This window comes from Salvia miltiorrhiza, chromosome 4, assembly GCF_028751815.1.
Source record: "Salvia miltiorrhiza cultivar Shanhuang (shh) chromosome 4, IMPLAD_Smil_shh, whole genome shotgun sequence".
Classification (NCBI taxonomy): Eukaryota; Viridiplantae; Streptophyta; class Magnoliopsida; order Lamiales; family Lamiaceae; genus Salvia; species Salvia miltiorrhiza.
The window spans coordinates 51,025,926-51,135,344 of NC_080390.1; the positions used below are offsets into that span (position 1 = coordinate 51,025,926).

The 109,419-nt window shown below is 34.5% G+C and overlaps 10 protein-coding genes and 1 pseudogene across 13 annotated transcripts; 5 read left to right on the top strand and 6 right to left on the bottom strand.

The window, feature by feature from the left end:
- Window positions 1-10,674: 10,674 nt before the first annotated feature.
- Window positions 10,675-12,093, bottom strand: LOC131023573 (expansin-A4-like). The gene is made up of 2 exons (XM_057953117.1): window positions 11,928-12,093; window positions 10,675-11,315 (listed from the first exon to the last, which is right to left on the bottom strand). The coding sequence occupies exons 1-2, from the start codon at window positions 12,091-12,093 to the stop codon at window positions 10,675-10,677; spliced, it is 807 nt and encodes a 268-aa protein (XP_057809100.1).
- An 11,933-nt stretch (window positions 12,094-24,026) lies between these two features.
- LOC131020349 (UDP-glycosyltransferase 83A1-like) lies at window positions 24,027-29,446 on the bottom strand. The gene is made up of 2 exons (XM_057949105.1): window positions 28,739-29,446; window positions 24,027-24,952 (listed from the first exon to the last, which is right to left on the bottom strand). The coding sequence occupies exons 1-2, from the start codon at window positions 29,244-29,246 to the stop codon at window positions 24,057-24,059; spliced, it is 1,404 nt and encodes a 467-aa protein (XP_057805088.1). The 5' UTR covers window positions 29,247-29,446; the 3' UTR covers window positions 24,027-24,056.
- Window positions 29,447-30,661: 1,215 nt separating this feature from the next.
- Window positions 30,662-32,249, bottom strand: LOC131020350 (UDP-glycosyltransferase 83A1-like). The gene is made up of 2 exons (XM_057949106.1): window positions 31,748-32,249; window positions 30,662-31,679 (listed from the first exon to the last, which is right to left on the bottom strand). The coding sequence occupies exons 1-2, from the start codon at window positions 32,235-32,237 to the stop codon at window positions 30,769-30,771; spliced, it is 1,401 nt and encodes a 466-aa protein (XP_057805089.1). The 5' UTR covers window positions 32,238-32,249; the 3' UTR covers window positions 30,662-30,768.
- A 994-nt stretch (window positions 32,250-33,243) lies between these two features.
- Window positions 33,244-36,738, bottom strand: LOC131020351 (uncharacterized). The gene is made up of 3 exons (XM_057949107.1): window positions 36,473-36,738; window positions 33,896-33,965; window positions 33,244-33,765 (listed from the first exon to the last, which is right to left on the bottom strand). Exons 2-3 carry the CDS (start codon window positions 33,944-33,946, stop codon window positions 33,427-33,429), a joined length of 390 nt encoding a protein of 129 aa, XP_057805090.1. The 5' UTR covers window positions 33,947-33,965; window positions 36,473-36,738; the 3' UTR covers window positions 33,244-33,426.
- Window positions 36,739-37,960: 1,222 nt separating this feature from the next.
- Window positions 37,961-39,249, bottom strand: LOC131023575 (uncharacterized). Its single transcript, XM_057953118.1, has 3 exons — window positions 39,223-39,249; window positions 38,780-39,106; window positions 37,961-38,665 (listed from the first exon to the last, which is right to left on the bottom strand). The coding sequence occupies exons 1-3, from the start codon at window positions 39,247-39,249 to the stop codon at window positions 37,961-37,963; spliced, it is 1,059 nt and encodes a 352-aa protein (XP_057809101.1).
- A 2,294-nt stretch (window positions 39,250-41,543) lies between these two features.
- LOC131020353 (protein Asterix-like) lies at window positions 41,544-43,892 on the bottom strand (annotated as a pseudogene).
- Window positions 43,893-48,032: 4,140 nt separating this feature from the next.
- Window positions 48,033-53,667, top strand: LOC131020354 (uncharacterized). 2 transcript variants are annotated; one of them, XM_057949108.1, is made up of 9 exons: window positions 48,033-48,406; window positions 48,963-49,221; window positions 49,765-49,849; window positions 51,044-51,085; window positions 51,374-51,542; window positions 52,036-52,088; window positions 52,179-52,403; window positions 52,880-52,926; window positions 53,422-53,667. In XM_057949108.1, exons 2-9 carry the CDS (start codon window positions 48,980-48,982, stop codon window positions 53,486-53,488), a joined length of 930 nt encoding a protein of 309 aa, XP_057805091.1. In that variant the 5' UTR covers window positions 48,033-48,406; window positions 48,963-48,979; the 3' UTR covers window positions 53,489-53,667. The 2 variants fall into 2 exon arrangements, 1 of the variants encoding a protein (XP_057805091.1); XR_009100676.1 differs by having other exon boundaries at window positions 48,039-48,406; window positions 52,811-52,926.
- A 7,163-nt stretch (window positions 53,668-60,830) lies between these two features.
- LOC131020355 (protein LEO1 homolog) lies at window positions 60,831-67,471 on the top strand. 2 transcript variants are annotated; one of them, XM_057949111.1, is made up of 12 exons: window positions 60,831-61,182; window positions 62,335-62,669; window positions 63,584-63,716; window positions 63,804-63,989; window positions 64,698-64,874; window positions 65,211-65,342; window positions 65,572-65,751; window positions 65,835-65,966; window positions 66,201-66,311; window positions 66,426-66,662; window positions 66,970-67,126; window positions 67,221-67,471. In XM_057949111.1, the coding sequence occupies exons 1-11, from the start codon at window positions 61,054-61,056 to the stop codon at window positions 67,102-67,104; spliced, it is 1,887 nt and encodes a 628-aa protein (XP_057805094.1). In that variant the 5' UTR covers window positions 60,831-61,053; the 3' UTR covers window positions 67,105-67,126; window positions 67,221-67,471. The 2 variants fall into 2 exon arrangements, with proteins under 2 accessions (XP_057805094.1, XP_057805093.1); XM_057949110.1 differs by having other exon boundaries at window positions 66,970-67,122; window positions 67,215-67,471.
- A 1,931-nt stretch (window positions 67,472-69,402) lies between these two features.
- LOC131020360 (protein LEO1 homolog) lies at window positions 69,403-78,954 on the top strand. Of its 2 annotated transcripts, none has more exons than XM_057949125.1 (9): window positions 69,403-69,925; window positions 73,889-74,220; window positions 75,375-75,507; window positions 75,596-75,824; window positions 77,279-77,452; window positions 77,876-78,004; window positions 78,167-78,304; window positions 78,390-78,530; window positions 78,644-78,954. In XM_057949125.1, the coding sequence occupies exons 3-9, from the start codon at window positions 75,449-75,451 to the stop codon at window positions 78,662-78,664; spliced, it is 891 nt and encodes a 296-aa protein (XP_057805108.1). In that variant the 5' UTR covers window positions 69,403-69,925; window positions 73,889-74,220; window positions 75,375-75,448; the 3' UTR covers window positions 78,665-78,954. The 2 variants fall into 2 exon arrangements, with proteins under 2 accessions (XP_057805108.1, XP_057805109.1); XM_057949126.1 differs by having other exon boundaries at window positions 75,419-75,507.
- A 5,964-nt stretch (window positions 78,955-84,918) lies between these two features.
- LOC131020359 (flavonoid 3'-monooxygenase) lies at window positions 84,919-95,977 on the top strand. Its single transcript, XM_057949123.1, has 3 exons — window positions 84,919-85,498; window positions 94,248-94,694; window positions 95,162-95,977. The coding sequence occupies exons 1-3, from the start codon at window positions 85,052-85,054 to the stop codon at window positions 95,801-95,803; spliced, it is 1,536 nt and encodes a 511-aa protein (XP_057805106.1). The 5' UTR covers window positions 84,919-85,051; the 3' UTR covers window positions 95,804-95,977.
- Window positions 95,978-97,475: 1,498 nt separating this feature from the next.
- Window positions 97,476-100,984, top strand: LOC131020361 (PLASMODESMATA CALLOSE-BINDING PROTEIN 3-like). Its single transcript, XM_057949127.1, has 4 exons — window positions 97,476-97,690; window positions 97,798-98,037; window positions 98,262-98,295; window positions 100,705-100,984. Exons 1-4 carry the CDS (start codon window positions 97,552-97,554, stop codon window positions 100,898-100,900), a joined length of 609 nt encoding a protein of 202 aa, XP_057805110.1. The 5' UTR covers window positions 97,476-97,551; the 3' UTR covers window positions 100,901-100,984.
- Window positions 100,985-109,419: the final 8,435 nt, after the last annotated feature.

Sequence of the window (109,419 nt, forward strand, 5' to 3'; positions counted from 1 at the left end):
ATAATTCGGCCCACAATAAATTAAAAGGGAAAGCCCAATATATGCTAGCCCATGTGAAATTAAGGAATATGGTTCTGGGCCCAAATTAATGGGATAACAAACAGCCCATCTAAAAAAAATACTCCAAAATCGGCCCATAAAGAAAAAGAAGCAGCCCATTCCAAAATAAAAGAATGGCCCAAGTAAAGGAAATAAACTTAAGCCCAAACAATTTCAAAACTCTCTCTCTCTCAAAGAAACACACACACACAGACGCACGCTTCTAACCCTCTCTCTCTCTCGATCCGTCTCCAGCCGAGGCGGGCGTCGCCGCCGCTGCCGGCGCGGCCGTGCCTGGCAGAGGGCGGCACACCTTGCCGTCTCACTCTCCTCTCTCTCTCAAGGAGCTGCTCGCCCCTTCCTCTCCAGCCTGCTCGTTCGGCGCCCCTCAAAATCCGGTCGGTTCCACCTTCTCCGGCGGTCCAGCCATCGTCCGCTATCACCGGCGTCGGCCTTCTACACGTCTAGCCCAGCGCCCCCTTTTCTCTTCATCGCAGAGCCCTAAATCGGGCCATGGATCTGAAATATCATCGTTGCCGCTGTTGCTACTCTTTCGTCCGGAATCCAGCGACTCAAACGGCGCCGGTCGTCGTCTGGGAGTGGCTGCTGCTTCGCCTGGAGTCGCCGCCGACTGGAGTTGCTGCTGCTCCGGTCCTGGTACCGGTCTTCTTCTTCTCCCCCTAGATCGGTAACGCCGTAGCTGTCGCCTTCAAGTCTCGGTGAGGCCGAGAGAGTTCGCCCCTGTCACCGTTATCGTCACTCAGTCCCCACCGGACGAGGCAGTCGGCCCTTTTCTTTCCCGGCGTCGTTCAGCTTCCGCCAGCTCCGTCCGGCGTCGGGGTTTGGCAGTTGCTTGGGCAGTCGGCCCTTATTCTCCAAAGCTAAGTTTAACTTCTATGCTATTATAAATCCTCGTTCGTGAATCTCTTGATGAACTATAGCTATCAAAGTGTAATATACACCCATTTCCTGAAGCTTTTGTTCTATGTCGATTATGCAAGGGTTCTACTAGCTATAGTGGCTTGTTTCTGTACCAAGAGTTTCTTAGTGCCTTGTGAAGGAAACATAGGTAAAAATTGATTTCGTGATTGCTTAATCTATGCATATATATACACACCTGTATACTATGTATTTCCTTTTAAACATATGCTTGATGATATGATATATGAACTGGAGCTGAGCTTAGTATATACCTGCTATGCTTGGTGTTGGTGGCTGTTTGTTGCTATTGAATTCAATGAGAAATTTAGGCTTGTAATTGATGTTGGCTGCTGTGGTGTTACTAGATGAACTGGAATAGCTCTGAAATAATTCAAGATTGATGTTCTTGTATTAATGCAGGTGGAATATGGAAAAAGGTGATGAAGAAAGTTGAAGAAAGCCTACTTCCTTGAAGTTTGGCAGCAGTGCAGTAAATGATTTCTTCCTCCAATGCTTCGAGTGTTGGGGTACTACTGGACTGGAGCACCTTGAAATCTTGGCAAAGTAGTTAAGCCAAGTCTTCCTTCTCTTTGTGATTGCCGGTGCGAAATGGAAGGAATGGGTGAAGTGTTGGAGTTGGTGGGGAAAAATGTAGTGGAGAAGTTGGTGGAGTGGAAGAGTAGGTGTAGTGGTGGGGAAGCAAATGGTGGTAAATTCAACCTTGTAAAATACTATACAATTTTCCCCAAGCTGGGAAGTAGATTGTATTCTTGAACTGTAATAAAATACTGGCTTATATTCTCTATCATCCGTTATTGTATCTGTTTGATATCTTTTTCCTTGCCTGCTAACTTGATAAACTATAATATAACTTAAATTAAATCCGTAGATTTAATCTGCTTTGCTGTCGGAATAAATCCTCGACTTCTAGTAGCATTAATAAAATATAACTGCTTCCGTTTCTCGATTAATAAATAACTTGACTTTGCTAAGTCAATTAAAAATAATAATTATTGAATAGCTCAATAATCCTCGTCGCGTTTTTCTCATGCATACAAAAGCATACGGCTAAAATAATACTCCATCTCTGATAAAAAAAAATTAGGATCATAAACTGAATTCATATATAACTGGTAACTGGGTTTCATTTACTGAAAGATGCGATATTAATTATCGCGATACCATATTAAATAAAAATAAAAAGTGCGGGTCATTACAAACAGGGCACGTGGCGACGGTTCAAGACCGAAGAGACATGCCAGTTCGGACCTCCTGTTTGGCCAAACAGTCACGTCAGTTCAAGAAAACCCCTGGACTACTATAAATAGGGCCCTCCAAAATGAGATTAAAAACACCAACGAATTCGGATAATCAATTTGTCATATTAGGTTAGTTTACATACTCAGTCCCGAGTATCAAGTCGTTCGACCGGATAGCGAACTCCTAGTGCTAAGGACTCGTCTATCATCCCTAAACCGTTGTATTTTGGGGGCAATTACTGTAGATCCGCGAGCACAGAGCGGAAGTAATTTTGCCTTATGGAGAGAGAATTTATTCTCGCCTCAGTTCTGCATCCTTACATTTATCGTCATTTTATTTTCTACACTACCAAATAACAATCGTAAGGCAAAATTAGTGTGGAAAGATGACGACATGAAGCAACACCAACAACATCAATGTTCCAACTATTCCGGTCAACGTTCCAAATGCTCCAGCACCTGCCGAAAAGTCGGAAAAATTCTCAGGTTCTGAATTTAAACGTTGGCAATCAAAGATGCTTTTCTATCTTACTACTTTGAATATGGCTTTCTGAATGAGTCTCCTCCAACTGTGGAGGAAAACGAAACTGATCCGCAAGTGCGTATCGCATATGATGCATGGCATCACAGCAACTTTCTGTGTCGCAACTACATTCTGAATGGGCTAGACAACACTCTCTATAGTGTTTATTCTAGCACCAAGACGTCCAAGGAGTTATGGGACTCATTGGAGATGAAGTACAAAGCAGAAGATGTCGGCTTGAAAAAATTTATAGTCGGTCGTTTTCTGGACTATAAAATGATGGATAGCAAGACTGTTGTTGAACAAGTGCAAGAGATTCAACTAATCATGCACGACATTCTTGCCGAAGGTATGGTTTTGTCTGAATCCTTTCATGTGGCTGCAATGATAGATAAATAACCACCACTCTGAAAGGACTTCAAGAACTATCTCAAGCACAAACGCAAGGAGATGGGACTTGAAGACTTGATTGTTCGTTTGCGAATCGAAGAGGACAATAGACTCTCCGACAACAAAATGAACAAAACCTCTATGGAGGCAAAAGCAAATCTGGCCGAGTCTAGCAACAAGAAGAAACGCAAGTTTAAAAGCAAAAAGCCACACTCGAAGAATCAAAAGAGGATCAAAGGCGATTACTTCAACTGCGGCAAAGCCGGACACATGGCGAAAGATTGTCGCAAACCGAAAAATGTTAAAGAAGAACTTTGACATGAAAGATATGGGATTAGCGGATGTGATTCTAGGAATTAAGATCCTTAGAACACCCGAATGAATAGTCTTATCACAATCTCACTATGTTGAGAATGTGCTTAAGAAATTCAAAGCGTTCGATCTACCTCCAGCTAAAACACATGTTGACTTAAGTATGCACTTAGCCAAAAATCGAGGAGAACCCGTATCACAATCGGACTATGCTAGAATTATTGGAAGCCCAATGTACTTATCAAATTGTACAAGGCCAAACATAGCATATTTTATTAGCAAATTGAGTCGGTTTACAAGTAATCCTGGAAAGGATCATTGGACCGCATTGATAAGAGTGTTGAGATACTTAAAACACACAATATCTCATAGTATACACTATTCGAGATATCCCGCAGTTTTGGAAGGGTATTGTGATGCCAATTGGATATCCGACACTAAAGACTCTAAATCCACAAGTGGGTTTGTATTTACCATTGGTGGAGGAGCAATATCATGGAAGTCTTCTAAGCAAACTTGTATAGCCCGATCTACAATGGAATCAGAATTTATTGCTTTAGACAAAGCCGGCGAAGAAGCCGAATGGTTAAGAAACTTCGTAGAAGATATTCCCTGTTGGAAAAAACCTTTGCCTCCGGTTATGATACATTGCGATAGCATGGCTGGCATAGGGAGAGCAAAGAATAGTTTGTATAACGGTAAATCTCGACATATTCGTCGAAGACATAATACCGTTAGACAATTGATCACTACAGGAATAATGTGCATTGACTATGTAAAGTCAAAAGACAATATTGCGGATCCGTTTACTAAAGGTACTAGTGTATAACCCGTCGAAATTCGACGGGACTTTAAATTTTGATTTAAATTATTTATATTAATTTCAATTATATTCGTCAATTAAATGTTCATTTTTTGCTAGAATAATAAAAATACTCTTTAATATAAATTTTGTATAATTTTTTTATATTGACGGATAAAAATTAATTTAAGATCTCATATACCGTATAAGCATCATCTCATCTCAACTCTATAAGACCATAAGATCATCAAGAACTCGAAAGACAATAATTAACTTTTGAACGCCAAACTTTTGAGGATTATCTCGTCTGGACCCTGAAACAATATATCTGACTTTTATGCGTCAATCCTTTGAACATCACTATTTGATACTTTAAATATCATAAATTACTTCTAAACATTATTTTCATTAGGAGCTTGAAAGACCAGGACTGACTTGTGAGATTATACAATCTGAAGCTTATAAGATCATAACTAACTTTTAAATATCATCTTGTATGGAGCTTGAAAAACCATAACATGATTATGTGCATCATCTCATTTGGAGTTTAAAATACCATAACTAACTTCTAAGATCATAACTAACTTCTAAACATCATCTTGTATGGAGCTTGAAAAACCATAACTGAGTTATGTGCATCATCTCATTTGGAGCTTAAAATAGAATAATTGAGTTTCAAGCATCATTTCGTTTGGGATTTGAAAGAATAAAATTGGCTAGTAAGCATCACCTTGTTTGAAATTTGAAAGACCATAACTAAGTTTTGAAAATCATCTCGTCTAAGGCTTAAAAAATTGATACGAGATTCAAAGTATATTATATCAATTTATTTAGTATTTCAATTGGTAAATTTTCATAAAAAAATCAATGTGTAATCTAATTTTTTAGAAAAAAATTGTGCAATATATCTTATTTTATGACCAAATTAAAATGAAGAAATAATTTATTTAATTACAAGTATTTATTTTTAAAAAATTAAAATTCAATAATTTTTATTTAACCAAATAAATTTGATCAACTTAAATTGACAAAGCAATTCAAATTATTCTAATCTCAATCATTCCACCAATTAACTGTGAGTTTTTGGTTTAGAAAGTAAGAGTATCCTTTTATATAGGTTTTATTTTGGTGAAATCTCATAAAAAATTAATGTGGGATGAGAAGATTTAGATAAATAAGAATTAATAAATGTGATGTTTTTTTTGGAGAAATATGATAGATAAAAATGCAAAAATACGGTGATGCTACATAGGAGTATTCCATATTTTAATTATATATGTGATGATATTAATATTATTATCGTCCCAAACTCATATATATATATATATATATATATATATATGTGTGTGTGTGTGTGTGTAATATCAATTAATTTCTTGAATTTATTTAAATTTATAAAATATGTATATAAATAAATAAAATACATAAATCAATAATTGGTTAATAATCTCGACAAAATTTACACGAATAATCATCTCGTTGGTAACTCCAAAATATCTCTATCCTTAAAAATTTTTGGATTGAATGCAGTATGCAATATATATTGTAATTTTTTTCTTTTCATTATATAAATTTTTATTATTGTATTTTTTTATTTTTTCAATATGCATTTCAAATATATTAAGTTAAAACTATTTTTTTTAATTATATTTATAAATATGATAATTGAGTTGATATCAATTTTATATAAATATAAAAATTTAAAGTTTCTCGTGCATTGCACGGTGTGCAAATGCTAGTATTACTTTAAACCTCAAATTATTTTTACACTATCAATTATATCCTTAATTATATTTTTTTTTCAAGCCTTGAATTATTAATTTTGTATCAATTGCACCACTTGTCTATTTTCAAACCTTAAGATAGATAATCTAATGTATTCATGAAGATTGAGCCTTTTATTTAGGTTGTGAATTGATGAAGTTTAGTAAAAAATCAATGTGGGATATGTGAAAACAAATGTAAAAATATCATAAAGTGTAGAATTGAGAGTGAAACAATACTAAATTGTGAAAGTGCCACTTGTGATAGAGAATAGTGAAGAACTATTCAATATGTAGCTTTTTATATAATTAATAGATTATTTATTTAAAATACATCTAAGCATCATTTTATTTATTTTATATGACCAAATTCAGCAATAGTAATTTATTTGAATTTATTTTTATTTTTTAATGGCGAAGTTCAATAAAGATCAATGCAGAAATGACAAAATATCAATGTGGGAACAATGATAAGCTAATATATGAATAAATATTAAGCCTTTTATTAAGATATATCATTGTGAGATTAATGTGAGAATGAAGTTTATTTCAAATTATTTTACATGAACAAAATTAAATTGAAGAAATTATTAATTTCGTATATATCTTAGTATCATTTTCTTTATTTATATGACAAAATTAAATTGAATAACTTATTTATTTAAAATACATTTAAGTATTATTTTTTTATACGGCCAAATTCATTTGAATAACCTATTTATTTCGAGAATATCTATACTTTTATTTAGGTTTCCAAATATTGAAATCTAATTATAATTTTCTTAGACTCGAATTATGAAGTTTAGTATAAATCTAATATGAAAAACTATTGCAATTATAAAAAAAAAATATGGAATACTATTTATTTGAAATACATATCATAAATATTTCTTTATCAATGTTTTCCCATAATTAAATTTTATAGAAAATCAATGTGAGAAAGACAGATGGACTAATGTATTCATGGAGATTGACCCTTTTATTAAGGTTATGATTGATGAAGTTTAGTATAAATTCAATGTGGGATAGATGAAATCAAATGTATAAATGTCATATGGTGTAGAATTGGGAGTCACTCTCCATGAATACATTCCCAATTCTACACCATATGACATTTATACATTTGTTTTCATCTATCCCACATTGAATTTATACTAAACTTCATCAATCATAACCTTAATAAAAGGGTCAATCTCCATGAATACATTAGCCCATCTATCTGTCCCACAAGTGCCACATAGGATAGAGAATAGTGGAGAGTTCTCTAATATGTAGATAATTGATATAGTACATAGATAAATAACAAAATATAAAAAATCAAATTTAATGTACATATTTGGATATTATACAATTGATTAAACCCATTTTGAATTTATAAATCCATCCCCGTATTCGTTTGAAAATTAATAAAGAATTATTTACTATACATTTTGATTGAGGACCAATTTATAGTAATACCCACTACTACTCATCCTTATTTAAGTTATTGAAATATATAGATAATTAAATATAATTATAAATCTAATATGAAAAACTATTGCAGCTATAAAAAAAATATGGAATACTATTTATTTGAAATACATATCATAAGTATTTCTTTATCAAGGTTTTTCCATAATTAAATTTTATAGAATATCAATGTGGAAAAGATAGATGAGCTAATATATTCATGCAGGTTGACCCTTTTATTTAGGTTATGAATTGATTCAGTTTAGTATAAATTTAATGTTGGATAGATGAAAACAAATGTATAAATGTCATATGGTGTAGAATTGGGAGTGAAACAAATATAAATTGTGTGAGTGCCACATAGGATAAAGAATAGTGGAGACCTCTCAGTATGTAGATAATTGATATAGTACATAGATAATTAACAAAATATAAAAAATCAAATTTAAGGTACATATTTGGATATTATACAATTGATTAAACTCATTTTGAATTTATAAATCCACACCTGTATGACCAAATTAAATTGAATAACCTATTTATTTAAAATATATTCAAGTATCATTTTATTATTTTATATATCCAAATTCAATTGAATGTGGAAAACTATTGCAATTATAAAAAAATATATATGAAAAACTATGTGCTTGAAATAACATAATTTAAGTATTTCTTTATCTAGATCTTCAGTGATTAAGTTCAATTGAATATTAATGTGAGAATGATGAAAGCTAAAATATGAATGAAAATTAAGCTTTTTATTTAGGTTATGAGTTTAATGTGAAAATGAGGATGATTTCAAGTTATATACATGATCAAATTAAATTGAAGAACTTATTATTTAATATATATCTTACTATCATTTTCTTTATTTTATATGACCAAATTAAATTAAATTGCTTATTTATTTAAAATATACTCCCTCCGTCCATGAAAGAACTTCCTAGGAGGGAGTGGCACGGGTTTTAAGAAAAAATATTGTTGAGTGTATTGAAAGTGGATAAAAGGTAGTTGAGTGTATTGGGAGTGGTGAAAATGTGTTATAATTAATATTGGGAATTGTGAAAAGTGAAAAGTAAAAGGATTATAAGTGGTGGGGTATAGTAAAATAGGTAGGAAGTTCTTTTGTGGACGTCCCAAAAAAGAAAGATAGGAAGTTCTTTCGTGGACGGAGGGAGTATCTAACGATCATTTTATTTACTTTAACCAAGTTCAATTTAAGAACCTATTTATTTCAGAAACATCTATACTTTTATTTAGGTTTGCAAATATTGAAATTTAATTTCGACTTTTTATATTTTGAATTATGAAGTTTATTATAAATTTAATGTGAAAATCTATTGCAGTTATAAAAATATGTGGAAAACTATTTATTTGAAATACATATTATAAGTATTTCTTTATCTATATTTTCCAATGATTAAATATAATATCAATGTGGAAAAAATAGATGGCCTAATGTCTACATGAAGATTGAGCCTTTTATATAGATTATGAATTGATGAAGTTTAGGATAATTTCAATGTGAGATGGATGAGTAAAAATGCCATATAATATAGAATTGAGAATGATCAAAATACTCACTTGTGGGAGTGCCACATAGGATAGAGAATGAAGGAGAGGTCTTCAATATGTATTCTATTTATAATAGATAGATTAATCGTGATCAATTGTATAACGCAATAAGGGGAATGAGATTAAAATCCACACGTTAAGAACTTTTATAGTGGTAACTCAACCATGATGACTGGAGATCCCAAGAACATGGTTCAATGAGAACTAAATTATGGAAGTTCAAGTTGAGCACTTGAAAACTTGCAAAATCCATTCTCGTAGTTGCTCAAGTGCAAAGCCTGCAGCTTGTGGTAAATGGTAAGCCTTTAAAGCTTTTAATGATTCATATAGCCTCAATAGGTGGTGGCAGGATACTCTTTTTAGGAGATCACCTATATAAGTGAAGAAGTGGGGCCGCTTCAATTATCGATAACACTTATGAATCCAAGAAATGGTCCAAGGCCAGAAATGGACACAACGTAAGAACGAAAGATATCAGATCTATTATTGTGTGTATGTTGTTGACTTGGTTTACACAAAAGTTGACCGGTTCAAGACATCGCGTTCACCGAGCAACAAGTAAATCCGATGGCATTACACTAAGGAAGGTTCAAAGCTAACAACTACCTATCCTGATGCAATAATAGGTCGTCGGGACAATTAGTTTTTGCATTTGCATTAATCATCATTCATGTGGGGGATTGTTGGAATAAATAGCTTATTTAATGTCATGATTACTTTGTAATTAATGATATTAAATCTTCAACCCTAACCCTAAACGTTCGGGTTTCGGGCTAGCCCATCAGGCTAATCGGCTTAAAGGCGTAAAAATAAAATAATCATTTGTATTTTGTTATTTTTAATGATCTAATGTATAATGTATAAAATATACATAGAAATCAAATATATAAATTATATAGCAAGCATTAAATGCAAAAATATGAGATATTGTAAAAAACATCAAGATTACATAACATATAAAATAAGTTGGTAATAATAAGATGTTCAACTTTGCTCAAGAAAAAATAATAAAATATCCAACAATAGTTTGAACTCATAGAACCAAAGCATCTCAAAAATACAGAAAAGTGAAATGATGAGACTTTATAATATTTTATCATTTTTTATTTTATATCTAAAATATTCTATGTTAAGTACTCGGGTTTCGGGCTAGCCCTTAGTCGGGTCGACTCTATCGGGTGCCGGGCTAATCGGGTTGTAACTAATTTTATCGGGTTGAAAATATTCAACCCTAATCATCTCGGATGACGAGTTAATAGGGCCAGCCCACGGATTTCGGACTAGATAAATGTATTCTTTATAGATTTTTGTGACAAATAAATGTATATTAAAATAAATTTATATTTTATAAATATAATAATAAATATATAACAGGGGTAAAATAGAAAATTCACAAGTTGTGCCTTAGACTGCATTAAGTTATTTTTTTATTAGTATAGATATGGATATAGATAAAGATTTTTGGCCATATTTGTTTATTTATTTACTTGGTGAGGAATTGCAAACTATTTGTGAATACTTATAAAGGTAATTATATTTATTAATTTCCTTGATACATAAATCCAGGCATGAATCGCCTTTATTAAAACAACATCCAACAAAAAAAAATACTAGTATAACATATAAAATGGATTAATTATTCTAATGGAAATTATACTTGCCCTCAAAAGTCATCCCAAATCCCCAACTGCTTGGAACCACGTCGATTTCCTGCATGACAGACCCATCACTAGTGGTGACCTCAAAAGACAGAGTCTTCCCCAGCAGGCTCTGGGTGAGCTGCCAATTCTGGCCCCAGTTGCGGCTCATCCAAGTCCAGTCGGAGCCGGAGCTTCTCACCCTCACGGATTTGACGTCGCCCACGCCTCCCACGTTGTAGACGAGGACGAGTGTCCAGTAATTGTTCCCGCCCATTACGAATTTGATTCCGCCCCTCTTGCCGCACTTGACCCGCCTGTAGGCGACGGGCACCACGCCGGCCCTGTACTCGGCGATCTTGAGGAACATGGGCTGTGCTAGGTCGAAATGTTTCTGAGGCGGGTTGCACCACAGATCCTGGGTCTTGCTGTAGTCGGGCGGGCAGAAGTTGGTCGCCGTCACGCGAATCACGCCCTTCTTGCACGCCTGCGGAGCGTTCACGCACACGATCTCGAAGCATGCTCCGCACGCGGCCCCGTCGTTGAACAGGGCGGTGCTTAGAGCCGTCGTCTCTTGGCCGTACCCTTGCTGGAACACGTTTGTGTATCCACATGCTCCTCCTACCAAAAACCAAAAAATTAATTAGGCTACATGTTTTTAAATATGTAATCCTTGTATACGTGCATGCATAAAGTTTTCTTTTTAATTTAACAATTATTTCCTTCATAATTTCTACACCTACACTAGTCGTGTTGTATTAGCATTAACAAAAATGAGACCATATACTTTGTTTGTGCATGTGTTGGTCTAGCGGTAGGTGATTAATGCCCAAGGTCTGAGGTCCTGGATTCGAGTCCATCGTCATGCGTGCGGTCTTTAAATTTTTTTATTTACTTATGTCATTTATTAATAAAAATAAAATAAAATGAGACTATATATATAGTAATCACTTCATGATATTATTAGATATATATATATATGTACGAGGTAATGTGTTTATTTTACAAATTCTCACACATTTATAACATCCCTACTTATTTTTTAAAATTTAAGGACAATTTAACATTTGTAATATACACAAATTTTATTTATTTCAATATAGACAATTAAAAATTATTTTATATATAAAAGTCTTTAATATTATGACAAAATTTATCTACTTTTAAAATATACTATATCATTAAATTTGTAACTTATATATACCAATTGAGGTGGTATATATATAAAGAAGCATATGGTGGAAAGTAAATATTTACCCATTCCATCATTGGCATCGGGTGGGCCGTAGAAGGTTGCACGAGCGAGATCCCATCCATGCCCTTCTAAGATGGTAGTATCGTTGTCACTTCCACTCGCATTAACACACAAAAATACTGCACAAATGCCTGCTAAACCAAGCAACATCACTTCATCAAAACCCATGTGTAACTAAATTAAAATCTCAATATATATCTATTATATTGGAATATTAATTAGTACAATGGATCAAGCTAGCTAGCTAGTTATATGTTTCTTGACACGTTGTGGACGTCTATTTATAATCGTCATGAAAGTTTGCTGCCAAAGTTTATCATGTTGACTCACTTGTTTTAGCAATATAATTCTTCAAATCTGATATGGAATCTATACGAACGTCAAAATATACATATATGCGGGTGAGCCAAATATTTGGATAATCACATTTGATGAAATTCAACTGAATGGGATTTTGCATTTGCTCAAGTTAGTGATGCGAAATACTCCATAAATATTCACAAAACAACAATTAAATAGGTCAATTTTCTTTGTTTTTGGATTAATTGGAAGTGAAATCATTGCTAATTTTCTCAGATTTTTTTTGCATTTTTTCAGAATAAGTATATGTAGTCTATGTATATCATTATGAGAAATATATACTATAATATATATTCTATTATTTGTAGTCTTTATCACGTGGCCGGCCGTGCCCTATTCCGATTTTGAAAGTGTTGATGAAAATGTATTAATTAGTTTTTTTTTTCTTTTTTTTTTCTTTTTTGTGGCAAGGGGGCGACGCAAGGAAACTGGTAAAAATCATTTAGGAAAGCAGCATGGATTATATATGTCAGACATTTGATTTTGTAAACTGTTCATATTTAGAAGGTTTGGTTTGACTTTGAGCTTTCATAAATTTTCTATTTACATTAACATACTATTATTATTAATATTATTATTATTTAATTAATATAAAATTCAAAGGATCGAATTAACAATAATCTGCTTGAGAATAATGATTTTTCTAATAATAATAATTTATTAATTAAATTTCAGATAATATATCACTGCAATCCAATTTTTTAAATAGATCGACTACGAAAAATGCATTGTTAACAACGAAAATTTAACAATATCGTACAAATTCAAACCGTACGTACGCCCTGAAACTGTGCCCGTATGTCGAATTGTCATTCCTTAAAATACATCCTCAGGAAATTAAGTATTGTACTATGCATACGCGACAAGAATGTTCTTCTATCGAATCTCTTATGAACATGCAAATTAATAATTATATTATTGAAATATATTTTTACAAGGATAAAACATGTTTGCAACAATTTACTAATTGCGCGACATGATCAAAGCACTACGAGAGTCTACGTAGTAGATGGATATATTCTTGTTACTTGTGTCTATTTACTAGTAGCCTGGAATTCAAGCCAATGACAGGCGCTTAATTTAATTAATAAATATATTAAAAATAAATAATGTTTAATGACTATTCAACCATGAAAGATTAATTTAATATATTTAACGACGCTCCAACTAAAGGGTTAAGTATTAAATAATTAAGCCCCTAACATAGAGGCCCTTATCACGTTTAGATCCCTATAGTCGAAGTTGGGCCAACTAAACCCTCAAACTGCCTAATTTCGAACAATCGAGCCCTCGCCTCTAACGGTCAGTTGATGCCGTTTGTTTTCATTTTTTTTAATCGGTGGGCCGCAGATGAATTCTACGCCGGAGCGGCTCTCAGTTCTTGGGCGAAAATATCTTGCCTCAAATCCAGCAATACCAGTTGGAGATCGACGCTATTATTTGCGAACATGTAATGCTTCTGATGCACCAATTAGATTTGTTGAATTCTGATCGCAAGGATTGGAGAATCGGTGATGAAAACGTTGAGAGAGAAAGACGATCAAATCAAGAAAATGGCGAAATTGAATCTAATGCTTCAGGAAAAGGCCAAGGGCCTCTACGTTGAGAACCAGCTATGGCGAGAGATGGCGCAGACGAACGAGGCGGCGGGGAATTCCCTGCGCACCGACCTCCAACACACCCTCGCTCAATTCGGCTCGGCAGCGGCAGATGAGGAGGAAGTGGAGTTGTGTGGCAGCTGTGACGACGGGAGGGATATCGACGGCGGAAAGACGAACCCACATCGACGACGGGAGGAAATGGAACCCACATCGGCAGCCGGAAATACTCTGATGCTTCATCTTCTTCGAGGGCTCGATTGGAGAGAAAGCCCAGATCTTTGCCCAAATTAACTATTTTAATTCAGTGATCGGGGGAATTCAGTGAAGGTTTCGAAGAATAATTCTGAAAAATTGAGGGAGACACCATTGTTCAAGAGCTCAACTCTAGTTGGCAGCTCAGGTGTTTGACGAAATGTCGTAGAAGAGTCTAATGGTGACAATGGCAGCGCTGCGTCTGCGGTTGTGCAAATTTGATGGAGAACTTGAATTTGATTGCGATGGAGTCTCGAAATCTGCTTCTGCGGTTGTTTTCGGTGAGCTTGGCGAAGAAGAAGGGGTGGGTCCCACCACCAACGAAATAAAAAAATAATAATTTAAAATAGTTAACGGTGTTAAACGACCGTTAAGTCGGAGGGGCTAATTGTTCGAAATTAGGCAGTTTGAGGGTTTAGTTGGCCCAACTTCGACTATAGGGATCTAAACGTGATAAGGGCCTCTATGTTAGGGGCTTATTTGATACTTAACCCTTTAATAAATATATTTAAAAAATAAATCATATTTAACAACTATTAATCGATGAAAGATTAATTTAATATATATATTTAATGACGCACCAATGATGGGTGGGTAATTTATTAAATATAATAAAAAATGAAATATATTTAACGACTATTGGCGCCCAACTAATTTAACAAAATAGATAAATAAATATATACTCTGACATTTAACGCTGTCTTTATGATTACAATATACTATATATTAATATAAAAATTATAGATAAAATCAATATTCAACATCGCGTTAACGACAACCAATTAAGTTAAATAATAAAAATATGTTCTTTATTAATGAAGCGCCAACGATGAAATTTTTTAAAAATATTTTAAAGGATAAATCTATACGGATCAATTTGATCCGGATCAGTAGGGGTATAAAAGTCCAAAAAAAATAACTGAAAATGTGTTTTACCTTAAATGCCCCTTATAAAAGTTTATTATTTTAAAATACTAAATTTAATATATTGTGAATATAAATTGAATGTCTTTTCAATTTTCTAGGCCATAAATTAAGTTCATGAACATATGCACTTAAATCAATACATTGAACATATATAGGATACATAAAATTCGGTGCTATGTAAAATTGAACATTTCATTTAATTTTTTTTTTATAAAAAATTAAACATTTCATAATTCGTAGGATTTTTGTTTATTTAAGAAAATAATTAGTTTGGTATATATAAAGAACTTGTTTTTTAATATGTTTTTATGTTTTATCTGACTTTTTTGTTTTTGTAACATTTTTTATTTAAACACCCCCAATCACTATAAAAAGTGTTTCAATTTAAAATTTTAAATATTTATATTATTATTATTATTATTATTATTATTATTATTATTATGTTGGATAATATATTTAGAGTTAATATATGAAATTGGCCACTTTCATATAGTAAACTTAAAAATTGGCCAGTCAAATAAAAACTTTAAAATTTAGCCATTTTTTGTGTAAAAGTACAAAATTACCCCTAACAATAAAAATTAAAAAATTAGCCACAAATTCATTCCCCACAAATTCATAATTTTTTACTCTCTCTCTCCTCACTCTCTCTCTCGCTGTTCTCTCCCTCTTTACGCTCTCTCTCTCTCCCTCTCCCTCTCCCTCTCGCCGCCCATCCCCCGCGCCGCCGTCACTCAATCTCCGGCAATCGCAGCGTCAACGCCGCACAGCCACCACCACCGCGACGCCTCTTTCTATCTCTCTCTTTCGATTAGGACTTGGAGTCATCGGATTCAATTCATCTGAGTTATGTCCGGCAAAGAGAAGCCAGATCCGCCATTGCAGCGCCGACGACGAAGCAAACCATCCAGATTCCAGCGGCGCGTCCAATCCTAACGGTGACTTCGCCGATTTTCCCCGATCGAGCCGTGCTCTGCCATCGCAGCGCCGACGACGACGCCAGCCATCCAGATTCGAACGGCGTGTCCAATCCCGACGGCGACTTTTTGGATTTGATTTAGCTTAGTTTTGGAGTTTCGTGTGCTTAGAGTTTGAAGTTTCTGTGTGCTTAAATTTGATTTAATTGAGTTTTGGTGTGCTTAGATTTGATTTCGCGTTCAATTCCGATGGCGTGTGCTTAGATTTGATTTAGCTTGGTTTTGGTGACTCTACACTTTCTTAAGAATGGATTTGATTAAGAGTCTTTGTCTGATGAAGGAATATCTTTTGCCCAGACCCAGCTAGAGAGAGAGAAGAGTGAAGGAGGGAGAAAGAAGGTGGTGAGGGTCACGAGAGTTTTTTTAAATTTTCTTTTGTGCTAAGATTACAATTGATGGAAATTTGGTGTCTGCATCTTGTAAATGGGGGAGGGGGAGGATAGAGACTTATCAACATTAGCAGATATGATGATGCATGTTTATCTAAACCTCAATTCACAATCAAATTTATGAATTCACAATTTAATGTTCTTGAATTCACGACTATATTTATGAATTCACAACTAGATTTAAGAATTCACAATCAGGTCGATGAATTCACAACTTAATGTTCTTGAATTCACAACTAGCTCGATGAATTCACAACTTAATATTCTTGAATTTACAACCAAATCTATAAATTCACAATCAAAATAAATTACAGTTTTAATTGTGAATTCAAACTTTAAAAACTCAAATTCACAACTACTTTAATTAACAATCAAAATAAATTCTAATTGTGAATTAAATTCAGGTTGTGAATTCGACTGATTGTGAATTCACAACCAACATAAATCTGGTTGTGAATTAAATTTTGGTTGTGAATTCGTTTGTTGTGAATTCACAACCAAAAAATTCTAGTTGTGAATTAATTTTTTGTTGTGAATTCGACTGGTTGTGAATTAAAATTTGGCTGTGAATTCGACTAGTTGTGAATTCACAAACAAAAAATTATGGTTGTAAATTTGACTGGTTGTGAATTCTCAATTCACAACCAGTGTGAATTCACAACCAAAAAATTTTGGTTGTGAATTCACACTGGTTGTGAATTGCGGGATTTTTTAAAGGGGTGGTGTAAAGTGGCCATTTTTTTAATTTTTAATGTGGAAGGGTATTTTGGTAACAGTGGCCATTTTTTTATGTTTTTATTTCATAGGCTAGATTTTAATTTTACAATATGAAAGTGGCCATTTTCAAAATCCACTCATATATTTAAATTAAATTTCTTTACATAAATCATTAATGAGTATTGTAACATTTTTATTATTATTATTTATCAAGTTTGTATCATTATTTATCAAGATTATAAAAGTTTGTAACATTTTTTTATTTAAACACCCCCAATTATTATTATTATTATTATTATTATTATTATTATTATTATTATTATTATTATTATTATTAATAATCAAGTATTGTGTATTTTTCAACATCATCTTGATTTTAGTATTTTCCATGAGATCGTAATTATTCGAAACACAACCCAAAATATAAAAAGTCATAAAATGTAATATAATATATATTCTAATTTAGTATTGTATATATGTATATGTATATCACATACTTAATAAAATTAGAATATTTTGTACAAGTAATTATTTTTAGTATGAAAAAAAAATTGTGTGAGATTGAGCCTAGCTATTGTAATATCCAATAAAATCATGAATAAATTACGAAGAATTTGAGTTTACTAATTTTAATGTAATTTTTTTAGAATATAAAATATAAACTATTTTCACCCGTTAGATCGTCAAGATCTACGATAGGCTCAATCTCAAATTCTTCGTAATTTATTCATGATTTCATTGGAGATTACAATAGGCTCAATCTCACACAATTTTTTTGTCATACTAAAAATAATTACTTTGTACTTTTTGAAGGGTATATATAAAATATTTTATGTATATATTATAATTAATTCATAATTTTAGGAGATAAAAAACTTTTACAATGTTTTTAGAATATAAAATATAAACTATTTTCACCCGTTAGATCATCAAGATCTACGATAGGTTCAATCTCACACACATTAAAATTAGTAAACTCAAATTCTTCGTAATTTATTCATGATTTCATTGGAGATTACAATAGGCTCAAACTCACACAATTTTTTTTTCATACTAAAAATAATTACTTGTACAAATTATTCTAATTTATTAAGTATGTGATATACATAAACATATAAATATACACACACACACACACACACACACACACACACACATATATATATATAGGAGGGCTATCGTGAGAGAACCTCTTAAAATTAAAAATAACAACTACAAATAAAGTATGAATTTTATGTAGAACACATATCAATTCGTTGTATAAAGGTATGAATTGCGAAAAATAAATTTTTGCTACTTTTGGGATTCTGAGTTAGAATTTTATGTAGAACACATATCAATTCGCTGTATAAAGGTATGGATTGCGAAAAATAATTTTTTGCTACTTTTGGGATTCGAACTCAGGATCATGAATTCATCCAACAGGATGTTGAATCAACCGTAGATCTTGATGATCTAAGGGCTGAAAATGATTCTTATTTTATATTTTAAGAAGTGTACTTATTTTAGCCCGCCATATATATAGATATATATATATATATACATATATATATATATATATATATAATGGATCATATGTAAATAGAAGATAATTGTGAGAACGGGGAACCAATATAAACCGTAGATTATTGGAGATCAAACGGCTGAGCATTTTTCGGCTGTTTAATTCATTTTAGTAAGAAAGGGTTTATTTGACTTTTGACAATCAACACATAACCGAAATGAGTACTGTCATCCCTATAATCATGCGTTCATGATTGCATGATATCTTCTAATTTTGGTTACAACTTAGATATTACATTTTAGGTTTTTATTGTACAACATCCACATTTGATTAACGTACCATGATCCTTAACACCCTTTCCTTTTTCGTCTCTTGTGTAGCGCCTTCGTTTTTTTTCATCTGGTGTCCCTATATTCATTTTAACATGGTTAACGATTTTGAGTTTGGAAAAATGTGGATAAGTATATAAACACTTTTAAAATTACCTTGAACCGGAGGACCAACCTTAGCCTCGTTACCTGGTTTCTCTGCGCCAACTACTGTTCGGACAATTACACAGTGAACATACTATTAAATAAATGAACAATGTACAAATCTAACGAACAGATATATAAAATCAATGAACAAGGTCCTTCTTTATTCAATAATTATACAATTCTCCTCATACGAACATTAGATTATGGAGTACGCACATAATAGACATTTGAACTTTAAATGAACAAAAATGGATTTTAAATGAACAAATCCATAATTTGATGAAACAAACGAACATTTTAAAAAATGTACCTTTTTTTGTTATCCCTGACGCGCTTCTCGTTCTTCTCCTATGAACAGGATCTTGCTCAGTAGAAGGTTGCTCCGATGTCACGTGGATTGGTGCAGTTTTTTCCCCACTTGCATCTATTCATCCAATAAAATACATATATTAATTAGTTCGTCCTAACGGAAACTTAATATATAAAATTTATATTTCATAAAGAAATGATTACCTTTTAAATGAACAATACCCATTTTAAATGGACAAACTCAATGAACAAAACACATTTTTAATGAACAAATCCATATTTTGCAGAAAAAAAAAGAACATTTAAAAAAATGTACCTTTTTTTGTTATCCCTGATGTGCTCCTTGTTGTTTTCCTATGCGGTGTCGTCGTATCAGCAATATTCTCATGAACAGTATCTTGTTCAATACAAGTTTGCTCCGATGTCACGTGGACATCACCAGTTTTCTCCCCACATGCATCTATTTATCCAATAAATAGGGATTTATTGGATAGGGTATTATAAGCATAGGGATCCACCGGAAATCGCACACACTAGGGTTGAAAGTGACGAAGACGGCGATGGGTGAACTAAAAATTGACTGGTAGGTGAAAAGGTAGTCAGTAATTAAATGGTTGAACGGTAATTAAGGGATTTGATGTATCTTCCAAAATTAAAAGAATGTTTTGTTCACTAAATTACCCCTATCTATTACTATGTCGTCTATGCGTATTTGTTTTAAGTTTACAGCAATTAGATATATGTTTAGATATGAACCGTTGATCTTCATTAATCTATGGACTAGAATAGTTCCTAGGTTTCACAATTAGATTAAATACACACTAGATACCAACCCTATATATATATATATATATATATATATATATATATATATATATTTGTAAATAAATAATATCATATATATATGAAAGCTCAACCAATTACATAAATAGTAACATATTGCCTAAGTTTATAATATTATGAAAAAAATTCATATTGCGTAAATTAAATTATTAGTTAATTTTTTTATCTTTTTAATATTTTATATTTGTTAGTCATACGGATAAATGTAAATAAATTGTCCAACCAAAGTTTATAATATTATGAAAATTTATATTGGTAATATATATTATTAAAATAGACTTTAAATGAAATAATAACATATTTTTGTATTAAATGATCACACATGTTCAGTAAATGTAAATAATAAGTATATGTATTAGAGATTTAACAAATGGTGGTGTTAATGATTGTTATGCATCTATCGATCTCCTTTAGTGTACATTGGCATTGCTTAATGCATCTAAAGTTTCAATAATAGACATCATTTCAAACATTTACACATCCTATTCTAACAACATCTGCGATCATTTTTATTTCGATATCACGAGCAATAATTGTTCCTACCCGTTTCTTGTATAACATAAAATTTTAACATTCATATAATATTATTTTCATAATTTAAATATAAAAAAAACTTTTAAATAATATTTATTGTTAAATACAAAATGCTTCTCAAACAATCTTAAAGTCAGTGGATTGACTCATGTGTGCATGTGTTTTTGAAATTTAAAAAAAATGTATATATGCAAGGACGATGTACGAAATTGTAAACCCTCTACCCTTGATAAAATATTGAACTTTTGTTTATAGTTGATGAATATTAAAAATTATGAATTAATTATATTTAATAAAGTATAGTTTATTTTCATCAAGTTACCATACTAAAAGCTACAAAACTAATACAATCACTGTAGTTAAGCCGTTTTTTCGTATATATTAAGCAATAACTTTCATAATGCATTAAGATATCCATCGAAAAAGAATGAAAAGTACATAATATATTTTTAAATTGTGTTGGCGATCACTAAAGCTAAAGTTGTTATTCATATATATTTGTGAGCAAGAAAAATATATACTTCAATTGTAGCAATTGATTATAGATTCAATGAAATTATACAATTCTTTTCGCAAGAAACTTGAATAGTCTCATTAATACTTTGAAAGTAAAATAAGACGTATTAAAGCATGTTAATTAACAAAAAAAAAAAAAAAACAGATTCATGCATGTCATGAAAATAATAGATTCATGAACTTAATTTAATTTATACACTCAAAATTAAACATTTCTTTTCATGAATATTTTATGAAGATTTTAAGTTTTAACTAGGGGAATATAATTCTATCAAAAAAACTAGAGAACACTATTAATAGAGACGTATTTTTTATTTATTTTTGGACATGGAATAGTACATACGTATTAATACAACTTTAGTATACTTACTTTTATATCTATGTTTTTATGTTTAATTTGTTTCATATTTTTGTTTTTGTAATATTTTTTATTTAAATAAAGGGTGTGTTTACAAAAAAGAAAAGCATACATAACAAAAATAAAAGTAAAGAAACACTTCAGGAAAATAAAAGTAAAACATTTTAACAAAAAAAAAATAAAAAACGTAAATATCAAAGCATGATATTTACAAATGCATGATTGAGTAATTAAATACATTCATGTTGGTTTACAAAATATATTAATTTTACTTTGATATCTATGTTTTTATGTTTAATTTGTTTCATATTTTTGTTTTTGTAATATTTTTTATTTAAATAAAGGGTGTGTTTACAAAAAAGAAAAGCATACATAACAAAAATAAAAGTAAAGAAACACTTCAGGAAAATAAAAGTAAAACATTTTAACAAAAATAAAAATAAAAAACGTAAATATCAAAGCATGATATTTACAAATGCATGATTGAGTAATTAAATACTACATTCATGTTGGTTTACAAAATATATTATAAACTAGTCAAACTTCTCATGAAAACACAAAAGTATTTATTGAAAATAATGTTCCCAATAATATATATACATATTTCATTAATATTAAAATGAAAAATACATAAAGGGTAAATATGTCTTTTTATGTTGAACATTAATTATTTTTTGAATTTGATCCGGATCAAATTGATCCAAATAGCAAGGTCCTATTTTAAAACATTGATACAACTAGTCAACTACTACCGTTGCATGGACAATCCGTCGTTAAGTCCGATGGATCCTTTAGTGTCGTTAAATTTCTTAGCAAATTGCTTATTTTCTTGTAGTGATCATCATTCTACCATTATTGTAATTAATTAACTAATTAATACTATGATTTTGATCCTCACAAAAAATCAACCCAGCATACAAAGCAACCTGGTTAGAATAATATGTTTCGACGGTTTAAATTAAATACTCTTTTGTTGAAGGGCATTGCATCTTTAAAAACTTTTATCTTAATATATTCATATCAACTAATCTCATCATTCCGGAATCTCCAGATTATAATAAATGATCATGAGGCACTTTTTGAAAGGCAAAAATTACTGACTTCTACTTATTTATCATCTAAAAATTGAAAACAACATCGAATACAAATAAGGAAAAGATAATTAAATTACAATATTAAAATAAATCTTCTTTTATATGGAAGATTTCCTAGAATCAGTATAAGTGATTTACGGCATGCTGTTCGCGAGATATATATCATGCATGACACACTGATTTCCTTCATTTAAAAAGATCTTTCCCGAAGACGTACGAATGAAAAAATTGAAAAAAAGACTGATGTTCAAAAATATATAGATGCCTTAAGTATAATTTACTATTTCTGCAATAATGTTCGTTGAATTAAATATGCAGGAGAAAAATATTGGGCACTGATCTCTAAGTTTTTAGTATAAATAGGGAACGTTTACCTCAAAACAAAAGATACACATACACAGCATCAAAAAAGAAAAAAATCATATTAATTAAGTTAAGCTGAATGGCACGTTTTAGCTTGCAAATGAGTGCAATAATATTTTTGGTGATTTTGGTGTATGGTTCAAGGGTTGGAGATGGTCAGACAATCACAATAAAATGCAATGAAGCTGAATGTGCAGGCATATGCAAAAAAGCCTACAAAGAGAAGCTAATTAGGTCGTATTGTAAGGATTTACCATTTGGCGGATGGAAACTTTGTGTGTGCGAGCATAAAGACGCTACTACTATGGTAGCGGATCAACTTGTACAAACATAGACAATTAACTTAATTCTACACAAACTAAATATCTATATACAACTTTTATTTACCTATATATATCTTGTCGCATATACTATTAATTAATTTTACAGATCATGTTATTTAATTTCTTCACTCACAAATTTGTCTCCTCTTCATCCAATCCATTGACCTCATCCTTTGGTAGTAAACCTTAATATATCAAATGCTTTTAACTTGTAGTCCTACAGTTTGTAATAATTTTAAGAACTGGGTTTAAAAAAAGGAAAAAAAATGAAATATTGATTTTCTTTCTGTACTTGGAAACTGATGTGTGCATGCTCTTAATTTAAAGAAATTGTACGGATTTCCCTTTCAACATGAAAAAACAAAAAGATAAGTCCATCAACTTGCAAATAAAAATTCCTCAAAAAAAAAAAAAGTAAGCAATTCTGATTGGGCATTTGGAATCATGTAATACTTAACTCGATATATTAATAACAATATAATGGAGCAAAAATACTATTATCATAAAACACTAACAAAATTAAATAAAAAGACAATGTTACGACCTATATATGTTTCTTGATAGTATACTGTATAGTAGTCATCTCTTTTATTCCATAATAAGATGATCAATGAATCTCTGAAAATTCAGAAAAGAGGATCCCTCTTGAGCAACACTCATTGTAGCCATCTCCTTCAACCTCAATGCATTTGCTTTGATATCATCATCACCAACCACTATTTCAATTTTCTTCTTGATTTCATCCCGACCCCTAATCCCATTCTCATCTTGCTCAATTCTCAATCCAATCTTCCACTTGTCACAAACGTAGCTCTGGTTGTGGTACTGATCCGCAAAATACGGCCAGCACAAGAAGGGCAGGGCCGCAGCCAAGCCCTCCAAAGTCGAGTTCCACCCACAGTGCGACAAAAAACACCCAACACTGGGATGAGACAAAACCCTTTCTTGAGGCGCCCATTCGACAATTTTCCCTAGCCCACCACTGCACACCCTCCCCAAGAAACCCTCCGGGTACTCAACCCGTGACCCGTCATTGGTGAGATTAGACCTCACGACCCACAAAAAGGGCCGACCCGATAGCTCAAGCCCTAACGCTAGCTCTTGTAGTTGGTGGTGGGACAAAACAGCCAAGCTCCCAAAAGAAACATAGATCACCGAGGCAACTGCTTTCTCGTCCAACCACCTTAAACATGACGTATCTTCAACATAAAAGCTGCTACAATTTGCCCTACATTGGGAGTCCAGCAATGGCCCAATAGGCAACAATTTAGGGCTCAAATCACAAGCTGAGGACTCGAGTTCGTAGAATGTATTGCAGAGCAGCCAAGTGGATCGAAATCTGGCGGATTTCTCCCCACAAAGACAGCATTCTAACATGATTTTCTGAGTTTTCAAGTCAATAGGAAAGCTCCAAGCGAATTCATCTTTTCTCCAAGCGGGTATTTCATCTGTCAGCCTCACACTCTCAATCCCTTTCAGAGTTCCTACGTTAAGTAAAAATAAAGAAAAATATCACTTTAAATTTCAAATTATTTTTGCTTCATCAAAAATATCTTGGCGAATAATTATAAATAATTAATGTTTTTTCAATGAAATAATTAAAAGCCAAAAACAATATTGTTGCAAGACAACCTTGGAATTTGTTTGTATCAAATGCAAATCCATACAATAATACCAATGCAGCGGAAACAATTTATAACGCACATACAACCGAGAAACGTCCCCAATCTTAGCAAACAAGAAAATCTCCACAAGTAATCAAGATCATATGCAAGACGATAAATGAGACAAGAGATTTACGTGGTTCGGCAAATGCCTACGTCCACGGGAGCAATACCAATCGTAATATTGAAGAACTCCGACAATTCGCACAACCCGCGAACTCGTCACACAATGAATCGAGAATTACACCCAAGATGAGATCAACCTCTCACTCTCTTACACTCTCAAACTCACGCTGGAAAAACCCTCTTCAAATACCTCACGATCTCTCGTGTATATCACACCCCAAGCTCTCTGTTTTTCTCTCACAGCTCTCTCTTCTCTCTTCTATCAAAAAATGAAGAAGTTACAGAAATAATGCTCTCTCTCTCTCCTTACAACTTTCACTACGGCAAAAGAAGTCAACAAAGGAAAAGCAAAAAGTAAAAGCATAAACTTTTGTCTGCCACCAACAATTCTCCACCTCGTACTTCATTTGATAAACCTCAAATGTAGGACGAATATGAGCACCGCCCACGAACATGGACACCCGTACAAGCTGCACCACTTTTCCATGGTTGCCTACATACCCAATCCAGGGATCAAGCTCCTGTAGTTCGAACACAAAAGGATAAGCTCCACCTCACCCCAACACCGCCCCGAAAGGCTGTCCCGTTTGATTTTCAACACGGGTTGATATGTAGCAAGTCCAAACAGTGTTGAAACTTGCCACCAGTCACCACCTTGGTTAACATGTCTGCTGGGTTTTCATCTGTGTGCACTTTCATAAGAGAAATATCACCTTCCTCTATGACATCCCGCACAAAATTATACCTGATATCAATATGCTTGGTACGAGCATGATGAACCTGATTCTTTGCCAAATGTATAGCACTCTGGCTATCACACCACAGGTCCACGCGATCCTGCTTAATCCCAAAATCACCCAGAATACTCCACAGCCACAAAGCTTCCTTAACCCCCTCTGCCAAAGCCATGTACTCAGCCTCGGTAGTGGAAAGAGCCACTGTAGCCTGCAACATCGATCTCCAACTAACGGGGGCACCGTGTACACAGAACACATATCCCGTAGTAGATCGTCGTCTGTCTAGATCACCCGCATAATCCGAGTCCACAAACCCATTAACCTGACATGTATTTCCACTAAAACACAATCCTGTGTCGCTGGTACCCTTCAAGTACCTAAGGATCCACTTCACAGCTTCCCAGTGTGTCTTTCCAGGATTAGCCATAAACTTGCTCACAACACTAACTGCTTGTGAAATGTCCGGACGTGTACACACCATAGCATACATCAAACTGCCAACTGCACTAGTGTAAGGCACTTTCTCCATCAATTTTTTCTCTTCAGGTGAAGTGGGAGATTGCTTTCTAGAGAGCCTGAAATGAGGAGCCAACGGAGTTGCCACCGATTTTGCATCTTGCATCCCAAATCTCTGCACAACCCGCTCAATGTAGCTTTTCTGGCTCAGGAACAAAACACAGTTTGTCCTCTCTCTTCTAATCTCCATACCCAGTATTTTCTTAGCAGTGCCCAAATCCTTCATCTCAAACTCTTTACCAAGTTGAGATGAAGGATTTGGGCACTGCTAAGAAAATACTGGGTATGGAGATTAGAAGAGAGAGGACAAACTGTGTTTTGTTTCTGAGCCAGAAAAGCTACATTGAGCGGGTTGTGCAGAGATTTGGGATGCAAGATGCAAAATCGGTGGCAACTCCGTTGGCTCCTCATTTCAGGCTCTCTAGAAAGCAATCTCCCACTTCACCTGAAGAGAAAAAATTGATGGAGAAAGTGCCTTACACTAGTGCAGTTGGCAGTTTGATGTATGCTATAGTGTGTACACGTCCGGACATTTCACAAGCAGTTAGTGTTGTGAGCAGGTTTATGGCTAATCCTGGAAAGACACACTGGGAAGCTGTGAAGTGGATCCTTAGGTACTTGAAGGGTACCAGCGACACAGGATTGTGTTTTAGTGGAAATACATGTCAGGTTAATGGGTTTGTGGACTCGGATTATGCGGGTGATCTAGACAGACGACGATCTACTACGGGATATGTGTTCTGTGTACACGGTGCCCCCGTTAGTTGGAGATCGATGTTGCAGGCTACAGTGGCTCTTTCCACTACCGAGGCTGAGTACATGGCTTTGGCAGAGGGGGTTAAGGAAGCTTTGTGGCTGTGGAGTATTCTGGGTGATTTTGGGATTAAGCAGGATCGCGTGGACCTGTGGTGTGATAGCAGAGTGCTATACATTTGGCAAAGAATCAGGTTCATCATGCTCGTACCAAGCATATTGATATCAGGTATCATTATGTGCGGGATGTCATAGAGGAAGGTGATATTTCTCTTATGAAAGTGCACACAGATGAAAACCCAGCAGACATGTTAACCAAGGTGGTGACTGGTGGCAAGTTTCAACACTGTTTGGACTTGCTACATATCAACCCGTGTTGAAAATCAAACGGGACAGCCTTTCGGAGCGGTGTTGGGGTGAGGTGGAGCTTATCCTTTTGTGTTCGAACTACAGGAGCTTGATCCCTGGATTGGGTATGTAGGCAACCATGGAAAAGTGGTGCAGCTTGTACGGGTGTCCATGTTCGTGGGCGGTGCTCGTATTCGTCCTACATTTGAGGTTTATCAAATGAAGTACGAGGTGGAGAATTGTTGGTGGCAGACAAAAGTTTATGCTTTTACTTTTTGTTTTTCCTTTGTTGACTTCTTTTCTTTACCCGCCAAAGCTTTGTGAAGCTTTTGTGAAATTAGCAAATTCTTCATTTGCATCCTCCAATAGGAAAAATCATTCTTCCCATTGAACCTTGCTATCTCATACTTTCTTATCTTGACCGCACCACTCGTAGACGTCATTTTTCAGCTTGTTTCAGATTTTCGTTTCTCTCAGGAATTTCGTCGAACACCTGGTATGCGCCTTTGCTAGGACCAGCTCAATACCCCTCAAATCTGAGCTCAACCACCCGAATTTGATATCAAGCTCTGATACCAATTGTTGGTATCAAATGCAAATCCATACAATAATACCAATGCAGCGGAAATAATTTATAACGCACATACAACCGAGAAACGTCCCCAATCTTAGCAAACAAGAAAATCTCCACAAGTAATCAAGATCATATGCAAGACGATAAATGAGACAAGAGATTTACGTGGTTCGGCAAATGCCTACGTCCACGGGAGCAATACCAATCGTAATATTGAAGAACTCCGACAATTCGCACAACCCGCGAACTCGTCACACAATGAATCGAGAATTACACCCAAGATGAGATCAACCTCTCACTCTCTTACACTCTCAAACCCACGCTGGAAAAACCCTCTTCAAATACCTCACGATCTCTCGTGTATATCACACCCCAAGCTCTCTGTTTTTCTCTCACAGCTCTCTCTTCTCTCTTCTATCAAAAAATGAAGAAGTTACAGAAATAATGCTCTCTCTCTCTCCTTACAACTTTCACTACGGCAAAAGAAGTCAACAAAGGAAAAGCAAAAAGTAAAAGCATAAACTTTTGTCTGCCACCAACAGAATTACATACCATTGAGATCAAGATTTCCTTGGTGAATGAGATTGGGGATTTGAAGAACCATAGCCAAGGAAGCGGCAGAGGCAGGGGTAAAACCGAAAGATTGAGCTCCGAAATCTCGAGCGAGCTCCAAAATCCATTCAAGCGTGACGTCGGCGATGATGCAGCTGATCTTCTCATCGCAATTTGAAGCGTTGATCTTCTCAATCAGCTCGGTGAGGTGGCCGGCCATCGTGCTGTTGAGGCTCTCCCACAGCTTGAAAGCGTCGCTTCGGTCGTCGTCGTCGGGCAGCCCGTCGGAGATGGAAGCGAGCACGACGCCAAGTTGAGGAGCGTGGGAATTCGTTGCTGCTGCTAATTTGTTGTGTATGAAATGTGTGTTGACGAAAGTGAGCTTGACACCGTGAGAGGCAATGAGGCGGGAGAATTTGAGTAAGGGCGTCACGTGGCCTTGAGCTGGGAATGGTACTGCCAAGACATGACCTCTCTTGCCCTTTGTCGCTCCCATTTTACCACACATATATTTTCAAGGAATGCTCTCTCTTCCAATTTTTCAAGGGCTTTATATATAGAGAACGTAATTTAACTGCATGAATTAGCGACAACTATTAAACTATGATTTTATTTTCATTAGGTTTCGTCGTAAGATTCCCCCAGGGTGTGCCCAAAATAAAAAAGTATCTCTTGTTTTAGCAGATTTTGTTTGTAAAACTTTTGATATCAACATCAATTCCAAAGGTATATTTCCAAATGTATTGGTTCCATTATTTACTCTAATTATGAACTTCATCGAACGGACTGCATATACCTCCTCCTCCTCCTTCTTATTATTATTATTACTCTCCTCCTCTTTCTTCTTCTTCTTCTTATTATTATTATTACTCCCTCCCTCTACCAAAAAGGTTATTTTTTTGTTCACGAAAAAAGTTCGGTTTCATTTTTTGAATTATTACATCATACATTTCCTATTATATATTTAACTATAAATTGTACTTGTATTTCATTTTTTTAACTAATAATGTACATTTATTTTATTTTTTTGTACTAACACTATCCCTTCAAATTGTACATTTATTATACTTACAATAACTCTAACAACTTTATTAAAACATGTGTCCAATTTCAAACAAAACTCTTTTATGTGGACGGAGCTCTCTTGTCTGTGACAATCGACAAAGATGTATGGTTATAACATGCCTGCAATGGAATCCAAAGCATAAATACAATTGGTAGACTTAACTAAGTGTTAATATCTCTAAATAATCATTTTATTGAATAATTTAATTTGTTTTTCAAATTTCTAATTTTTATAAATTAAAATTAAAATTTTCAAAATTTTAAATTATTGATAAATTTTAAAATGAAATAACAAAACAATATTTTAGTAAGGGAGTTTATAATTAATATAATACTCCATCTCTTCATGAAATTTGTAGTCTTTATTATTACTTTCGTCCGTACAAAGAATGTAGTCTTTTATTTTTTTGAAAACAACTCATTAATTATATTTTAAACTTCATTTACACTCAATATATATATATATATATATATATATATATATAACTCAACCATTTAATTTACCATATCAATTATGGTGAATCCTTTTCATTTAAACTTCATTAATTAATTTTATAAATTAGATAAAAATTAAAGTTTGATTTGTTCATATATATTTTCTTTAACTTCGAATAATTAATAAAATGAACAAATTGGACATTGATTTTTATCTAGATAATTTATAGAATTAATTATCTCAGTAATAATTTATGAAATATTAGATTAAAAATAAATGGATAAAATAAAAAAAATAATGCTAACAAGGACTAAACGTGGACTAAACGTGTATGCTGTGCTCACATAAAATATTTGAAATATAGATTAGAGTGGTGAAGTGACAATCTTATAAAGTGCCAAATTTTCTTGGAGATGGAGTCATGTTCCACAAATCAATTTCTGAATAATTATATATATCCCGCCACTCTTGTCCTTGTAGTATAAAACATACATTTATTATTTATTTGATATTTGAGATGATTCGCAATTTATTGATAGAGTGAGTATATACGTGGATAGTTCATTTGTTTGAGCAGATAGTCCAAGTTGTTGGAAGACGAGCCTCCTTTGGCGATGCTTTGTCTCCCCATTCCCATAAAGCTCATGGCATTCTCCTTGACGATCTGATCTTCCATAATCTCCTCCACCCTCCGCCTAATCTCATCCCTCCTCACAACCCCGCCCTCATCCGCCTCCAATCTCAGCCCCACCTTCCACCCCTCGCACGCGCACCTCTGCGTATACATCTGATCCCCGAAATACGGCCAGCACACCACCGGCACGCCATTGCTCAAGCTCTCCGTGAACGAGTTCCACCCGCAGTGCGTCACGAAGCACGCCGTCGCCGCGTGCCCCAGCACCGCCTCCTGCGGCGCCCACTCCACCATCCTCCCCCGATCCCCCACCCTCCCGGCGAATTCCTCGCTGTACGCCGGCTCCGGCCCCTCCGTCAGCCCCGACCACGCCACCCACAGGAACCGCCGCCCCGACATCTCCAGCGCCGCCTCCAGCTCGTCCAGCTGGCGGCGGCTGAACCTGGCCGTGCTGCCGAACGCCACGTAGACCACGGATCTCGGCGGCTGCGCGTCGAGCCAGTCGAGGCAGCTGGAGTCCTCGGCGCGGAGAGTCTGGGCGGAGCTGGCGGCGGCGTCGGCGGAGGCGAGGATGGGGCCGAGGGGGAGGACGTTTGGGGTTACGGTGGTGGCGTCGGGATCGAGGCGGTGGAACCAGTTGCCGATGATCCAATCGGCTTGGGCCATGTGGTGGACGATGCCTTTGATGGCGTGGAACATCGACTTCTGTATCTCCTTGTCGGTTGGGAAATACCACATCAGATCGCTCTCTCTCATCTCCGGCATGTCTGCTAGTAGCTTGATTCTTTCCTCCTTCAGTGGACTCCCTGCGCGTACGCACCAAATTAATTAATACAAACCCTAACTTAATAGACTTAATTAATTGATTAATTACCATCTTGATCGATGTATTTAGATTGGAGAAGGTGCGGGATCTTAAACCCTAGCGCCAAGCATCCGGCGTTGGAGCACCAAAATACGGCAGTCTTGAGGCCCATCTTCTTAGGTATTGCGAGCATCCAGGCCAAGGCTGAATCCACAATGACGCCGCTTATGCTCTGCGTTTTCTTCGTGAGGAGTTCCTCCATGTATGAGGGTATGACTGTGTGGATTCTGCCGTGCAGCTTCTTCTGATCTTCCCAGCCGCCTCCCACTTGGAGGCCGCTGTGAAGTGAGATGATGCGCATCCCTTCATTCCACTCCGCGCTTTCTGCGTCAGCGCCTGCCTCTGCCTCTGGCAGACCCATTGTCAGGAAGGTCACCTTCATGCCCAGTTTCGCCATTCTGTGTGAGAGTTTGAAGAGGGGTGTTGCATGCCCTTGCAGAGGGGAGGACACCACCAGAATGTGCCCTACTTCCTTTGGCCTTTCCATATTTTCATTCATTTTTCTTTCTCTATATTTCTTTCATCGAATCGACAAACTCATATTTATATGTGCATGAATATTCAGATCATGCGTTTGGTTCATGCAGTTTTTAATCCTCTTCTGCTTGTCATGCATTCTTATTAAGCCTAACAAACTCATTATTTCCTGGGGTAGTTTCTTTAGTTAGTTCGCTTTTCTATTCAATTCTTTCTCTTGTTATTTTTTTTAAAAAAAATTACTCCATATATTGTGTTTGTCATGCTTTCTTGCCAATTCCTTTGAAACACATTATTTTGGGGCCGGCGGCAGCTTCTTTACTTCTTCTACCTTCCATATGTAATATTCGAACTCATAATTCAAGTTCATTTCATGAAATCTCTACTATGCATCTGCATTATTCTACTATATACTCCCTGCAGATTTAGAACAACGTTGGAAAAGCAAAATAATACAATTAAGACTTCATACAATGCCCCTGTTTGACTTCAAGCATCGTTATATTTATTTGGTATATTAAGATTAGCATTTGGGCATCTTACCTAAGATTATTTATATATGTGGCAAGTACGTATATAGCTTAAGTAATAAATATTATTCCATCCATCTCCCAAATGAGTATCTATATTCTATCTTTGAAAATGATACGAGATTTTAATTGAATGTGTGAATGGAAAAGAGTTTCACTTTTATGATGAGTGATGCACACTTACTAAACTGACTAATCATTTAAGAAACGGACAAAGATGGTGCTCATTTGAGGGACAAATGGAGTATATATTTATGTATACTTCATGATTAGTTAATTAAGTTAAACCCGCATTGGATGAATAAAGTCATATATTGCCTTCAAATCGGATAGGGTTAGGCACTTTATTCAATATAATATCCGATTGGTGATATGAGCGCAGTATTACTATGTGTAAAATGAGGGTTTTACTTTTAACACCTATCCGGAGCTTGATGCCACATATCACCAAACAATATCTTATCAATACGCAACACTAAAAAGATAAAAATATAATGCAACAATATAATTTCATTAAAGAAATATATTTGGGAACAAGATAGAATATTAGAATAATTCAGCGGGGCTTCATTTACATTCAGGCTAAATCAAACATAGTGTAGAACACCAAATCTCAGCGCTGAATCATTGAAGTTGATGGTCATGATTTACTATCTAAACTTCAATCAAGATTTACCTTCCCTATTTGACATGCAGTTTTTGGGTCCGGTTTTTGGCTGAAATGGCCACAAGAGCTCCAAATCCAACAGCCACACCAACTCCGATAATTAAAGACGGGAAATGAACACTTGATTCTTTTTTCCTCTGCATAAAATCCCACTGCAACTTAACATCATCAGGGTGCCATAAACTTAGATGTATTGCCAGTGTCATTCTTAGATCAGCGTTTTCTGATGCCTTCATCACATCCCAACATACCGGACAAGAAACCTTTGAACTTTCTCTATCCTTAGCTGTAGTGACTCTCCCTGCTACTGCTATAGCTTTTTCCCTCAAAGATGTACGAGCAGGGGGAGAAAACTGGAGAAGAATTGATTCCCATGTCAATACATTATTGTGAGCCAACAGAAACAAGTGACCACGTTTTCACGTTACCATCATTGTTGAGTTTTGAAATTAATCAGTAATAGAGAAAGAGGCCTTAGCATACCTTCATCAATTTACACAACTGCAACCATGTTGCTCGCAGAACATCCCTCATTTGCACCCAGCTGGAAATCCTGAACAAAGTAATCAACAATTTACAGTAAAAGAGATATTTGTGAAACAGAATGTTTGATAACTCTCAGTCACATTGAGAGACGATAAACTAAATAAGAGCCCTCCGTCATGTCGATAGGCTGCCAAACAGGACTACATACAGTTCAAATGGATGACTTTTGCACACAGAAGTCAGAAAGAAAACATGAAAGTCAAGTTACTACCTTGCTTCCACAAACGGCCCACACAAAAGTTACTACAATTGACAGTGGAAGATTAATTAAACTCTGCTCATTGTACCATATATAAAGTTAAAATCACAAAACTACACCACTCTTACTACTTTCAAGAGCAGCTACTCAATTGGCATTGCTGAAAGAATGTTTATATACAAGTTAATGATAGTGACCAATGTGGTCTGCATGAATGATGGAACATTAAAAAGGCAGGATGCAGAAGACCAGGAAGCAATACTTGCTTCCAATAGATACTGGCAAAGCCTATATTTGAGTTTCCATTCAGAGCAAAGATAGCACATAACAGGAATGGAGATAATCAACGGACACTAACTATTTCTTGACCCATTACTGCTCTAGAAAAGGCAGACAATCCATCAGATGAAGAGTCCTTTTGAAGGATGGAGATGGAGTGAAGGAAAAGTTCGATGACATTATATCAACATCTTAAATGCTTCAAAAAAAGAAAAAACATGTGCATGAACTAAAAGATGATGGATCCCACTAAACAATTGTGTTCAAGAGAACACGCGCTTGAGCAATAGTTTAGCTAGCAATAGCATACCATGAAGGAAAGAGAATAGACATGGCACGCGATCTGTCATCTTGCCCTTTCATAAAGAGAATATTTGTAATACAAAGAGAGCTAAAAATGTGACAAATTCTAATCATATGCACAGAAGCTGCAAGTAGAAGTTTTGATGTCACTGTGCCCGGCCCAACAGCCACATTCTTATTACAGTCCGGCTCGCTCTTACGACAGCAAGATAAATTGATGTAATTTGCCTCTACCAAGTGCAACTGTAGCCGCCCTTGGAAACCAAAGGAAGGTTGATGTATGTATGCGTCCATCATAAGGATAAAGGCTACTGCTACTACTCCAGATTTCAAGTTTTTACTGATATGCCAAAAATATTATTGTCTATGAACAAACTGACCCATATGCACCAATATTGGATCATTTCGATGTTGTGAATGTTACCAATGTGGAACTAATTTATCATATGAGGAGCGCTTCAAGTTGATTGAAACCTTGGATCTTTGGGGATGCTCCCCCTTGTGGATTGGAGGAAATTTGGCTGAATCTAATTTCAACAAGCTTAAATTCCTAGAGGCCGGCCATGTCACACTCTTGATGGGCCCATTCCACGCTGAGAAGACTAAATTTAGGACAACGCTGCTGTCTCTTAAACAGAGCAAGTATGTGGAGATTGGTCTGGAAAATCCTATATTATGTGCTTTCTTGACTCCCACCATTAAAGGTAGGCTGTTGATCAACAATCTGACCAAGATTGAACCTCCCAAAGAAAAGATACACACTTTATTCCCACAGTTTAAAGATAAGAAGCGTGGTTAAATTCATAGGTTCTGATATGGACCAAAATCGTACAAGTCCTATTGCGCCTAGATTAACAAAGCCCACAGAGCTGAAGCACTAGAATAGCTTGTCAGAATTGATGGAGCATAACAGCTCTGATGAGCAGCTCTAACCAAGATAGCAAAGCCAAAATGCTTTCGTCCATAATATATTGCAAAACTAAGCACGCCAGAAAACTATGCCGAGAGACATCTGAATCATAATTCAAAGGAAGTGGACTCGATAAATAAAGAATAATAAGAGAATTGATAATCAGAACTGATAAATAGGGCAGAGCTAGCAGACCTGGCTAGCACAGATCTAGCCAAGATCTACAAAGCCAGAACTTATCACAGCAGAACTCATACTAAGGTCTCTAAGCTGACTTGACATCAGGTAAGCGTGACACTTTGAAATGACTATTTTTCCCCTAGCATATTCTTAGCAAGTTATCACACTATCCATTAGGTATCTCTATAAATACCCCATTTCTTTTCAAAGCAAAGGTATGTGTTACACATCACACGCAGAGATTTTATGTTATATCTTGAATTCTCGACTGAATGAATGAGTTGAGTGTCGGAGTCACTTCCAGGAGGAACCAGCTCCACGCTGCTCGACTTCATCTTGATTCATGCTATAATATTGATTCTTTGTTGATGGTATTTTAAATCCGACTCGTTAATCTAAATTCAATCCGACTTTTTCCTGATCAATTGTACAGCGTGAAGACGCCATTTCAACCACAAACTATTTGCAAGCATGTATAAATCAAAGCAATGCATCTGCTGCTTATCAACTAGGAAAGCAAAACAGAAACACGCACACAAAATAGAATTGGCAGGTACAAACTAATCAATCAGATTGCTTACAAACCACATTAATGCGTCACATATATGCATAAACAAGAATAAATAGGATAGGAAATGTTTACCTTCTGATGCGAGCAAAGGAAAGTTGCAGAGAGGGGAGCCGGAAACAGTAAGAGAGAGCAAAAAAGCAAAAGGGTGGGCAGGGTGGGTGGCTTAATATGCCAATTGAAAAATTCGGCGCTGATGAAGGAAAGTTAAAAATAGATAAAGGGAATTTACTTGCAAATATAAAAAATAATGTATGCCCTATTTATAGAAAAAATCAGAGATTGTTTGTTCGTTTCTATTTTATTTTATTTTATTTTTTTAAATAAAAGGGAATACTTGCAAGTTCCGAATATAACTGCTAATAAGGGCCTCAATCATTTCATAACCAATTTTGATGTAAGGATATAAAAATAAAATATTATTTTCCATTAGTAGTTGGGCCACTTAATTTTTATTTTTTTTTTTGAGACGGGGCCACTTAATTTTTTAGATAAGCTTCAACAATCGTTTTGTAACAGGCGAGATATTTTCAAAAATTCCTTTTGAATTCATTGTAGTACTAACTCAAAATGTCAAAATCAGCATTATAATTTACGTACATATTGAAACACAAACGTGGGATTACGGTTGTGTAGAGTAGATTATGTATTGCTGGGACTAGGAGATTAAAATAGGGTCAAACCGACTGATACTCCATTCATCCTATTAAAAGTAATTTGTACAAATATGAAATAATTTGTTTTGATAAATGGTAAATTTAATTCATAAAAATATAGATCCTATCATTTTTAATTATTTTACATCTTCTCCTTATTTTACATATAATAAAGGGAGAATTTTATAAGTAACTCAACTTATTTTACATATAATAAAGGGAGTATTTTTTTTAGGGTAAAAGGAGAGAAATTTATTGATCACAAGTACATGGGAGATGGAGATGACCTCCACAGAAGACGAGGCACTACTAGAAATTTGGCTTGTAATGACACTTGAAAATGTCACCAGAAATATGTTATGATGGCACTTTATCTATAATGGCATTTGAGGCAAGTGTCATAGTAGAAAGTGTAATAATAGGTTGTATGTAACAATAGAGCCCCTATTACTTCACTTAAAAATGTCATGAAAAATCATATGTAATGTTACTAGAAAGTGTCACAAAATGTCATTTAAGACTACATCAACAAACTACAGCTAAAAATTTGCATAATACCTCCAATAAATATTTATAATTACATTTTACCCTGTAAATGTCTATAATTTATATTTTTTACCTACAAATATTTATAATTTATATTTTCCTCCCTCGAAATATTAAATTTTCTTCATTTAATTAAGAATACATAATTGCATTTTCACTTCCAACATATTTTTAATCAATTATAATATAATGTTAATTAGATTAGAGAACCAACAATTAAATGTAACACTTCCAACGCCTTAAAACATAAGAATACTTTCATATAAAAATTTACTTAATATTTCAATAAAATCAAAATACACTATTAAAATGATAAGATATCTCTCGCAGCCTTTGCTAATCTATGAGCAATGACATTTTGTTATCGCTTGATATGAATGATACTAATGTCCGAAAACAGCCTTATTTCCCTACGGCAGAAAGAGGCAATCGCACCAATCTCTAAAATGTTCTTCTCACCTGAACTAATAACTTCGCACGCCCGCTTGCTATCGGACTCCACAATTCCTTTCATGTGCCCAAGATCCTTGAGCCAAGAAAGAGCTTCTTTAATGCCAATCAATTCACCTTCCTCGACACTTCTACCTCCCGGCATCTTCATAGTTTTACCAGCCACAAAGCTCCCAGTATTATCACGGACAACAATACCAATTTCCATCGTTTGGTCCTGCTCAAAGAACGCCGCGTCAACATTACATCTCACGGAATCAGCCGGAATAGCATGCCAACCCAGGCATGGAGCTGTTGGCTGCTGTCGAGCACTGAGATGAGCAGCCACAGATCTCGCCAATTTCCAATCTGCACACGTAACAACCGCAGCCACCATGGAGGACGACGGTACCAGGTTGCTCTCATTCCAAACCACAGCATTTCTTTCTTTCCAAATTTGCCAAAAGAGCATGCAAACTTTAGTTTTAACATCTTCATTCGAGCTGCCAATAATAAGGAAGAGGGCCATAACAAACGAGTCGCTCCCGCTGATAATATTGGAAATAAACGCCTGCAAATGACTAGCTCTCCAACAATCTTCGGCGAACGGGCAAAACAGAAACACATGCCAAAGATTCTAATACCATTGCTTACAAATCGGGCATTCACCCCCAACACTAACACCACGTGCAAGCAGACGTTCTTTCGTAGGAAGATTATTTCTCGTCGCTCTCCAAAGAAAGTTCCTGACCTTCGGCGGAACATCACTCTTCCATAATTTTCCCCACTGACCTTCAACCTTATAGGAATCGTCAAGAGTGACAGAGCTAGCAAGATGGTAGGCTGATTTGACAGTGTAATGCCCATGATTAGAAAAGTGCCAAACAAGTTTGTCCGGGCCCGCTTCAGGAAGCACTGGAATGTTAACAATAGCTTTGAGGTCATATTCACCAACAAGAAACTGAAGCAACTGGACATTCCAAGAGCAGGTACCTGGAAGAAGAGCTTCCTTAACAGTGAAGTCCACAAGCTCTGGGGGAGCAGGAGCAGAAATCCGAAAAGAGTCAATAGCTCGCACCTAAGGATCGTCAAAAAAATGAACCCTCGAACCATCGCCAATTCTCCACCTTATACCTCTTTTCACCGGATCTTGAGCAGAAAGAATGCTAAGCCAAGTAAAACTTGGGTTGTTACCAATCTTAGCCGTAAGGAAATTCCCATGAGGAAAGTACTTCGCTTTAAAGGGAGTATTTTATAAGTAACTCAATATGATAATGGCATGTCTGATCTGTATTTCCTATGTTGAGCTACGATGTTTACTCGATTGTTGTGCGAATTGGATTTTATTTGTTGAGTGCATCTTTGGTTAGTACATAATGTCTTCGTCCCAATAATCGTGTCTCATTTCTATTGGCACGGTTATTAAGGAGAGTTAAATTAGTGTAGTAAAATAGAGGGCCCACATATTTAAGAAAAAGTAAGTATAGATTAATTATTCTTGTGTTTGACTTTAACAAAATGTTAACTGCCCTAATTTCTCTCATCTTCGGCTCCTCATCTCTCCACCTAGTTCATCCCCAAGATTTCCCCCGAGTTCATCCCCAACTTCACCACCGCCGTTCTAAAATCTCCGGTGACGTTGTCGCCTCAAGGCCAGCGTTGCTCCACCTGGAAACTCCGGAGCCAGCACACATCAACGAGAGCAGTGAACCGAGCTCTAGTAGTTGCCTCCGCAAAAACCGTCGTTCAATACCTTCCCGACTTCCCTATGCCATCGTCGAAGGCTCTTCCTCACCGCGCTTCCCTCGCCTAACCATCTCCCTTACCACCAACGCTCAACGCAAGATCGGCATCGTTGTCAATCTCAGCGATGAGTCTGCCTTCACTAGGGCTGTAAACGAGCCGAGCTGAGCCGAATACAAGCAGGCTCGAGCTCAGCTCGTTTAAATATTCGGGTGTTCGAGCTCGGCTCGAGCTCGATTCGAGCTTTTATCTTGATGATCGAGCTCAGCTCATCACCCACATACTAAGCTCAAGCTGGTTCGAGTTCGGCTTGGGTGATGCTCGATAATGTCGAATTCGAGCTTGAGCTCGAGCTCGACTCGTTAGATGTTCGTATATATGATGTTCAAGCTCGAATTTGTTATAAATTTAAGAAAATCTTCTTAATTAATATGTTATTCGAGTTCGAGTTCGAGTTCGACTCGTTTAAGGCTCGTGTACTAACTCGATTGAAGGCTCGACTGAAGGTTCGTGAACAGGCTAGCGAACATGTTCGCGAACAATTGAATTCGAACATGCTCGCGAGCTCAATAAGCCGAGCACTGTCAGGCTCGAGCTCGGCTCGGAAAAAAATTCGAGCTCAAAATCAGGCTCGAGCTCGGCTCGTTTATTATCTAATCGAGCTCCGAACAAGCTTTTTTCGAGCCGAATCTCGAATAGCTCGCGAGTAGCTCTATTCATTTACAGCTCTAGCCTTCACTGTCAAGTGGGTCATCCACCACTACATCCCCCCCACCTCCGTCCTCTACGATGCCGATTGGGGCTCCGTCGACCTCTCAAGGGCTTTTCATCACGACGGATTTACAGATCGGAGATTCCTTGGCTTAGATCTGTGCAAATCGCCTCAATTCACAGATAGACGGACCTCAGAGAGGCGAAGAGACGGAGGGGGAAGGGGGAAGGGAAGCGGCATCGGAGGAACGATGAGGGAATAGGGGGAGGCGGCGCCGGAGGAACGATGGGTGCGGCGTCGGAGGAACGATGAATTGTTTAAAAACATGTTTAATTGGGAATTAAGTGGGGGAATTGTTTTGGTGGGTTTAATTAAGAATCAATTAGTGTTTAAATTTTTCCTAAAAAGGAAATGAGATAAGATTATTGGGACTAACCAAAAAGGAAAGTGGGACAAGATTATTGGGACAGAGGGACTAGTATATTCGATCTACTATTGGTTGGCAATGATGGAAACACCGATTATATGTATATATTTTAGTTGAATGTATAATGTAGTAAATATAGTTTAATTTAAAACGATCAAACCCAAGTATAATTTGTTTGGCTAAAAGTATCAATTTTGCGGAACAAAATTGGTTGTAGATCGTATATTCTTAAAAAAAATTAAAAACGAAAATATTATGGATGAACATTTCACGTTACTGTGTATCAATATCATTGCAATGCATCACACAAACAATTTGTTAAGTTATCCACATTCCATTCCAATCAAAGAAGCACTTCGACCTGTTTAATCAGGCATGATCTATTAATGAAGTGTGGATACTTGTAGCCAAAATGTCACAAGTTAATCCGACCAACATGTCAGAAGTTTCGTAACGTGATTTACCAAGTGGATAATTTTCCGAAGAGCGCACTCTCGAATAAAAGCTTAAGGTTTTCCTCATCATTATCCAGAGAAAGAAAGAGACCACTTCAATTCATGTCAAGCAAAGGCGGATAAAACATGGCATTTAAGATTGAGTTTTATGGTTATCATTCATGAAAATATTGTTTGGAGTCATCCATTTTCCATACTAAGCAGTATAATCCAACTATCAACTTAACATGTAACAAAACTAAAAGAGGCAATAGTAATCAAGCAAATGGAATGTGCTAAATGACCACCATTTGGAAGGAACAGCCAAGATACTACAAACTTTTTGGGCTCATACGAGGCCCCACCCCCAAGTAATTTGTCACCAACCCCATGATACCAAATCTGACGTGCAAAAGAAAAAATGGGAAACAATTATTGGCGAAGAATAAATATGACAAAGATATTATGTATGAATGCTTCATAATCTTCTAAAAAAAGAGCATTAAACTAGACATATAACTATACATGTCTAATTAAATCAAACAAAAGGAAGATCAGAGGTTTCTCAAATTGATGATATAAATACAACTCTTCCCCAATGAACATATAGTTGAATTATAGTGTTGCCATTAAGCAATTAGCTTATGTCCAATTCTTTTAACTGGGGCATGCCAAATCAAAAGGTAAGTGACATATATGCATGTTTAGATATCAGCAACTTCTCTAAATATTGTATTTTCGTCATATTGATAACAATATACATATATCTTTTCTTGTTTATACTATCAAAATAAAATAGTGTCATCAATGAATTCACACAAGCTGCAGTTTTGTAAGCAACAAGGCCAAAAATTTCACGGTGACTTAAACAATGAGAACTTGATGAACATCCTAGTTATTTACTTCTCCATACCCAGAAGAACACATATTTTAACAATGAGAACTTGATGAACATCCTAGTTATTTACTTCTCCATACCCAGAAGAACATATCTTTTACACCTCAGAATGCACAATATATAGTCACACATAAATAACTAATGCAAATGCAAAAGGCTTCTTTCTAAATCTAACCACAAATGCCACAATCATCACTCATCAGTACCCAGCCATTGCTTTTGTGTCTTCCCCTCCTAATGAGTTATTCAAGACAGACAACTATAGTAGGGGGAAGTGGGGAATAGAGAAGGTAAAGTGAAGCAACATGATGACAAAAAATCAACTCCTCAATCATTCTAATAAATTATGCATAACTTACAAAATAATCTAGAGACCATATTGTTAATGAACAATTTGAGACTTCTAATCTACACAGAAAATCTTGCCAAACTTATGTAACAATAAGCCCCAAATGTTATTTGTTTTACAACAAGGCCCAAACATCTTCCCTTGATTTGTCTATAAGATTTTCTAATTCCAATGTGTGTGTGTTTACACATTAGCATAGTTCATGTCTTATAGCCCAATGTATTGGAAAGGTCCTAATTCAAGTGGAATCAATTGGCAAATCAATTACACCAAACAAATTCTGTTTACCAAATCTTTGCCATCTAATCTATCGTGGTTCCAACTGAAATATAGGAGGGTAATTTTAACAATGTTTCCAAAGAATGTACTAAGAAACCCAATAAAGATAGCATTGGGTTTACGGCCAGCATAAACCCTATTAACAAGGGGGAAAGGTGATTTGCAACGACACACTCTGACAACCTATTGCAGCGAAGGAACTAGTCCAAGAAAAAGAAAAGGAAAAAAAACACAATATATAGTCTAGATTTTTCGGCAATGAATATGCATCAACAAACTGAAGCAACTCGATAGCAAAAAGTGGTATATCAACCAAGTTATACTAGAAAGGTAAAAAACACAATAACTATACAGACCTTAACTTATACCTAAGCATTAGACTGAATCACTTTTCCTTAATCTACATTTTTAATGCTACTAAACAAAATCACCATATTACATACAAAGTCTATAACTTCTGTCAAACCTAAATCATACGTGTTAATTCATTATAATAGCATACATACACATCTAAATGCATTTTGTCGTTATTTGTGAATCGAAATAACCTAGAACGTTAAAAGTTGTATAACTATATGCATATGTGAGTATTAGAAACCAAATACTCACATCATAGCCATAGATATCTGCTTGAGATAGTTCTCGATATTCCTCATATTAGCAAGCGACTGAGCGCAAAATATGATCGCGAGCCACGAACAAAGCTTGTGCTGAATAAATTAGTTCAAGCATTCAAACTCAATTAGCAAAAATTAGTAAATTCACTGTGATTAAACTTGATAAATTGATTAATACGTTACAACTGCAATTGTATGAAACGTGTTTGTGGAAAATATAGATCGGAGATTTAGATGAGGAGTTTCGTACCCGAAACATGGCTCCAAAGACGCCGAACACAACGACGATAAAGCCAGAGTAGTCGACACTGTCGACTTGACGGGAAGATCTTGCGAGACGACGACTGGTGCCTTGTACGGTTGCGCTCCCGATGGTAGCCGCGGATCGTTGGATTGCGACGCCATTGCTTTGAATGTGTTTGGAGTGTTTCTACCGCTGGCTACACACATCCAGAGAGGTTTATACTATTATTTTTATTTTTATTGTTAAATTAGTATTTTCATCGAATCAAGCTAATTGATCCTAATCCTACAGTCTCACATATATTAATTTGGTTCGTCCAAAAAAGTTGTAAATTTCTATTTTTTTTAAATGTTAAATATCAAATCCACTCCTAACATTGACACCCTTTTAAAGTCGGACTCCTTAATATAGACTTTGGTTCAATACCCTCTGTCCTAACGATTGTTTAACTTCGTTAAGTATTTTTTATTTTCATTGATGGTGGGACCCACACCTTTCTTCTTCGCCAAGCTCGTCGAAAACACGCTTTGCGGCGGATCTGTGACGGTCAGGCGTTTCAGACAGATATGTCGTACCAGAGGAAGTTACTAATGCTGAAAACGGAGTGTATCTAACCATGTGAAATCCCTTTAAACCACATAGCCACCACATCTTAAACCCTGGTAAAGAGGTTGATTTTTGCATCGTTGGTGCTTCATCTTCTCAGGCAAGCATTTTTCTTCTCTTCAAAAGATCAACAACTAATTTTCTTTAACTATTCAGTTGTCACTTCTTTCTTTCTCGTGAATATGACTGCAGTTTTGTGCAAAGATTTTGTTAGTATATTATTGAGAAATTTCTTGAATCTATGCACAAATCTAGGGTTTCATTTTTGACTTTATTCCATCACCTGAAGAAACCCAAAATCAATCTCGTAGTTTACGATTTCTTGTTTCATCAACATAATTTATCTCCCGAAGCAGCCACGGAAGCCACCTCTGTCATAACCTGTTTAAGGAACAGGGGAAAATCTGATTCCCTTTTTTTGTTCCTGGAAAAAAATGATTTTGTGAGTTCCCATTTGGAAAAAATCGTGAAATACACCCCTTCATTCATCTCGACTGATCTCGAGAAATCAATCAAGCCTAAGATCAAGATTTTCCAAGAGTTGGGCCTCTCCAACAGCGACATAGCCAATCTGTTTGCGAGCAATGCTTCCCTTTTTTTACCAGAGCACTGATAAAACAGTGATCCCAACGCTATCTAAGCTTATGGTGCCATGGCCATTGCAGATCCGCCGTCGAGCGTGTTTCCGGCGAGCTTGGCGAAAAAGAAAGACGTGAGTCCCACCACCAATGAAATAAAATAAAAAAAAATATTAAAATACTTAACGGATTTAAACAACCGTTAGGGAAAATGGTGTAATTGAAGCAAATTTAAGACTTTAGGGGTTTATTTGAACCAAAGTCTAATTTATGGAGCCAAGCGTGAAAAGGGTGTCGATGCTAGGGATGAATTTGATACTTAATCCTAAAAATGGAGAATTAGCAAATAGCCTTCCATCATATAAATCCCTAACATATTTTCCTTCTCATCTTTTGATTTTGGACTATTAGCCCCTCAATGTCTTATAAGGAGTACAAAATTCATCATATTCTTAATTTACACTTACCTTCATTTAATATTTTCCATTTTTTCTTTTAAAATTTTCAAGCGGGTCTCACTCTATTTATCAATGTATTAGAAAAACGAACTTCCTTTATTTGATATTTTTAATGAACTTTCATTTTGTTTGCTATAATATCGAAAATATTGCCTCAAACTTTGTAGAAACAAGGAAGTTTGTGCCTTCGTTTTTTATTGCTTCATTTAGTTCTATTTTTTTCAATCGGGTTAACGTTTCACTGAATTTTTCTATATTGAAGAAGGAAAAAATCATTTTTTGTTATAATTTATTTGTACGTGCATTTGATTAACTTGGATGCTAATAATTTGAGCAGTTGATATTTCAAAAATTCAAGTGTGTTATTTCGTAGATTCAATCTTGGGTTATAAAATATTTTTTCTTATATAATGGTTCCCAGTAAAAATATAGTCCATCAATATAATTGAAACTTTAAGAACTAGGGATCTTATGCATATTTTGCTATTCTTATCTAGTTTATATCCGTAGGGTGTGTTTGCTTTTTAACCCTCTAAATGGAGGGATAACCAAAATTTATAGCTTTAAATGTCTTCCCAAAAGAGAAGCTCGCCATTTTTTTCTTTCTTATTTTCACTTCAAGGAGGGATAATATTATCCCTTCAAAAATGAAGGGATCTTGTGTAAAATGTGGGATAAAAAAGAAGATATTTAAAGGCATAAATTTGTATTATCTCTCCTTTTCCCATCCATCAAAGTGAACGCACCCGTAGAGTGTGACTTACTTGAGAAATAGAAAAAAAAAAAATACTCCCTTCGTCCCAATAATAACGTCCAAAATTTTCTTTTTGGGCGTCCCATTTATAATGTCCCAACCCCAAAAAGAAAATAATTTACTTTATCTACTTTATTTATCTCAATCCTCATTTACTTTATTTCTACCTATCTCTCTCTCTTTCTTTTTTTGAGAAATCTCTATCTCTCTCTTTATTTACCTTATATACATTTTCTTAATCTGCGTGCCCCATTTTTTGGGATGTTATTATTGGGACGGAGAGAGTAAAAAATAGTGGACGAAGTTAAGTGCACATTAGAAATAGGGGTGATTTTGCACTTCTTATGAGACGTTGAAGGTCTAACTACCCAAAATCAAAAGATGAGAATATAAATATGTTAGGAGATTATATGATAGGGGGTTATATGATAGATGACTATTTGCTACTTATCCCTTTAAAAAGTTATTTTTTATATTTTAAATCCATCATATTTAATATTTATATATACACAAAAAAAGCTCAACCATTTAACTTATCAAGTTTAATAATCTCTTTATCCACTCAAATTTAATGACTCTAGTTTTCCACTTTACAAATAACACTTTTAATAATAAAAAAAATTAATGGTATGTATTCCTTTTTGAATTGTCCCATGTAACATGGTCGATTTTCTTTTTGGGCTATAATTATGACTTAGTTTAAGGTTTTAATCAACTCTTTAATTCTCTATCTCTGCCATCACTCCACTGCCCAGGTCTCTCTCTCTCATCTACAACTGCAAAACCCAAGGACGGACCATGAGAGATGAGGGCGCGCATTGTGGTGGTGGCTGGAAATTGTGAAATTTAAATTAACTTACTGAAAGCTAAAATACAATATATTCGATACTGGAAAAATAATTGAATGTGGGAATCATGTTTTTATAAATTGGTGCGTGATTTTTTTCACCAACTGAATGTTTCTTATAAATATTTATGTAAAGTAACATTCATAATAGCAAATAGGATTATTTTAAGTGAATAAAAGTGGTAAATAATACTCCCTCCGTCCACGAAATGAGTACTCATATTTCCTTTTTCGTCCGTCCACGTAATGAGTATCCATTTCCCTTTTTGGTAAGTGTACCTCACACAACCCTTTAATTAATACTCTAAAAAAGTGGGACCCTTAAACTATTCACACTACACTCCATACATTTCTTAAAACCCGTGCCGTCCACAAATGAGCACTCATTTCGTGGACGGAGGGAGTAGAAAGTATGAATCATAAGAAAAAAAAAGTATGTTTTCATAAGCAAGACCTTTTTATAATAGGTATAGAATCAGAAAAAGTCCGCGTGTAATTCTTCATTGTCATTTCACATTTATAAGGTTATGTATTATGAAAAAATTAATATAAAATAATTAATCATTTAACTTAATCTTTATAAAATAAATAAATCAATTAACAATAATTTTATACACACCAATTTTATATGAAATTACAATAAATATCAATACATCTATGATGAACAATGACCTAAATAAGGTAATGTTATAATTGAGATTAAATTGAAACTTGGTGTATTTTTCTGAGGAGATTATAAGGTATGCTATAATTATGATTAAATTAAAAATTTGTGTATTTTTTTGGTCAAATTATAAGGTCATGTTATAAATTAGAAAAATGACAAATTATGGGTATTTTTCGACAATAACCCCATTAATTTAATTTAATCCAATAACACTTTTATATGAAAAATTAAAAATATACTTGCATTCTTGTATCAAAATTTAATTGCAAATATCAAGTGTATATATCGTTGTGGTGCTTGTGGACTTCATTTATATCTAGTAAATTACTTTTAATAAAATAAATAATTAAAATACAATTTATTAGTAACTAAAATTTAATTGCAAATATCAAGGGAATGGAGTACTAGGTTTCTGATTTGTGAGTCACCACCGTTCGCGCTCTCTCTCTCTCCGCCCTCCTCCGTTTCACTCTCTCTCGGTCTCTCTCTGCAGCCGCCGTTCGCCGCCGCCCCTGCCTCCTCCGGTCGCCGGGGCCACGGCCTCACCGCCTTGGACATCTCTGCGATTTGCAAGCGCCAAGCAGGCAGCACAGCATCAGTGCGCCGCCCAGCCCTCGCCGGCTCGCCCCCGACCGTCTCCTTCGATTGACAGCTGCAGTGCGACTGCGCAGCGCCGCCCTCACCTATTCTTTCCCGCGTCCCGCCTCCTTTGGCCTCGGTGCCTCCGTCCGGCGACTCCGCAGCAGCAGCCGTTTCCAACAAAAGGTAAGATGGTAGGCTATTTGGGTGGTTTAGAAGTTTGATTTTTTGATTTTTTGTTTCTCGCCTTACCGAAGAATCCACCTATTAAGTCGAATTATTTTTTAGATCTATGAAACTAATCGGACGTTAGAAGAAATTATGATTTTTTAAATTCTTCCATCTAAATCTAGTTATTTTAGATCCACCACCATTTAAATTATTTACTGTAAACATTAACTTAATTTCCTTATTATGTGTCAGAAGCTTCAGGTTGAGAAAACTTATAATATATTGCTATAGAATCTGTATAAATGAAGTGATATTTGGCCAACAAATTCGAGTCTTGCTTTATTTTTCTTGGAGCCAAAGTTTTGATGTTCATGGATAATGTTAACAATGAGTATTAACCAAAATTTAGCCAACTTTCAGCTTACACATTGGTTAAAAGATGGGCGTGTTTTGGCGGGAAAATGGATTGGTGTAGATGTATTGAGCTTTTATGTATATATATATATATATATAGATATAGATTAGTTAGGAATTTGAGAGTGAATATAAAGTGAAGCTATTTGTAATGAAGTGCTGCATTAAGGAGGAATGGAGGCTCAGACTTCGCCCTATCAAACCCGTTCACATAGTCAAAACATCGCGCCGCCGTCGTCTCCGTTTCCGTCTCCGTCACAGTCATCATCGGTGGCGCGACTCTGGAGACCAGCTGCTCAACGAAACCTGAGGAACCAGTGGTCGAAGCTCAATTCTCTCCTCCATGATTGGCGCTCTGCCGTCTCTGCCGGCCGCTCTCACGCCACCGCAATTGTCAACTCCTATCTCTCTCAGAAGTAAACCACATATACATATATGTTTATATATTTATACCTATGCATTGATTGACATTTAGCAAGCTATTTCACTCTGTAAGTACACAAGATTGGCTAAATGGTTATTAAGCTAGGCAGGTTACATATCTAGCACAAAGATGGTGCAAACTTGAAAATTATTGTACACATTTTTGGGTTTGCTATTTTGAACTAGATGTTGAAGATTGTAAAAAATGTGCGTGTTGTATGTGTATAATGATTGTTTGTACTCACTGAGCGGCAATTTAGTTCTTATGTAAAATATGCATTCTTGCTTTCATTTTTCTTTTTCATTATAATTCATTGTGCTGATAATAGTAGGAGACTTTCAGAAGTCGGGTTAGGATCATACTTGATATTGTAGTTGATGCTTTCATCATTGGGGCCTGAATTCCATTTTTAGAAATTTTATTCACCTTCTAACATATTAATTAGAAAAGTCAACGTTCTGCTTCTCTTTGGGCGATTTGCTGTATGTATGATTTCCTCTTTAGTTGAAGAGATTGATTTTTCAAATATATGCAGGTATATGGACGGAATGGAGTTTGGTGTTTTGAGTGACATGGCTAATATTCGAAAGAAAGCTTTCAACAAGTTGTTCAGACAGCAGGTTTAATCCACTTCTTGTATTTCCATTTCTTTGGTCCTCTTCGCTTAATGGGAAGAGTTAATGTGCACCTAGACTCATTTTGAGATTTTTGATACCGTGCCATTTTAATACATGGGTGCTAATACTTTTCTGGGGTAGTAAACAATCAAAAAATAATCTACCAGTGTTGTTTTGCACCCTGAGGTATTGAAGTTCATGAAGGTGACCCACAATTACAATGCTTAGGTAAGGTTTGAGCAAGATTAGAAGATGCTCCTGATCTTCAATTATTAACATAACCCAAAGCATTGCTGTAAAAATTGCATTTTGGTGTAAATAAGTTGAAATTTTAAATATGGGATTTATTAAACAAACAGATATATGGACAATGCGAGACACATGTCTTTTATGTTTTTGTAGTAGAAGAGCAATAGTAAGATACCTCACTTTTTGTTAGCCTCATATATTAACAATAACATTTTGTTCTTCAGATATATGTGGTTTTAATCATGCTCTAATGGCTGTGGAGCTAGAAGTATTTCTTTAACATAGAAAAACAGTATTGGGTTCTAAGATTAATCTATAACTCTACCAAACTACTGAAGTGATGTACATATCTTGTACCCCATTTTTGTGTGTTCTTTTTTTTGGCGCGGGGTGGTGGTGTTGTTGAAGGAACCAAATAGTTTGATTGGAGTCTGATGGTGGTGTTATTATGTCAAGTTGTGATTGAATGTTAATGCTCACAGTTGTAATAATTGATATGAAGAGGTTTCATTAGATTTTGTCGGGCTTTGGACTCTCTAGGCCCGTACCTAAACACATGCTCAACATGCCGCCGCTTAGGGCCCCAAATTTTTGGGGGCCCATTTTTTATATATATATAGTATTAGTATATGTAACTTTTTTCTTAACAATAAAATAGAATTTCAAAACATATGCTAATATGCAAAGTGAAAACTCTTTTGAATAATTAGCTGAAGACGATTATGTTAATACATTGTTGTTGTATCGTCAATATAAAAGAAAATTATAAGAGCCCATTTTATAATTTTGTGCTTAGTGCCCTGTGAGATACAGGACCGGCCCTATCTCTACACTGTTCATAACTCATAAGTGAGTTGATTCTAGTTTAAAACCAAAAATGGCATATTTTCTCTCTACCTTTCTCCTCAATTTCTATAGTTGTAACTATGAGATGGTTTCTTTCTGCAGGAGCTTGATAGAGGCAAACTATTGAAATCTTACAGAGATATGGTACATATCCTTTTTCCTGGAAAAAATCTATGATCTGATTTATTTAGTTTATTACAGCGTGTCCAATAGAAAGCCTTTTACTTATCAGTACAAACAATTTTCAGGCAGATGGTACAAAGGGAATCACTCATCCCTAATATTGTAAAAAGTTGTCGGTGCATATTTTTCTCATAAATTTATTTCTTCTGAAGTGTATGAGCAGTTCTTTCTTCTAAGTTGCCTTCTTCTTGTAGAATGCATAAACAGAAATTAATGCACAATTATATACGTCTGAAAATTGATCTCCAGGTTGGAGTTCTGACTGATATGGTTAAGATATGTAAATCTATGAGGTGTTATTTAAGAGGGACAAGCAATAGTCCACTGGCTCAGTTTTCTTTCTCTTCTGAAGATGGCAGTGACAGCGGTGACTGTGGTGGAATCCCTGTTTTTACATTTTGTTCAATTGCTTCTTTTGGTATGTGTACTCTTGCAACTTCAGTATTATCTGAATTAGTACATATTTTGTTGCCAGCAAAAGCAGTATGTTCAGTTAATGTCTACTCTAGGCAAAAAAAAAAAAAATCATTTATCTGAAAATATAATTACGGTAAAATTCAATATTCGCTGTTATCTGAAGTGTCATGTTTTATTGCCAACTTATTGCTGCTAGAAATTTCCTCAAAACATAATCGCCCTCATCTGTTGGTGATTAATAAATCTTGCTGCATCTTTTTTGTAAAAATAAAAAATAAAAATTGCTTTGTTTCTATTCCATTCAGCTCATAGTTCCGATTATTGTTCTGTCTATATCATGAAACTCTTTTACTGTATTTTCTGTAAGCTGTTTTTTGCCTAAATTGTTTAGATTCAAAATTTTCAGCTTGAAATCTTGAACTCTTTTTATGCCTTTGTTATGATTATATTTCTGATATTTATGTCATAACCTAAATTATTTGGAATGGTTGCAGAAGCGTTAGCATTAGAGATTGCCCGAATGTTCATATCAGAGTTGAATTTGAAGGTTAATTAAATTCTGGTAGACCACTTTGAAAGATTTGATTTCCTTGGTCTTACCTATTTCTTCATTCTCATCTGAAATGCCCTGCTGCAGCGGTTGCTTGTAGTAGAATTCCTGTCCATCTATGATGAAAAAGTGGCCGAAGCCATGGGATTGCAATGGTCTGACGAACTCTATGAGGGAGAATTTGATGATTTGGCTACATTGAACTTGTACTCAGCAGAAACTCAGAAACCAAATCTTCCATCACTTAGACATTGCAACTCTAGTACTTCAAACATGCAATCCAAACGGCAGCAAGATAGCAATGTTTTACAGGTATTGGGCTCACTTCAATTTAGCCGTGAATATCTGTGGCAAGTTGTATTTTTATTAATGTCCGAATGTTAAAGTATGCACTGTTACATGGACATGAATGCATTGACATGTTATCTTTATGCAATTAATTGAGTCCCTTACTGATCTTGTTCCATATTCACACTTTTGCATTCTTGTATAGTAAAATTGTGCTGATGCATCCCTGAGTTACTGATCAGCAATCGTATATCTTCTATAAGTACAATGCATATGCTGAAATTGCAGTATTATGCAAACATTTGGATAGTGTATATATATTCTCAGAAGTCATAGATCCAATATATCATATATGTATCCAGTATATTTATTGACATGTTTGCACGAAGACAATAATGTGAATATTTGTGTGCATACATATGCATGTACAGGTGTTGATATATCCATGCTGATCCAAAAGGATGCAACCTTATTCTTAATTATCCGTCTCTGATATACAGATTTACATAACAACCTGGTTGGCAGAGGTGAACATAGATAAATGCAGGTAAGATCAACCTTACAACCTTCTCGTACTCATCTAAATGCTTGATTGCCAGTTTCTGAAATTTTAGTTCTCATCATGCTCTCTACATATGTTACTAATTGTCTCCATGATTGTAGAATGAATAGTTGTAAATATTCTCAACTTAAAAATTATATATAAAAATATTCTTGTTATTTAGGTTTATGATGTATATACATGTCTGAAGGAGTTATACATAGACTAGTACCATATCATACACAGGTGTTGCCCAAGTGCGCATTTGGATGTCAACAAATCGAGCTTGGGTACAATGTATATAGATTTTCTATCTTTATACCTATCCATGATATTTTAATTTAGTTTTTTTTTTTTTTTTTAATTTAAAAAATGGCTATATCTCTGTTATCAATAATAAAAATGTCAGCGAGTCACCGTAGATGGAAAGCAAGAATGCAAACCATTGTTCTCTTATCAATCCCTTTCATTGCAAAGCGTTGTAACTATTTCCTTTTATAGGGTGGAGGAGATATTTGGTATCGCAGGAGGGGAAATGCATGTCGACTTTCTTGAAATATCTGGTTGATAAATTCGATTTCTATTAGCCTGCCAACTACCGCTGGTTTATGCAAGAATGCAAGAGCTGGTTCATCTGATTATTCTCTTGTTAATAGCATCATATGCGATATGTGACACGATTAAAATTTATATTTAGGGGTGCTTATTTTGCATGATTGATAAGATATATGATTTTATTTGTGAGAATAGGATTTCTCAAATCCCACCTTTTCAACGGGATATAAATCAAACAAACTTAACTTAAATGATAGAAATAATCAAGGGTTTTGAGATATTTCAAAGTTTCAATTTATTTAAGTAAATAAGTGATTAGTTTTATTATTCTGATATATCAAGGTTAATCCTCAAAAGTAAACGCTCCCTTGGTATCAAATTTATGAGAGTTGTTCATCATTAGGCAAACGGATTAAGGGGACGTTTTATTTGTGCACGGGTTCCACTTTAGACTCTAAGGGGATGTTTGGCTTGGTGGATGAGATAAATAGTACTCCTTCCGTCCCACAAGAGTGTGCATCACTTTTGATGGCACAAGTTTTAATAAAATGTTAGATAAGTATATTGAGAGTTGAAAAAATGATTCACTTTATTATAAAGTAAGAGCTACAAATAAGGAGTTAGTGGTGGTGTAAAAAGTGATTCTTTTTATTATAAAATAAGAGTAAGAAATAAGAAGTTAGTGGTGGGGTAATGTTTAACAATGATAAATGCACACTTTTGTGGGACGTTTCAAAATAGAAATAAGAGTACACTCTTATGGGACGGAGGGAGTATTAAAGGGCCGTTTGATTTGCAGTTTAGGATTGATTAGGATTAAAATTATATTGAGAAATTAGTGTGGATTAGTGTGGATTTATATTATTTCATGGGTGTTTGATATCATGGCTACTTAATCCTATATTGTGTTTGATATCCATAGGATTATGTTGGATTATATTATCTAATACCAAAACTATCCTCATATAATTTTAAAAATATCATGTGTGTCCACCATTACTTGGGCATTTGCATCGATATGCGTGAGGAATGGTAGCAGAATTTTTATCCAACTTCGTAGTATTAAAGTTATCCGAGGGGGAGGCCGGATTATTAGTATGGGTTATTCCCACAAAATAGCATGTAGAAGTAGGATTAAGTAGGAGTTGACCACATTAATAGAACATGATATCAAACATCACACTAATCTGTATTAATTTAATTTATCCTACCTATAAACCCATATCAAACAGGCCCTAATATGATATAGTAGGATTGGACTATTTTGGATTATTTAGTTGTGTTCGAATTGCTTGATCAAATGATGTATGATATATTGAAGGATTATATCTAAAATGTAGCATAATTTCAAGATCTCCATGTTGATAGAAGGGCTATATCCCCTTAATTTGCATAGAATTTGCATTATGAAAACATAAGATTAAAGTAGATTATTTTATCAATTAAATCTTATCGATCTAATAAATCACCTCCCTAATCTCAATCCTTCATGAAATGGTATGCATCACGTAACGGTTAAGCTTATTAAAGCAAATGATAATACAGAGAAATCCAGAAATTTAAGTGTTAGATACAAAACAACAGAAATGGCAATTTAACTTATAAACAAGAAGAAAAAAAACAAAACAAAAACAAAAACAAAAAAGAGGCAAGAATCAATACCAAGAAGCATGAGAGCTATATAATTTTATTTTTCATTTTATCTTAACACTAAAAATGCTTTTTTAAATTATACTCCCTTTGTCCCTAAAAATTGTGGATCAAAAGAGATGACACATGTTTAAAGAAAAAATGTGATAGTTGTGTTTAAGTGGAGATTGAGTTTCACATTTTTTTGTAAATAGTAAGAGAAAACGTTTGTGAGGTCATTTCCAAATTAGAAAAGACCATAATTTTCAGGGACATCGCAATATAGTAATAAAACCACAATTTTTAGGGACGGAGGGAGTATTAGACATTAAATTTAAAAACATAAAATTCATTAAAATTAAAACTCAATATTACAATAATTAAAAAATGCAATAATTAAAAATCAAATTAAAATTTGTGAAAAATTAAAAATAGAATCAAAATTTGTGAAAATTTTACCAATTAGTCTTGTTCTCGATAAAAGAAAAAACACAAATGGCCTTTAAATGTAGGGGTATGACAAAAAAATACACAAATTTTGGTGAAAAATGTCATTTTCACATGACCTTTTAATTAAGTCAAAAAATACATGAAATTATATTAATATAATTTTCACCTAATTTTAACTTTTGAAAAAATTAAAGCTTAGTTGACAGTAAAAAAATTGATGCAAAGTTCATTTCCCTTGCAAGGATGCTTTTGTGTTGAACTTTGACGCATTTTAATAACCTTGCCCTTGCTTTTCCCTTTTACTTGTATGAACTTTCAACAACCAACTAAACTCTAATTTCACCGGAAGTCAAACTCAAGTGAAAATTGTAATTAAAATATAAATTTATATATTATTTGACTTATTTGAAATTTCAGGTGGAAATTACAATTTTCACCAAAGTTGGTATTTAAATTGCAACAAAACATGTATATATATGGCAACAAAACATTGTTTCTTAATCAATTGAATGTCCGAATATTTTTTAAAATGAATTTGATTTCATTCATTTTAGAAATATTCACTCATATTATCTCAAATCGGTATTTTGTAAGTATAATATATTATAGGGTTAATAGCCGGAAAATACATGAACTATTTTCAAATTTGCATATTGAAAATTTGAAAATATGCATATTGCAAACCAGGGGGCTTAGCCCACTGGCCACCAGGTCCTCACTTAAGTGAAGTGACCCGGGTTCGATCCCTCTTGGGAGCGAATTGGAGATTGGAGATATAAGGTGGATTTGGTGAATGGAGAGATAAGGTGGTTCTTGGAGTGGATGGGGAACTAACTACTAACATCTAACATGACTTTGCCCGATAAAAAAAAAAAAATTTGCATATTGCACATCACCTTTAAAATTAGCTTCAGAATACACCACCTTTTAATTTTGTTGCACACGGCGAAAATTCCGGCAACTCTTAAGTTTGACCGGCGATGACATGGACAGCCACGTGGTTTTTTTTACACGTTGGCAAACCATGTGAGCAAAACGACGTCGTTTTGATAAATTGAAGAATAAAAAAAATTAAAAAAAATCCTTACTTTTCCAGCAAGCCATTCCACCACCACCACAAACCACCGCAACCACCGTTTTTCCTCACTTCCACCATAACCACCACCACAAAAATCAAAGAAATCAAAATATGAGAAGAAATCACGAGCATCTGCCTCTCCATCGGAAACTTCTGGCCAGAAATTAAACCCGCCGCCCAGCCTTCCCCTTTCTCTAGATCCACGGCGGTAACCCTACCCCAGCCTACAACTCCGACGCCGACGCAGCAGCAGACCGGCGCCCACCTCCCAGTTCAAAGCCTATTCCCAGTTCCCAGCGAAATTTCCTGACGACAAGAGCCCAAATTTCCCCAAATTCAGAGCTTATTTCTCAGTTCCCAACGAAATTTCCCCAAATTTCCATCAAATATTCCTCAACAAATTCGATTAAGAGCCCCCAAATCTAAATCGGTGGCTGGAACCCGGTGAGGCGGTTGACGTTTTACAAATGGAAAAGGACGGCGGCGGCGCGGAAATAGCAGCGCAGCGGCGACGTGTGGCCTCGATGGTGGTCGGTGCGCGAGCGTCTTGTGGCGAGGAGGGCGGAGGCGAGCGGTGTTTTACAGATGGAAAAGGACGGCGGCGGCGCGGAAATAGCAGCGTAGCGGTGACGTCTGGCCTCGATGGTGGTCCGGGCCCGCGTGTCTTGTGGAGAGGAGGGCGGAGGCGAGCGGCGGTTGGCGACGAATTGGAGTGGTGGTGGTGAATTGAGGCAGGCGGCTGGTGAGGGAGGCGCTGGTTTTGGAGTGAGGGAGGTGAAGAGGAATTAGGGTTTTCACGAATTTTCCTTTTTTATTTTTTATTTTTTATTTTTAATTATACTCACTCAAAACGACGTCGTTTTGAATGCCGGTAAGTCCACGTCTGAAAATTCCGGTGCCACGTCAACACCGATCAAGGTGGTGGTCAACGCATGTGCAATTTGCAAAAAAATTAAAAGGTGGTGTATTCTGGAGCTAATTTTAAAGGTGATGTGCAATATGCAAATTTGAAAATAGTTCGTGTATTTTCCGGCTATTAACCCTATATTATATAAAAAAATTATGATTTTATTATATAATTTGCTTATAACATTTCATGAATTTGGATTTCAATTACATTAATGTGCTGATATTCTTGGGGAGGTCAAGATCAAAAATAAGTATGACATAACATTAGTTGATGCAGAGTAAGTTTTTCAATTCTTCGTTGAATAATGATTTAGATTTTTTTTTTCATTTTTAATTATGCTGTTAATTATATATCTGACAGTGGCACACGAGTAACTTGCGTAGCGTGAGAATTATATGTTGATGAAATCAATATGTTTATGGAAAGCAGGTCAAGTGAAGATAAAGAGCCACTAATAATTGCTTTGCAATTTGTTATGTTATCAATATTTATAGGTTCATATTTCCTTAATTTGTTATAATATTCAAGTAAGTTAACTTTACAAAGCTTTGCTCACAATTTAAATTTTATTTCAGGTGTAATCAAAGTTTCCAATGATCTCGATTAAGAAGTATTTTTGATTTGACATCTCATACGATCAAGTGTTCAGGATTGTCGAGTTATGAAATTAATTTGAAAGAAAGATGCATAATCATGCTTCTCATAAATACTGATCAATCTAACGAGCTTTGCAATGACATTAGACTGGTAGTAACTCAATTCGGGGGACGCGTAATTAAAGGCAACTCATTTCAAGAAAAAATGCGGACAAGAAGTTTTCCATTTGCTTGGATGATTATGAATTTATCGGATTTCACTAAATTTCCTTTTCGGTTCTATAAAAGGCATTTCTATGCAAGTGTTTGTTTTGCTATGAAAATAAACAAGAGTTAGGACACATTCTCTTTTGAATGTAGGATTATATCTACTGAAACTTGTGTTTAGTCATAAACAATTTTATGTGAAAATCTCAAGAGTCACTAGAAAAAAAAATATTTAAAGATTTTAATATGTGATGAGAGTGGTCATACGCATGACACAACAACTAACGTGGTGTATGATGAAATTTTCGATAGATTATGAGGTAATTACAAATTTAATTTGTTAAAGTCATTATTGATATTCCCTCTGTCCCAATTCAACATGTCATATTTTCTTTATTTTGACGTCCCATTTCAATAGCTCACTTCCTAAAATGGAAAGTCAACACATAATAAGAGCATCCACAACCCATGATCTTCGCCCCGAGTCGATGCACATAGTCGGCGCCTCGTCTGCGCTGAAGACAGGGGTGAGGTCGACGCCGGGTCTCTACGGTGCAACGGGTTGATGGCAAAAAATGGAGTGTTCGTGCACTACACGTGCACGGTTTTTTTTTTTTTTTTTAAAAAAAGAAATAAATGAGTTGGGGATTAAATTTGCAGAGATGGAAAATACTTGATGGGGAAGAAGAAGAAGTGGGAGAAGCAAGTGAAGGGTGTGTGGGCCGAGAGTTGGGCCAGGGTTTGGTTTTTCTTTTTTTATCTTTTCTTTTAATTTTTAAAATTCTACTCCCTCCGTCCACGAAATGAGTACCCATTTGTGGACGGCACGAGTTTTAAGAAATGTATGGAGTGTAGTGTGAATAGTTTAAGGGTCCCACTTTTTTAGTGTATTAATTAAAGAGGTGTGTGGGGTACACTTGCCAAAAAGGGAAATGGGTACTCATTTCGTGGACGGACGAAAAAGGAAATATGGGTACTCATTTCGTGGACGGAGGGAGTATTTTTTAAATTCTTTTAGTTTTTTTTATCTAATTTTAAAATCTTGTATTTTATTTTAATTATTGTAATGTTTGAATTTTAATTTTAATGAAAATTTGGAATCTTAAAATAAAAGTGTAGAATTTGGGATTTTGTGGAAATAAAGATTTAAGACACAGGGGCTGTGGAGAGTTGTGTCTTAGGTGGGGACCATCACCTAAGACACAACCTAAGACATAATGGTTGTGGATGCTCTAATATCACACATAACTCATTATTTACACCAAATGACATTGTATCTCAAACATAATTATCTCTTAGTTATTTTTCTCTCCTACTTTTTGGACATATATATTTTAAAAAAATATAAAATCTCTCTCCTATTTTATTACTTTTAACTATTCGGTTCTTAACATCATTGTCCAATCCTTGTGGCCTATTGAATTGGGATGGATGGAGTATTATTTAATTCATTATATTTTTTTTCCAATGATTGATTGCAACTACAAACATCTAATTTAGGTAAATTTCAAATAAATATTATAATTTCTCTTTTAAAATTTTGTAGGTCAGTACTCTGTTTATATACACATTTCATAAGACATCTAATTTAGATAAATTTTAAATAATTGTAGTATATTTTTTATTTTAAAAGTATTTCGTTCAATACTCTATTTTAAAGAATGAAATTCATGGAAAAAAAATATATTAAATAATTCCATAAATTTATATAATAATGAATTTCGTCGAATTTTAATGGGCTATTACTAGTTTATTTGACTAAAAATAAAAGGTACTACTAAGAGCCTGTCTAGCCATGTTTATTTTAAAGAACTTATAAGTTTGGGAGAGAAATATATGTTAGAGAAAAAAAAATTAAATAAAAATAAACTTGAAATGATATATGATAAATACAATAAATTATGATTAAATAATATTTGTAACTGTATAAAATTATGAAAATATAAGTTGGAGTAGATAAATTTATAAATTATTATTAAAATTTATTAATTTTTAGGATTTATAAATTGTTTTAAAATGTATTTATTAAATAATTAAAAAAACTTATAAGATTCTAAACAATTTATAAGTTTTTTAACTTTACAAATGTTTATGTTTCTTTGTTTGATAAATTTATCATAGAAAAATGAGAAATAACAAAAGAATCTTTTTAAACCTCTTCTTCTTTTACTCATTTTCTATAAAAGAGATATTCACGCATTCATCATTTTCACTCTAAGGAGAGATAATATCATCACATTAAAAATGAATGGATAATATTATCTCTTTATGAAGTGAAAATGAGAATAGTAAAAAAAAATTTCTTTTACAAAAAATGAGAGGGAAAAAAAAGAATATTTTTTTAAAAAAATTGTCCTTTTCACGTGATAAATTTAACAATCAAAGTTCAAAGAGATCACACGAGAAATGGTCAAATTGAGAAAACTTAAGAATTGGATGGGGCGAAACCGAATAAAAGACCAAATTGAGAAGTTCAAAGAGAAAGCTTAAGAATTCCTTGGGGCGAGACCGAATAGAGGGTTTAAATGTTTAATACTACCATTATTCTATTTCCGAACCTTTTTTCGATATGATTCGAAATTGAGACACATACAAACCCCCAATTAACGCACACAACACATAGTTACAGCACTTTTTTCCTTCTCCGGAGCAGCCGCAAATTCTCTTGCCCCACGCACCAAATTACACACAGAGAACACGCAGTAACGATGGTTGGAGAGGAGAAGCGGCATCAGATGATGCAGAATTTGTTCGGTGACCAATCAGAAGAAGAGGAGGAGGAGGAGGAGGAGGTTGAATCAGAGCACGAGTCTAATCGTCAACCTGATTATGCATCCGTATGAATTTTTTTTTATCTTTTAATTATTTTCGAATCTAAGTTTGCACGATTCCACTCGGTTAACTGGTGCTTTTTTGTTTGTTTTATTTTCCTTATCCAAATAATTGGTGCTCTTGATGGCATTGTGATTTCAGCTGTGGTGAAATCCTAATTTTATTCCACTTTGTTTGTTCGTTCGTTCTTTTTTTTTTCTTTTTCGTTTTTTTATAAGAGAAGCGATTTTTTGTACCGATTTATTCAAAGAATTCAACCTTTTACCATTAGATCGTTGTTCTGTGGTTTAATCGGTATGCACCGACATGTAATTTTTGTGTGCAAGAGGAGTAACTCTGTTGATACATCGTGCATTTTTATTTTTTATTGTTCTAATGAATCAATTATTTCTACAATTACCTGTAATTAAATATTTTTATTTTCCAGCTCGAACTCTACTCAAATTTCATCACTGTCTGTTTCTCATTGCTATTTCAAGCTGCATGCCTGGATGCTAATATATCTGTTTGTAATATTGTATATATTCCCGCAGTATGTGCACGGTCATATGCCAACATGCGTAAGTTTTGATTGCAATCACAATTTCGATCTTTTGAAGTCTAGTAGTTGCTGACTTGCTCTTAATTCAGACACAATTCTTACTTTAGAGGACGGGCTAATTGAATTGTTTGTAAATCCTTTAATATTTACACATACAATGTGATATGAGTGTCTATTTAGACTTCTATCAATTTTTTTTGAAGGAAAGACTTCTATCAATTTGCAACTTAGTAAGTCACATCATACTTTAAATAAGCACCCCCTCTCATTGTACTCACATGTTTACACACATAGTTTAATTAATATATATATTCATTTCTGAAAGTATTTGTTTAGGGTCTGGAAATTCGTATTTTTACAGGTGCGAATGCTGCATGAATTCACGATTTGGATGCCAATACTTATATTCTGTTGTTAGGAAAAACATGGGATATTATTCTTTGAGTATTTATTCAGCACGGCTTGTGAATTATGGTATGCGTGATTAATTAACAAGTTTAGAAGGCCAATCCTTAATGAGCCAGCACATAAGACATCGTTACATTTCTGAAAGTTAAAGCATGTGCATCCTACTCCTTGTTTTGAATTAATTAAAGTTGTGATTGTTTCTTTTTAGGATGAAGGGGATGAAGGACCTGAGGCTGAAGGTGAAGGTGAAGTTGAAGGTCAAGGGGAGGCAGAAATTGAGAGTGAGGGTGAACCTCAGGATCTTGATCCTTTACAAGGTGAGAGTGAGGGTGAGAGAGATAAAAGCTCTCAAGAATTGGAGATAGGTAACCAAAGGGAACAAAGTGAAGAAAGGTACTCAGAGAGTGACGATAAGGAAGATTATGGCCAACGAGTTGTTACTAGTAGAAGACACGATGCAGTTGAAAGTGGGTCAGAACGATCTGGAGAGAACCATTATGTTGCTAATGAGGATGACGAAGTGAATCAGGCTAGGAGTCACAGGTCCCTTTTTCGATCTCTTACTTTCCTGTCTCTCTGAGGGATATTCTGTTTATCTTCTACTTGTGCTTATGCAGTCTCCAACTGCAATGACCCCAATATGGTGTTATTTTAACTTCATTGACTATGTTGATGTCTTTGGGAATTTATTGTTTCATTCTTGGAATCAAATCAATATTGATTCATTGATGATGAAGGTTGAAAGTGGTTGTATTAGGAGGAAAATGTATTTAAAAATGTGAATATGTTTGGAGAGAATGAATCAATACTGAGGGAGTATTAATTGTCACAGCCTAAGTGGAAGAGGTTTGAGGGTGCTCGATCTTCAATGTGGGTATCCATTCTTAACTTTTCGCCCCCAACACTTAATTTCTGCTGCATTATATAGCTGTATTTCATCATTCTACCAACCATGGGAAGTTGCTCCGTCTTTCTTGGGAATATATTTTTCTGGTCAATTGCTAGAGGACTGCTCAATTTATTTTTAAATCTATATATGTTTATGGCCTTATGGGTATTGAGGTCGATTCATGTACAGAGTTTCTACTTGGGGTTGGGATGATCTTATTTGTTGACACTATCCACTTTCACTACCTTTTTTACTTGCCTGCATATCAGTTGACTGTGAGATTCGATCTCAACCCTAAAAAGGGAGAGTTTCGACTGAAGGTTAGTTTCATTGCAACTTTTTTTAATGTAATGGTATAGTGCTGATTATAAGGTAGTTCAGTTGATTAGAAGGTTGAGAAGAATGGAAAAGAATACTGTAACACAGAGAGGACAAAGAGAATTGATAATTACCAATGCCTGACTTTCTTCCTAAACTAATACATCCAGTGACACTGCTCATTTGCAATTTGTTTGTCTTTAATACATTAGTCCAAGATGTTTAGTGGTCTGGATTCTGTGATCTGCAGTGTATCTGGTGATGAGAAAGATGAGGATCAGTTTTTGCAGTCAGCTCCAGAGATTCGTGATGTTTTTGGAGACTCTGATGATGAAGAACTAGCAGAATACAAAGTTCAGGATCAGACTGAAGAAGATGAAGTTGTTAGTTGATGTGGATTATAATAGCACTGTTTTATTTTTCACTCTGTTTTGCATAATGTAATATCTTAAGATATATTCCTACCACAGAGATCCCCAATTGAAGAAATGGGGAATTATGGGAAAGACTTGAGGCCGGAGGATATGATACCTGATGAAGATGCACCGTATTACTCTGAAGAAGAGCATATTGAGGCTAGAGCTAAAGAAAAACCAGTTGGCCCCCCACTAGAGCTGGAAATTCCTCTGTGCCCTCCACCATCTGAATCTGAGAAGGTTTACATTCAGTTTTCAGGATTATTGTTTGAAATTAAATTTAAGTAAAGTTACATCTGGTTCAGTCCTTGAATAAGTTCATCATGCCTGCATAATCTCAAATCTATATTGGTCTAGAGTTAATATGTCTGGAGTTATTTCACGAGAAATCTTATCTCTTAATTTTCTTGTCAGTTTGGAAAACTGTTAGCAGGAGGCCAACAAAATCTTGCAGCATTTGCTTCTACAGCCTGTCAAATTTGCAATTTGTTAAATTCTTAATTTGGCAGGTGTATGAGATGGGTAGAAACTATAATTTAGTTTAAAAATACTTTTGCTAATTTTCTGATTTCCCTAAGAACTTCACTTGAAACAAAAATGAAGTAATGGTGGGTGAATTTTATGAATCTGGGACATGTGTGGTCATGGAGAAGATGAATTAGGTGAGTGGTAATGGTATAGGTAGTTTGCCCTTCTTATATGACTTCTTGAGATCCACGGATTTGATTTCTTAATTCCTTTGTACCACATTCAAGTATGGCTGAAGGGTGCTATTTAATTTAAGTATCTGGTTGACTTATGCAAAAACTTTTATTCTGATCAATAACTCTCAGTACTTGTGAATATGCTATATACCTAAGGTTAGGGTTCATGTGTATGTTTCTCTTCCTTCTGCATGATGCTACTCATAACTTCATAGTAAATCTTTTGGGATTTCTTCTGTTGCAGATGAATATGATCAAAGTATCTAATATAATGGGCATAGATCCTACACCGTTTGATCCACATACGTATGTGGAAGAGGATCATTATGAAACTGAGGAATCTGGATCTAAAAAGAGGATAAGATTGGAGAACAATGTTGTTCGTTGGAGAAAGGTCAAGCACCCTGATGGCAGAACATCTGTAAGTGAATTAGTTAATGGAGTTTGTGCCTTGTCAAATCATGTGGTCATTCATTTTACATGAAGTTCTTTGAAACTCAAGTGTTGTTGGTTGTAGCAACTTTTCTAAAATTTTCTAAGATGGGAGCCTCTAAGGACATCTTAGTGATATTGTTTGAGACTGGAGTATCATTTAACATAAATTTGTATTTTATTTGTGTGGACAAGACAACTAGCCTTCTGCATGTACTATAGACTTTTTCATCAAGAGTCATTTGCTGCAACTGCCTACTCAATATCAGATTCTTGATGCAATTTTTCCTTAACTGAATAGTAAATCTGACACTACTTTGTGTAGATTGAAAGCAATGCTCGCTTTGTGGAGTGGTCAGATGGTAGCCTGCAGTTACTTATTGGAAACGAAGTGCTCGATATATCTAAGCAAGATGCTCAACATGAACAGGCTCACCTTTTTGTTAGACATGGAAGGGTAATTTTTTATTATTTATTTTTATTGTGGCGTGAATAACCTGCTAGTACATAATTTACAGTAATTTATCAGTTCTAAAGACTTTCTTCTTTGACACTTCAATAAGTATGGATTTGGGATCTGAAATTTCTTTTCTCAGATACATCTTTTTATGCTGTCTATTGTGAAAACTTTTCACTGAAAAGTCTTTGATGGTTCAGCAGTTAACATTCTTTATTTGTTTTCTCAGGGCATTCTCCAATCTCAGGGGCGAATTTTAAAAAAAATGAGGTTTATGCCGTCCTCCTTAGCTTCAAATTCTCATAGGTTGTTAACTGCTCTCGTTGATTCACGACACAAAAAGGTGTATAAAGTCAAGAACTGCATCACTGACATTGACCCTGAGAGGGAGAAGGAGCAAAAAGAGAAGGTATATCAATTAGCTATCTGATATATCTGGTATTGATCATCAAGCTAACTGATTTCAGTTCCATTGGGTTTGTGGCTTCTCAGGCTGTTCATCAGTCAATTAAAGCTAATGAACTTCTTAGCCGGAAGAAGGAGAAGGTCAGTCGTAAATATACACAGCCCATCCGCAGGGAGCGCCAACTTTCCCCTGGTTTCCTAGAGGACGCACTTGAAGAGGTTGGATACACACATGAGCACACGTACAACACACACACACACACACACACACACACACATATGTAATATTTTTTGAAGATCCATGGGATGTCTTTTTGCGGACACCTTTCTTCATTTTTTTAGGCTTCATTATGCTGCAAGTGTCTAATGAATTTCCTTTTCTTCCATAATGCTACCACAGTAAAATTTTATTTATTCTGAAGTAATCTTTTGTCATTATGGTTACCTAATTAGGAGGATGAACAAGAGTATTATGAACCACGGCGTTCTGCTGTTCGGCGTCGCTTTGATGATGACCTTGAAATGGAAGCTCGAGCTGAGAAGCGCATAATTAATGCAAAGAAGGCATGTGATTATTACCAATATGATAAAAAGGAAACATCTATACTCTTTCGAGTCTTTTTGTTGAAAATCTTATTTATGCTCAACTGAATTTCTACTGTTGGGGTTTGCTTTCAGGGACCAAAAGATATCCCTCGCAAGTCAACATTTCAAGCTTCCAAATCATCTCGACGCCCAGTGGACTTCTCTGAAAGTGAGAAAGAGGAATCCGAGTATGAAACCGAGGGGGAGGAGGAAGGTTCACCGCCACATAGAAGACATGAGGAAGCAGAGCAAGATTATGGGGATGAAGATGAAGAACCAGAACAAAGAGAGCAAGAAGAAGCCTATGATGAATCAGAAGAAGAAGCCGAGGTAAGTGATGATAATGTTTCTGAAATCATTTCTGGCTGATTTCAGTTAGTGGAAGCAACTGGATAAAATACTATAACGGTCAACCCTTTTTTCTCAAAAAAATTACTCGTATTTCTTAATCACATTCTAAATGGCCTATTAGTTTCAGGGATGGGGAAGTATGTTGAATAGCAAATTGCTTTAATCCTGTTGAAGATCCAGAGTTTTACTAATATTGATAATTATATGTAGTTAACTGCTTGTATTTGATATCTTCTTGAAGAATAAAATACTGTGGTCTGTAAGTGTTGACTTAGTTTTCCTACAGGAGCCAAAGCAGAAGGTTAGGGATTCGGGAGGCAGCCTCAAAAGGAAGGGTATTGAATCTGATGAGGACTCTCCTCCTAGGAAAGCTACTACTCATCGGCGAATGAAAATGGTATATGAGAGTGATGAGGACTAAAACAGGACTTCTGAGGAAGTAAGTTTTGTTTAAATTTTATTTTAGCATCGGTTATATCCTTACTATTTGTACATTATTAGCCTTAAATACCTGGTTTTGGGATTTTGCAGGAGAAGCTCTCCATTTATTGGCTAATCTTTTCTAGAATCTTTGGGCGACGAGCAGACAGTGATTTCGGTTAAGTGCAAATTTGTGGGGCAACAACTCATGTACGTGCGTACTATATTATCCTTGTTATGTACCCGTCAAGTTTTCTGCCAAATTTAAGCACATTGTTGTAATGGAATTTTTGGTTATAATCAGGTTTTTATAATTGTAAATGATTTGTAGAACTGAAGCTATATTTATGCACCCTTGTTGAAGTAAATTTTTGGCCCTGAATTACAAGATCATCGTTGCTTGAGAATATCTCATCATGTGGGAGCCTATTATATATGATTAATAGAGCTGCTGATACAACGCAAATTCCAAGATGTTGATTCGCTATGGACAAAGGATGAATGCAATCTACTATCAACGTGTCGAATGAGTTGTACAAAATTTGCTAGAGCTCGATTTTCAATAATAGACTTCTTATTCATTCGGGCGCAATTCGAAATTAACTGTGAATCAACAAATTGTTTGTGTTGTTCTAGATTTCAGTTGCGCTTCTATCTGCGTCGTACTGGAACCCCAAATAATAAATAATGGTAATGCCAAAAATGGCTCGATTCTTTTAGTGGAATTGGTGATTCTCTCTCTCTCTCTCACACACACACTATGATACTAAAATGTGGGACGGCTAAAAAAGAAAAGTTGGATACTAAAAGTTGGATTGAGGGAATATATTTATAAATATGGTAATTAAGTTTGTATTAATTTTATAGACATATAGAAATATAAACATGTTTCTCGTGCATTGCACGAAAGTAAATGATAGTTTAATAAAAAGTTCAATAGTAATTGTCAAAGTTTAGTAATTTATAGGTTTTTATGCATGTTATTTAATGTGACATGTGTGTCACATATACATAATTAAGTCATGTCAATAATATGTCGTTTTTTAATTTGGCCAAAATTCAAATTAATTAAATTAATAATTTAATAATTATCACACTATAATTTAAAATTTGTATGTAAAGTTAAAATTGGATGAAAATTTATGATAAATTAACAATATATAAAACTACCCGAATTTCAAATCAAGTTTTATTTTGGTTGAAATTAGATCAAACTTAATTATGTTTTCTTTAATCAACTAGAGGTGCATTTACTTTAATTGTAAAAAAATTTATTGGAAAATGATGAATAAGAAAATATGTAAAATATTATCTTTTTTTTATGAGCAGTAATATATGCAGAGCAGAGGAATCACTATGGTCAGAGGAATGGGCTTCGCCAGAGGAACGGGCTTAGTCAGAGGAATCACTGTGGTCACTATGGTCAGAGGAATGGGCTTGCCAGAGGAACGGGCTTAGTCAAAGGAATCACTATGGTCAGAGGAATGGGCTTCGCCAGAGGAACGAGCTCAATCAGAGGAATCACCAAAGACATAGGAATGGCTTGTCATTCAAGATAGGCAGCGGAATGAGTGACCGTTTTACCCGGGAAGCGCCAGAGCAGAGAAATCGCTCGTCTGCAGGCAAAATTACTACTATACCCTTTGATCACGCGGAGAGCATGCCTTCAAAGATGAAATTACTGTTTTACCCTTCTATTGTACTCTATAAATATCCTATGCATTCCCTTATGTAAACAACGTGCTCTTCATTCAATACAGCAAGCAATTCCATTTCTTTCTTGTCAATTCAACCTTTTCTCTCAACTTTTACGCTTAAACACTAGGTAACTACTCGCAACTTAGAATTAGGTGTTGATAAGGTACTTTATCATTTTTATTATATGTTTACTAAAGATGAAAAGATGAAAAAAATTATACATCACTATTCAAACCCAAAAATAATACTCAATATTAAAAAGAAAATATTTTTTATCTCATTTTTTGTCAAAGTAAACAAACCTAAGGAAATCATCAAAAGAATTTCCCTTTTTAAGGGAACTCATATATTCATTCAAGCAATTGAACTAGCAATAATATTATTTAAATATACTCCCTCCATCTCACTCTAATAGTCTTATTTTTTTTGGATGTCTCGTTAGCATAGTCTCATTTTTACAATATTTTAAAAATAATTATGCATTATTTTTTACAAAAAGTAAGTTATGAGTGTTAGTTAATTGGCTAAAATAAAGTCAACCACGTCACTTTTCATTCAAGAAACAACTTTTTAATAGTTTCTCATTGCAGGTAGCGACTGCTTTTTTTTTTTTCCTGTGCTTATTTTTCCTAATGAACCAAAAATTTAACTCAAGGGCACGCCAAATGAGAATATAAATAGGTTTGCCCTAAAACATGTCATATAAATTCACCTGAAGCTGCAAACAATAGAGAATTGGTCCTTGCCTCAACATCAACTTCTACTCATCAAACCTTCCTTTTTGCAGGTCTCGTCTGAAAAATATGTGAGGGGAAACCCTCTTTTCATGTGCAAGTTCTAGCTCCCCTCAACTTTATTCGCAAGATCAAGATGGCTATGCTGCTTAGTGAGGATCTTTTGGTCCGTGAGAGTTGAAAAATATAAATCTTCATGATTTACGTCCTCTGCATCACTGGGCCAAATGTGCTCCTCAGAACCCTCAAGGTTGTGATTGGATTTGGATGTCACTTTCTTGTCATTATTCTTCTGGTTACGTGATGGATCGTCTTCAGTTGTTTTCGAATGATTCATGTTTGAACAAATGCCTGTTACGCTTTTATCTTGTCTCTTGGCGGCTTCTTCAGGTATTGTTTCTTAAATCTGAGAGACAATTCGGTTTTTTTAATTTATGTTTACTTGTTGTTCTGGTTCCTTTTTTTTTTCTTTGGTATGATTTGATTTCAAATATTTAGATTTTGGTGAAGAATCATGGGCTTACAAAAATGGGAAAGTCGTGATGAAAACTTGAGGTTATTTGGAACGCAAAAGAATGGCTTAGAAAGAAAAAGGAACAACGTGATGGGGGAAATTCTACCATCATTGTTGTTCAATTTACAGGAAGGGGAACTTGAGATGTAGGGCAGATTGTATGCTTTATGTACAAACCAAATCTAGAGTAATAGATGTAATGCTGACTTAGGTGAGCTTGAATTGTATGCTTCTGTTATAACATATTTGCTGTAGTATATGTGATACTGAGTTAAGTGGACCTGAAAAAAGTTGTTATAGATAGCCAAATGTGCTGTTTGAGTGCTTTTAAGACTGGACATTTGGACTGGTAATGAATTTGACTTCGTGGGTAGTCCGACAAAGGTATATAATAAATTCTGCCATATTATTGAAATACTATAAGACTACACAAGCGAGAAGTTTGCATAAATTGACTAGGACAGCGAAAACTCAATCTGTTTGGCTCATTGTACTTTGATTTCCTTATATATTCAGTGGTTCACAAACAGAAAAACCACCGAGCATTTTCCTTTACTCTAATATTTGCTATGTTTCTAACCATATTTGCTATGTAATATTTTACGTGAATATATGTTATAGTGGTTTTGTCACTTTAATAGTCATGTTCAAGAGAAATGGTTTTTCCTTGCCTCCAACCAATATTGTCGAATTATCTAGTGTGCAACTGTCATATATATGCATCTTTTCATCATGTTAGAAACATAATATTCCTTATATAGGACTAGTTTTTCTTAATAATTTATTGTTGGTACTAAAAGCTAAAGTCCTAATAACATGGGACTGGCTGCATTTCATGTTTGGAATTGGAAGAACGAATCATAAAACTATGAACAGAAGCATCTATTATGGAGTTCACCCAGTCTTAAATTTCAAATTGACTATGTTTCATATAAAATGGAATGCCTCTCCTTGAACCTTCGGATGTTTGGTGTTTCATTGATATATGCTTGTCCTACTTTGGCAAATCATAGTACGCAATCATCCAACTTAGTGAATTTGAATTCAGCATCACTAGGCAATTTTTGGCATGTTTAGTACTATTTCGGACCTGACCCTGGGTTTTAAAAAGCGCGCCTAGGCGCGCCTAGGCGCGCGCCTTAAGCGAGGCGCAGGGTGGGGGGGCCTTTTTAGGCAAGGCGCAGGAACCTACTAGAGGCGCAGTCGAGGCGCAATAAGGCGCGAAAGGCGCGCCTAGGCGCAGGCTCACTAAGGCGCCGCCTTATGTAGAATTAGGGTTAGGGTACAATTTTGTTTAAAACAGAAAAATAACACACCAGCTGCGCCTCCTTTCTCCTCTCTTCTCTCTCCTTGCGTCTTCCCCCCTTTGCTCACATACCGGCGTCGCCAGCCAGCCCCCGCCGCCGCCAGCCGTCCACCGCCGCCGCCGCAAGCCCCAGCCGTCGGCCGCCGCCAGCCCCAGCCGTCCGCCGCCGGCGCCGCCAGCCTCCAGCACGTAAGGCTTCAGTTTTTGAAGTTCATTTTTTGAGTTTTAACTTGTATTTCAGTTTTTGAAGTTTATTTTGAATTTCAACTTTCAAATGCAATATTGTAGTTCAGTTTTTGAAGTTGTTTTTGAGTTTCAATTTTCAAATTCAACATTGTAGGTTATTATTTTATTTTACTTTGACTATAATACATAAATATGATTTTAACCTATTATCTTTTATATTTTTATAGCTTCATACCAAGAAGAGAAACCGATTGGCACAAGATCGGCTCAATAAATTGGTTTATGTGAAGTATAATCGCACTTTGGAAAGGCGATACAAGAGGAAAGACACAATAGATCCTATTCTATTAGAAGAGATTGATGATAGCAATGAATGGTTGGTTGGACATATGGATGGGGAATCTTCTAATGAAGATGATCTTGTGTTTGAGGATGGTGATTTGACATGGAATGTCGTTAGTAAGGCTTCGGGAGCTAATGATCCTATTTATAGCACTAGACGGGCATCTAGAGTTGATAAAGGAAAGAGTGTAGTTGCTTCGAGTTCGAGAAGGCTTTTAGATGAGGATGAAGATGAGGAGAGGGAAGTGAATGAGATGGAAGAGGACATTGGTGAAGACAAAGATGATGGGGATGACGCATTTGAGGATGATGGACTTGAGGATGATGATTTTTGATTACTTGTTTGATATTTGATCGTACTTTTAGACTTGCATATTTTAAAACTTAAGTATTTGTGTGTTTTGGATTAAGTATTTGTGTGTTTTGGATTAAGTATATGTGTGTTTAAGTACTATTTGTGGTTTTAAGTTGTGTTTTTGGTATAAAATATAATGTAGGTAAATATATTAGAATTTTTTAGGCTTTACTGCGCCTCGCCTACGAAAAGCCCGCGCCTGCGCTTAAAGCCCTGCGCCTAGGCTCCGAGGCATGTTTGCGCCTCGTGCGCCTCGGGCTTTTTAAAACCCAGACCTGACCAAGAGTTCTGAGTTAAAGTGGTGAATGTGTTTGATTGAACACATAATAAATAAAAATAGTTTTTGTTGGACTATAGTTGAACCTGATTGAATATTTTCTGATTGACCTTTGACGTAACAAAATGGCAGCGATAACCGTAGGCTTTTATTGAAATTATCATAATATTAATCTGGTGGTTATTTGCTGTCCATGAAAATTCAAAAAATTAAGTCAAAGTAAAGGATTGAGACGATCCTTAAGGATATAAAGTTAACTGCCTACATTTATTGCTTTAAAATAAATTCTCCGGAGATTATTATTTCGATGAGTGACAATCTAATGCTCAATAAAGGATCAGCTATTGCATAACAAGCACGTTTGTGGTCTTTAGTGGCGCAGTAACAATTGTGTTGATCTTGAAAGCAAATACAGTATGATTTGGGCTACATTGGTGATGGGGAAGGGAGAGGGGAACAACTCAAAGATTTAATAAAATAATTATGGTCACATACATTTGTACAATTAAGGTCACAATCTCAGGTGAAATAATGCAAAATTTGCACAGTGATAATTGTATCTGTTTCTCGTGAAATCGTTTAGAGGACACTTAGGATCATATTAATATTTGAGGGTGTCAAAAAATCTCCTTGCATTTATTACCGCCTACCATTGTTTTCTCTTTCTTCACTGTTTTACTTATTCGTCTTCGAGAAACTCCAAAATAATACTCAACACGGTGATTTGTAACGCCCTGTTTACATTTATGGGTCGCAATCCGAACTTTCTATCTCGATAACTCCGCCTTAGAACACATAGATACTGACTTCATTTTAAAGCTCATATAATGAGTCTCTCTCTCTCTCTCTCAGTGAAAGTACTCATTCTCTCTCTCTCTCTCTATTTCACTTAAGGCTAGTTTAAGCAAAATAATTGTGGAAAAAATGAATAGACATCAAATCTTGCGAAATATCTTTGGTTATCTATCCGAAGAGGACTCTGCATCAAGCCATGAAATGAACCACCAGCCTGAATTTAACCCCGTAAGATTTGTTTGTCTTATTTTCCTTTTTAGCTAATAATATATTTTTTAATCAGTCTGTAGATCCCACTTCAGAAGATCTAATGAAAAATAACCAAAGGGAATGCCTTTATTATTTTATTATTTTTTCAGCTTGAGACTCATTAAAATGGCAAACAATTTTTTCAGATTTTTTTGGGGGTATATTTACATATGTTTATATTTACACATGGATATAAAATGTACAATTATAGATGATCTCCTGGTTTTTCAAATGCTTGTTGCTTTATAAACTTTCCCTTTTCTTCCTTGTAATAGTTTTACAATTTCTCCTTTACTTGTTTTATTTATGTTTTTGACATTTGACTTCAGGATGAAAAGGATGGAGGAACTGAACTTGCTAATGATGCCATATCCAATCAACAAGTTGAAACTGATGGTGGTCTTCAGTTAAATGAGGACACCATATGCTCAGGGTCTAGTGATGGAGGTGTTGAGCATGAGAAGCCTACTACAAAAGAACAGGAGATCAAAATTGAAAGTGGTGCTGAGTTACATCACCAGGCCAGAAGCACATCTAACTGTGATGGAGGAAGGACAACGTTTGAGAATAAAAGCACATTCAGACAAACGGTAAAAAATGAAGGTGGAGCTGAGTTAAACGATGAGGCTGAAGGGATCGAGAATGAGACAAGAAGCTCAAGGTCTTTTGCTCAAACCCTCGACTTTTGAATAGTTCATCTTTCTGGTGTGCATTAGTTAGTTTTAACTTGAATAGTCTTTAACTAATCCCTCTGTCCACGAAAACTATAGTGTGGTTTGGTGAGCACGGGTTTTTATAAATGATTTGGAGATGTGTAAAAAGTGGAGAAAGGGACCCACCAAAGTTAAGTGGAGAAAGAGACCCACCAAAATTGATGTGTTAAATGGTTGGGGTTTTTGTAAATATTAACTGCAAATGGGATTTACAATATAAGGGGTAGTATCCAAAAAAGGAAATACTGTCATTTTTGTGGATGGACAAAAGTAGTAATAAGACTACAATTTTCGTGGATGAAGGGGGTATTGATAAATTATCTTGTTGTACCATGAAGAATTCGGTACGCTCCCAGTTTCCTTCAAACCTGGTTTGTTTTTTATGCTTATGAATTTTGTCAACATCCGGTTAAGGTGATTGTTTTTATCCTACAATTGGTCTATGTAGTTTTCAATCCCTAAATTATTATATCTAGCAAATACTATAATATTTGTGCACTAATAAAAGTAGTAATAAGGCTATAATTTTCGTGGAATGGGGGGGGAGGGTATTTTCGATAAATTATCTTGTTGTACCATGAAGTATTTTGTACGCTCTCAGTTTCCTTCAAATCCGATTGTTTAGGATGCTTATGAATTTTTGTCAAAATCCCGCTAAGGTGATTGTCTTATCCTACAATTGGTCTATGTAGTTTTCAATCCCTAAATTATTATCTAGGAAAGTAAACACCCCCTAATGTGATTCTTGGCTGGATAAACGGTAAGCTTGCTCAGCTGGTTGTCCCACCTAGGACGTAACGACTCTCAATTAATTTGTTAGAGTTTTGAAGTTTTTCTAGTCGTCCAAAGTAGTTGAGATGTGCTTTACATATTGAAGTATTTGTTTGATAGGCAGGCAATCAATAAGTATTCTGAAACCCTGTCCCAGATAAACACTTTGCCTGCTATTTAAATTGTTGATGTATCACCGACTTGATAATTTTACAGGCCTTTAGATTGCAATTTGTCATTGTAATATTGTTCTATCCTTGTTTTAGTGTTTTTCCACCTGCATTTTTTTGGCTTCTCCATTTATTTCTGATAATTTTGGTTATCACGTTAGGTTAATAAAGACTGAGAACGACAAGGAACAATTTCGAATTTCAGATGTAATACGTGCTGTTTTTGGGGATTCGGATGACGAGCCAGCACAATATGGACTTGAGTATGACACTGATCAAGGCAAAAAGAATTCTGTGAGAAGTTATAATGATTATTTTGTTTTCTGGTTTTTGCCCTGCCAGTGATTTAAAATGTACTTACAATGTTCTTGTGTCAACATAGTTATCTCCTGAACACAAAATATATTGCGAGAGTGATCTGGAGTCTGAAGGATATTGTATCATGTGAACATACACATTTTGTGCCTGAAGAAGAAGAAGAAGAAGAAGAAGAAGAAGAAGAAGAAGAAGAAGAAGAAGAAAAGGCTGAGGATAAACTAGAGGGGCAGTCAATCTGCAGGATGCTGGTGCTGGAGTTTCCAAAACGCACTCCGCTTGCTGACCCATCTCAGGTTTTCTCACTTGTTACTTTTACCAAATCATATGCATTTTTAAATGTCTTAGCTTTTGATATATATATTTGAATCTTTATTCAATTGTTAGTAGGTTGGCACAAATAAATAGAAGAGTTCGGTCAAACTTAAGAAATTAGCCTTTTTAAGTACTATCATTTATTGATCTCTTCAAAAAAAAAGTATCATTTATTGATGAAAACAAAAATGAAATATATTCTTTACAATGGGATAATTGATTGATGGTTGTTGCATTTTAGTATAAATATGATTACCTGGAAAGTCATTTTATATGCTTGTTCTCAAATTTTAGTTGTTTCCTTGGTTTGTAAAGCTTGCTATTTGGAGTAAGAGGGTTTTAGTTTCCGTTCATTGTGCAAATAATGCTCGTGATTGATGTCCTCAATACAATCTTCTAGAGCTGAATTGAGATGCATTCTCTTGTTGCCTTCATGATTTTCTCTGTGGACCATAATCTATTGCCTACTTATTGTTGCCATATTTTGTCGAGACCTGTTTGTTATCCTGCTTCTATTTTTTCAAATATTTCATAATTGATTTACATGTTTGATTCAGATAGTTTCTTATATTGATGCAAGTGGTTTCTTGATGTAGATTAACCATCTCATTTAATTCCTTGTGATGTTTGCACTTCTTTCAAAAGTTATCCAATGAACTTTACAAATTGATATTAGCGTGTCTATTGTTTTGTCCTAAAAACCTTATCCTTAAAGCTTTATGAATCTAGAAACATTTGACTCTCTCTTCTACTAGTCCAACAAATCTTATGAAGATTGGAGTTGGTCTTTTCAAAATCAAATGTTTGTAATGTCCTATACCATTGAGAAAAGATGTTTTAAAGAACTTATATGTGTACAACGAACTCTTCCAAGACACGTCTCCAACTGGGGGGTGAATGCAATGTCAGACATGATTCGGAGAATGAATGTTCGAAGAGTTTCATATGTAGGTATAATAGACTTTTCTAGTAATCTAGACTAATTATTTGGTAACGTGAGGACAAGATCCAGCCTGTCGCATGATTGAATTACTACTAGGCCAACCAAAGTGGATGCTATACATTGAAGTTATCTGGTATAGATTTACCTTGTTTCTTAGTAGTTAGGGCCTGCTCGTATTGATAGCTTGCAGAACCTTTTGAGTGTACCAACGGCACTCGAAGATGATCCAGGGAACTATTGTTGCTTGATACTTGATAGAATTCTTTAGTCATTTTCAATTATTTCATCATTGTGACTACGTAAGTCAAATGTGCTAGGCGGGAGTTTTCCTGAGTTTTATTCACAATCGTTCCTATATGTTTCTCTGTGTTAATTTTCCCTCGACTCTATCACGTATACCCCGTGCATGTGGATTAACTTTTGGTGCAACTGAGATTTGCATATATATAACATGCAACTATGTCTATGACCAAGTACCCTTCATATTTGCAGATGGCAACAAGTGAACTCCCAAACATAATAGGATTTGATGATAAACCATTTGACCCAACAACATACGTGGAGGAAGATTTTTATATAATAGATGCTTCCGGATCTGAAAGGCTTCTCCCCCCAACCAATATCATTCAATGGAGAAATGTCGTAAACCTTGATGGAACAACATCTGTAAGTCCGATTCTGTCCTTCCAATTTATTATAGCACATATAATAGCATGGAGACGAGTTCATCAATACCGTTATATACTTTTGAGCTGTTCAATATAAATTCTCCTCAGGTCAAATGGGACATGTTATGCCTCATAAGTCATATATGCAATGTTCTAAATAGCTCCTACGCCATGCCCCTTCTAAGATAGACTAGGTGCCACTACATTACGGGCCTCAGTATGGGCACCAGATAAAAAAAAATTGGCGACACAACGACACTTTCATAATAATAGCCATACACGGCTTATGCACTTTTTTTTTGCTATGATTGCATAGATTAAGTTTACTGGAAATACATCTGTTTGGTCATTGTTTACACAATTTTTGCTGCTTTTACGCAAGAAATCATGTCCTCTCAAATCTGAACTGAATCTTTTGCAGGTTGAAAGCAATGGCCGCATTGTGAATTGGTCGGATGGGAGCTTACAGTTGTTTATTGGGAATAAAGCATTTGACGTAACGGAGGAAGACACAAAACAGATCTTATCACATGCTCTCCTCTGGAATGAGGTGTCATAAAATCCTTCACTTTTTGCATGCTTGATATAATTTGAAGAATGGAATCATGGGTGATATTCCAATAGTAACCATCCATATTCCATTTATAACGGTACACATGTACTGTTTTCAAGGCTCAATCCTTATCCTTACTATTTTGGGTCGATTATACAGGGTATCTACAAGTCTCTGGCGAGAATCTCCAAATCAGAGAAAGTTTCTTCGTCATCCTTGGTGCCTGATCCCGATAGTTTGACTGTTCTTGTTGATCAGGACACCAGACCTGTGCCCGAAACAGAGCAACTTCAGCAGGTAGATTGCTTATATGAATCACAATTTTTTTTATTTTTTTTTTTCCAATTGTGGGATCAATTTTACACAATCCATTATTTTGTAGGATAATTTGAAAATAACTGAAGACGATCCATCACGTAACCAGAAGAATAAGGACAAGAAAGTGACATCCAAATCCAATCACAACCTTGAGGCATCTGAGGAGCACATTTGGCCCAGTGATGCAGATGACGTAAATCATGAGGTATGCTGTCAGATTTCTTTGATTGGTTGTATGTTTAGAAGATTGTCATATTGTTATCACCCTCATCCCGTCTCTGCTGCAATCACTCAAGATTTATATTTTTCAACTCTTAGGGGCCAAAAGATCCTCACTAAGCAGTACAGCCATCTTGCGAATAAAGTTGAGGGGAGTTAGAACTTGCACATGAAAAGAGGGTTTCCCTTCACATATTTTTCAGACGAGACGTGCAAAAGAGGAAGGTTTGATGAGTGGAAGTTGATGCTGAGGTAAGGAACAGTTCTCTTAATAAAATACTGGAAGGAGCTTCTGTTGTTTCTGAAAGTTTAGTTTGGATTAATTTTATATATGTTGCATAAGAGCTTCTGGTGAATTAATGACTCATGTTTTAGGGCAAACCTATTTATATTTCTGTTTTAAGATGTTATATCTCCTTCCATTTGGCGTGCCCTTTCCTTATTGTAGTTAAGTTTTTGGTTCACAAGGAAAAATAAGCACAGGAAAAAAGCAGCAGTCGCTACGTGCACTGCGAAATACAATATGATACTCCCTCAGTCCCACTTCAATTGGCACATTTGTCTTTTTTGTTTGTCCCACTTCAATTGGCACTTTCCAAAAATAGCATGTGGTCCCTATCTTCTCTACACACATTAAACAAATGGTCCCCACCTACTTTACACACCCAACCCTTTATTCTTAATCTTCGTGCTCAAAGTAAAAGTGCCAATTGAAGTGAGACGGAAGGAGTATTAAATAATACTTAGCTCAATTGGTTGAATGAATATGTGAGTTCTCCTTAAAAGGGGAAATTCTTTTGATGGATAACAAGTGTTGATTTACCACCTTAACTAAAATCTTAACAACTGAGTTGGTAAGATCCTTCTCTTTTACTGGGAGGGGAGAGTTCGACCAAATTAGAAGATATTCCATTTAATATTTATTCAAAAAATAAAATAAAATCATTTAAAAATAAAATAAAATCGAAAGTACAAAAGTCAAAATGTAGCTTTGGATTCTTTCTCATACAAATTACTACCTTATTAGTTTTGGAAAATGGTACCGCTGCTAAACAGTTGTAAAAAATTAATGTAGCTATATATAGTAAAGTTGTCTTATTATTGGAACACATAAAGGGGCAAAATAAGGTATACCCTTTTTGAAAGACAACCTAAAAAATATCTACCATTTACAAAATGATAAATTATACTCATTTAGGATATTTTTACTTTTATGTACCATTTCGCGTGTATTGCTCGACACTAAAGCGTCGAGCAATAGTCCAAATTGGACTATTGCTCGACACCTCGAGCATCATGTGTCGAGCATCGAGCAATAGTTCTATTGCTCGACACTCGAGCGTCAAATGTCGAGCATCGAGCCATCGACCAATAGTTCAATTTGAACTATTACTCGACATTCGACCGTCGAGCATTGAATCGCCGAGCACTAAATCAATTCAAATATAAGGCGAAGCAAAGGCGGAGGAGCGGCGCAGCGTGGCGAGGCGAGGCGAGACAAAGGTGAGGCGAGGAGGAGGCACGCCACGTAGATATGGAGAGAGAGAAAGAAAGAGGTAGAGGTATGGAGACGGAGGCGGAGGCGCGGCGTGTCCAATCTAGACGGAGGTGCGCTAGGCGAGCGGCGGAGGAATGAGGGAGGAAGGCGGCAGAGGAGAGTGTGAGAGAGAGAGAGAAATGAGGGAAGGGGGAGAGACAATTGACGGGGGGAGGCTGCTGGGGAATTCTTTTTTTTTTTTTAAGGGTATTAATGTTAATTTTAACAAAAAGTGGATAGTATTTATATATTTTAGTTTGTGTCAGTATTTTTTTTTTTTTTTGAGAATGGGTAAAACCTACCATGTATAAATATTGTTTAAAGCCAAAATCAATTCAATATAACACTATTTCAGCAGAGCTTAATAAAATTCCTCCTATTCAATAATTTAATACAATAAATCTATATATTATTTCCTCATTTTGTGCCAATATTCCACTAAAAGCCAGTGCATCAATTTGGAGACACAAAAGCTAGGACACAATTTGGAGACACAAAAGCACAGTGCATTATTTCTTCATCGCAAATTATTGGGTGCGACCGTCGCACGAGTGTGCGACGGGTCGACCCGGCTCCAAACCCGCCCTCCTGACCCGCATGGGTTTGACCCATACTCCTAATTATTACATTTGTTTATAATAATTGTTACTTTTAATAAACATAATATATACATTTGTTCATATAAATGTATATTGATATGTATAATGTTTTATATTGAATGAAGGTAAATATTTATATTAATATAAGTATACATTTGTGCGACCAAATGTATATCTTATGCTTATTAAAAGTAAATACTCCTATTAGGGTTTAGTGTTCAGGCTTAGGGTTTAGTTTACAGGGTTTAGGGTTTAGTTTATAGAATTTAGGGTTTAGAAAATATAATATTGTATATTAAATGAAGGAAAATACCTATATTTATATAAGTATACATTTGTGCGAACAAATGTATATTTCATGCTTATTAAAAGTAATAATTATTATAAACAAATGTAATAATTTAGGATTTAGAATTTCGAGTCTGAAAAGCGGGCCGGGTCGGGCGCGGGTCGGGGCGGACCCGTCGCACACTGTGCGACGGTCGCACCCAAGACCAGCTGTTTCTTCATTAATGCAACTTGCATATCTATTGTCACCTACCAGTTAGGTAGGGCATGCAGATGATGATGATGATGATGATGATGATGATGATGATAATAATAATAATAATAATAATAATAATAATAATAATAATAATAATAATAATAATAATAAAAATAATGTCATGATCTTCCAAGCTAGGAATTTAAATTCTCAAAGACAAAAAAACTCAAGAAATTAATTAATTAACTTCTATGATAAATAGTACTCCTCTTCCATTTAACATGGACCTTTTGTCATTTTGATTTTTTTTTCTATTTCATAAAAGAAAATTTTTGTACTCATAAAAAATTATGGACTCCATCATTTTTTATCTTTTTTTTATTTTTAAATGACTTTTCTTTTTAATAATTGAACCATAAATAAGGAGCTATTTTTAGTGGAGCTATATTTAGTTTGTAATAGCAAGCTGTCCACGCTACGACATAAGGTCCGTTTATCCTACCCACCCTACTTTTGGAAAAAGAACTTAAATACTCCTTTCCATGGATGACAAATTTTGGTAATTACTAAATTGGAAGAAAAAAAATACGTCGGCAAACTTTGTCAAACGTGACACGTCCACCACAACATTAACTTAAGATTTATGTTCACCACAACAACTTGCACCTAATATTTACTTCTGTGCAGTATCTGCTGAGACTAATATGTCGGTTACATAATCAAAGTTTCATTACAAAAGACTCAAAACTAATTATATTTGTAATTGTTGTTGGGATCCGTTGTCAAGTAATGCATATTACAATTAAATATGATTTTTAAAAGATTTCTATAAAAACTCCATCATATTAATTTGTAGTAAATTCAACAACTAATTTCCTGGCAATTCGAGAATTAACATGGAGATATTTTTTGTTTTACGCATGTTTTGTAAACACCATAATTAATTAAATTTTGTCTATAGTTACATTCTTTTTTATTTAAATTTATTATGAAAAAATAAGGGATAATTTCTTCTTTTTTTTTGTTTAAATCTCTTCTTTCTTTTCCTTTATTTTCTATAAAAATGAATTTAATCATTTCTTCTTCATTCTTTTCACTCCAAGGAAAGATATTATTATCATGAGGTACATCGTGTGATACTGTTACCCCTCATATGGATTTAAAATTAACATGTTATGATATTTAAAGTTTTAATACAGTAAATAATTTATATTTTAAGTGATACTCATATTTTTTTGAAACTGGAAATCTTATTTTAAATATTTTTAATTTTACACTTTTTTTAAAAAAGTATATTTTTTTAAAGTATGTATATCTATTTATTCTATAAAAAAAATACAAATAGGACATTATGTAATTATAATAAAATAATAGCAAAAATTAAAGTGGTTGTGGTGTGATAGTGTTCAAAAATAGAAAGTGCATGATCCAAAATAGCAAAATGTGCATATTTTTCGAATATGGAGAGAGTATTAACAATGAATTCATCTCTGGCGAATTAAAAACACACGTGACACTAACATGACTTTCAAATTACCAGTAGATAAATAAAACGACGGCGTATATGAACCTCCATGTATACACACGTCAGTGCTACATGTGTTTTTAAATCGCCGTAGTTGAATTCGTTGTTAAAACTGAACAGAGTTCCTAAGTTTATGTATAAAAATGAATTTTTAAAAGTTTGTATTAAAAATAAATTTTGACTAAAGTTCATAAATTTACATGCATATAATAATAATAATAATAATAATAATAATAATAATAATAATAATAATAATAATAATAATAATAATAATAAATGGAGTGTTTGACACATAGGATATATACAATCAAAGTTGGATTCGGCAAAATTTGTGTTCGGGTTGGACAACCGCAATTAGGTATTTATTTTTATTCTAGTATTAAATAATCATAATTAGTAGTAATAAATTATAATCAAGATTTTTATTCTTAATCATGCTATAAAGTTTAGACAACCGCAATTAGGTATTTATTTTTATTCTAATATTAAATAATCATAATTAGTAGTAATAAATTATAATCAAGATTTTTATTCTTAATCGTGCTATAAAGTTTAATAGTTCTTAGTTATTGGATGATCATTATTATACATACACAGAACCGATCACCTACCCACCGTGGGCATGCATAACGTGCCCACCATGATGTGGCAATTGTAATTATAGTAAGATCATTTTAATTAGAGTAAGATTTATTAATTATCTTTCCTAATTAAAATTGTCACATCAATGGTGGGCACGTTATGCTTGCCCACGGTGGGTAGGTGATCGGTTCTGATACACATATATATGATGATTAATATGATGATTAAAACGTAAAGGGTGTTTATTGAGTTTATAAACTCTTTGAACCAAAATAAATTCTTAAAAAACTTATAAGCTCTAAAAATAAGCTTTAATAATTTACATGATCCCGATGAAATAAATTACTCTACCTCAATTAACCTTTTTTTATAATTTTATGTATATAACAATTACTCCCTTCGTCCCGTTAATAAAGACACAAGTCTTTTGGGCACGGAGATTAAGGAGAGGTAGTTTAAGTGGTAAAGTGTTGTGGCCCACTTAGATTAGTGTATTTGATTAAATATGTTTAGTAAATTTCTTTATTTTTATTTTGAGTTTCATATTGATTTATAAATTTATGAATTTCAAAATTTTTAATTAATTTAATTACATTTAATTTTTTTTCGAAATTAACTGTCTTCTTTTTTTTCACATCGCACATAAAACTCAAAATAAATCTGAAATCCCCAAAATCATACACCCAAATCAGAAATAAATCTACAAATTTGGATCCCCAAATCATACACCCAAATCATCAAGAAACAGAAATTGAAATCGCCATTTTCAAGGTCTACTTCAATTTTCTGAAAAGTAATTTTTCATCTCATCTTTGAAAAGCAATTTTCATTCTCATCCTTGAAAAGAAATCAAAATCGAAACCAGAAAAGGGAAAGGTCTTCATCAGCAATTCAATCGAAATCGAAATCGCCATTTTCCACTTTCAATTGCGGTTGCGGCTTTGCTGCGGTCGTCGTAGACGAGAGAGAGGCGACGAAGCCATGGCTGATTTTCTCTAATGAGGTCGAGAAGGAGAGCGGCGATGATGCGAGAGAAGCTGGAGGTGAGGAGAGAGGTTGGGGTTTGGGTGGAGATGGAGCTCGACTGCTTCAATGGAGTTTCTTGGCGAGTTTGAGAAATGGAAAGATGTGGTTGTGGGCTAACCATGGGAAGATGGAGCTTTACATGTTTCTTGGCGAGCTCTGGTTGGCGGCAGCAAGGGCGACGACCCTATCGAGAGTCCGATGGTGGGCTCGCCTACCGTTGTTTCGCCGGAGATTTGAGAGAGGAACCGGCGGTGCTGTTCGCCGGAGAGGGGAGAAAAAGATGAGAGGCGGACGAATTTTGTAGATTTTAGGGTTTGGTTAGTTATTTATAGTCTAATTAGTGTTAAATTAAGTAGTGTTGTTAAGCCCTAATTATTTCTCAAAATAGAAGTGTGTCTTTATTATTGGGACAGCCCAATAAGGAAAGTGTGTCTTCAATAATGGGACGGAGGGAGTATTATATATAAATATTATTCAATTATAATTTATTATTTTAATTGTATATTCTCTTAAATTTATTTTTTTATTTTTCCTCTTTAACAAAAATTCTCACTGTGATCGCGATTCGCGACAAAAAAGTAGCTAGAGTATAGGCTAATAGGCCAAGCCAAACAAAAAAAAGGGGACCGCTAGCCAGCACTAGTATTCAATTGAGCTACCACCAATTCTCTCTCACACACATCTATATACAATACAAAATTGAGGCCAAAGAGAACAAAAAACCAGAAAATCAGAATAATATATTCACGTTGGCATGCAAATGAGCAGCCTAACCCTATTAGTATGCAGTGCCGTACTAGGGTTCCTCCTCCTATACTCCATCCTGGTGCGGCGGAGGCCAGAGAAGTTGCCGCCTGGGCCGAGGCCGTGGCCGATCGTGGGGAACCTGCCGCAGCTGGGGCCCAAGCCCCACCAGTCGATGGCGGCGCTGGCGCAGGTGTACGGTCCCCTCATGCACCTCAAGATGGGATTCGTCCACGTGGTGGTGGCGGCCTCCGCCGCCGTGGCGCAGCAGTTCCTGAAGGCGCACGACGCCAACTTCTCGAGCCGGCCGCCCAACGCCGGTGCCAAGTATGTGGCCTATAACTATCAGGACCTGGTGTTCGCGCCCTACGGACCGCGGTGGCGCTTGCTCCGGAAAATCTGCGCGCTCCACCTCTTCTCCGCCAAGGCCCTTGACGACTTCCGCCATGTTAGACAGGTGAATTTGTACAAACTCACTTTTCTTCTTTGACTTCTCTAATTACTTTACCAGCACTCGTGGAGCTAAGAATTAATTTGGGTGGGGACCGCCCCGAGAATATATTTTTTTGTACATTTTGTATATTTAATGTATTTTTTATTAAAAGACGAGCATAATAGTAGTAATAAAGAACAATATTTTCATAAATTATATAGTTACAATATGTAACAAATTAGTTTCAATACATTATAATTTTTTTTGGGTATTCTTTATTTTTAAGGCATTTTTTATTAAAAAACGAGGATAATAGTAATAATAAAGAACAACATTTTCATAAATTATATAGTTTCAATATATTACAAATTAATTTCAATACATTACAAACTTCTTTTTTTGTCATTTCGTACATTTTAGCCATTTTTTTTTATTAAAAGACAAGCATAATAGCAATAATAACGAACAACATTTTCATAGATTATATAGTTTTAATAAATTACAAGCTAAAATCAATAATAATAAGAGACAAGCATAATAATAATAAAGAATTTTTTTTTGGGCATTCCATACATTTTAAGCATTTTCTATTAAAAGACAAGTATAATAGTAATAGTAATGTATAATATTTTTATAGATTATATAGTTTTAAATAACACAATTATCCTTAAATTAATTATATATGTAAGAATAAAACAAGCAAATCAAATTTTGTAAAACAAATTTCATTTATAATATAGACATATATCTATATATATTTAAAAAAAAAAAAAAACTCAAAATTTGGGAGAGGGCTTCAGCCCCCACTTGGCTCCGCCCCCTGCATACCAGACTTTACTGATTAGCTATGCCTGGTAGTAACCAGGGGGCTTAGCCCACTGGCCACCGGGTCCTCACTTAAGTGAAGTGACCCGGGTTCGATCCCTCTTGGGAGCGAATTGGAGTTTGAGGAGATATAAGGTGGATTTTGGTGAATGGAGAGATAAGGTGGTTCTTGGAGTGGATGGAGAACTAATTACTAACATCTAACATGACTTTGCCCGATCAAAAAAAAAAAAAAAAAAGCTATGCCTGGTAGTATTTAATATAGTATGACTTTCTTTCAAAAAAATAATAGTATTAGTATGGCTTAGAGGTGTTTGACTGAGTTTATAAGGTATTTAAAACAACTTATAAGTTGTTTCAACCAGCTTATAAATTCCTTCTAATTGTTTGATAAAATAATCTCCTAAAGAGCTTATAAGCTGTAAAATTAAGCTCTAAGAGCTTATAAGATCTCCTAAAAATAAGTTCCCCCAAACTTATTTTCTCATTTTTTTTATAAGCAACACTCATTTTACAAAAATTACTTAACTATGATTTTTTATTTTTATTATATATATCATTTTAATTTCATTTCTTTTTGGTTTTCTTTCTCTAACAAAAAATTTTCTTTCTAATTTATAAGCTCAAATATCCAAACACTTTGACAATTTAAAAAATCTTAAGAAACTACATCTTATAAGCTCTAATTAAGAACTTATAATTAAACTTTTTTAAAAAAGCTTAGCCAAACACTCTCTAAATCAGTTTAATGATCGGTTGTTTCCATAAATTACTCTCTCTCGATTTTTTCTTCAATCTATATATTTTTAAAATTTGTAGCCACTAACAAAAGTCATGACTATTTAGTTTTTTAAATACTACTACTTTCACAAAAGTCCAAATTAATCTTCAATGAATTAATAATTTCATTTTTGGAATATTCTTAAATCATACCTCAAACTTTAATTCCATGATTTTTTAGCCTGAATTTCAAAATATTATAAATATAATTTGTATTTATCTCGATTGTGTTCTTAATAATTTGAATCACGCTTTCAGACAATCATTGATAGTGATGTTTGTTTTCAAAGACGCATTAGTATTAAGTTGATCGACAATTTTGACGTTGATTATTAAATGAATAACAAAAATAAGTATATATTATATTATGTTTATAATATACTACTAAGTTTAAGAACAATTATTTTTCTTTTTACATGATTATTTTTCATTTTTGAAACTTGCACTACAATAAAATTGTCTAGTAGTGACACAATTTTAGTGACATCAAAAATAATTACATCACAATATCTTTAAGTGTAACAAAGTTTAGCTACACCAACACAGTATGTATATACTCTATTTACACATATAAATAAAAGTAAATTTTGTCACATAAAAATATAAGAATTTTGTGACATTCAAAACTACTACAAATTTTTTTACTACTGGAACATTTGTTGTGTGTAATTAGTGTAACAGTAGAGTGTGTAATTACTAATTAGTGTAACAGAGTGGTTATTGCTTGGAACAAAATGTTTTGAGTTGGAATCTAATGCGACAGAGTCTTTTCTTTTTTTTACTTGGGGAGTTGGGGAAGGGGAGCAGTGGGGTTTGAACCCGAGACCTCACTGTTCACACACAAAAGATCGCACCGCTTGGTGCCCTCAAGACAATGCGACAGAGTCTTTAAATTTAATTCCTGACTGATAAAAAAAAATACAAAAGACAGATACCGACAAAATAAAAAGAAAAACATGATACCGACAAAATAAAAAGAAAAACATGATATCGACACAATATATATCGTCCAATGTACCTCAGACCTATGTTGCATAGGTACGGAGGTGTGGACAGGGACGGAGCCAGGGGGGCTAGAGCCCCCTCCCAAATTTTGAGTTTTTTTTTTTTTTTTTTAATTTTAGAATATATGTAGATAGTATATGTTTATACCTATTATAAAATAATTTTATTTTATAAAAGAGTATTTGGTTATTATATTCTCTCATATATACTTAATTTAAGGATAATTTTATTTTTTAAAACTATATGATCTATGAAATATTGTTTGTTATTATTACTATTATACTTGTCTTTTAATAACAAATGCCTAATATGTATGAAATGCTAAAAAAAATTATAATGTATTGAAACTAATTTGTAATATATAGAAAATATATAATCTATGGACATGGTGTTTGTTATTATTATTATTATGCTTGCATTTTAATAAAAAATGTCTTAAATATACGGAATTTCCAAAAAAAGTTTTATGATATATTGAAACTATATAATCTATGAAAATATTGTTCGTTATTATTAGTATTATACTCGTATTTTAATTAAAAAAATACCTTAAATATACTGAATGCCAAAAAAAAAATTCTCGGGGGCCGAACCCCCGTACAGGTTCAGCCCCCCCAAACTAAATTCCTGGCTCCGTCCCTGGGTGCGGATGCGGGGGCGATACGATACGAGTACAGAGATACGAGTTTTTAAAAATTATAGGGTGCGATTCGGCAAGGACACATCTAATTATTAAAATTTTATGATATATAATGCTTATAAAATATATATATATAATTTAAATTTTCTTAAATTAATTATATGTAATTTACATTTTATTTTACTCAAAAGTTAAGCATTTTCAATTATATAAGTTAATTGAGCAACAATATAACGATTCAAATATTATTAGTCCAATATATAAGTCATAACTGAAAATAAAATTATCAAAATAACCTTGTGTAGGCCTTTTGTGCACGAGATACGTGAATTTCGCCTATGAAATTTGTGAATCCGGTTTATTTTTATAAATTGTTTTAAAAGATACGCCACGTGGCGAATCGAGTGCGAATCCGACGAGAATCTGAGAGAAACGCACCCTAAAAGAATCTGATTCGTCGTACATGCTAATTTTTGAAGAATCCATGCATCATAGTCTCAGACTAACTGAATATAGGTGCTATAAACTTAGTATAGGGTGGTAATGCATCTATTAAATTCATTGCTAAAGTAGTACTCCCTCCATCCCATGAAACATGACCAAGTTCTTTTTGATACGAGTTTTAAGAAATTGGTATTTTATGTATTAAGTGTGGTAGGTATAAAAGTGAAAATGTGAATAAAGGGTAAAAAATTTTGCCATATAAGGAAAGTGGTCAAGCTTCGTGAGACAAACCAAAAAGAAAACTTGGTCATGCTTCGTGGGACGGATAAAGTATTTAGTACTCCCTCCGTCCACGAAATGAGTACTCATATTTCCTTTTTCGTCCGTCCACGAAATGAGTACTCATATTTCCTTTTTCGTCCGTCCACGAAATGAGTACTCATTTCCCTTTTTGGCAAGTGTACCCCACACATCTCTTTAATTAATACACTCAAAAAATGGGACCCCTAAACTATTCACACTACACTCCATACATTTCTTAAAACCCGTGCCGTCCACAAATGAGTACTCATTTCGTGGACGGAGAGAGTATTTATTATAATAATTTAAAATTATTATAATATAATTATTTTTAATTAAAATTTATAACTAAAAACAATTGACTCTTAAAAAATCGCACTCCTTCCACCCTACGATAAAACTTCTTATAAGAGAGTGACAGATTTTAAGACGATGTTATTAAATGTATTGTGAGTGATAATAAAAGTGTTGTAATTAATATTGAAAGTAGTGGAAAAATAAAAAGTAAAAGTAAATGAGGTATTATAAGTGTTGTTATGCTGAGGTATAGTCCAAAAATAGAATAAGAATTTTTTTTGTGGATGATCCAAAAAGGAAAATTAGTATAGTAATCTTTCCATTTTCAAAAAATTTGCCCCAATTTTCTCATTTTCTAGTTTTATGCATGACCCCATCATCAATTTTACAATTATAACTCTTTTAAACATTACTTTTATATATGATCATATCATCAAATAACTCTTTACCAATTTTTAATGAAACTCGTGTTGTGCTGTAACACCCCAATTTTCGTAAACTTTACTATTTAAAAATTTTAGAGAACAAAAGATAGTAAAATAATAATTTCTTGATTTGTAAAGAAAATTTAAACTAATTTCAAAATCAACTTGCCAAAACTGAAGTAGTATCATAAAATAAAATGATAAACTAAAAAGTAACATGTTTCAACTTAAATTTCTATGAAAATACTAAATCTCTAGTCATTCTCGACTTCCATGGCCACTTCGACTCTGAAACTGCAAAACTGAAAAGATAAAGGGTGAGCATATTGAAAATATACTCAGTGAGGAAACATGCACATATTCACATACGCTTAAACATGCAAATAATTCACATTGTCATACACATATACTTAATTCTGAGTGTTTCTGAATTTATGATCATGTACTTGAACATGATATTCTGAATTTCTGATCATGTACTTGAACATGATATTCTGCGTTCTGATCATGTACTTGAACATGATATTCTGCGTTTCTGACCATGTACTTGAACATGATATTCTGCGTTCTGATCATGTACTTGAACATGATATTTTGCGTTTCTGATCATGTACTTGAACATGATATTCTGCGTTTCTGATCATGTACTTGAACATGATATTCTGAACATGTATTTAGACATGTATCTGAGCAAGTATAAACAAACATGAACTAAAAGCACATTCAAACATACATGAATATAACAACAAGCATATAATCCCTCACCTTAAAGTCGAAGGCAATTAACTAAAATCCGGAATGAAGGTCTTAATAGCGTCGCACCAGAAGAATTCGTCAAAATCGCAGCTGAACAGACCAGTCAGCTTCAAGCCTTCGTTTGAAGTCTCAAACGTCCTCAAATCGTATTTTTCCCAGAAATACGACTTCTTCGTCTTCGAGAGAGCTTTCCGTGGCCGCCTGTTTCGCTTGAATCGGAGTTCTGTGGAGGAAGTTATGGCCGTTCTCCCGAAACTGCCAGAACTTGATTTCCTGCGAAAATCTGACTCCAGCTCAGATCTTCTGCCTACACGTTTCTGGCCCTCTCTGCTCTCTCTAAAACCCTAATTAATTAGTGTGTCCGTCTCTTTTAGGGTTTGAAAATAGATCCCATATTTATACTAGTTTTTAAAGAGTTCTAGTTCTAATAGGAAACAAAAATAATACTAATAATAATAATAATAGTCTAGATAAAATTAATGGTGCATATCTATATGTATCATGTAATTATTTAAAAAAAAATAAACTATACAAGAAAATACTATTAATTAAACTTATAAAATAAATCTAAATTATCGGGGTGTTACAACCTACCCCACTTAAAATAATTTCGTCCTCGAAATTCTAGTCACGATTCTTGAGCCATATAATCTAGTTCTATGGTGAGGTAACTTCATCCTTCGCACGTGTTCCACGAACCCGTAGTCGCTACTCTATGTATAGCAGTCGTACACCGATTGCAGCCTCCTAATCCTTTCGTATCTCTCGCATTGTACACGCAAGAATTCACAACGTTCACTTAATCTTTCATATTCTTCGCGCAATTTCTCAATTCGTGCTTGTAGGGTAAATTGAGCTCTAGTGGGAGTTTGACGTGTCCGTGCCATCTAACAATTTCACAATTTCAACTATTTCTAACGAAGCTAAACATAATAGTACTAGAACATAAAGGCATCATAAAAAAAAGTCATGTAAAACATCATATCTGCCATATACTTAAACAATTAAAACACATACCTTGGAGTCGATGCAGCACATGAGTTTTGAATGACTAGGCTTATTTAACCCTTTAAGCTTACTTAAACCTTTTTAAAAGCAAAACAATTTTTTTTAAAGCACGAGTCTACAGGAACGTAGACCCGCTCTGATACCACTATGTAACACCCCAATTTTCGTAAACTTTACTATTTAAAAATTTTAGAGAACAAAAGATAGTAAAATAATAATTTCTTGATTTGTAAAGAAAATTTAAACTAATTTCAAAATCAACTTGCCAAAACTGAAGTAGTATCATAAAATAAAATGATAAACTAAAAAGTAACATGTTTCAACTTAAATTTCTATGAAAATACTAAATCTCTAGTCATTCTCGACTTCCATGGCCACTTCGACTCTGAAACTGCAAAACTGAAAAGATAAAGGGTGAGCATATTGAAAATATACTCAGTGAGGAAACATGCACATATTCACATACGCTTAAACATGCAAATAATTCACATTGTCATACACATATACTTAATTCTGAGTGTTTCTGAATTTATGATCATGTACTTGAACATGATATTCTGAATTTCTGATCATGTACTTGAACATGATATTCTGCGTTCTGATCATGTACTTGAACATGATATTCTGCGTTTCTGACCATGTACTTGAACATGATATTCTGCGTTCTGATCATGTACTTGAACATGATATTTTGCGTTTCTGATCATGTACTTGAACATGATATTCTGCGTTTCTGATCATGTACTTGAACATGATATTCTGAACATGTATTTAGACATGTATCTGAGCAAGTATAAACAAACATGAACTAAAAGCACATTCAAACATACATGAATATAACAACAAGCATATAATCTCTCACCTTAAAGTCGAAGGCAATTAACTAAAATCCGGAATGAAGGTCTTAATAGCGTCGCACCAGAAGAATTCGTCAAAATCGCAGCTGAACAGACCATTCAGCTTCAAGCCTTCGTTTGAAGTCTCAAACGTCCTCAAATCGTATTTTTCCCAGAAATACGACTTCTTCGTCTTCGAGAGAGCTTTCCGTGGCCGCCTGTTTCGCTTGAATCGGAGTTCTGTGGAGGAAGTTATGGCCGTTCTCCCGAAACTGCCAGAACTTGATTTCCTGCGAAAATCTGACTCCAGCTCAGATCTTCTGCCTACACGTTTCTGGCCCTCTCTGCTCTCTCTAAAACCCTAATTAATTAGTGTGTCCGTCTCTTTTAGGGTTTGAAAATAGATCCCATATTTATACTAGTTTTTAAAGAGTTCTAGTTCTAATAGGAAACAAAAATAATACTAATAATAATAATAATAGTCTAGATAAAATTAATGGTGCATATCTATATGTATCATGTAATTATTTAAAAAAAAATAAACTATACAAGAAAATACTATTAATTAAACTTATAAAATAAATCTAAATTATCGGGGTGTTACATGTGCTCGTTGGGACAAACTTTTGAGAGCAGGACGAAGTAAATTTTAATTATACATTACTAGTATATTAGTAATTAATAGTGAAACCTTGTCATTATCTAATTGCAACTTACCACACAATTAGATAATGAGAAGGTTTCACTATTAATTACTGGTAATATATAATTAAAATTTAATTATTTTACATTAGTGTCTAAATTTAAATCTTGATTATAATTTAGTTAAACTATAATTATCAAATGTGGTCTATTGACTATTATTACTAGGGCTGTCGATTGGTTCGGGTTCGGTTACCCGTACCTGAATTTTCGGTTACCCGAATCCGAAATTGCTATATTTCACTAACCGTTCCCGAACCATTTTAGAAGTTCGGTTACCCAACAACCGCTTCGGTTACCCAATTCAGTTATTTGGGTATCCGAAATACTCATTTAAAAATTAAAATTCAAATAATTTACTAGATAGAGAATTTGAACCCTGTTCTCCAAAAAATACATAAAGCAACTTATTCACTAAACTAAAGTTCATTCTTATACTTTAAATATATCATAATTTTATTTTAGCTAAGAATCGATTTAAAAAAACAAATTAATGAATTAATAATTAAAATGTATATATTAAATAATTTATTAAAAAAAATTCGGTTATTTCGGTTAACCCCATAACCGAAACGGGTTAACCGATACCCAAATTTTTTCTAAAAATGATACCCAAAATTGATCGGTAACCAAAAAATTCGATTATTGGATATCCAAACCCATGAATTTCGGTTCAGTTAACGGAGTATCCAAAACTCGATAACCAATTAGACAGCCCTAATTTATTACTGATACTCGTTTTTCCAATAATTAAGGAGGAAGCGGGGATTCTCTGCGGCGCCCTAGCAAGTGCAGGGCAAATGCCAGTGCGCCTGGGGCAGATGCTGAACGTGTGCGCCACGAACGCGATTTCGCGCGTGATGCTAGGGAGGCGGGTGGTCGGGCACGGCGGCGGCGGTGGAGACGAGAAGGCGGAGGAGTTCAAGGCGATGGTGGTGGAGCTAATGGTGCTCGCCGGCGTCTTCAACATCGGTGACTTCATCCCGGCGCTGGAGGGATTCGATCTGCAGGGTGTCGTCGCGAAGATGAAGAAGCTGCACAAGCGCTTCGACGATTTCTTAACCGCTATCGTCGACGAGCACAAGATCGACGGCCCCAGCAGAGGACACGTGGACTTGTTGAGCACGTTGATCTCCCTCAAGGAAGGCGACGACACTCAGGGAGGGAAGCTCACGGACACGGAGATTAAAGCATTACTTTTGGTACGTCATTAACTCTTTATTTTATTAAGTTATCATTAATTATGTTCTTAATTAGTTTAAGTTATGGTGTGTGATGTAATGTTTGAGTTAGTGTAAAGTGAAATCGATTTGAAATATGAGCTATTAAAGTTATGGGCCTTTACGGCCATCGTTTTAGGTAATATCAGCTGTCACTTTTTTTTGAGAAAACCAGCTAACACTTTTATGAGACCACAAAGTACAAAATACAAGATGTTGATTGTTGAATAAGAGTCCTTTTTCTTTATTCGATCATAGTCCTTTTTCTTTGTTTGTCCTTCCATTTATTTCATGCCCTACAATTGCCTAGAAGAGTTATATCATTAATTAATTTCTTTTTTAAGTTAATCGCATTAGTATTTATCATAATAACTTTCTTGTCTTGGCTTGCTTGATAGGATTAGTATTTTACGAAACACATTCACTTATTTGGAATAAAATTATTGTAGAATTTATTTGCTGCGGGGACAGACACTACATCCAGCACAGTGGAGTGGGTCATAGCCGAACTCATACGTCATCCTGAAATTTTGAGGCGAGCTCAACAGGAGCTCGACTCGGTGGTGGGTAGGGACCGGTTTGTGACCGAGTCGGATCTACCCGAACTCGTGTATCTGCAAGCCGTGATCAAGGAGAACTTCCGGCTCCACCCGTCGACCCCTCTGTCTCTTCCAAGAATCGCGGAGGAGAGTTGTGAGATCAATGGATACCACATACCTAAGGGGTCGACGCTTCTGGTGAATGTTTGGGCTATATCTCGTGATCCAGAACAATGGACCCAGCCACTCGAGTTTCGGCCAGACCGGTTCTTAGCGGCCGGGGAAAAGCCGAATGTTGATGTTAGAGGCAACGATTTCGAACTCATACCGTTCGGAGCGGGCCGGAGAATTTGCGCTGGTATGAGCTTGGGAATACGGATGGTCCAACTACTCACTGCAACTTTAGTCCATGCGTTTAATTTCGACTTGGCTAATGGGCTTTCGCCCCAAAACCTCAATATGGATGAAGCTTATGGGCTCACTCTGCAACGGGCCCAGCCCTTGATAGTGCATCCCAACCCCAGATTGGCCCCTCATGTTTACCATGCTTAAGTGTTTCCATGCTTTTGTGTGTGTTTTCAGTTATCTTGGCAAGTTTGCTTTCATTGTTGTAAATTTTCTTCCGTTGTAATCCTTGCTCTTGTGATTCCAGTGGAAATAACCAACTATGTACGAAAATTGCTTCTCCAGTTCTCTTTGATGCCATTAAATTATTAATTAGACGAATCAACTTTCCAATTTTTCGGATTAAAAAAAAAAAACTCATGATTAGTATTCGTTTTGAATAGACTCATTCATGTATAATATTTTATTAATATTTCATAAAGAAAAAATAATTTATACGTGTTGTAATGACACACACATTTGCTCCTTGATAAGACAATTTTGCGTTTAATCTCAGGGAACAAGACATATTAAAGTTTCTAAAAATATAAGGTCTAGCAATATTTCCGGCCCCTAGATCAATTCAGAGGTCTTTACCTTGCATGATTGAGTATTTTTATCTTAATTTAAAAGTAAAAGTTTTTAATTTCACGGTTTTCATGGGATATAAATCAAGTAAAATTAATTAATCAAATAATAGAAATAATCAAAGAATTTGGGATGTCTCAACATTATCTATTAAAGTTAATTCTCCAAAATAACCGAACGACCTTCACGGAATCTCAAGCCTTCCTAATTCGTGCATTAGATTTCATGCGAGTCTTGATGTTTGATATCTTTTTTTTTTTTTGAAAAGTCTTGATGTTTGATATTTAAACATGCATAACTTTCACTTCACTAAAAGGGTGTTTACTTTGCATGATTGAGTACTTTTATACTCAAGAGGAGAGGACTTTCCAATCTCACATACCCTTTCAATGGATATGAATAAAGCAAAACTAGCTCAAATGATATAAATAATCAAGGGCCTTGGAATATCTCAAAATTTAAATCCATCAAAGTTAACAAAAAATTAACTTTACTATATATTTTTATCTATCAAGACTAATCTCTCAAAATAAAAAATGTCCCCAAATTAAATGTTATCATACACAATTATTCCTTTCGAAAGTAGATACATCCAAATAATCAAAATGTAGCCTTTCTTTTATGATATTTCTATTCAAATAGTATAATGAAGGGGTACTTACATGTAAATACACAAATTATTAGCCAATTCATGAATTACATATGAATGTTAATTTTTACATGATAATACATTTTCTTTTAAGTTGTCACATTGAAAGTTGACGTGAGGGCCGACATGAACTTATCGTCGGATATATAACCAATACTATATGCCGTTTTTAACTAGAAAAAATGATATTGTATTGGACACTTTCTTCACAAAAATATAATATATTTACTATTTTCTTGTAAATAAATGATAATATATTTACTATTTTCTTGTAAATAAATGATGCTAATTAGATACTTAATCCAAATATTACTACATATAGTATAAAATATAGTAAGACATTTAATGAATAATCTTATGTTTTTAAGATAAATCACTTCACGAGCTTGTTCACGAGCTAACGAGCCGAGCATCGTCATGCTCAAGCTTGGCTTGCTTAGCTAAATGAACTGTTCATTAAATTATCGAACGAGCTTTTATCGAATCGAACGTCGAATAGCTCACGAGTAGCTTGACTCGTTTACAGTATCGGTAACATTCATGTAGACAAATTCAAATGTACGTATAAAGTGTACGTATTCGACACCTACATTCGTTTGCAATATTCTTTTTGCATTCAATCAATAAATTAAATTTAACATTTCTCAATATTAAATTGCCTATAGCGACCTTTTCCCAAATGAGCCTTAAAAAAGAGCGGTGGACACTCCACCACTCCACACACGTACTACCAAAATTCCATAGTTATTTTCCTTGGTATCTGATGGCTACTGCTTCTCTGCTTCTACTTCTGCTTCTCGCGGCGGCTGCTCGCTCCAGTAAGCACATAATCAGCAGCTGATCCTGAGATTATACGCGTACAAAACAAAAGCAGTTGTTTTATATGGAGTAGTAAATAATAAAAAAAAAATTAATTTTTTGGCAGGTGCGACGTGGTGCGTTTGCAAGCAGGGCGTGAGCGACGCCGTGTTGCAGAAAACTCTGGACTATGCGTGCGGATCCGGGGCGGACTGCAACCCGATCCGTCAAAGAGGGTCATGTTTCAGCCCTAACACCGTTAGGGCTCACTGCAACTACGCCGTCAACAGCTATTTCCAGAGGAACCGTCAGGCGCCGCTCGCTTGTGATTTCACCGGCACTGCTGCCGTCGTCAATTCTGACCCTAGTATAACTTTTCTCATTCCTTAAATACTATGTGCCTTTTTATTTTTATTTTTCATGGTAAAAATATCGCGATTATATGTGCATATATGTGTCTGTCAGTGTTTGTATATACTCCATTATAGTGAATTAGTTAGACAATTTCGTATGCTAGTTGGTGATTTTATTATTTATTTAATTTTATTATTATATTAAGTTTTGTTGTATGAGTTTTTCATGGTTTTTCAGGTACTGGTGGCTGTGCTTTTCCTGCTACTGCAAGGTAATACAGATTTTCTCATGCTTTTTGTTGAATAAAAATTAGTTGTGTACTTTTGATTTACGAATATAAAACAATACGATTTCATTTTCTATGTGTTTATAAGTAGAGTGAAATATAAGTATGTGTCCGTATATTTAATGTTAGAAAAAGTGTCGTGCATGGCAAAATGAGACATGTCAATGTATGAACGCCTTGACTCTCCAGTGTGGATGTCGGCGCACATCAAGCCAGTGGATGATTGGCTCTTAAATTGTGGGAATAATTTTTAAGAGCCCGCCTTAACTCTCCAGTGTGAATGTCTTAATTAACTTATCTCATCACGTGATGAGGTAATTAACACAAATTTTCATGTATGAACGTCTGCATACTGCAAAATTTTTAGTAAGTGGTTCGTATCGTGCTGACGTTTGTACATGAGAAATATTAATAGATTTTGTTAATGTACATATATATAGTAAAACCTTTTTAATTAACATAATACTTGATAAATTAATAAACTTTGTAAACTAATCAATTTATTTGGTCCCGAATTGGACCAACTGTAACAAAAGTTGTGAGGAGTTGTCGTCGTTTTCAATACTTTATTTTTTGTGATGTTGAATCATCTTTAACTTGATCACCATTAGGATCTCTAATAATACCAATCACAATGAATTGATATATGCATGAATTTATTTAATTAAAAATGAATAAATTAATTTAATTTAATATTAAAATAGTATCTCTCATTTGTTTTTACACATTATAACTTAACTTAAAATTAATAAAATACTCTATATGGATGTATTAACATCTCTCTAAATTAATAAAATTTCTAGGCCCCAAGTTTTTTAGTAATAATTTTTAGAGGTTTTAACTGCATGTCATACTAGGTATATTTACAATACACATCATCAATTTTCATCATATTTATGTGAAGAAAATACAATAACATGTGATTACATGATGATATATATATATATAGTTTGACTGATCAATTCTACTCGGGGTGAGAAAAAAGACCTAATAACCACACCAATTGACAAACAATATCGAAATCATTTTGAAAACACATAAATTTGGGTACAACCGGATGTATCGTACAACCGAGTTGACCTACATCTAAAATAGTCTTATTTATAAGATTCGGGTCAAAATACAGGTTTGGACCAGGGTGCGGATATATCAAGGTCTACGTAAAGGTAAAACCAGATTATACGGTACACCCGATTGTACCTAAGACCACCTCTTTTGAAAATATGGTTAAACGAATTTGATGACAATCGATTAAGTTTATTTTTGTAAATTCAAATTTTGAGGCTATCGGTTCAGTTTTGGTTTATATATATATATAAGAAATCCACGATTAACTGAGTTTATCGATACCATTAAGTAATTTAATTTAATTTTATTATATATATATATAAATACCTTAATAAATATTTATATAATATATATATATATATATATATATATATATTATATAAATATTTATTAAGGTATTTATTATTTATTTTTTTACTAAGACTCTTATTTTATTGGAAATATGTGCTAAAGTATTAGTACCTTTTTAATAATTTTTTGGTCTATACTTTTTATAATTGTATGTCTTAATTAAATTTATATTATAACATATGATTTTTTTTTTTCATGCTATGATTTATAGAAAAAAAAATGTAGCTTTCATGCTCTGATTTATACTATAAGTTTAATTTAATTTATATTGTGGCTGACTGTTAAAAAGTTGATTAATCTAATCGATGTCTTTGTTAATCATTATAAATTATTTTTATTTTTTATTTTCATATTTTAACGATTAATCGAGCTGGTTAAAAAATGTATGATCAAATTTTTTTATGGCACTGAACCGTAATCACCTCTACTAGCTAGCTACCATCTTTTGAAGGGCACAATGATAGTTTCTAGCCCTTTTTATGAACTTTAATTAACTTTTCTTTTCACTTCTCCCAGCCCAAGGCTAAATAATTGAAGAGGGATGTCGTCTTTATCATTAAAAGATGGTCAACAATTTGCGGCTTTTGTTTGTTGATAAACCTTTTTACACTTATGAGCAATTTAAATTTAATTAAAAGCACTTGAGGTCAAAAAGTGACGACAGAAATTTCGAGATCGGTAGCCACTTGTGAATTGTGATTGATTGCTTTCTTCCGTCTTTGTGTGTCAATTTATAAATAAAAATCATAACAAAAAAAATAAAAAATTAATTACTATCAATTAAAGGTGATCATTAAATTGGCTATAAAAAGTGGCTACTCGTTTTACGCCTTTCGGCTATTGTCTTGCATTAATTTGTCTTGTATATTCGAATAAATGGTTTACATTAATGTGTAAAGATTTTGTTTGATAATGCTTTGTAGATATTTTAAATTTATATTATAACTTCTTTAATTTGTTTTCATTTTGTACTAGTGTTACTTCAACTACAGCTCCCACAGTCACAACGCCCAATGGAGGCTCGCCTCTCGTAACAACACCTACGACTGGAGCATCAGGAGGTGCAAACAATGGTTTAGGATTCAACAATAATTTAAATGTTGGGATAATTTTAGTTCCTAAATGCATTCTCATCTACTTACTCTTGATTTTAACTATTTTCGGACTTTGATGGAATTGAGAAGCTTGTCAATTTACATCATATGGTGAAGATCACTTTTAAAATGGAGTATAAATAATATTTTATTTCTGTTTAGGGACCTATATATTTCGATATATTTTGTTGGCTTTGTTCATTTCTTGCCACCTATGCATCCTCGATCGAAAAAAGAAAAGAAGAAGAAAAAAAAGATGCATGGGCTTTCTCAATTCTTCATTTTGAATCTGTGGTACTAGTGTATGCTATCTTTCGTGTAATGATAGATGTTGGGAGCCGTGTACTATGATATGGCAAGACTAGTATTCTTAAAAATTAATGAATTGTAGTTTTCACATAGGCAACTACCGTTGAGGCTCCATTTGTTCGACGCGAATTATATCATGGAGAAAGTAATCTAATTTTAAAATATTAAATTTTATATTTGATTAAATTTTTATCAAATATGAAAAATATAAAAAATAGCAGTGCAACAATAATCACACTATCACCAAATCATCCAATTCCCTAAAGACCTAATTTGGTATAGCCACCACGCCTTAATTTTGAAAAAATAATTATCAACTAAGAAAGCAAATTAAATCGAATAAAATAACACCAGAAAATAATCAATAAAAGGTAACTCGGCTCGAATAAATCCACACTAATTCAATTCTCTGATCATCGACGCAAAGATAAATTAATCTCTGTCAACCAACCAGTTATAAGATACCGTAAACGCAACGGACGTACCCCAATTCCTACTTACTGTGTCGATAAACAGCTGGAGACGTTAGACCTGTCTATTTCCCTTATTAAAATATAACCTAGTTGGAGACGCCAGACCTAGATTTAATATTTTAATAACTTTAAGATGAAAGAACCCAGTTTAGATAGACTACCCTAGATAGTCTAGTAATAATCAGTCTATCAATTTATTCCTACTACGAACACGGTAGCTTTGTCACTAATCAGCCATATTCCAACAATTACGGATTGAAGGTGCTAATTGATTGTAATCCAATTAAACCTAAATTGGCTAGACTTAAATAAAATTAGAATTGTCTTTAAACACAATGAACAAATTGAAATCAATAGGAATCAATTTTATGCACAATTAGGTCTCACAGATATTAAATCAGTATTTCATTATTTTCGCCAAATTAATAATTTAGCTACTCATAATTAAACTAAAAGAAATCAAAGAAATAAAGATAAACATAAAACAAGAAAATAAAATGTAATTAAATGAAATAACCACTATGAAAACCAAGTAAAAATCGTCTGCCACCAGTTACTTGTCCAGCCGCAAACTTCAAAGCAAAAGCAAAGTCAACAAAGCAAAATCTTCCCCTAAGGGAAAGAACGTGTAATCTAAGAAATTGAAATAAAAACCTAACTCATTCTCTAATGTATGCGGGAGTCTCCACTTATGCTAATTAGTTGCCAATGGGAAAAGTAAAAGAATATATATATATATATATATATATATATATATATATATATATAGGGGGAAGTTCTATGGAAACACAAAGTTAAATAGAGAAAGGAGACAAGATTTGATTCGTTGATTTCATGAAATCTGATGGTTGAGATTAATTAGCAAATCTGACTGTGTATTATATATATATATCCCTAGGAAGAGGTTCTAATAAAAACCTCTGTTAAAATGAGAACTAGGAACCTAATCTTGACTTTTTAAATATTAGATCTAATGGTTAGGATTTAGTCAACAAAAGAAACTGTGCATCTATTACATTTTACTGTGCACTTAAAAAATATGCAATTTATGCAATTGAAACCAACAATGCAAAATACTCAAGCAAATCGAAATTGTGCATCTATGCAATTGAAAATGTGCATCTATGCAATCGAAATTGTGCATCTGTAGTTTAATCTCAGCCATCTATTTTATTTAAATCAATGACTTTAAATTGGTTCCTAGTTTTCATCTTAAGAGGGGTTTTTATATTAACCCTACCCTATATCCCTAAGAGCATCCACAATGGTGGTGTCTTAGAGGGGTGTCTTAGGAGTGGGCCCCACCTAAGACACACCCCTCTCCAATGCATTGTGTCTTAGGTGGGTGCTTAAATCTCAATTTCCACAAAATTCACATTTCTACACTTTTATTTTTAAATTCCAAATTTCATTAAAATTTAAATTAAACATTGCAATAAAAATAAAAATTACATAATTTAAATATTAAAAAAATTACATAATTTAAATAATTAAGATTTTAAAAGAAAAACAAAACAAAACAAAACAAAATTCCCTACCCCCACCGACTCCCCTTTTCTTCTTCTTTTTCCCCACCAACTCCCTTCCTTCCCCCTTCCCCTCCACCCCTATCTGCGTCTGTTTTCCAGCAAAACATTCAGCAAAAATTCACTCCAAGTCTTTCCTTCTCCAAAATTCCCAGGTTTTGTACTTTTTTTTTTAATCAAACCGTGCGCGTGTAGCGCACGATTTCGCCGAATTCCGGGAACGCCCCGTGTCTAGGCTTCGCCTCGGCCTCGGAACTGGCCGGGTCTCCAGCGCGGGCGGCACTCCAGCGCACCGGATCGACGCGAGCTTCGCCTCAAGCGCTGTGGATGCTCTAACAACAAACTAACGTGACTTTTAATATATGAGCCAAAGAGATTAATCTAAATTGTAGCCCAACTAATTCGTTTCTTCTTGCATCTTTCGGGCTTTTCATAAATATATCAAAATTCTCTTATCTTCTAATTTCTTTTCTTCGACTTCGTCGACATCAAACTCTTCAATTCCTGCACCAAAAAGCACCTAATTGTGTATATTAAATTCCATTCAAATACAAAATAATCCAAGAATGTGAACAACTAAAATACACACATCAGTCACAAGAATGAGACAAAATACACAAATTCTCTTGTGTACCCGGGTGTACAGTGTCATTTCGATAACATGATTGTGTCATTTCGCGACAGTGTTATTTATATAACATGATAGTGTCATTTGTAAAAGAAAATAGTGTTAGTGTTACTTCAAGATAGTGTTAGTGTTAGTGTCATTTGCACTCCGGGTGCACGATGCACACGAATGCACAGGAGTCCACCTCGACAAAATATGTCGAAATTAAATTTAAATGAAAAATGATGATGAAAACCATGACTTGGTATGTCAGCAGTCCTTGGTCATCCACATTTTCATTTCTATTATGCCACTTGGCACTTTTTAATTGGACTTCTGATTTTTTATATTTAATTTAATTATTGTGCATAAATAAACTATTAAAATTATATTAAATTCTTATTAATTATAGCTTCATAAATAGAGTCTAATTGACGAGGATTAAAAAATGCAATTCCAAGAATTTCGGAAGAGAACAGTCAAAGAAGACAGAGATTCTCAACGAACAACGTTGTTAGGCCCAGAACAGCGCTGCCCGGCCTAAATCAGTCCCGTCAAGCCTTGATCCATGCTACTCTCAACAAAACAAGCCTAAATTCACAGAGGCGACCTTATCCCGAGGAGTCCTATATGCCCGTTCAACCCTAATTCGAAGTCAAGAACAACATGAAGATATGAATATAAGGACAAAGAGTCATAGTCCGATTAGAACTCGAATATGAGTCATTTTTCTACTAGAATTCATAATTATTCGTCTATGAATATATGTAAAATCATAGTATAAAATTACCTACGACAATTGTCAACTTACTTTCAAAGTCTTACGCTAAAGCAATACAAAGTTCAACGTTTCAACGCCATTTTCGTGTTCTTGTTACTTTCTGATATAAAAGTGTTATTTTTGGGCACAACACTAATTTTACTATATTCTCACACACAAATTCCATCTCTTCCTCACAATTTCACATTCTTTTTAATTCTTTCTTCACGTATTTCTCTTTATATATATTTATGGATCCAAATCATCCTAATTATCCAAATCTAAATCTTGAAGATAATTTGAAGTTGTAAAAAAATTGGCACTGACAATAAAATATGTAATTCATATTTTTTTAGTTGTATTTTTAAGTTTCACGTATCAATTTGTACTTTGATTTATTTAATTTCAATATTGTGTTCAATTCTTATAATTTTCATTTGTTATTGAGTGAAGTATCAATTATAATGAATGACAATGTTTGATTTTAGTATGAATATAAATTTTAAAAATTAAAATACTTTAAATGAATTTTTATTTTTATTTGTATTTTTATTTTTAAATATAATAAAAAATATTATATATACTAGATAATTAAGAATAAAGTGAAAAGAAAAAATATGTAGGTTGGGTTGGTGTCACCAATGGAAGTAAAACTATATTAAGTTATGGGTTGTGTAGGTGGATGGGAGATAAATGAATATTTTATTAAAAAGTTGAGTAATGTTGGATTGGATGAGTGTCACGACTGTGGATAGTCTTATATCAATCGATGCAAAAATTATTAAAGAACTCAACACAAAAATCCTAGCTGCACTCACGAGAAGGTTAACTGTAGGATATTATTGAATCAACCTGACGAAAATTCTAGATACAAACTCAAAGCCTCAATCTCCAATAATTCGTGTAAAATCGCTCAAATCACATGACCACACAAACTCTCTAAAGCTCTCGTGTATCCACTTTCTCAACCGCTAAGAATCAAAGATAATAAATGAAGTGTGTGTGTTGGTTTAGTGGTAGAAGCTTAATGTCAACACTTCAGGTTATGGGTTCAAGTCCTCCGTCACACGACTTTTGAATTTTTCTTTATTTACTTATGTGGTGAGGACAAAATATGCATTCCTTGAAGACCAGAAGATTAAAGCCAATCCAACGGTAATAATGATATTGATAGCTTAGCAGCCCTGATTTCCCAGGATTCGAAGCTATCTTGAAGACCATCACATATCGATAAAGAAGAACTGATTTCCCATGATATAAGCCTATATTGAACGACTGAGATGCACTCTGTTGCATAAAATGCTTGAACAATTGCACGATCATTCAAACTCAAGATGAGATATTGTTAAAGAGTCAGAGGTGTATATGTTAAGCACCATATGAGATGCACTCATAACTCAGTTTAGCTCCAAACAATATGATGCACACAAATTAGAAGTGGTTTATCAAGCTCCAAACGAGATGATGCTCATAACTTAGTTTTGGTCTTTTAAGCTCCAAATGATATAATGCATAGCAATAAGCTATAGTCGTTCAAGCACCAGATGAGTGACACTTAGAGCTCAGCTCTTGTCTATCAAACTATGGACAAGATGATGTTGAAAAGTCAATTATGGTTTCCGCACGAGATGATGCATGCTCACAAGTCAGTGTTATGGTCTTACGAGCTCCTGATGAGATGCTGCTCACAAGTCAGTTCTTATCTTTCAAGCTGCAACAGATGAACTGATGCTCAAAAGTTAGTTACATTCTTTCAAACTCCAGATGGTGATACTTATAAGTAAATTTCTTTTTCTTCTTTTTCGTCAATAAAATCTTTAATTCAGCAGATACTTATAAGTAAAATGTCATATTTCAAGCTTCAGACAAAATGATGATTAGAAGTTCGACGTACAAAAGTCAAATGTGATATTTCCAACTACATATAAGATGATGTTCAAAAGTTTTATAAGGTTCAAATGAGATGATGTTCACATATAAGATGTTGTCTTAAATTTTACCTATCAATTTAAAAAAAATTATACTCCTATAAAATTGAGTGGATTTTGAAAATAGCCACTTTTATATAGTAAAAATAAATTTTACCCACTAATATAAAAACTTAAAAAAATACCCACATTTACCATTTTACCCTTACATATAAAAATTTTACAAATACCCACGAATTCACAACCAGTGAATTCACAACCAAAATTTATTTTGGTTGTGAATTCAAGCTTTAAAACTCGAATTCACAACTGAATAACAAGTATTGGTTGTGAATTCAAGTTTTAAAGTTTGAATTCACAACTATAAATAGTGTTAGTTGTGAATTCGCTTGAATTCACAACCAACATTTTTTCAAGTTGTGAATTCACAACCAATAAAACTTGAATTCACAATCAACACTATTTCAATTGTGAATTCACAACCAACGCCGATAATTCAGTTGTGAATTCATAAACTTGGTTGTGAATTCAAGAACATTTGTACAAAATTGCATGATTTTCATCAATTTCTTCATTGGATTTAAACAATTAATTGGAAGAAAAAAAGTACTAGTTTTTTTAACCGAATCGAAATAACTGAACGATCAACTTGATTCGGATAAAAAAAATTAATCCGTCGATCCACCACTAAAATATGAACATGAATAACTCAAATAAAAAAATTGATAACTAAAAAAATGATTGGAAGTTGGATACAATAAAAATGAATAACTCAAATTTCAAACCAAGAATTGCTACAAACACCATGAAATTCAATACAACAATTGTTGCTGGCGTAAAAAAAAAATCACAACCAAAAAATTCCCCCAAATTCAAAATCTAGGGCTCAAAACCTCAACACACCACCGAAAGCAAGCCGCCCTCGGCGGCGTCGCTCTCATCCAAGAACAAATCCTCCGTGCCCCTGACGGCGGCGTGGCCGCCGCACGCCACCAGCGCCACAATCAAGGCGACGAGGACATTCAACCCGACGTGAGTGAACACCAGCGCCATCACGGTGACCAACCCCAGCGACAGCAGAACCACGCGGTCGTCGACGATTCTGCCCAAGATGACGACCGGATCTTTGCAGCAGAACCACGCATCGGACCTTCGCCGGTCCAAGGCGGCGGTGGCAGAACAGATCGAGAGGGAGAGATCTGCGATGAGAGAGAGAGAGAGAGAGAGAGAGAGCGGCGGCGGCTGCATCGGACCTTCGCTGGTACAAGGCGGCGGCCACCGCGGGAGAAGAGACGTGGCACGGTTGGCCGTCGCTCCTTCTTTCACGGCGGTGTTGGCCGTCGGAAGCCTGTCGGAGCTCCGCTTCTAAGCTTGAGGCTGCTGGAGAAAGCCAATTTGGAAGGATTGGAGGCGAGAGAGAAAAGAGGGGGGAGAGAGAGAGAAAAGAGGAGAGAGAGAGAGAAAAGAAAAAAGAGAAGAGAAAAGAGGAGAGAGGTGCTCCAGATCTGGATCGGGAAAAAAAAAAGATGAGAGAAAGTGATGATTATTTTTGGAAAATTGCAAATATTTAAGGAGGGGTATTTTAGTCTTTTCGCTCAAAAAGTGGGTAAAATTTTATGTTTTTATCTTAGTGGGTAAAATTTATTTTTGCTATATAAAAGTGGCTATTCTTATATATTAACACTATAAAATTAGTAAATCTTTTTTATATACGATTAATAAGAAATATGATGTATCAATCATTCATCATATGCTATGTCAAATTATCATATATATATATATATATATATATTTCTTATTTTTCTAAAATCTCCAACCTCACATTAATATTTTATTAAATCATAAAATAAAAACTTATATAAAAATACAATTTATTCTGACTCTCAACAAAAAATTAATATATAACTGACGAAAATTGTTGAGATTATTATAGTGTGAACTGTACAATCAATTTAATTTTAATCAAATAAAAATAATTAAAAAAATTATATAAAAATCATTTCATATAATATGACTATAAATATTGTACATTATATAATTACGATATAAAATTATTTTCCGTCGAAAGGGTTAGTTTTGTTAATATAGATTACTTGGTCGTGGTTTAGCTTCTCCTCATTTTCTAGTACTCTCTCCGTTCCAATTTTTAGTATCAAACTTTCCTTTTTTGGTCATCCCATATTTTAGTATTCATTTTTATTTTAAGTAAAAGTAGGTGAGACCCTTTATTCACTTTAATTATTTTAACACTTACATAAGAGATGAGACCCTTATTCCACTCACAACACACTCAATCACTTTATTAAAACTTATTCCACTCACAACACACTCAATCACTTTATTAAAACTCGTGTCATTCTCAAATAAATATTAAAAATTGGGATGGAGGGAGTAATTTTTTACTCCCTCTGTCCCAATAATGAAGACACACTTCATTTGGGCACGGAGATTAAGGTAAGGTAGATTAGGGACTTAAAGTGTTGTAATGTGTTTAATTAAGGGGGGTGTATTCGTTGTGGATTTCCACAGACTTTAAAAAGTCCATGGAATTTAAATTCCATGGAATTCACATAGATTCCAGACGACTTTCAAAGAATTCGTGGTTGGATTTCACCACGATTTTCACTGATTTTCGAAGAATTTAGGGGATAATTCTGGAATTGAAATCCATGATGCCAACGCCCGCTGAGTCCCAGCACCGCTGGGAATCCAGCGAGCGCTGGAAACCCAGCAAGCGCTGGAAGCCCAAGTGGCTTTGCTCGAATTCTGGGGATTTTACTCAAATCCCAAACAAATACCCCTAATTCATGCTCAATTCCGTGGATTTCATCAAATCCCCAACTAATACACCCCTAATTATATAATTCATGCTCAATAAAATCAATCTGGGCTGGGTTGCCTGGGCCCAGCAACCGCTGCAACCCAGCGGCCGCTGGGAACCCAACGCACGCTCAAATCCAGCATCTGCTGGACTCTCTCAACGGTGGCTGAGT

What these genes read in the sequence shown, in the direction of transcription:
- LOC131020351 (XM_057949107.1), bottom strand. Translation starts at nt 33,946, where the DNA reads ATGAGGGATGTTCTGCGAGCAACATGGTTGCAGTTGTGTAAATTGATG. An exon ending in AGTTGTGTAAATTGATGAAG is followed by an intron (nt 33,766 to 33,895) that starts GTATGCTAAGGC and finishes ATTCTTCTCCAG; the next exon opens with TTTTCTCCCCCTGCTCGTAC.
- LOC131020349 (XM_057949105.1), bottom strand. Translation starts at nt 29,246, where the DNA reads ATGTGTGGTAAAATGGGAGCGACAAAGGGCAAGAGAGGTCATGTCTTG. An exon ending in AGGAAATCTTGATCTCAATG is followed by an intron (nt 24,953 to 28,738) that starts GTATGTAATTCT and finishes TACTTAACGTAG; the next exon opens with GAACTCTGAAAGGGATTGAG.
- LOC131020359 (XM_057949123.1), top strand. Translation starts at nt 85,052, where the DNA reads ATGCAAATGAGCAGCCTAACCCTATTAGTATGCAGTGCCGTACTAGGG. An exon ending in ACTTCCGCCATGTTAGACAG is followed by an intron (nt 85,499 to 94,247) that starts GTGAATTTGTAC and finishes CCAATAATTAAG; the next exon opens with GAGGAAGCGGGGATTCTCTG. An exon ending in AGATTAAAGCATTACTTTTG is followed by an intron (nt 94,695 to 95,161) that starts GTACGTCATTAA and finishes AAATTATTGTAG; the next exon opens with AATTTATTTGCTGCGGGGAC.
- LOC131020361 (XM_057949127.1), top strand. Translation starts at nt 97,552, where the DNA reads ATGAGCCTTAAAAAAGAGCGGTGGACACTCCACCACTCCACACACGTA. An exon ending in CGCGGCGGCTGCTCGCTCCA is followed by an intron (nt 97,691 to 97,797) that starts GTAAGCACATAA and finishes ATTTTTTGGCAG; the next exon opens with GTGCGACGTGGTGCGTTTGC. An exon ending in CGTCGTCAATTCTGACCCTA is followed by an intron (nt 98,038 to 98,261) that starts GTATAACTTTTC and finishes ATGGTTTTTCAG; the next exon opens with GTACTGGTGGCTGTGCTTTT.
- LOC131023575 (XM_057953118.1), bottom strand. Translation starts at nt 39,249, where the DNA reads ATGGGAATTTCCTTACGGCTAAGATTG. An exon ending in TTTCCTTACGGCTAAGATTG is followed by an intron (nt 39,107 to 39,222) that starts GTAACAACCCAA and finishes GACGATCCTTAG; the next exon opens with GTGCGAGCTATTGACTCTTT. An exon ending in AGAGTGATGTTCCGCCGAAG is followed by an intron (nt 38,666 to 38,779) that starts GTCAGGAACTTT and finishes CAATGGTATTAG; the next exon opens with AATCTTTGGCATGTGTTTCT.
- LOC131020360 (XM_057949125.1), top strand. Translation starts at nt 75,449, where the DNA reads ATGACGAGCCAGCACAATATGGACTTGAGTATGACACTGATCAAGGCA. An exon ending in ATCAAGGCAAAAAGAATTCT is followed by an intron (nt 75,508 to 75,595) that starts GTGAGAAGTTAT and finishes GTGTCAACATAG; the next exon opens with TTATCTCCTGAACACAAAAT. An exon ending in AAACAGAGCAACTTCAGCAG is followed by an intron (nt 78,305 to 78,389) that starts GTAGATTGCTTA and finishes ATTATTTTGTAG; the next exon opens with GATAATTTGAAAATAACTGA.
- LOC131020350 (XM_057949106.1), bottom strand. Translation starts at nt 32,237, where the DNA reads ATGAATGAAAATATGGAAAGGCCAAAGGAAGTAGGGCACATTCTGGTG. An exon ending in TAAATACATCGATCAAGATG is followed by an intron (nt 31,680 to 31,747) that starts GTAATTAATCAA and finishes GCGTACGCGCAG; the next exon opens with GGAGTCCACTGAAGGAGGAA.
- LOC131020355 (XM_057949111.1), top strand. Translation starts at nt 61,054, where the DNA reads ATGGTTGGAGAGGAGAAGCGGCATCAGATGATGCAGAATTTGTTCGGT. An exon ending in GTCAACCTGATTATGCATCC is followed by an intron (nt 61,183 to 62,334) that starts GTATGAATTTTT and finishes GTTTCTTTTTAG; the next exon opens with GATGAAGGGGATGAAGGACC. An exon ending in AATCAGAAGAAGAAGCCGAG is followed by an intron (nt 66,663 to 66,969) that starts GTAAGTGATGAT and finishes GTTTTCCTACAG; the next exon opens with GAGCCAAAGCAGAAGGTTAG.
- LOC131020354 (XM_057949108.1), top strand. Translation starts at nt 48,980, where the DNA reads ATGGAGGCTCAGACTTCGCCCTATCAAACCCGTTCACATAGTCAAAAC. An exon ending in TGAAATCTTACAGAGATATG is followed by an intron (nt 51,086 to 51,373) that starts GTACATATCCTT and finishes ATTGATCTCCAG; the next exon opens with GTTGGAGTTCTGACTGATAT. An exon ending in TATCAGAGTTGAATTTGAAG is followed by an intron (nt 52,089 to 52,178) that starts GTTAATTAAATT and finishes GCCCTGCTGCAG; the next exon opens with CGGTTGCTTGTAGTAGAATT.
- LOC131023573 (XM_057953117.1), bottom strand. Translation starts at nt 12,093, where the DNA reads ATGGGTTTTGATGAAGTGATGTTGCTTGGTTTAGCAGGCATTTGTGCA. An exon ending in CGATGCCAATGATGGAATGG is followed by an intron (nt 11,316 to 11,927) that starts GTAAATATTTAC and finishes AACATGTAGCCT; the next exon opens with AATTAATTTTTTGGTTTTTG.